This window comes from Cibotium barometz, chromosome 47 (assembly GCF_041138505.1).
Source record: "Cibotium barometz isolate CiBa-2024 chromosome 47, ASM4113850v1, whole genome shotgun sequence".
Lineage (NCBI taxonomy): Eukaryota > Viridiplantae > Streptophyta > Polypodiopsida > Cyatheales > Cibotiaceae > Cibotium > Cibotium barometz.
The window spans coordinates 20,993,519-21,137,697 of record NC_141092.1 but is presented as its reverse complement, the minus strand read 5'-3'; the positions used below and the strand labels follow the sequence as shown (position 1 = coordinate 21,137,697).

General features: G+C 37.3%; 1 protein-coding gene across 1 annotated transcript; it reads right to left on the bottom strand.

Moving 5' to 3' along the window:
- Positions 1 to 129,214: 129,214 nt before the first annotated feature.
- On the bottom strand, positions 129,215 to 130,189 carry LOC147611493 (uncharacterized). The gene is made up of 2 exons (XM_086784909.1): positions 130,012 to 130,189; positions 129,215 to 129,753 (listed from the first exon to the last, which is right to left on the bottom strand). Exons 1-2 carry the CDS (start codon positions 130,187 to 130,189, stop codon positions 129,215 to 129,217), a joined length of 717 nt encoding a protein of 238 aa, XP_086641035.1.
- Between the last annotated feature and the right edge of the window lie 13,990 nt (positions 130,190 to 144,179).

Below are 144,179 nucleotides of genomic sequence, written 5' to 3'. Positions count from 1 at the left end.
TCGCATCGTGATATGTTCACTTCTCTTGAGGCTGTCCCTAATGGGAATACTGTCACATGTGCCAATAATGCTTCTTACCCAGTGAAGGGCATTGGTAAAATTATGCTTACTGCTGCAAATGGCAGTGCTTTCATACTTTTAGATGCTTTGATGTGCCAGGGATAAAGAAGAATCTATTGTCTGTCTCTACACTTGCTGGACTTGGACTTGTAGTCAAATTTGTGGATGACAGATGTACTGTTCATGATTTGACTTCTGGTGATACGATTATTGTATCTGGCACCTTGTTTCGTGGGCTGTATAGGCTCAATTCTTATGACAAGTGCGTGGAAGATTCAGTAAATGCAGTTTCTGATGAAAAGGCAGTTTCAAATGCAAAACTATGGCATGCTCGTTTTGGTCATCTAAACTTTGCTAGTTTGCTGCGTTTGCAGAAATTTGATATGGTTGCTTCATTGCCCCCTCTTGAGACACCATTGAAACATGTTTGTGAAGGCTGTATTTTGGGCAAAATGCAGCGTTCTGTGTTTCCAAAGGATGGTTCTGTGCGGGCCACTCGCAAATTGCAACTTATACATAGTGATGTATGTGGGCCTATGCAAACTCCGTCATTTGGTAAACACTTGTACTTCGTGACTTTCATTGATGATTACTCAAGGCATACATGGGTATATCCACTGAAGGCAAAGTCCGAAGTGTTTTTGTGCTTCAAACAGTTTTTTCTTATGATTAAAAATGTATCCAATTGTACTGTGGGCACCCTCCGTTCTGATCGAGGGGGGGAGTACATGTCTAAAGAGTTTGATGCATTTATGGCTAGTCGTGGGATAAAACACCAATGTACAGTGCCGTATACCCCTCAGCAAAATGGTGTTGCTGAGAGGAAAAACAGGTCACTTATGGAGATGGCACGATGTATGGTCAAGAGCCAAGCTTTGCCACATGCGTTTTGGCTTGAGGCTATCATGTGTGCTGCATATGTACTCAACAGGCCTTGCAGTCTATTACTCCATACGAAGCTTGGCATGGCAGGAAGCCTTCTATTGGTCACTTGCGTGTCTTTGGTTGCTTGGCCTATGCTTTAGTGCCTGTGCAACAACGCAGAAAATTGGATGATAAGGCTTTCAAATGCATTTTTGTTGGTTACAGTGCTGAAAGCAAGGGTTACAGATTGTATCATCCGCAGTCAAAGCGTATCTTGATTAGTCGAGATGTTATTTTTGTGGAAGATGCTGTGCAGCCCTTGTTATCATGTACCAAAGAGACAGGTGTGAGCTCACGGGATGTATTTGATACGTTGTTGCCTCTCTTTACAGGTGGGAATTCAAATGTAAGTCCTAATGAGGCAAATATTCAGCCTATGCAGATTTCAAACATCATAGATCAGCCTATTTCTGATGCAGATTTACAGGACGTAATTCATGAGGATAGGGCTGAAAATGAGCAGGCTAGAGGTATGCCTAAATGGCTGGTGCAAACCTTGCGTGATAGTAAGATTGATGCACCTATGACTAGTCGTACTCGTTCAGGTTTTCAGCATGCCTCTTATACATCAGATTGTTATGCTTTGGCTGTGTCTAGTATGTGTGAAGAGGAAGAACCTCTTTCATTTGATGAGGCACAAAATTCAGAAAATTGGTTGGCTGCAATGCAAAGTGAATATATGCTATAATGAAGAATGGTACATGGTCTTTGTGTGATTTGCCTATTGGTAAAAAGGCCATTGGATGTAAGTGGGTTTTTAAGTTGAAACGAAAGCCAGATGGCAGTGTTGATCGCTATAAGGCTAGACTTGTTGCAAAGGGCTATGCTCAAGAAAAGGGCATTGATTTTGATGAGACCTTTGCTCCCACTTGTCGTATGACTACCATTCGTAGCATTTGTGCATTGGCAGCTCATAATGGTTGGAATGTACATCAGCTGGACATAAAGACTGCATTCTTGAATGGAGATTTGCATGAGGAGGTGTATGTATCGCAGCCTCGTGGTTTTGTTCAAAGAGGGCAAGAAAACAAAGTGTGCAGGTTGAAAAAGGCTTTATATGGTTTAAAGTAAGCTCCACGAGCTTGGTATGAAAAGATACATGCATATTTGACTGCACATGGGTTTCAGAATAGTCCAACAGAAAGCACTTTGTATGTTAAACGTATGGATGGTGTACATCTAATCATTGCTCTCTATGTCGATGACATGCTGCTCATAGGACCAAATGAGAGTCATATTGCTGATTTTAAGGCTGATTTGAATGCCTCTTTTGAGATGTCAGATTTGGGGCATTTGCATCATTATTTGGGGATACAATTTAAGCAGTGTGATGGAGGTATTGCTTTGTGTCAAACAAAGTATTTGAGACATTGTTGCGGAGATTTGGCCTTGAAGACTGCAAGCCTATTGCTACTCCAATGGAGACAAGTTTGAAGTTGAGTCTTCATGATGCTGGAGATCACTTTGATGTCACACTCTATCAGACAGCTGTTGGTTGCCTCATTTATGTATGCATTACGAGGCCGGACATTTAGTTTGCAGTCTCACAGGTGAGCAGGTTTATGCATAGCCCAGGGTCTCAGCATTGGAAGGCAGTTAAACGCATCTTTCGCTACTTGATTGGCACCATACATCTTGGGTTGTTTTATCCCAAGGGGGGATCATTGCCACCAGATTTACATACTTTTTCGGACTCAGATTGGGCTGGTTGCTATGACACAAGAGTGTCCACAAGTGGTTTTTGTTTCATGCTCGGTAGCTCATGCATATCTTGGTTGAGCAAGAAGCAACCTGCTGTGGCCACTTCTAGTTGTGAAGCTGAGTACAGGGCAGCTTTCATAGCTACGGTTGAGTGTGTGTGGCTCAGACGGCTTATGGCTGACTTGGGTGTTGGACAGGAGTCTGCCACCTCTATCTTCACTAACAGTCAGAGCGCATTAGCAGTTACGAGAAACCCAGTTTTTCATGCTCGCACAAAGCACATTGAGGTGCATTATCACTATGTTAGGGAGAGACTCTCAGCAGGAGAGATCAGCTTGGCCTATGTGCCAACACAGGACAACCTCGCCGATCGTTTCACAAAGGCGCTTCCTCGTGAGAAGTTCAAAGCTTTCCGCAAAGCTTTGGGCTTGCTCCCCTTTGTGGATTGATCTACTTCGGGCATGGCACTCCCCTATACATGAGTGCCAACTCTCGTTCACACCATCACTCCCAGGGGGGATTTGTTGCCATATACATAGGCAGTGATGTGTGTGAACACACTTAGGACCGCCGGGGCACTTTTTTCCTCTTTAGGAGGTTTTTTCCCCCGGCTTGTATATACGCCCATCACACTAGGGCTAACTTATCTTTGTACATTGACACAATCTAATACACTTTGTGTTGTGTACATTCTTGGTTCTTCTTCTCCAAGCTTTGTGTGCTTTCCTGCAACCCTAATTCCAACAGGCTCACCCTCGAATGTCCGGGCACGAGACTAAGCTGGTGGTCATTCCAAAAACCAAAACCGAGAAAATTTCCCATGCCCAAAAAATGGGGACGATTCCACCATTTTTTATTTTCTTAACAAATTTTTCTAACGAGGCCAAGATACTGAATTAATCTTCATCTGATTCAGACAGAAGGGAAACTATTACAGACTTAACTTGAAGGAATCAACGCTTTTTTCCTAATTGAATCAGGCACAGCCGTTGATCTATTCATTAGAGAAGTTTTCAGGCTTTTATTTAACTACTCGAGTTCTATGCGTATTCCTATTAATCAATTTTATTATTAAAACTCTATTGATTCCAGCCTATCCGGACCATGGGTTAGCCACCGCCCAACCACTGGAATTAGTAGAACCAGCTGGACAAGTACTCACCCACCCATAATTGAATGCCTTTCTTAACTTTTGCTTTACAATACAGATACGCACACACTCCTCTTTAAACTTTAACTTTTAAAACAATCCATTGACAAACAATTATTGGTTACAGATGTCATAACTCAAAATTTTCATTCAATCCTTATTTCTCACAAAACAGTATCAGTCTAGACTCTCCCTTGAGACCAACGAGATCTAGTAACAGATTATAATTTTCTCATCATCATACATATATATATCATCCACGACATACGCATGGGTGTCCTAAGCAACACCGCAAGCCCGTGCATTGCCTGGTCAGAACCCTCCAGGATCCTCCTTAGGTGTCCTGGCACTTCACTCAGGGACCGCTTCGTCAGCCCTCGACCATCGTACCGGAAGCACACCATTTTTCACCATACCCAGGCTGATCAAGACCTGGGCAGGTTTTTGCCGCGTGAGCCGTCCTTTGAACACTCCCCATGAACACTCCCCAGCTGTTCCAACCGAACTTCCCTTAGAAAAACACATATACCAAATGCTCCCTCTAGCATTCTGGCGTAAGACAGGCTTTCTATGCAAGTTTTCAGTTTTGATTTTCTTTTGAATACAATGGGTATATCTTAAATCTGTATCCCAATACTGTAACCTTGATCCTCACATCACAATCAAGGGTCTTAACTTGATTTCATATTCGGTGGGTGATTCGAGTGAAATTTTCCTGAATTGGTCACATCGTCTTTTCTTGAAACTGTCGAAGGAGATTAAGTCTTGGGTCATAGTCTTATTCAGGATAGAGTCTGGAAAGGTTCTCCCTGAACTAACTTTCTCGAAGGGTAATATTTCAATTACTACTTTACTGAATTTTATTCATTGAGTATTTTGCTTAACTGAATTTAAAACTAATCATGAATTCTTATGAGAAATAAATTAATCATTTATCTAAAATTTCGACTTCGATAGTTTTTTTGAATTTTCTCATTACCATCCTAGAGAATATGAAATGGTAGAATTTTCTCTCACAGAGTATTTACTTATTCATTTACCAATATTCATGGGATTTAAACATAGGATTACAGAGAACTCTTATTTTGATACAAAAATTTTGTATGCATCTATTTATGCATCAAATCCAACTTCTATGGAAATAATACTTTTATATAAAAGAAAATCCTTTTATGCATCTATTTATGTAATAAAATCAATTTCGATGAAAGTAACACTTTTATAATGAAAAAATTCTTTTATGCATCATTTTATGCATAAAAATCAATATTGGTAAAAGTAACACTTTTATAATAAAAAAATTCTTTTATGCATCATTTTATGATAAAAATCAATATTGATGAAAGTAACACTTTTATAATAAAAAAATTCTTTTATGCATCATTTTATGCATAAAAATCAATATTGGTGAAAGTAACACTTTTATAATTAAAAAAATTTCTTTTATGCATCATTTTATGCATAAGAATCAATATTGATGAAAGTAACACTTTTATAATAAAAAATTTATTTCCAATATACATCTTTCTATGCATAGAAGTTAATTCTAATGAAAATCACACTTTTATAATTAAAAAAATAATCAAATATCCATCTTTCTATGCATAGAATTTAAATCTAATGAAAATCACTCTTTTATAAAAAAAACCAATATTCATCTTTCTATGCATAGAATTTAAATCTAATAAAATCACTCTTTTATAATAAAAAAAAACCAATATGCATCTAATGAAAATCACTCTCTTATAATAAAAAAATAACCAATGTGCATCTTTCTATGCATATAATTTAAATCTAATGAAAATCACTGTTTTATAATAAAAAAATAACCAATATGCATCTTTCTATGCATAGAATTTAAATTTTATTGGAAATAACACTTTTAAAATAAAAAAATTTCTACTATGCATTTTTCTATGCCTAGAATGAAAATAACACTTTTAGAATACACAAATGGTGGGGATTACTCTTTTTGAATAATAAAAGATAAACCCTGTTTTATAAAATTTAAGAAAATTTTACCATAACCTCCTTTGTATGGCTGACCATTTTTCAATTTTTCTATCCTCAAGTTACTTAAAAATTATCCCAAATGGTTTAAAGCATTCTAAACTAATCGAATTCCACTTTTAAAAGAGAAACAATATGAAAAGTTTAATTCTAACAATTTGATTACTTATCTAGGATAAAGAAAGGCTAAATTTAAGAATGAAGAGAGGGGGAAAGCCTTTCCAACAAGGCATAACATCATTTTTTTCATTGCAAAGAAAACAGAAAAAGTAGGATTTCTAGCTTACTTGAATTTATGTGAGCTTTCCTTTGGCTTGATGGTTTGAGGGATCTACTCTTGTTTGCAACAAGAGTGGCCACCAATTCTTTTGAAGAGGAAAAGGTCAAAAACTAATGAATTATCAATAAATTCATTGTTTTTGGCTTTGGGGTGGAGTAGAGTAACAGTGCATAAAACACTATTAAGCTTTTACAAAGGGGGAGGCTTCTATTAATAGGAAAAAGTGAGCTTCTAACCAAGCAAACTGATTCTAGAATTTTCCAGATCAGTTTGGTCAATTTTTGACCATTTTTGGGTCAGTTTAGCTTACTTTTTTGAACTAGACTTGAATTAGGAGAGAGGAGAGATGAAATATCTCAATATTTGAGAATTTAAAACTCCACCACACATGTGAAATAGGCGCCTCCTTCATGAGGGGGAATCCCCACTCTGAGGTGTCAAAAAGTTATTTTTTTAGTATTTCCTTTGGTCCTTAGTCCACTCTTCATCTTATGTGAGTATTTACTAATTTTTGGGGGAGATTTTCTTTATTTATTCAATTTATCTCCTCCATACATTTGGATGAATCTGATTGGCCCCTCAAAACCTTAATTTAAAATTTTTAAAAAATCTGGACCCTTAGGATAAGGCCTTTTGAACAGATTATAATTTATTTCTAATGCACCTTCTTGAACTTCTGTTTCAGGGGAATTTTTTTTAATAAGAAGAGATATTTTTCCATCCAAAAATATCTAAAACCTAAATAACCTCTCTCTAGAATATTTTCTCTCTCTAAGCCAAAATAGGTAGAAACAAGACCTTTTATTATTCTGAAGAGGAAATTGATTACAAGGGAAGATACTGGACATCTTGAGGGGCTGGGGGAGGAATCTTACATTCTCTCCCACTTGAAAAACGCGAGATGTCATCTCGCAAACTGGGGGTAATCCCACAACAGTTCGGCTTCTTTCTCCTAGGTGGCATCTTCAAAAGGATAGAACTTCCATTTAACCAATAATTCTCTCAGAATTCTATTCCTGAGAACCTTTTCTCGAACATCAAGGATTTCTTCAGGTTGGAGTTCCATCTGCCCTTGGGTTGAAGAAGTTAAGATTTAATCCATCAAGCACATGATTCAGGCTTGGTATATACTTTTTAAGAGGGCTGACATGAAATACATTATGTACTTTAAGTTGAGGAGGCAGAAGAAGCTCGTAGACTAAGTCACCTACTTTCTTTGTAATCAGATATGGTCCACAATATCTGGGGGATAACTTCTTGTACTTCCCAAGAGATAGAGAACTTCTTTTGGGGCGTACTCGAATGAAGACCATATCTGCTTCTTCGAATTTTCTATCCGTCCTTTTCTTATCTGCATACTGTTTCTGTCTATCCTGGGCAGCTTTTATATCTTTGCGAATTGACTGCATCTACTGCTCCATGTCGTCAAGCATCTGTCTGGACATCTTGACCCTAATTAATGGGTCGGACCAAATTAATGGAGTTAAGCAATCTTGTCTATACAGAGCTTTGAAAGGGCTCATCCCAATACTTCAGCGATAAGAAGCATTGTAGGCGAACTCGACTAGGTGCAGATAGCTTAGCTACTTCTTGGGTTCCCTGCCCCACAGCATGATCAAAGTATATCTTTGATTACTTGGTTTACCCTTTCTAATTGACCATCGGTCTCAGGGTGGTAGGCTGTGCTGAGATCCAAGAAAGTTCCTACTACTTTGAAAAATGCAGTCCATAATCTTGACGTGAATTTGGGGTCTCAATCACTTACTATTCTTCTGGGTAGGCCATGCAATCTGAAGATTTCTTTGAAGAACACTTTGGCCACATCCACTACAGTGTAGGTTTCTTTTACTGGAATCAGATGGGAAACTTTGGTTAGTCTATCAACTACCACGAAGATGGAGTTGTAACCTGATTGCACTAAAGGTAATCTAGTAATAAAATCCATACTGATACATTCCCACTTCATTTGGGGGGATGTCTAATGGATGTCTAATGGATGTAACTTCCCACTTCATTTGGGGGGATGTCTAATGGATGTAACTTCCCAGGCATTTTTACTCTCTTGGCCTTAACTTTCTGATAGGTTAGACATTCACGTACATGATTAAGCACATCCTTTTTTAGACTAGGCCAAAAGAAGCTTTTCTTCACAGACATGTAGGTTTTGATGAAACTTGGATGTCCTGCAGTAAGGCTGTCATGGGCTTCATTCAGAATTTGACCCTTAGTTCTCTCATCATTGGGAATGCATAGCCTGCAATTATAATACGTAATTCCATCATCCAGGCTGTACCCTTGAACTCGGTTCAACTCCTATGGAGTTTTGCTTTCCTGCATAAGTAGGGTAGCAATAGGGCCAAATAATCTATCCTACATGATCTTCTCTCTTGCTTAAATAATCAAAGGATTTGACACTACAGTAATTGCAAGCAAGGAGGCTTTTCTGCTAAGGGCATCTGCTACCACATTTTCTTTGCCTCGACGGTACTTGATTTCAAAATCAAATTCCTGTAGGGTCTGCATCCACCTTCTTTGGTGCATGTTGAGATCCTTCTGAGTGAAGATCCACTTTAAGCTCTGATGATCTGTCATCAAAGTGAATCTTTGACCCAGTAGGTAATGTCTCCACAACTTCAGGGCATATACTACCAGGTCGTGGACATCATAATTTCTCTCATGCGTTATGGGTTTTCAGGATTCATAGGCCACTGCATGACCTTCTTGCATGAGTGCACCTCCTAGGGCAAAACCACTGGCATCAGTTACTACCTCAAAGGGTAGAGAGAAATCCGATAGCTTTAGAACAGGATTGGTTACCAAGGCAAAAAACTTAAGATAGTCCATTGAGTCTTAACTTGGAGAAAATTTCCTCTTCATCGACACGTTGACCATGTAGAGATTCAAGGATACGATTCATAGGTAAGACCTAGTCCTATCCCGGAGGGGGAGCGTGATCTTCTAAAAATCAAATCACGCATAGGGTAATTGATCATAAATCGGGCAACTACTAGGCTTGATTTCTAGAGGCAATGGCTTTTTCCTCATTTATTCAAGGCACAGCCGCTGGCCTAATCTTCTAGAATAGAGTTGCCTAAGAACCTATTTTTCTAACGTAGGGCTTTCTCTTAATCTGTTGTTGGAAAGCTACCCGACTAATCGGGTCCACCCGTCCGCAGGATGGTGTCGTCAGGGCATTCCATCCTCCCACTTTCCACCCTACTCACGCGTCAATTTGTTTTCTAATTAATCCTACCACACTGTTTGACATAAATAAACATGTTCCTTAATTAAGGCCCTTTTCACAAGGTTTGTTTTTAAAATAGTCTTTTTCCACAATACAATTATGCCAAAGACAAGATATATATAAAAAGTTTATACATGAATCAATTCCATACAAGCCAAACCGGCTCTCTTATTCTTTTCCTTTATACTGTCAATTATCTAGAATTTGGCCTTCCAGCCTCTACATGCTAGGCAAAACCCAACGGGACCATACACCTTATAGTCCACCGCTAGCGAGAACTCAAGCCGGCCTGTCACCCTCTAAGGCTCCATCGCTCGATTCTCCCGCCCCTCAAAGGGATGTCTGCACACTAGGGTGGGCTTATTCACTGCACTAGCCTAGGCCCTCAGAACGAGACATCATCATAATCTCTCGCCTCAATCGGCGAATTATTCTCCCAATGGTATGAGGGATACCTTGGGCCATTCCCGGGCTTTGCTAATGACGCCGCCTGGCTACACACACAAGCATGGAATGGAGTTAGCGTCGAAGCCAGGAAAAACTTGCACTCTTTAAGATAACAATTTCAATGAATACATCGTCACTTAATTCATAACTTCATACAATTTTATGTCATTATTTTAAAAGGAAAAGATACACATTTATTAAGATAATAATTTCTAATGACGTCGCCTGGCTACACAAGCACGGAACGGAGTTAGCATCGAAGCCAGGAAAAACTTGCACTCTTTAAGATAACAATTTCAATGCAATTCATTGAATACATCGTCACTTAATTCATAACTTCATACAATTTTATGTCATTATTTTAAAAGGAAAAGATACACATTTATTAACACTAATATTAAAAAAAACTCTTCTTTAAAAGATGACCAAGTTAACTTGGCCACCATTTCCTTGAGGAGCTTGTAAAGGGAGGGTTGGAGCTGCATCAGGAGCATCTTCTCTAATCTCGTTGTTGCGTGCTCCTCTTGAGGCAATATTCTGACGTTTTTGAGAAGGGGCCATCTTGGACGTCGTCTTGTAGGGCTCGCTGTCACGGTCGAAACGCTCCAGTCAGATCTCAATTCTGAGATCGTTTGCTCACTGTATGAGCAAAAGACCACAACACATGAACCCTCTCTTAAGTCTAAAACCTCTTACTAAAGTCCACGCAAATGGGGGGAGGGGGGAATTGTGAGATGTCCTTAAGACAAAAACGTTAAGGGGAGAAGGCTGTTGTAAGTCTCTTCACACGGGGGAGGGGGGGAGAAGAGTTAAGGACACTGCTCCTAGCTAGCAAGAGGGGGATAAAGGAAAATTGCCTTATGTGAAAAGTGGCAAATAAGGGGGTGTGGAGAGGGGTGGCTGTAAGGGCGGCTGTATTATAGCAAGTATATTGCACAGGGACAGACGGCGGTACGGACGGTAGCACAGCAGAGCATAAGCTACCCAAAAATGCATATTGCCCATGGAGCACCCCGAGGATTTATATAACTGTGGGGGGGCACGGGTATGGGCACTGCGCAAAGCAAGGACGAAAGAACGGTGTACCAGCAAAGGCTGTAGATCAGTGGCCTGCATGGCTCTGGGGGAAAGGTACGTTGTCGGTTAACATGGAAAGGAGTGGTACATGCATGTACCTTATCTGCTTAGGGGCAGCATGGATGTCCACGTAGTGGTACGTGTGGACCACACAGTGGGCGACAGTCCTTTGGTTCTTGTGTGGCCATCGTACGGGCACCCTGGTAAGTGTGTACGGTCCAAATTCTTGGGGCGGGGTCCCCAAATTTGGGACGTCGGACTACCCCAGGGAGGGAATTTTTCTTTGTCCAAGATGTTCTCCTGGTCGTTGGGGTGCAGACCATTCATCAATCGGACGCCCGGTCATGCATTTATTAAGGTTTAAAGGTCGTCGCTTTTTAACTAAAAATGACTGAAATTTGCATATAAGCTTGATCCGGTGTCCGTTTTGGATGCTGTAAAATCCTATATTAGGGTAAAATTACACGTAAACTCCAAATTTGGGCTCAAAATTTAAAGATTCTAAGTAGAAATGACTCATTTAATAAAATCATTGATTTTTATACCATAAAAACTCATAAATTTATCTATTACATGGACATTTCTTTATTAGTGAAGATGGGTATGTTACAGCCTTTAGTTCAGGCCAATCTATGCTTGGACTTTAGCAAAATCTGGAGAAATTCCATCTTTGGATACCAGAAAGCCCAAGTATTCAACATGGTCGATAGAGAAAGTGCATTTGCTCTTTTTTGCAAAGAGTTGGTGCTTCCTTAGAATCTCAAGAACTTTTCTGACATGAGCTTCATGGTGGTCAGTTGCATTCTTTGAGTAAATCAGAATATCATCAAAGAAAACAAGAACAAAATCATCCAAGTATTCTCTAAGAATGTCCTGCATTAAGCGATTGAATGTAGCTCAGGCATTTGTCAATCCAGACGGCATGACAGTGAATTCATAATGCCCATACTGAGTATTGATGCTGTCTCGAGATATCTTGCTCATTAATCCTGATCTGATAATACCCTGATTTGAGATCTATCTTTGTGAAGATATAGGCTCCACTTAGCTTGTCCAGAAGCTCATCAATTCTAGGGATAGGATACTTATTCTTAACTATTTAAAGCTGATTGAGGCCTCTGTAGTCCACACAGAGTCTTAGCGTTCCATCTTTCTTTTTCTGAAAGAGAACTGGCTCACCCCAAGGTGAAACACTGGGTCTTACAAACCCTTGTTCTAATAGTTGTCTAAGCTGTTCCTTGAGTTCAATGGCTTCAGGAACTGGCATTTTGTACGTACGCAGGGCTACTGGTGGCTAAGCTCCGGGGGTCAATTCTATCACATGATTTACTTCCCGAATTGGAGGCATCTCTGTTAATTCTGCTGGGAATAAATCATCATAATCACTTAACCATTCAGGTTCTTTAGCTTTTAACTTTGTGTCTACTAGATTCATTTTAACAACATAAATGAGTTGCTTCTTTCTAAGTCCTTTTAGTAACTTAGAAGCCTTTACTAAACTGCAGACTTGGGGATCCTGAAATTCTGGTTCCTTGAACTTTATTTTCGTGAAGGTCATGGAAGGAAATGGTTCCATTATGACAGTGAATGTCAGCTTTACTTTTGTGGAGCCAATCCATTCCAAGGATCCCGTCAAAAACTCCCAGAGGTATAACTCTGAACTGGCAGTCAGTTAAATCCCCATCTAGATTGAACTAAATATGATCTGTCTCAAGGTGAGTGAAAAGAATCTTCCCACTGGCCAATTCAACTTGCATAGGTTTCCCTGATTTCTATTCTAAGACTAGCTTACGCAAGCATCTTATGGGGAAATGAAAGAATGAGTACTGCCTGAATCAATCAAAAGCCTAAAAGGCTTACCTTGTTACTCAGCTGGAGTATGAATGACGGAGAATTGGCGATTTGGCCCTTGGTTTTCAATTGCTGCATAAATCTATCCTCTTTCCTCTTTCACTACTTCTGCTATTGTGACTGCTCTGGCTGCTGCAGTCTGTGAGGCGAAACTCTTTCTCTTTGGTTGCCCCAGTTCTGGGAAGGATTTTTGAGGCTACTCTGGACAGAGGCAGATGGCTGAGCTGGAGTTCTCCTGGGATTGCCTTGATTTTGACAAGATGCACCTTGATTTGACTGATAGGAAGGGGCTGGTCTCTACACTCTCAGTCCTTGACTTCCCTGTCCCCTTTGACATGGTAGGAGTCGGGCAGTCTTTCAGCTAGTGACCAAAACCCTGACATCCAAAACATCGGTTCTCACTTCTTCTGAGCTCATCCCTCTGAATCCTTGAAAGAGGTGGGGCTCCTGAGAAAGTGTTCTATGGGAAGGGTCTTCCTTCACTTCTGAATCTTCAAGTATCTTGATTCTAATTTGGGCCATGCTGCCTCTTTGGGGGAGGAAAGTTTGAAGTACTTCCCGGGGTCTGGATTCTTTTAAAGTTAGAGGGTGTAGGCTTCGGTGGGACCTTAACTACAAAGGCTTTAGCAAAGTCCTTTGCCATTCTTACAACTTCAGCCATTGAGACAGGTTTGGCATTCTTCACTAAGGTGTCCAATGGCTCGTTCATTCCTCGAATGAATCTGGCCACCATCAGCTACTCTTCATCCAATGGCTCGTTCATTCCTTGAATGAATCTGGCCACCACCATCAGCTGCTCTTCATCCAATTGCGGGGAATATTTGAGGAGAAGGGCAAAATCTTGATGATACTCTTCAATTGTCCTGCTATTCTACTTTAGTTCCAAGAACTCATTCATTTTAGTGTCAAGGAAGCCCGGAGGATAAAACCTCTTTCTGAGGTAAGCTTTAAGATCGGTCCAGGTCTGGGTATTTCGGTCGAGATGGTTAGTCTTGTAGTGATTCCTCCAAGTGACCCTGGCTGTTTCCACAATCTTTAACCTGGCAAGAGCCATCTTGCTTCTCTCATTGTAGCCAGTTACATCAAAGTATTCTTCCATAGCCTCAATCCACTTCTCCACTACTTCATCTAGCTGCTCCCCTTCACCTTAAAGGGACCAAGCTGGGATCTGTGCAAGGCTTTTCGAACATCCGGATCTAACTCTTCGTCATCGGTTAGAGGATCCGGTTGCCTTGCACAGGCCGTGCACCTCATGATTCTGACAAAACGAGATTTTCGTCGACTTAACTTTGACAACAGACTTATGATTATTTAATTTTTACGATTTATTCTTTAAACAGATAATTATTTCATCATACTTCATGAAACAAGATTTACTCTGATAATTTTATTAACCATATTCACAATCATGAAAATAATTTAGATTTTTTTTTTACAAAACATCGTTTATTATCAAAAGTTTTCAATATATACATAGAGCATCACGGCTCCCAAAATCAGTGCCTCAATCGCGTACGCATAAAGAAGCGAAACTGCGAAGGAGACATACCATGGTACACACGATTCATTACAGAAAGAGGTGCTAAAATTCTACTTCTAGGGATAAAGCGACTAAGAAGCCTAAAAACTCGGCATGAAATTTTGAAGTTCCTGGGTGAATGATCAAAGAGTTGAACATGTTGAACAAGCCCTAGCCTTATCAGAATCATAGCTAAGGAAATATTTTGCCTGAGCCTCTGATGCTGATTGGTACTGACATTAATACATCGTCCTCCAAAGAACCACATATACTGACATCACTCAATAAGATCAGGAAAGTAAAGACTCTCAGAATGGCGTGCGAGTCTCAATCTACTTACTCAGGTTGTAGCAGAGTTGATGAGGTGCTTCTCGAATGCAAAGGCTATCATATCTCGACTCTAGGAGAGTTCAGGAATGCCAGATAGATTCGGGGTATCCATCTATAAATTTCAAATTCAATTTATGAGTTTTCAATTTTTGAAGTTCATTCAACATAATATTAACAAGTGAAAACATTATTTCCCAGATTTACTTTAAAATTTTAAGCAATTTTTGTTGCTTTTACGTAAATTTACAATAGCGCTCTAATACCAACTGTGGGATCCCACTGTCCCCTCTGTGCACCGGGGATTCCCAGATGGTAGCAGCGGAAGTAGCTTCCTCTTGCACAAGGCAGGGTTTCTCACTCGAGGTCTCGCCCTCGAATGTCCGGGCTAGTGGTCATTCTGAAAACCGAAACCGAAAAAATTTCCCATGCCCAAAAAACGAGGACGATTCCATCATTTTTTATTTTCTTAACGAATTTTTATAGCGAGGTCAAGATACTGAACTAACCTTCATCTGATTAAATTATATAGAAGGGAAACTATTACAAACTTAACTTGAAGGAATCAATGCTTTTTTCCTAATTGAATCAGGCACAGCCGCCGTCGATCTATTCATTAGAGAAGTGTTCAAGCTTTTATTTAACTACTTGAGTTCTATGCGTATTCCTATTAATCAATTTTATTATTAAAACTCTACTGATTTTAGCCTATCCGGCCCATGGGTTAGACACCGTCCAACCACTGGAATTAGTAGAACCAGACAAGTACTCACCCACCCATAATTGAATGCCTTTATTAACTTTTGCTTTAGAATATAGATATGCACACACTCCTCTTTAAACTTCAACTTTTAAAACAATCCATTGACAAACAATTATTGTTACAGATGTCATAACTCAAAATTTCCATTCAATCCTTATTTCTCACAAAACAGTATCACTATGGACTCTCCGTTGAGACCAGCAGGTCAGCAAACGAGATCCAATAAATAGATTACAATAATTTTCTCGTCATCATACATATATATATCTTCTTCCACATCATACGCATGGGAGTCCTAAGCACCGCGAGCCCGTGCATCGCCTGGTTAGAACCCTCCAGGATCCTCCTTAGGTGTCCTGGCACTTCACTCAGGGACCGCTTCGTCGGCCCTCGCCCATCGTATACCGGAAGCACACCATTTTTCCGCGTGAGCCGTCCTTTGAACACTCCCCACCAGCTGTTGCAATTGCACTTCCCTTAGAAAAACACATATACCAAATGCTCCCTCCAGCATTCTGGTGTAAGACAGTCCTTTAAGAAAACAGGGTTTCTATGCAAGTTTTTAGTTTTGATTTTCTTTTGAATACAATGGGTATATCTTAAGTCCGTATCCCAATACTTCTAGATCACAGGTCTAAAATTCCAATAGAATTTCTTGAATTCTGTAACCTTGATCCTCAGATCACAATCAAGGGTCTTAACTTGATTTCATATTCGGTGGGTGATTTGAGTGAAATTTTTCTGAACTGGTCACATCGTCTTTTCTTGAAATTGACGAAGGAGATTAAGTTTTGGTCATAGTCTGATTCAGGGTTTGAGTCTGGAACGGTTCTCCTTGAACTAACTTTCTCGAAGGGTGATATTTCAGTTACTACTTTATTGAATTTTAATCATTGAGTATTTTGCTTAACTGAATTTAAAACTAATCATGAGTTCCTATGAGGAATAAATTAATCATTTATCTAAAATTTTGACTTCGATAGTTTTTCTAAATTTTCTCATTTATGTAAAATTCTGACTTCGATAGTTTTTTTAAATTTTCTAAACGGTAGAATTTTCTCTCAGAGAGTATTTACTTACTCATTTACCAATATTCATGGGATTTAAACATAGGATTACAGAGAACTCTTATTATGATATAAAAATTTTGTATGCATCTATTTATGCATAAAATCCAACTTCTATGGAAATAATACTTTTATATAAAAGAAAATCCTTTTATGCATCTATTTATGTAAAAAAATCAATTTTGATGAAAGTAACACTTTTATAATAAAAAAATTCTTTTATGCATAAAAATCAATATTGGTGAAAGTAACACTTTAGTAATAAAAAATTCTTTTATACATCATTTTATGCATAAAAATCAATATTGATGAAAGTAACATTTTTATAATAAAAATTTTTCTTTTATGCATCATTTTATGCATAAAAATAAATATTGGTGAAAGTAACACTTTTATAATAAAAACAATTCTTTTATGCATCATTTTATACATAAGAATCAATATTGATGAAAGTAACACTTTTATAATAAAAAAATTATTTCTAATATGCATCTTTCTATGCATAGAATTTAATTCTAATGAAAATCACACTTTTATAATAATAATAAATATCCAATATGCATCTTTCTATGCATAGAATTTAAATCTAATGAAAATGCATCTTTCTATGCATAGAATTCAAATCTAATGAAAATCACTCTTTTATAATTAAAAAATAACCAATATGCATCTTTCTATGCATAGAATTTAAATCTAATGAAAATCACTCTTTTATAATAAAAACAAATAAACAATATGCATCTTTCTATGCATAGAATTTAAATCAAATGAAAATCACTCTTTCTATGCATAGAATTTAAATCTAATGAAAATCACTCTTTTATAATAAAAAAATAACCAATATGCATCTTTCTATGCACAGAATTTAAATCTAATGAAAATCACTCTTTTATAATAAAAAAATAACCAATATGCATCTTTCTATGCATAGAATTTAAATCTAATGAAAATAACTCTTTTATAATAAAAAATAACCAATATGCATCTTTCTATGCATAGAATTTAAATCTAATGAAAATCACTCTTTTATAATAAAAACAAATAAACAATATGCATCTTTCTATGCATAGAATTTAAATCAAATGAAAATCACTCTTTTATAATAAAAAAATAACCAATATGCATCTTTCTATACACAGAATTTAAATCTAATGAAAATCACTCTTTTATAATAAAAAAATAACCAATATGCATCTTTCTATGCATAGAATTTAAATCTAATGAAAATCACTCTTTTATAATAAAAAAATAACCAATATGCATCTTTCTATGCATAGAATTTAAATCTAATGAAAATCACTCTTTTATAATAAAAAAATAACCAATCTGTATCTTTCTATGCATAGAATTTAAAATTTTAATGGAAATAACACTTTTAAAATAAAAATATTTATACTATGCATTTTTCTATGCCTAGAATGAAAATAACACTTTTAGAATACACAAATGGTAGGGATTACTCTTTTTGAATAATAAAAGATAAAACTTATTTCACAAAATTTAAGAAAATTTTACCATAACCTCCTTTGTATGGCTGACCATTTTTTAATTTTTTCTATCCTCAAGTTACTTAAAAATGAAGCTCACGTTTTTATATAAATAGAAGCCTCCCCCTTTGTAGAAGCTTAATAGTGTTTTATGCACTGTTACTCTACTCCATCCCAGAGCCAAAAACAGTGAATTTATTGATAATTAATTAGTTTTTGACCTTTCCCTCTTTTAAAGAATTGGTGGCCACTCTTGTTGTAAACAAGACTAGATCCCTCAAACCATCAAGCCAAAGGAAAGCTCACAAAAATTCAAGTAAGCTAGAAATCCTACTTTTTCTTTTTAATGGTTTTATAATTTTTGTTTTCTTTAAAATAAAAAAATGATGTTATGCCTTGTTGGAAGGGCTTTCCTCCTCTCTTCATTCTTAAATTCAGCCTTTCTTTATCCTAGATAAGTAATCAAATCGTTAGAATTAAACTTTTTATATTGTTTCTCTTCCAAGCAAACTGATTTCCCAGATCAGTTTGGTCAATTTTTGACCATTTTTGGGTCAGTTTAGCTTACTTTTTGGAACTAGACTTGAATTAGGAGAGAGGAGAGATGAAATATCTCAATATTTGAGAATTTAAAACTCCACCACACATGTGAAATAGGCGGCTCCTTCATGAGGGTAAATCCCCACTCTGAGGTGTCAAAATTTTATTTTTTTAGTATTTCCTTTGGTCCTTAGTCCACTCTTCATCTTATGTGAGTATTTACTCATTTTTGGGAGGGGATTTTCTTTATTTCTTCAATTTATCTCCTCTATACATTTGGATGAATCTAATTGGCCTCTCAGAACCTTAATTTAAAATTTTCAAAAAATCTCGACCCTTAGAATAAGGCCTTTTGAACAGATTATAATTTATTTCTAATGCACCTTCTGAAAATCTTTTTGAACTTCTGTTTTGGGGAAATTTATTTTAATAAGAAGAGATATTTTTCCATCCAAAAATATCTAAAATCTAAATAATCTCTCTCTAGAATATTTTCTCTCTCTAAGCCAAAATAGGTAGAAACAAGACCTTTTATTATTCTAAAGAGAGAATTGATTACAAGGAAAGATACTGGACATCTTGAGGGGCTGGGGAGGAATCTTACATTCTCTCCCACTTGAAAAACGCGAGATGTCCTCATCTAATGTATTTCATGTCAGTCTTCTTAAAAAGTATATACCAAGCCCGAATCATGTGCTTGATGAAATCTTAACTTCTTCAACCCAAGGGCAGATGGAACTCCAACCTGAAGAAATCCTTGATGTTTGAGAAAAGGTTCTCAGGGATAGAATTCTGAGAGAATTATCGGTTAAATGGAAGTTCTATCCTTTTGAAGATGCCACCTAGGAGAAAGAAGCCGAACTATTGCGGGATTACCCCCAGTGTACTTTAAGTTGAGAAGGCAGAAGAAGCTCGTAGGCTAAGTCACCTACTTTCTTTGTAATCAGATATGGTCCACAATATCTGGGGGATAACTTCTTGTACTTCCAAAGAGATAGAGAACTTCTTTTGGGACGTACGCGAATGAAGACCATATCTGCTTCTTCGAATTTTTTGTCTGTCCTCTTCAAATGGGGACGATTCCACCATTTTTTATTTTCTTAACAAATTTTTCTAACAAGGTCAAGATACTGAATTAACCTTCTATTTGATTAAATCAGATAGAAGGGAAACTATTACAGACTTAACTTGAAGGAATCAACGCTTTTTTCCTAATTGAATCAGGCACAGCCGTTGATCTATTCATTAGAGAAGTCTTCAAGCTTTTATTTAACTACTTGAGTTCTATGCGTATTCTTATTAATCAATTTTATTCCGACCCAGGGGTTACTGGAATTAGTAGAACCAGACAAGTACTCACCCACCCATTATTGAATTCCTTTCTTAACTTTTGCTTTAGAATACAGATACGCACACACTCCTCTTTAAACTTTAACTTTCAAAACAATCCATTGACAAACAATTATTGGTTACAGATGTCATAACTCAAAATTTCCATTCAATCCTTATTTCTCACAAAACAGTATCACTCTGGACTCTCCATTGAGACCAGCAGGTCAGCAACGAGATCCAGTAACAGATTACAATAATTTTCTCGTTTCATCATACATATATATATCTTCCACGACATACGTATGGGTGTCCTAAAGCACCGCGAGCCCATGCATCGCCTGGTCAGAACCCTCCAAGATCCTCCTTAGGTGTCCTGGCACTTCACTCAGGGACCGCTTTGTCAACCCTTGCCCATTGTACCAGAAGCACACCATTTTTCACCATACCCAGGCTGGTCAAGACCTGGGTAGGTTTTTGCCACGCAAGCCATCCTTTGAACACTCCCCGCCAACTATTGCAACCAAACTTCCCTTAGAAAAACACATATACCAAATGCTCCCTCCAGCATTCTGGTGTAAGACAGTCCTTTAAGAAAACAGGGTTTCTATGCAAGTTTTCAGTTTTGATTTTCTTTTGAATACAATGGGTATATCTTAAATCCGCATCCCAATACTTCTAGATCACAGGTCTGAAATTCCAATAGAATTTCCTGAATTCTGTAACCTTGATCCTCATATCAGAATCAAGGGTCTTAACTTGATTTCAGATTCGGTGAATAGAATTTCCTGAATTCTGTAACCTTGATCCTCATATCAGAATCAAGGGTCTTAACTTGATTTCAGATTCGGTGGTGGGTGATTTGAGTGAAATTTTCCTGAACTGGTCACATCGTCTTTTCTTCTTGAAACACTGACGAAGGAGATTAAGTCATAGTCTGATTCAGGGTTTGAGTCTCCAAAGGTTCTCCCTGAACTAACTTTCTCGAAGGGTAATATTTCAATTACTACTTTACTGAATTTTATTCATTGCGTATTTTGCTTAATTGAATTTAAAACTAATCATTAAATCCTATGAGGAATAAATTAATCATTTATCTGAAATTCCACATTCGTTAGTTTTCTGAATTTTCTCATTACCATCCTAGAGAATATGAAACGGTAAAATTTTCTCTCACACAAAATTTACTTATTCATTTACCAATATTCATGAGATTTAAACATAGGATTACAAAGAACTCTTATTTTGATATAAAAATTCTGTATGCATCTATTTATGCATAAAATCCAACTTCTATGGAAATAATACTTTTATATAAAAGAAAATCCTTTTATGCATCTATTTATGTAAAAAAAATCAATTTTGATGAAAGTAACACTTTTATAATAAAAATTTTCTTTTATGCATCATTTTATGCATAAAAATCAATATTGGTGAAAGTAACACTTTTATAATGAAAAATTTCTTTTATACATCATTTTATGCATAAAAATCAATATTGATGAAAGTAACACTTTTATAATAAAAAAAACTTCTTTTATGCATCATTTTATGCATAAAAATCAATATTGGTGAAAGTAACACTTTTATAATAATAGAAAATTCTTTTATGCATAAGAATCAATATTGATGAAAGTAATACTTTTATAATAAAAAAATTATTTTCAATATGCATCTTTCTATGCATAAAATTTAATTCTAATGAAAATCACACTTTTATAATAATAAAAAATATCCAATATGCATCTTTCTATGCATAGAATTTAAATCTAATGAAAATCACTCTTTTATAATAAAAAAATAACCAATATACATCTTTCTATGCAAGAATTTAAATCTAATGAAAATCACTATTTTATAATTAAAAAATAACCAATATGCATCTTTCTATGCATACAATTTAAATCTAATGAAAATAACTCTTTTATAATAATAAAAAATAACCAATATGCATCTTTCTATGCATAGAATTTAAATCTAATGAAAATCACTCTTTTATAATAAAAAAATAACCAATATGCATCTTTCTATGCATAGAATTAAAATCTAATGAAAATCACTCTTTTATAATAAAAAAATAACCAATATGCATCTTTCTATGCATAGAATTTAAATCTAATGAAAATCCCTCTTTTATAATAAAAAAATAACCAATATGCATCTTTCTATGCATAGAATTTAAATTTTAATGGAAATAACACTTTTAAAATAAAAATATTTCTACTATGCATTTTTCTATGCCTAGAATGAAAATAACACTTTTAGAATACACAAATGGTGGGTTGAATAATAAAAGATAAAACGTATCTCACAAAATTTAAGAAAATTTTGCCATAACCTCCTTTGTATGGCTGACCATTTTTTAATTTTTTCTATCCTCAAGTTACTTAAAAAATATCCCAAATGGTTTAAAACATTCTAAACTAATCAAATTCCACTTTTAAAAAGAGAAACAATATGAAAAGTTTAATTTTAACAATTTGATTACTTATCTAGGATAAAGAAAGGCTGAATTTAATAATAAAGAGAGGGGGAAAGCCTTTCCAACAAGGCATAACATCATTTTTTTATTTTAAAGAAAACAAAAATTAGAAAACCATTAAAAAGAAAAAGTAGGATTTCTAGCTTACTTGAATTTCTGTGAGCCTTCCTTTGGCTTGATGGTTTAAGGGACCTACTCTTGTTTGCAACAAGAGTGGCCACCAATTCTTTTGAAGAGGGAAAGGTTGAAAACTAATGAATTATCAATAAACTCACTGTTTTTGGCTCTGGGGTGGAGTAGAGTAACAGTGCATAAAACACTATTAAGCTTCTACAAAGGGGGAGGCTTCTATTTATAGGAAAAAGTGAGCTTCTAACCAAGCAAACTGATTCTAGAATTATTCAGATCAGTTTGGTTAATTTTTGATCATTTTTGGGTCAGTTTAGCTTACTTTTTGGAACTAGACTTGAATTAGGAGAGAGGAGAAAATATTTGAGAATTTAAAACTCCACCACACATGTGAAATAGGCACCTCCTTCATGAGGGGGAATCCCCACTCTGAGGTGTCAAAAATTATTTTTTTTAGTATTTCCTTTGGTCCTTAGTCCACTCTTCGTCTTATGTGACTATTTACTCATTTTTGGGGGGGATTTTCTTTATTTCTTCAATTTATCTGCTCCATACATTTGGATGAATCTGATTGGCCCCTCAGAACCTTAATTTAAAATTTTCAAAAAATCTAGGATAAGGCCTTTTGAACATATTATAATTTATTTCTAATGCACCTTCTGAAAATCTTTTTGAACTTCTATTTTGGGGGAATTTATTTTAATAAGAAGAGATATTTTTTCATCCAAAAATATCTAAAATTTGAATAACCTCTCTCTAGAACATTTTCTCTCTAAGCTAAAATAGGTAGAAACAAGACCTTTTATTGTTCTGAAGAGGGAATTGATTACAAGGGACGATACTGGACATCTTAAGGAGCTGGGGAGGAATCTTACATTCTCTCCCACTTGAAAAATGCTAATGCACCTTCTGAAAATCTTTTTGAACTTCTATTTTGGGGGAATTTATTTTAATAAGAAGAGATATTTTTTCATCCAAAAATATCTAAAATTTGAATAACCTCTCTCTAGAACATTTTCTCTCTAAGCTAAAATAGGTAGAAACAAGACCTTTTATTGTTCTGAAGAGGGAATTGATTACAAGGGACGATACTGGACATCTTAAGGAGCTGGGGAGGAATCTTACATTCTCTCCCACTTGAAAAATGCGAGATGTCCTCATCTCGCAAACTGGGGGTAATCCCGCAATAGTTCGGCTTCTTTCTCCCAGGTGGCATCTTCAAAAGGATAGAACTTCCATTTAACCAATAATTCTCTCAGAATTCTATTCCTGAGAACCTTTTCTCAAACATCAAGGATTTCTTCAGGTTGGAGTTCCATCTGCCCTTGGGTTGAAGAAGTTAAGATCATCAAGCACATGATTTGGGCTTGGTATATACTTTTTAAGAAGGCTGACATGAAATACATTATGTACTTTAAGTTAAGGAGGTAGAAGAAGCTCGTAGGCTAATTCACCTACTTTCTTTGTAATCAGATATGGTCCACAATGTCTGGGGGATAACTTCTTGTACTTCTCAAGAGATAGAGAACTTCTTTTGGGGTGTACTCGAATGAAGACCATATCTGCTTCTTTGAATTTTCTATCTGTCCTCTTCTTATCTGCATACTGTTTCTATCTATCCTGGTTAGCTTTTATATCTTTACGAATTGACTACTTCTGTTGCTCCATATCGTCAAGCATCTGTCTGGACAACTCGATCCTAATCAATGGGTTAGACCAAGCTAATGGAGTTAAGCAATCTTGTCCATACAGAGCTTTGAAAGGGATCATCCCAATACTTCAGTGATAAGAAGCATTGTAGGCGAACTCGACCAGGTAGTACAGATAGCTTAGCCACTTCTTGGGTTCCCTGCCCACAGCATGACCAAAGTATATCTTCGATAACTTGGTGTACCCTTTGTAATTGACCATCGGTCTCGGGGTGGTAAGCCATGCTGAGATCCAAGAAAGTCCAGAATCTTGACGTGAATTTGGGGTCTCGATCACTTACTATTCTTCTGGGTAGGCCATGCAATCTGAAGATTTCCTTGAGGAACACTCTGCAGTGTAGGTTTCTTTTACTGGAATCAGATGGGCAACTTTGGTTAGTCTATCACTACCACGAAGAAAAATGCAGTCCAGAATGAGTACTGCCTGAATCAATCAAAAGCTTAAAAGGCTTACCTTGATACTCAGCTGGAGTATGAATGACGGCGAGAATTGGCGATTTGGCCCTTGGTTTTCAATTGTTGCATAAATCTGTCCTTTTTCCTCTTCCACTACTACTACTATTGTGACTGCTCTGGTTGCTGCATTCTAAGGAAGAACTCTTTCTCTTTGGTTGACCCAGTTCTGGGAAGGAGTTCTGAGGCTACTCTGGACAGAGGCAGATGGCTGAGCTGGAGTTCTCCTAGGATTGCCTTGATTTTGACGAGATGGACCCTGATTTGACTGATAGGAAGGGGCTGGTCTCTGCACTCTCGGTCCTTGACTTCCCTGTCCCCTTAACATGGTAGGAGTCGGGTAGTCTTTCAGCTGGTGACCAAAACCCTGACATCCAAAACACCGGTTCTCACTTCTGAGCTCATCCCTCTGAATCCTTGAAAGAGGTGGGGCTCTTGAGAAAGTGTTTTATGGGAAGGGTCTTCCTTCACTTCTAAATCTTCCAATATGCTGATTCTAATTTGGGCCATGCTGCCTCTTTGAGGGAGGAAAGTTTGAAGTACTTCTCGGGGTTTGGAATCTTTTAAAGTTAGAGGGTGCAGGCTTCGACGGGACCTTAACTTCAAAGGCTTTGGCAAAGTCCTTTGCCATTCTTATAGCTTCGGCCATTGAGACAGGTTTGGCATTCTTCACAAAGGTGTCCAATGGCTCGTTCATTCCTCAAATGAATCTGGCCAACATCAGCTGCTCTTCATCCAATTGTGGGGAATATTTGAGGAGAAGGGCAATAGCTTGATGGTACTCTTCAATTGTCCTGCTATCCTGCTTTAGTTCCAAGAACTCATTCATTTTAGTTTCAAGGAAGCCCGAAGGACAAAACCTCTTTTTTAGGTAAGCTTTAAGATCGGTCTAAGTTTGGGTATTCCGGTCGAGATGGTTAGTCTCGCAGTGATTCCTCCAAGCGACCCTGGCCGTTTCCACAATCTTTAACCTGGCGAGAGCCATCTTGCTTCTCTCATTGTAGCCACTTACATCAAAGTATTCTTCCATAGCCTCAATCCACTTCTCCACTACTTCACCTAACTGCTCCCCTTCACCCTTTAAGGGACCAGGCTGGGATCTGTGTAGGGCTTTTCGAACATCCGGATCTAACTCTTTGTCTCATCGGCTACTACAGGATCTGGTTGCCTTGCACGGGCCGCCCGCCTCATTATTTCTGACAAAACAAGATTTTCGTCAACTTAACTTTGACAATAAATTTATGATTATTTAATTTTTACGATTTATTCTTTAAATAGATAATTATTTCATCATACTTCATGAAACAAGATTTACTCTAATAATTTTATTAATCATATTCACAATCATGAAAACAATTTGGAATTTTTTTTACAAACCATCGCTTATTATCAAAAGTTTTTGATATATACATAGAGCATCATGGCTCCCAAAATCACTGTCTCAATTGCGTATGCATAAAGAAGCGAAACTGCAAAGGAAACATACCATGGTACACACGATTCATTATAGAAAGAGGTGCTGAAATTCTACTTCTAGGGATAAAGCAACTAAGAAGCCTAAAAACTTGGCATGAAATTTTGAAGTTCCTGGGTGAATGATCAAAGAGTTGAACATGCTGAACAAGCCCTAGCCTTTTATTAGAATCATGGCTAAGGAAATATTATGCCTGAGCCTCTGACGCTGAGTGGTACTAACATTAATTCATCGTCCTCCAAAGAACCACATATACCGACGTTGCTCAATAGGATCAGGAAAGTAAAGACTCTCAGAATGACGTGCGAGTCTGACTCTGCTTACTCGGGTCGTAGCAGAGTTGATGAGGTGCTCGAATGCAAAGGCTATCATATCTTAACTCTGGGAGAGTTCAAGAATGCTAGATAGATTCGGGGTATCCATCTATAAATTTCCAATTCAATTTATGAGTTTTTAATTTTTGAATTTCATTCAGCAGAATATTAACAAGTGAAAACATTATTTTTTAGATTTACTTTAAAATTTTAAGTAATTTTTGTTACTGTTACGTAAATTGACAATAGCACTTTGATACCAACTGTGGGATCCCACTACACCCTCTACGCACCAAATTCTCGGATGGTAGCAGTGGAAGTAGCTTCCTCTTACATGGGGCAAGGTTTCTCACTCAGGGCCTCGCCCTCAAATGTCTCGGTAGCACGAGACTAAGCTGGTGGTCATTTCGAAAACCGAAACCGAGAAAATTTCCCATGCTCGAAAAACGGGGATGATTCCACCATTTTTATTTTCTTAACAAATTTTTCTAACGAGGTCAAGATACTGAACTAACCTTCTATCTGATTAAATCAGATAGAAGAGAAACTATTACAGACTTTAAGTTGAAGGAATCAACGCTTTTTTTCTAATTGAATTAGGCACAGCCGTTAATCGATTTATTAGAGAAGTCTTAAGGTTTTTATCTAACTACTCGAGCTCTATGCGTATTCCTATTAATCAATTTTTTTATTAAAACTCTACTAATTCCAGCCTATATTAAAACCCCATCCAGCCCATGGGTTAGCCACCGCCCAACCACTGGAATTAGTAGAACTAGACAAGTACTCACCCACCCATAATTGAATGCCTTTCTTATCTTTTGCTTTAGAATATAGATACGCACACACTCCTCTTTCTTTAACTTTTAAAACAATCCATTGACAAACAATTATTGGTTACAGATGTCATAACTCAAAATTTCCATTCAATCCTTATTTCTCACAAAACAGTATCACTCTGGACTCTCCGTTGAGACCAGCAGGTCAACAACGAGATCCAGTAATAACAGATTACAATAATTTTCTTGTCATCATACATATAAAATCCTGAAGACTTCTCTAATGAATAGATCAACGGCTGTGCTTGATTCAATTAGGAAAAAAGCATTGATCCCTTCAAGTTAAGTCTATAATAGTTTCCCCTCTATCTGGTTTATTCAGATGAAGATTAGTTTAGTATCTTGACTTCGTTAGAAAATTTCGTAAAGAAAATAAAAATGGTGGAATCGTCCTCGTTTTTCAGGCATGGAAAATTTTCTCGGTTTTGGTTTTCGGAATGACCACTTGGTGCTTAGTCTCGTGCCCAGACATTTGAGGGCGAGGCCCTGAGTGGGAAACTTTGCCCCGTGCATGAGAGAGCTGCTTCTGCTGCCGGAGCTACCGCGCGAATCCGGTGTGTGGAGGGGGTAGTGGGATCTCACACATAAGGTGGAGCATGACATTCCTCAATCTTTGGACGCATATCCTTCACCACACATAAGTAGTTAACTCCTTCATAAGATAACCCTCTTTGATCACATAAGAGGCATGTGAGTGACCAGCCATCAAATCAGTCCATATATAAGAAAAATCAGCATCCGAATGATACAAATCACGCATGGAAGATAAGTCCCCATGGGAGGCCATTGAAACTACAGCTATATAAGACTTCTTGGACAAAGCATCTGCCACCAAATTCTTCTTTCCCAGAGTGTGTACAATCTGAAAATGAAACATGGAAAGAAAGTTTGCCATTCTCATTTGCTTCTCCGAAAGCTTTGTTTGAGATAGAAAATATCTCAAGCTTTGATGATCGATCTTGACTACAAATTCAGCCCCAAGAAGATAATGCTTCCATATTTTCAAGGCATGAATTATAGCCAAGAGCTCTTTTTAATAAATGTCCATATGAATCTCGGCATCATGCAATCGACGGCTTTCATAAGCAACTACATGACCCTCTTGATTTACAATAGCCCCTATATAATTCCCACATGCATGACATTCCACCGTGAATGGCTTTTGCAAATCGGGAACAATCAACACACGAGCCCATAAATGATAGCATTTTTGAGTTGCAAGAAGGCATCTTGCTCATTCGAAGTCCATTTGAAGGTGGCTTTCTTCTTTGTAAGATCATGCAATGGCGAGGCAATCTTGGCAAAATGCCTGATGAATCGCCTATAGTATGAATATAACCCAAGAAAGTTACGTACTTGATGTACATTTTGCAACTCTGGCCAATTTCGAATGGTTTCAATTTCGAATGGTTTCAATTTAGCAAGATCCATTCTTACACCCTCTTTGGATACAATGTGCCCCAAATAGTGTATCTCTGAGAGGAAAAACTCACTTTACTTAGCATTTATGAAGAGTTTATGCTTTCGCAACTCTTCAAAGACTATAGCCAAATGAGTCTTATGCTCCTTCTCATTCTTGGAGAAAACCAAGATGTCATCAAAGAATACACCTGTGAACTTACGATGGGGTTGAAATATCGTGTCCATCATACGGTTGAATGTTGCTGGGGGATTGGTAAGGCCAAAAGGCATTACCAAGAATTCATACAATCCAAAAGCTGTCCTGAATGCAGTCTTATGGACATCTTTGGGGTACCACATGAATCTAGTGGTAATCACTTTTCAAATCTATATGGCTAAAACAAACCGAACCATCAAGCTTATCAAGATATCATCTATGCGTGGGATTGGAAACTTGTTCTTGATGGTGAGCTTGTTTAGAGCTCGATAATCCACACACATGTAGAAAGATCCATCCTTCTTTTGCACAAGAAATACGAGAGAACAAAAGGGTGAGGAGCTTGGCTGAACCAAACCCTTTTCTAAGAGCTCATTAACCTGCTTCATAATCTCCTCTTTTTGTGCAACACTCACACGATATGCGGGTTTGTTAGGTGGGGAGCTACTTGGCACAAGATCTATGCGATGATCCTCGGCCCTCTCATGTGTGGTAGTTCTCCTGGCAATGCATCGACAAAACAATCTTTATATGCATTAAGAAAATTCAGCCTATCTTGAGTCAATACATCCACATTCACATTACTTTGTTCAATTTTGTCATGAACAAAAACCAAGTATGCGGAAAGACTCTTTTTCATTGCCTTATTAATTTGGATGTGAGAAACAACTTTGAGTGGGGCAATCAAGAAATGCTCAATGATCCAAATAGCTCTGTATATGAATGCGCAACTTTCCAATAAGAGGCATGACCTGCACCTCTTTGCCAACAAAAGTTGCCTCTGCTTCAATTTGGGGTCCCATGTCCCCAATCTCTATGCCCAAGGCAGCTGCCATCTGTGTAGAGATGAAATTATTTGTTGCACTTCGTCATGTGCTCCAATTGAGCCCTCAATGCATTGGGCTCATCCTCATGCATAGGCTCTTTTCCATGGGATGATGCCCATGAATGCACTGTCATAACCTCTCTCAAGAGGTTTGTGCCTTCCAAGAAATGCGTCAGAATCACGTGAAGCACTTGATTGACCTCTTGAATTTGGCACCTCCAAAGGATTGCCTTGGCTATCCATTGAGTTAAGTGTTTGTGTATGCTTCCAATCTCAAAACACCGAGTCTCCTCTTAAGAAAGAGAGACGACTAGACTCTGATACCAATGTAACCGCTCCCTACAGGAGGCCTACAAATCGGAAGACAAAATACACATTTTTAGATCACTTAACTAATTCCAACAATGGACATTATTAATAGCATTAAAACTGTAAATGACCAAGAACACCTGACACCAACACTAGGGCTGGAAAGGGCCTCCCCCTCAATACATATGTATTTCTTGGAGTATTTATATGTACAAGTGTCACAAGCCAATAGGCGAGATTTCTCCTCACATGTAGTGAAGACAACTCAAACAATTGGGTACTCGATGAAGTCTGGATAGTCAAAGAAGTCCCGTCACAAGCACACACACTCCCACCTTCACTGTAAGATTCCTCCCCAGCCCCTCAAGATTTCTAGTTTCTTCCCCTATAATCAATCCCCTTTTCAGAATAATTAAAGATCTTGTTTTTACCTGTTTTGGCTTAGAGAAAGAAAATATTCTAGAGAGAGATAATTTAATTTTTAGAAAAATTGAATTACCTTTGGATAGAAAAATATTCTATCTTATTAAAATAAATTCCCCTGAAACAGAAGTTTAAAAAAAAATTCCTAAGGTGCATTAGAAATAAATTATAATATGCACAAAAGACGTTAGCCTAAGGGTCCAGATTTTTTGAAAATTTTGGATCGGACCAATAAGATTAATCCAAATGTAGGGAGGAGATAAATTGAAGAATAAAAGAAAAACTCCTCAAAAATGAGTAAATGCTCACATAAGATGAAAAGTGGACTAAGAACCAAAGAAATGATTAAGAAAACTGAATTTTGACACCTCTCAGAGTGGGGATCTCCCCTCATGAAGTAGGCACCTTTTTCTCATCATTACCCCCTAGTTTTAAATAAATTAAATGAGATATTTCATCTCTCCTCTCTCCTATTTCAAAACTAGATCCAAAAAGTAAGCTAAACTGACCCAAAAATGGTCAAAAATTGACCAAATTGATATGGAAAATTCTAGAATAAGTTTGCTTGGTTTGAGGCTCACTTTTTCCTATAAATAGAAGCCACCCCCTTTGTAAAAGCTTAATGGTCTTTATGCACTGTTACTCTACTCTTGCCCTGAGCCATCTACATTGAATTTCTTGATAATTCAATTGTTTTTGGCCTAATCCTCTCCAAAGTGAATTGGTGGCCACTCTTGCTTCAAACAAGAGTAGAACCCTTAATCCCTCAAGCCAAAGGAAAGCTTACAAGCTCCATGTAAGCCCAACAGAGCATGCAGTAACAAATGCAACCACGTGACAAGAGATAAAGATAGAGAGAGAGAGAGAGAAGGGGGAGAGAAAGATGAGAATAGGGGATTCACACAGTACACCACACTGAGCGGGGAACATGCCTCGCCCCCTCTTCAGGAATTTATTTCACGAACAATCCCCCACAGGCTTTTCCATGCCAGGACCAATACAATATATGGATATAATATCAAACAAAGTGTCTATGTCAAAATTGGGCCGAGGTTGATGATGTCGAGGCACAAGATATCAGATGTCAAGCTCACCTCGACGATGACCCACAAGAGACTTACACCGGGCTAGTACCAAAATCCAAAGAATCCAATTGATGTTCTCAAGTATCCACAAAAAGCTCTTTCTTCTCAATCCAATCTTTTCACTAAAATAAAGGAGGAGGTGGCGGTTCTTCAAATGGAAGCAACCCCCTCCCAAAGAAGGCGGGCTGAAAGGTGCTGATGGAAGAGTCAGACAACAACCAATAGGTGGTGGTGGAGGAGCAAACGGGCAACCAACAGGCAACAGAAAATCCAGCAAACAGGAGGCAAATACCCCGGCTCTAGAGCGACGGAGATGTAGGCGACAGGCGGTAAAAATTGGCTCTAGGCGACGGTGACACCAATAGTAGGCGAGGACAGGTGGCTTTAGGCGGCGGTGCTTCTTCACATAGGCAATGTAGCAGCGATGGTTAGTGCTGCAAAGGGGGCTACTGGTAGAGGGTAGGTAGAAAGCTGATGTAGAAGATAGGGCTCTTGCTTTTCCCAAGGGAGTTCTTCCACGTTTCTTCTATGAGCCTCCAAGTGTTTTTCTATGATCCACCAAGAGGGTGCTTGGTTCTTTAAATACTTGAGTGGATACTTGCTTTTACCATGCTTTTCTATTGTTTTTATCACTTGGCTTTTGCTTTTGTTTTAATAATAATTAAAGTTCTTGATTTAACTTCAGGGGCTTGCTTTTTGGCCCTGGAGCTACTTTTTGAAAAAGCAGCTTATAGCTTTTTGACTCAGTTCGACGAGGTCCTCAACTGAAAAGCCTCAAGATATGCCTACAAAAGCTGAGGGTAGTCAGCAAAATAATCTTCGTCTATTTTAATTTTTAAATTTCACAAGGTATCTCCTGAGAAGCTTCCCATGTGGTAACTTTCTCTCCTTGTGAAATACAATCTGCTTTGGCTAGAGAATCTCCTCAAGCTCATCAATCTTGGGCGGATCTTCTGTGTGACAGGCTCTTCTGGATCTGGCCCCACATACTTCCACAAAAGACTCATGTGAAAAGCATTGTGAATCTTCCAATGACTGGGTAAAGCAAGCCTGTAAGACACTTCATTGATCTTGTCAACCACTTTGAAGGGTCCATAATATCGGGTAGAAAGCTTTGGATATGATCCCTCTCGTCTTGGCCTCTTCCCGAAGCCTAGATTTCTCAAATTTCAGCAATACTCTATCACCTTCCTTGACTTGCATGTCCCTCCTATGCTTGTCAGCAGCACTCTTATGCTTGTCTTATGACCTTGCAATGGCTGAAGCAAGCTTGGAGGCTTTTGCCTATCAAATTTTACCTTTTGGCAAGTAATACATGCACGTACACATGCCTCAATAACTTTATGCATGCTTGGCCAAAAGAAATATCTTTCGATCATGCGTGTCATAGGTAAAATACCTCTATGACCAGCATAATGTAAGATTCCTCCCCAGCATCTCAAGAATTCCAGTATCTTCCCCTGTAATCAAATCCCTCTTCAGAAATATAAAAGATCTTGTTTCTACCTTTTTTGGCCTAGAGAGAGGTGATTCAGTTTTTAAATATTTTTGGATGGAAAAATATCTCATCTTATTAAAACGAATTCCCTCGAAACAGAAGTTCAAAAAGAATTTCAGAAGATGCATTAGAAACAAATTATAATCTGTTCAAAAGGCCTTATCCTAAGGGTCTAGATTTTCAAAAAATTTTAAATTAAGGTTCCTATGGACCAATAAGATTAATCCAAATGTAGGGAGGAGATAAAGTGAAAAATAAAAGAAAAACCCCCAAAAATGAGTTAATGTTTACATAAGATGAAGAGTGGACTAAGGACCAAGGAAAATAGTTAAAAAACTGATTTTTTTGACACCTCAGAGTGGGGATTCCCCCTCATGAAGTAGGCACCTTTTTTCCATCATTGCTTTTAGATTTTAAATCAATAAAATTAGATATTTCATCTCTCGTCTCTCCTAATTCAAAACTAGATCCAAAAAGTGAACTAAACTGATCCAACAAGTGAACTAAGCTGATCCAAAAAGTGAACTAAACTGACCCAAAAATGGTCAAAAATTGACCAAACTGATCTGCAAAATTCTAGAATCAGTTTGCTTGGTTAGAAGCTCACTTTTTCCTATAAATAAAAGCCTCCCCCTTTGTAGAAGCTTAATAGTGTTTTATGCACTGTTACTCTACTCCTCCCAAAGCCAAAAACAGTGAATTTATTGATAATTCATTAGTTTTTGACCATTTCCTCTTCAAAATAATTGGTGGCCATTCTTGTTGCAAACAAAAGTAGATCCCTCAAACCATCAAGCCAAAGGAAAGCTCATAAAAATTCATGTAAGCTAGAAATCCTACTTTTTCTTTGTTCCATTTAATGGTTTTCTAATTTTTATTTTCTTTAAAATGAAAAATGATGTTATGCCTTGTTGGAAAGGCTTTACCCCTCTCTTCATTCTTGAATTCAGCCTTTCTTTATCCTAGATATATAATCAAATTGTTAGAATTAAACTTTTCATATTGTTTCTCTTTAAAAAGTGGAATTTGATTAGTTTAGAATGCTTTAAACCATTTGGGATAATTTCTAAGTAACTTGAGAATGAAAAAAATAAAAAAAACGGTCAGCCATACAAAGGAGGTTATGGCAAAATTTTGTGAAATAAGTTTTATCTTTTATTATTCAAAAAGAGTAATCCCCACCGTTTGTGTATTCTAAAAGTGTTATTTTCATTCTATGCATAGAAAAATGCATATTAGAAATATTTTTATTATAAAAGTGTTATTTTCATTAGAATTAATTTTCTATGCATAGAAAGATGCATATTGGAGTTTTTTTTTTAATTCTAAAAGTGTTACTTTCATCAAAATTGATTTTTATGCATAAATAGATGCATAAAAGAATTTTTTTATTATAAAAGTGTTACTTTCATCAAAATTGAGTTTTATGCATAAATAGATGCATAAAAGATTTTTTTTATTATAAAAGTGTTACTTTCATCAAAATTGATTTTTATGCATAAATAGATGCATAAAAGAATTTTTTTATTATAAAAGTGTTACTTTCATCAAAATTGATTTTTATGCATAAATAGATGCATAAAAGAATTTTTTTATTATAAAAGTGTTACTTTCATCAAAATTTATTTTTATGCATAAATAGATGCATAAAAGGTTTTTCTTTTATATAAAAGTGTTATTTCCATAGAAGTTGGATTTTATGCATAAATAGATGCATACATAATTTTTATATCAAAATAAGAGTTCTCTTTAATCCTATGTTTAAATCCCATGAATATTGGTAAATGAATAAGTAAATACTCTATGAGAGAAAATTCTACCGTTTCATATTGTCTAGGATGGTAATGAGAAAATTCAGAAAAACTATCGAAGTCAAAATTTTAGAAGATAAATGATTAATTAATTCATCATAGGAATTCGTGCCTAGTTTTGAATTCAGTTAAGCAAATACTCAATGATTAATTAATTCCTCATGGGAATTCAGTTAAGTAAATACTCAATGAATGAAATTCAGTAAAGTAGTAATTGAAATATTACCCTTCGAGAAAGATAGTTCATGGAGAACCTTTCCAGACTCAAACCCTGAATCAATCTATGACCTAGACATAACTCCTTCGTCACTTTCAAGAAAAGACGATGTGACCAGTTCAGGAAAATTCACTCAAATCACCCACCGAATCTGAAATCAAGTTAAGACCCTTTGATTTTGATCTGAGGATCAAGGTTACAGAATTCAAGAAATTCTGTTGGAATTCAGACTTGTGATCTAGAAGTATTGGGATACGGATTTAAGATATACTCATTATACTCAAAAGAAAATCAAAACTGAAAACTTGCATAGAAACCCTGTTTTCTTAAAGGACTGTCTTACGCCAAAATGCTGGAGGGAGCATTTGGTATATGTGTTTTTCTAAGGGAAGTTCGGTTGCAAACACTGGCAGGGAGTGTTCAAAGGACAGCTCACGCGGCAAAAACCTGCCTAGGTCTTGACCAACCTTGGTATGGTGAAAAATGGTGTGCTTCCGATGTACATCATGCAATGGCATGCAATGGCAAGGCAATCTTGGCAAAATGCCTGATGAATCGCCTATAGTATGAATATAAGCCAAGAAAGCTACGCACTTGATGTACATTTTGCAACTTTGGCCAATTTCGAATGGTTTCAATTTTAGCAAGATCCATTCTTACACCCTCTTTGGATACGATGTGCCCCAAATACTGTATCTCAAGAGGAAGAACTCACTTTTCTTAGCACCGATGTACATCATGCAATGGCATGCAATGGCAAGGCAATCTTGGCAAAATGCCTGATGAATCGCCTATAGTATGAATATAAGCCAAGAAAGCTACGCACTTGATGTACATTTTGCAACTTTGGCCAATTTCGAATGGTTTCAATTTTAGCAAGATCCATTCTTAAACCCTCTTTGGATACGATGTGCCCCAAATACTGTATCTCAAGAGGAAGAACTCACTTTTCTTAGCATTTATGAAGAGTTTATGCTTTCGCAACTCTTCAAAGACTATAGCCAAATGAGTCTTATGCTCCTTCTCATTCTTGGAGAAAACCAAGATGTCATCAAAGAATACACTTGTGAACTTACGATGGGGTCAAAGTATCCTGTCCATCATACGGTTGAACGTTGCCAGGGGGATTGGTAAGGCCAAAAGGCATTACCAAGAATTCATACAATCCAAAAGCTATCCTGAATGTAGTCTTATGGACATCTTGGGGTACCACACGAATCTAGTGGTAATCACTTTTCAAATCTGTATGGCTGAAACAAGCCAAACCATTAAGCTTATCCAAGATATCGTCTATGCGTGGGATTGGAAACTTTGTTCTTGATGGTGAGCTTGTTTAGAGCGTGATAATCCACACACATGCAAAAAGATCCATCCTTCTTTTGCACAAGAAGTACGGGAGAACAAAAGGGTGAGGAGCTTGGTTGAACTAAACCCTTTTCTAAGAGCTCATTAACCTGCTTCATAATCTCCTCTTCTTGTGCAACACTCACACGATATGTGGGTTTGTTAGGTGGGGAACTACTTGGCACAAGATCTATGTGATGATCCTTGGGCCTCTCAGGTGTGGTAGTACTCTTGGCAATGCATCGGCAAAACAATCTTTATATGCATTAAGAAAATTCAGCCTATCTTGAGTCAATACATCCACATTCACATTACTTTGTTCAATTTTGTCACGACGAACAAAAACCAAGTACGCGAAAAGACTCTTTTTCATTGCCTTATTAATTTGGATGTGAGAAACAACTGGGATGGAATCCCCTTCCTTGCCCGCATCAATGACATGCATGTGGCCTCTATGCGTAGAAGTGATCATGCTGGTTTTATATTCTTTATGAGGCTCAAGCCGATTGCGAATGAAGCCCATGATAGCCTTATAGCAGGATATCCAAGTTTCATCAAGACCTACATGTTTGTAAAGAAAAGCTTATAGCAGGATATCCAAGTTTCATCAAGACCTACATGTTTGTAAAGCTTCTTTTGGCTTGGACTAAAAAAGGATGCACTCAACCATGTACGTCAATGCCTGATATATCAGAAAGTCAAAGCCGAGAAAGTAAAAATGCATGGGAAGTTACATCCATTAGACATCCCCCAGATGAAGTGGGAATGTATCAGTATGGATTTTATTACTGGATTACCTTCAGTGCAATCAAGTTACAACTCCATCTTCGTGGTAGTTGATAGACTAACCAAAGTTGCCCATGTGATTCCAGTAAAAGAAACCTACACTATAGTGGATGTGGCCAAAGTGTTCCTCAAGGAAATCTTCAGATTGCATGGCCTACCCAAGAGAATAGTAAGTGATTGAGATCCTAAATTCATGTCAAGATTCTGGACTGCATTCTTCGAAGCAGTAGGAACTTTCTTGAACCTCAGCACAGCTTACCACCCCGAGACCAATGGTCAAGTAGAAAGGGTGAACCAAGTAATCGAAGATATACTTCAGTCATGCTGTGGTGGCAGGGAACCCAAGAAGTGGCTAAGCTATTTGCACCGAGTTTGCCTACAATGCTTCTTATCACCGAAGTATCGGGATGAGCCCTTTCAAAGCTTTGTATGGATAAGATTGCCTAACACCATTAACTTGGTCCGACCCATTGATTAAGGTCGAGATGTTTAGACAAATGCTTGACAACATGGAGCAGCAGATGCAGTCAATCTGTAAGGATATAAAAGCTGCCCAGGATAGACATAAGCAGTGTGCAGATAAGAAGAAGTCAGACAGAAAATTTGAAGAAGCAAATATGGTCTTCATTCGAGTATGCCCCAAAAGAAGTCCTCTATCTCTTGGGAAGTACAAGAAGTTATCCCCTAGATACTGTGGGCCATATCTGATTACAAAGAAAGTAGGTGACTTAGCCTATGAACTTCTTCTGCCTCCTCATCTCAAAGTACATAATGTATTTCATGTCAACCTACTTAAGAAGTATGTACCGAGCCCGAATCATGTGCTTAATGATGAACTTTTAACTTCTTCAACCCAAGGGCAGATGGAACTCCAACCTGAAGAAATCCTTGATGTTCAAGAGAAGGTTCTCAGGAACAGAATTCTGAGAGAATTATTAGTCAAATGGAAGTTCTATCCTTTTGAAGATGCCACTTGGGAGAAAGAAACCAAACTGATGCGGGATTACCCCCAATTTGCGAGATGAGAACATCTCACGTTTTTTCAAGTGGGAGAGGATGTAAGATTCCTCCCCAGCCCCTCAAGATGTCCAGTTTCTTCCCCTGTAATCAATCCCCTTTTTCGAATAATTAAAGATCTTGTTTCTACCTAGAGAGAGAAAATATTCTAGAGAGAGATAATTCAATTTTTAGATATCTTTGGATGGAAAAATATCCTATCTTATTAAAATAAATTCCCCTAAAACAGAAGTTTAAAAAGAAATTCCTAAGGTGCATTAGAAATCAATTATAATCTGCACAAAAGACCTTAGCCTACGGGTCCAGATTTTTTGAAAATTTTGGATTAAGGTTCTTATGGACCAATAAGATTAATCCAAATGTAGGGAGGAGATAAATTGAAGAATAAAAGAAAAACCCTCCCAAAAATGAGTAAATGCTCACATAAAATGAAGAGTGGACCAAAGAAAAGATTAAAAAAACTGAATTTTGACACCTCAGAGAGTGGGGATCTCCCCTCATGAAGTAGGTGCCTTTTTCTCGTCACTACTCCCCAATTTTAAATCAATTAAACGAGATATTTCATCTCTCCTCTCTCCTATTTCAAAACTAGATCATCCAAAAAGTAAGCTGAACTAACCCAAAAATGGTCAAAAAATGACCAAATTGATATGGAAAATTCTAGAATCAGTTTGCTTGGTTTGAGGCTCACTTTTTCCTATAAATAGAAGCCTCCCCCCTTTTTAAAAGCTTAATGGTGTTTATGCACTGTTACTCTACTCTTACCCTGAGCCATCTACATTGAATTTCTTGATAATTCAATTGTTTTTGGCCTAATCCTCTCCAAAGTGAATTGGTGGCCACTCTTGCTTCAAACAAGAGTAGAACCCTCAATCCCTCAAGCCAAAGGAAAGATTACAAGCTCCATGTAAGCTAATTTTTCTAACTTGTTTGATTTTTAAATCTATGGTTTTCTTGATTTTCATGTTTTACTGTTGATTGAATTAAATTCAAATGCTATGCCTTTGAGGAAGAGGCCACCCCCTTCTCTTCTTTACATTCCAGCCTTTCTTAATCCTAGAAAGATTAACTAAAATATTAATTAAACTTTTCTTATTGTTTACTCTCTTGAATTTTAAAAATTGTGTAGATTAGAGTCCTGTACATCTAAATTGGGTTAATTTAAGTCAATTAAAGAATGATAAAAATGAGAAATGGTCAACCATACAAAGGAGGTTATGGCAAAATTTTCTAGAATTTTGTGGAAAAGAAAGTTTGTTTTTATGTTATTCCAAAAGAGTAATTCCCACCATTTTTGCATCTAAAAGAAATATTCTAATTACTCCATGTACATATTCACCTATGAATATGCATGGATATCAATGACATTAATTATTCAAATTGATTTCTATGCATAGAAAGATGCATAATGAATTTTTTTTAAATTATAAAAGTGTTATTCTCATTAAATTTAATTTCTATGCTTAGAAAGATACATAATGGAAATTTTTTTTATTATAAAAGTGTTATTCTCATTAAATTTAATTTTTATGCATAGAAATATGCATAATAAAAATTTTTATTATAAAAGTGTTTTTTTTATTAAATTTAATTTCTATGCATAGAAAGATGCATAATGGAAAATCTTTTATTATAAAAGTGTTATTCTCATTAAATTTAATTTCTATGCATAGAAAGATGCATAATGAAATTATTTTTATTATAAAAGTGTTATTCTCATTAAATTTAATTTCTATGCTTAGAAAGATGCATAATGGAATTCTTTTTTTATTATAAAAGTGTTATTCTCATTAAATTTAATTTTAAAGTGTTATTCTTATTAAAATTAATTTTATGCATAAAAGGATTTTTTTTAAAAGTGTTATTCCCATTGAAGTTGATTTTTATCCATAAATAGATACATAAAGAATTTTTATATCAAAATTAGATTTCTCTTAAATTCTATGAGAAATTGATAAATGAATAATTAAATACTCTAAGAGAGAAATTTCTATCGTTTTATACTCACACGGATTGTAAAAATAAAATTCAAGAAATCTATCGAGATCGAAATATTCAGATAAATGATTAATTTTTTCCTCATTAGAATTCATAAATTATTTAGAAATCAGTTAAGTGAATATTCAAAGAAAGAAATTCAGTAAAAAAATAACTGAATTATTAAACCTTTTCGAGAAAGATAGTTCAGGAAAAATCTTATCAGACTCGAACCTTGAATCAGACTATGACCAAGACCAAACTCTTTCGTCAGTTTTTCGAGGAAAGAAGATGTGACCAATTTAGAAAAATACCCTCAAAACTCCCGCCAAATCTGAAACTAAGTTTGAGACCCTTCGAATTGATATTATGTGGATCGAAGTTACAGAATTTGAGGAATTCTGGTATGAAATTCGAAATTCCGTTCAAGAAGTTTTGGGGATACTGATTCAAGATATACTCATTGTATTCAAAAGAAAATCAAATTGAAAACTTGCATAGAAACCCTGTTTTCTTAAAGGATTGTCTTACGCCAGAATGCTAGAGGGAGCATTTGGTATATGTTTTTCTAAGGGAAGCTCGGTTGCAACAGCTAGCGGGGAGTGTTCAAAGGACAACTAATGCGGCAAAGCTTGCCCGGGTCTTTGACCAGCCTCGGTACAATTAAAATGGTGCGCTTCCAGTACGATGGACGAGGGCCGACCAAGCGGTCCCTAAGTGAAATGCCAGGACACCTAAGGAGGATCGAGGAGGGTTCTGACCAAGCAATGCATGGGCTCGCGGTGCCTAGGACACCCATGCATATGTCGTGGAAGATATGTATGATGGACGAAATGATTATTGTAATCTGTTACTGGATCTCGTTGTTGTTTGCTGACTAGCTAGTCTCAACAGAAGATATGTATGATGGACAAAATGATTATTGTAATATGTTACTGGATCTCGTTGTTTGCTGACTAGCTGGTCTCAACGGAGAGTCCAGAGTGATACTGTTTTTTTTTTTAGAAATAGGGGACTGGATGGAAATTTTGAGTTATGACATCTGTAAAAACAATAACTATTTGTCAATGGATTATATTGTAAGTTAAAGTTTTAAAGAGGAGTGTGTGCGTATCTATATTCGAAAGCAAAAGTTAAGAAAGGCATTCAATTATGGGTGGGTGAGTAATTGCCTGGTTCTACCGATTCCAATGTTTGGGTGGTGGCTAACCCATGGGCCAGATGGGGTTAGGTTGGAATCAGTGGAGTATTAATAATGAAATTGAAATAATAGGAATATGCTTAGAATTAGAGTAGTTAAATAAAAACCTGAAGACTTTCTCAAATGATTAGATCAACGGCTGTGTCTGATTTCGGTTAGGAAAAAAAGCGTTGATTTCTTCATGTTAAGTCTGTAATAGTTTTCCTTCTATCTGGTTTAATCAGGTGAAGGATAGTTTAGTTCTCTTGACCCCGTTAGAAAATTCGTTAAGAAAATCAAAAAGGTGAAATCGTCCCCGGTTTTCGGGCAAGAGAAATTTTCCCGGTTTCAGTTTCGGAATGACCACCAGATTAGTCTTGTGTCCGGACATTCATAGGTGAGGCCCCGAGTGCGAAACCCTGCCCTACGCAAAAGGAAGCTACTTCCGTTGCTAACAATTGGGAATGCGGTGTGCGGAGGGGGCAGAGGTGTCTCACATTCACTGGGTGCACACCTGCCTTTCACTAGTCTTCCGGGACCGTGCATGAACGGGCAAAGGGGTACATTGCGGAGGGAACATTGCTTGGTTCTCCCAGATAAGCTTTGCTCTCGGACTCTGTAGTGTTTCTAACCTTCACTAGCTCTCAGAATTCTGAGGGCATGGTTAGCACTACCACTTAGGGAAAAACAAACCAAACTAGGAAAGCTTCCTGAGTATGGTTAGCATAAACATGCTTTGTTCCTGCTCTGCACAAAACTTAAAGAAATCTTTGAACTTAATTTAGAAAATTTTTGTTTTACACAAATAAGAAATACAAGGCACATGGTATATCTTGTAGCAGGAGTCAATGGATATGCATTCCCTTTACCATGCATTCAGGTCCACTTGGTACAGCAATGGGTGCCGTAGGTACAACACGGGAAGCAACAGGTACAATCCACGAGGTACAGCAGGTACAGGTTTGGTATACAATAAGTACAAGTCCTAGTACAGTAAGTACAGGTCCTGGTACAGGAAGTACAGGTCTTGGTATAGCAAGTACAAGCCTTGGTATAGCAAGTACAGATCCTGGTACAATAAGTATAAGCCTGGTACAATAGTAACATCACGGGTATAGTTTGTAGCAGGTAGGTACAGTAGGCAGGTACAGTGCAGGTATAGCAGTCGGGTACAGTCTGTAGGAGGCAGATACAACACAGGTATAGTAGGCGAGTACAACACAGGTATAGTAGTCGAGTATAATCTGTAGGCGGATACATCACAGGTATAGTAGCCGAGTATAATCTGTAGGCGGATACATCACAGGTTCATCCGAGTACAGTCTACATGCAGGTACAACAAATGGGTGCAAAAACAACCAAAAATTAAAATTTTTCCCAATTCTGTAGTCGCCTAGGCACCTTTCATCAACCACACCCCCTCCATATCTTCCACGTGTCGGGAAAGAGAAGTCGCCCATGCAATAGTCGCTTTAAATATTATTAAACTTTAATCAAAGGTTAGCTCATGGGCACCCACACTAGAAAGTGTCCGGACCAAATTTTAAATGTGTGTGAACAATCTACTTATAAACATTAAAGTTAACTAATGTTTATGAAGTTTACACTTTAGAAGGGCCAAAATGGTAATACTTACCACCTGTTCACATGCCACACCAATGTGTTAGCAACCAACACTCCCACGGTACAGTGGGGGCATCCCTGTCCAGTGTACTGGCACGACAAAACAGGCAAACACACGCAAACAAATCATGCAAAAACAAGTTTATGCATGGTCATAAATGCATGTGCACATGTAATAGACGAAATCTCCCTCATGAAACTTGTACATAAAGTTCTTGTTGGGCACAAAACTGGTGTGATAGAAATATGAATGTATGTCTTGGTCTTCCTATGGATTGACAATCCCATAGGTAAGACACCATCATGGCCATACACGGTTGGCACCAAGAGGCTCCCGTCCATACAGCACAAAGCAGGTCACACACGGGTGGCACAAAAAGTGGTTCTCGTCCATGTGATGCAGTACTGGCCACACACGGGTGGCACAAATCTGGCTCCCATCCATGTAACACCAAAAGACTGGCCCTTTCACCTGGGACACCGGCCTGGCCCCATGTAAACATGGCACAAATCTGGCCACTCTATAGAGTAACAATCCCATAAGAGTGGCTCCAGACATGGAGATGGACCAAATGGTGACAGTGAGCTTGCTTACTGAACCTGTCAATGATAGTCCATATTCCATCATTCCTAAATCCTAACTTTGGTAATCCAAAGATGAAGTCCATAGCAATACTTTCCCATGGAATGTCGGGAATTGGCAAAGGTTGTAATAATCCTGTGGGTTTTTGTCGATCAAACTTGACCTTCTGAACAAACCAAACATTCTTGAACATATTGTTCAATATCCCTTCTCATACTAGGCCAAAAGAAATAACTTTCCAAAGCCTGAGTTGTTGTCATGATACTTCTATGTCCCATATAAGGTGGGGCATGGCATTCTTCCATTTCTTTGGGTCTCAAATCCTTAGTCACACATAAACGGATTTGCATCATAAGAAACCCTTCCTCAATGACATAAGAAGTCACCAAATCTCCATTATGTAACATGTCCCAAATGTTTTTGAAATCTTCATTTGTAGCATAAAGATCTTTCATCATAGTGAAGTCGAAATGATATCCCATGGAAACTGCATGGGTCATGGGTCTTGGAGATAGAGCGTCTGCTACTTTGTTGTCTTTCCCATGAGTATGCATAATCTGAAAGTGAAATTGGGCCAAATAACTAGCCCATCTTATATGCTTTTCTAAAATCTTAGGTTGAGACATAAAATACCTAAGACTTTGATGATCTTTCTTGATAACAAACTCAACACCCATAAGATAATGCTTCCAAATCTTCAAAGCATGTATGATAGCCATCAATTCTTTCTCGTAAGTGGGTGCAGTCTTCTCGGCTCCTTGAAGTCTTCGACTCACGGCATGGCCTTCTTGGTTCAAGACTACTCCAATGCAATCTCCTGAAGCATCACATTCTAACATGAATGGCTTCGACAAATGTGGAATAATCAATACCGACCCTTTGCTAGCATAGAATTTTAGTGCTTCAAAGGATTCTTTTTCAGCTTTGGTCCACTGAAATCCCACGGCTTTCTTTGTCAATTCATGAAGTGGACTTGCTACCACAACAAACCACTTGACAAATTTCATGTTATAAGAGCATAAGCCAAGGAAACCCCAAACTGCATGCACACTAGTCAACTCTGGCCATTCCACAATAGCCTTGACCTTTTTTGGATCCATCTTGACCTTTTTGGATCCATCTTGACCCCTTCCTTGGATACTATATGGCCCAAGTAGTGAATATCTGACAAAAAGAACTCACTCTTCTTGCCATTCACATACAACTTGTTCTTCCACAATTCTTGAAATACCATATCATATCCAAGTGCTTTCGATGCTCTTCTTCATTCTTTGAATGTACAATAATGTCATCAAAGAAAGTGGCTGCAAACTTTCCGTGTGCTCAAGCCATCATTTGGTTGAAGGTAGTCGGGGCATTGGTAAGATCAAAAGGCATCACCAAATACTCATAGAGTCCAAAGGTAGTCCTAAATGTAGTCTGTGAATGTCCTTTGGAACAATCCTAACTTGGTGGTATCCACTCTTCAAGTCAATCTTGTTGAAAATAGTGGCTCCATCCAATCTATCCAGAATATCATCAATCCTAGGAATAGGAAACCTGATCTTTAGAATGATCTTATTAAGAGCCCTGTAATCAATGCACATACACCAAGAACCATGCTTTTTTTGAACCAATAAAATTGGGGAGCAAAAAGGTGATGAGCTAGGTTGAATCAAACCCTTTTACAAAAGCTCTATCACTTGCCTCATAATCTCTTCTTGTTGACCTTGACTTACTCGATAAGGAGGTCTATTAGGAGGTGAACTTCTGGGCATGATGTCAATCTTATGATCTTCTGATCTCTCTGGAGGTAGCTCTCTTGGGAGGTCTATTAGGAGGTGAACTTCTGGGCATGATGTCAATTTTATGATCTTCTAATCTCTCTGGAGGTAGCTCTCTTGGAAGAGTATCTGCAAAACAATCCTCATACTTCCTTAAGAAGTCTTTCCTTTCATGATGAAGAGTTGAAAGTGATTCATCACTCTCAGATTCCTTTGGATCTCTTACAAATATCAAGTATAGACTAGCGGCCTCTCATCGAGGACATCTTAAGAGCCATCCACGATAAAAAAACGATGCAAAAAGGGCCATGAGAATAACAGTCATTTACAAATAGGTCACAAATACAGCTTCTATATTAAACTCTCTTCATTCCACATTATTCCACATCAATCCATATTACTTAATCCAATTCCAAATCATATGTGTATCCATTCTTGACCAGATACATCATTTTCCATCCCATCACATCAGATTCATTCACTTCACATAACATCCATTCCTATCTTTCTTAATTTACATTACGTCTCATCACATCCATTTCTCATTATATCTCATTCGTCAGATCTTATATTATTCATTCACATTCTGATTCATATGACATCTCATCTCATCCATTCGCTCATATCGACTTCATATCCATTCACATTCATATTTGCATTCATTATTCCACACACACATCCACATTCGTACATGTACATTCACATTACACTTTTAGAATAAAAGAATTTCTCTTATGCATCTAATTTATGCATAAAATCATTTATGATGAAAATCACACTTTTAATATAAAATAATTTCTTTTATGCATCTAATTTATGCATAAAATCATTTATGATGAAAATCACACTTTTAGTATAAAAAAAATATCTTCTATGCACCCATTTATGCATAAAAATCAAATATGATAAAAGTAATATTTTTATAATAAAAAAATAATCTTTTATGCATACCTCTATGCATGAAAATCAAATATGATAAAAGTAACACTTTTATAAAAAAATAATATTTCATGCATACTTCTATGCATGAAAATCAAATGTGATAAAAGTAACACTTTTATAATAAAAAAATAATCTTTCATGCATACTTCTATGCATAAAAATCAAATGTGATAAAAGTAAAACTTTTATAATTAAAAAAATAATCTTTTATGCATACTTCTATGCATGAAAATCAAATATGATAAAAGTAACACTTTTATAATAATAAAAAAATCTTTTATGCATACTTTTATGCATGAAAATCAAATAAGATAAAAGTAATACTTTTATAATAAAAAATAATCTTTTATGCATACTTCTATGCATGAAAATAAAATATGATAAAAGTAACACTTTTACAATTTAAAAATAATAATCTTTTATGCATACTTTTATGCATAAAAATCAATAATAATGAAAGTAATACTTTTATAATAAAATTAAATTTCTTTTATACAAATAATCAAAATGCATCTTCTATGCATGAAAATGACACTTTAGAATATAGAAATCATAAGGAATACTCTTTTAGAATAATGAAAGATAATACTTATTTCTAAATTTTTGAAAAATTTCGCCATAACCTCCTTTGTATGGCTGACCATTTTTCAATTTTAAGACTCTAAAATTAATTAGAAATGCATTAAGAGTATTTAAATCATTCTAAGGTAACATTTTTCTACTTATTTAAGAGAAACATTATGAAAAACTTGATTTTATTCATTAATCATTCACCTAGGATAAAGAATGGTTGGATTTACTAGGGAAGAGATGGGAATGCCTTTTGCAATAAGGCATAACATCATTTGCAATTTTAAGGAAGACAAAAAGCATAAAAAACCATAAAAACCATAAAATAATTGGAAAAGAGAAGAATCACCAACTTACTAATGAATTTGAGAGCTTTCCTTTGGCTTGATGGTTTGAAGGTTCAACTCTTGTTTGAGACGAGTGGCCACCAATCTTTTGGAAGAGGGAAGGTCAAAAACTAATGAATTATAAGTAAAATTCATTGTTTTTGGCACTTGGGAGAGGCATGGTAACAGTGCAAAAACACTATTGAGTTTCAACAAAGGGAAGGACTTCTATTTATAGGAAAAAGTGAGCTTCTAACCAAGCCAACTGATTCTAGAATTTTCCAGATCAATTTGGTCAATTTTTGACCATTTTTAGGTCAGTTTTGCTCACTTTTTGGTTCTAGTTGAAATAGGAGAGAGGAGAGATAAAAATATCTCATTATTTGGGAGTTTAAAACTCATTCAATCATGTGAAATAGGCGCCTCCTTCATGAGGGGAATTCCCCATGCAGAGGTGTCAAAAATGCATCATTTCACCTAAATATCTCTCTTTTTTAACTATTAACCTTGTCCTTAGTCAACTCTTCATCTTATGTGAGTATTTACTCATTTTTGGGAGATTTTTATTTTATTCCTTTATTTATCTCCTCCCTACATTTGGATGAATCTTGGTCCATAGGAACATTAATTTAAAATCTCGAAAAAATCTTCACCCCCAGGATAATGCCTCTTGAACAGCTTATACTTAATTTCTAATGCACCTTTTGAAAATCTTTTTGAACTTCTATTTCAGGGAAACTTATTTTAATAAGATGAGATATTTTTCTATCCAAAAATATTTAAAATTTGAATATTCTCTTTCTAGAATATTTTCTCTCTCTAGGCAAAATTGGTAATAGAAACAAGATCTTTTATATTTCTGAAGAGGGATTTGATTACAGGGGAAGATACTGGACATCCTGAGAGGCTGGGGGAGGAATCTTACATTCTACCCCACTTAAAAAATGCGAGATGTCCTCATCTCGCAGGTGGAGTATGATCTCTTTTATCTTCTTCTTTTTCTTCAATCACTTCCAGCGTTGCTGCCTTGGAAGTGGACGGTCGATTTGGGAACAACTCTCTTTGACTTCCCCTATTCTAAGATGGAGGTCTTGCATTACTTTGGATTGAAACTGCAGGTTGGATAGAGGGTCTACCTCTAGGATTTCCCTGATTTTGGCGGATAGAACCGTGATTACTTTGAAAGGAAGGGACTGGAGTCTGGAATCTTGACCCTTGATTTCCCTGCCTTGAAAACCTTGATCCAAAAGGAGTTGGGCAATCCATACTGCGATGTCCAAATGCTTGACAGTTATAGCATTTCACTCTCTTGTTCAAAGGTGGAACTTCTGAAGTTGAAATCCAGGGGATTGAGTTTCGAAAAAAGGACATTTCTTCCATTCTGGAACTTCTCATATCCTGGGTTTGACCCTGATATCTCTTAGGCGGAGGAAGGTTGGAATCATCTTCTGGGAAAAAAAACCTTTCGAAAGGTGATGGTGTTGGCTTTGGCAGGACTTTGACATCAAAGGCTTTGGCGAAATCCTTCGCCATCCAAACTGCTTCGGCCATGGAAATAGGTTTGGCATTCTTGACTAAAGTATCTAATGGCTCGTTCATTCCCCGAATGAACCTGGCCATGAGCTGCTCTTCATCCAATTGAGGGGAATATTTAAGGAGAAGGGCAAAAGCCTGATGGTACTCTTCAATTGTCCGGTTTTCCTGCTTTAGTTCCAAGAACTCATTCATCTTAATTTCAAGAAAGCCTGGGGAACAAAATCTCTTTCTGAGGTAAGCCTTGAGATCGGTCCAGTTTTGGGTGTTTCGGTCGAGACGGTTTGTCTCGCAGTGGTTTCTCCACGCCACTCTAGCTGTCTCCACTATCTTCAGCCTTGCAAGAGCCATTTTGCTCTTCTCATTGTACCTGGTGAGATCGAAGTATTCTTCCATTGATTCGATCCACTTCTCCACAGTCTCGCCCAAGTTTTCCCCTTCACCCTTGAAAGGTACAGGCTGCAAACTATGAAGAGTTTTACAAACATCTAGGTCGAGCTCTTCTTCATCGAGTTGGGGGTTAACATTTCTACCACGATGACCTTGATCCATGTTCCTATCAATACAAAAACCCTTGTTAAGTCTCTTTATTTAAGATTCAATCCGATTTTTGATTCAACTGATTCCGGGGTCCTCGGCTCCCCACAGAGTCAAGGGATAAAGATACTCATATAGAACGTATTATTAGTTAACAATTCATTAAGAATTATCTCATTCATATCTTTAACACAATAATGGTCCATCAGACTGAATTTTTCTATCTAAACAATCCTCCATGGGGATTTCAAATTTTTTAGATTTTTAATTTATAACTTGATCCACTGATCAAAAGTTAATAGTAGTAATCGGCCAACACAATCCACTAATCTCATAGTGATTGGCTAAAATCATTAACGTCATGCTAGCTACGAACATTATCACGGGGACTCGTCCCATTCATCCTCATTGCAGTTTTGCTTAGCTTATTACATTTCAACCAAATTTTAGGGATCATCATTTTTCAATCAGAATCCAAATCAACTCATCAGTTCTCAACCAGAATTTAAAAATCATATCAACCACATTTGAATTCATCATCTAGATAGCATTAATGCTTGTAATTTCAAGTCTTAGATTTACTCGTATATACTTCCAGTAAAGAGCTGCAATTATACCCTCGGTATACACGGATAGTCATGGTTCTTGGAACTATAAGATAAATACCATCATGTCAAGGCCTCAAGCAAGTCAGGGATTCCATACGATTGCGGTACTTCCATCTGAAGACCGAATTACCAAATTACAAATTTCAGTTTAAACATCAAATTGTATGATTTTTTTTTATCACACAATTACAACCTTTTTGTGCTTGTTGATAAGTTTTTGACATATTTGGCTTCTCGATTGATCCTCATTAGCCAAATTACTCTGATACCAATTGTGAGATCCCTGTCCCAATCGCGCAATAGATTCGGGGTGCTAGCAGCGGAAGTAGCACATCTTGCGCGGGGCAGGGTCCCACACTCCGAGCCTCGCCCACGGATATCCAGACAAGTGACTAATTCCTCGATTCTGCCAAACCGAACTCGAAAAAACTTCTCTTGCCCGGAAAGCACGGGCGATTCCACCAGGATAACTTTTCCCTAACGTAGTCAAAAGCCTTAACTAACTGAGCTCATCTGATCAAACCCGTAAGTCCCATAGTCAGATCAGGGAAAAAGACTGTACTTGGATCATAAAGACCAACGCTTTTTTCCTCATTGAGAGGCACAGCCGTTGATTCTTTTCCATAGAATAATTTTTGTCCGGGATTTATTTCATCTATCGAACTAAACAGAATTTGAGTCTAGCCTAACCCCATCCAGCCCCATGGGTTAGCCAACCGCCCAACCACTATAGTAATGGGATATCCAATTAGGAATTTGGTTAAATTTTGTCCCGGGTACCAGGGAAAAGAGTTCCCAGGCCCCCTAGCCGGATTTTCAAGCAAATTTAACTCCAGTCACACCACTTACACACCCAATATGAAATTGCCTTTTTCCTAGAATTTAATATACTAAATTCAATCATTTAATGAAATCATAATGTTACTGATCATAAACTTCCAAGTATCCGGTTGAATCTTAATTTTCAATCATTCCTTCATCAGAGTATCTATGGCATCATTGGAACCAGAACGCTCACCACCTGTTCACTCAGGGGCCTTTTCTATAGTTCCTAGCTCATAGTACCCGGTAGATAATCACTTATAAAAATCAAGATGGAATCCTTGTTGAAGATCAGCAAGATCAACCAACAGATCCATATAAGAGAGCTATGGATTCATCAGTTGAGTATCAGCAAGATCAATCAACTAGATCCATACTCGGTTTCAGAAAACAACTCTTACTCCTTGTTCCAATATCTTCCACGACGCACATGTGGGTATCTTCGGCGACCCAAAGCCCGAGCACCGTATGGTCAGCACCCTCTAGGATCCTTCACAGGTGACCTAGTGCTTTACTCATAGGCTGCTTCCTTGGTCCCTCATCCACCGTATCGGAAGCTCACCATTTAAATCGAACCAAGGCTGGTCAAGACCTCGACCGACCTTGCTACGCGAGATGTCCTCCATTGACTCTCCGTCTGTAGTTGCAACTTTATCAGTTAGGTCTCCACGACCTTAATCACAAGATGGTCAAAATGCTTCACTCTCGTCATTCCACATATCAATCCATATTACTTAATCCAATTCCAAATCATATGTGTATCCATTCTTGACCAGATACATCATTTTCCATCCCATCACATCAGATTCATTCACTTCACATAACATCCATTCCTATCTTTCTTAATTTATATTACGTCTCATCACATCCATTTCTCATTATATCTCATTCGTTCAGATCTTATATTATTCATTCACATTCTGATTCATATGACATCTCATCTCATCCATTCGCTCATATCGACTTCATATCCATTCACATTCATATTTGCATTCATTATTCCACACACACATCCACATTCGTACATCTACATTCACATCTACATCCATACATCCATTTTCACATCCACATTCATACATCCACATCCACATCTACATTCATACATCCACATTCACATTCACATCCATACATCCATACCCACATTCCACATTCATACATCCATATCCACATTCCACATTCATACATCCACATCCACATTCACATTCACATATCCACATTCCACATCCTCATTCACATTCACATACATCCACATCCACATTCCATATCTACATCCGTATCCACATTCACACATCCTCATTCACATTCACATACATCCACATTCCATATCTAGATCCATATCCACATTCACACATCCTCATTCACATTCACATACATCCACATCCACATCCACATCCACGTCCTCCATTGACTCTCCGTCAGCAGTTGCAACTTTATCAGTTAGGTCTCCACGACCTTAATCACAAGATGGTCAAAATGCTTCCCCAGTATTCTTGCAATAAAACAGTCATTTACAAACAGGTCACAAATACAGCTTCTATATTAAACTCTCGTCATTCCACATATCAATCCATATTACTTAATCCAATTCCAAATCATATGTGTATCCATTCTTAACCAGATACATCATTTTCCTTCCCATCACATCAGATTCATTCACTTCACATAACATCCATTCCTATCTTTCTTAATTTACATTACGTCTCATCACATCCATTTCTCATTATATCTCATTCGTTCAGATCTTATATTATTCATTCTCATTATATCTCATTCGTTCAGATCTTATATTATTCATTCACATTCTGATTCATATGACATCTCATCTCATCCATTCGCTCATATCGACTTCATATCCATTCACATTCATATTTGCATTCATTATTCCACACACACATCCACATTCGTACATCTATATTCACATCTACATCCATACATCCATTTTCACATCCACATTCATACATCCACATCCACATCTACATTCATACATCCACATTCACATTCACATCCATACATCCATACCCACATTCCACATCCATACATCCATATCCACATTCCACATTCATACATCCACATTCCACATTCATACATCCATATCCACATTCCACATTCATACATCCACATCCACATTCACATTCACATATCCACATTCCACATGCTAATTCACATTCACATACATCCACATCCACATTCCATATCTAAATCCGTATCCACATTCACACATCCTCATTCACATTCACATACATCCACATCCACATTCCATATCTAGATCCATATCCACATTCACACATCCTCATTCACATTCACATACATCCACATCCACATTCCATATCTAGATCCATATCCACATTCACACACATCCACATCCACATTCCATATCTACATCCATATCCACATTCACATCTACATCATTTCTTTCACATACATATAACTACATCAATTCTTTCACATACATACATCTATTCCTTGTTCATTTTCATCTATTTGATTCGTTTCACATACATCTCCATCTATTTCATTTCTTTCACATACATATAACTACATCCATTCTTTCACATACATCTCCATCTATTCCTTGTTCATTTTCATCTATTTGATTCGTTTCACATCCTCATATCTATTTATAGAATACAAGAGAATTCTTATTTTTGATATAAGATTTCTTTACGCATCTATTTATGCATAAATTCCATTTTAAGGAGACTAACACTTTCGAAATAGAAATCAATCTTTTATGCATCTTCTTATGCATAAATTCATTTTAAATGAAAATGACACTTTTGAATTAAAAATCAATCTTTTATGCATCTTCCTATGCATAAAATCAAACTAAAAATAGATTTCTTTATGCATCTTTTTATGCATAAAATTAAAATTGATGAGAATAACACTTTTCGATTAAAATAAATTCTTTATGCATCTTTCTATTCATAAATCCAATTTAGTAGGAATTACACTTTTAGAATAAAAGAATTTCTCTAATGCATCTAATTTATGGATAAAATCATTTATGATAAAAATCACACTTTTAATATATAATAATTTCTTTTATGCATCTAATTTATGCATAAAATCGTTTATGATGAAAATCACACTTTTAGTATTAAAAATATCTTTTATGCACCCATTTATGCATAAAAATCAAATATGATAAAAGTAACATTTTTATAATAAAAAAATAATCTTTTATGCATACCTCTATGCATGAAAATCGAATATGATAAAAGTAACACTTTTATAAAAAATAATAATCTTTTATGCATACTTCTATGCATGAAAATCAAATATGATAAAAGTAAAACTTTTATAATAAAAAAATAATCTTTCATGCATACTTCTATGCATGAAAATCAAATATGATAAAAGTAACACTTTTATAATTAAAAAAAAAATCTTTTATGCATACTTCTATGCATGAAAATCAAATATGATAAAAGTAACACTTTTATAATAAAAAAATAATCTTTTATGCATACTTCTATGCATGAAAATCAAATATGATAAAAGTAACACTTTTATAATAAAAAATAATCTTTTATGCATACTTCTATGAATGAAAATCAATTATGATAAAAGTAACACTTTTATAATTTAAAAATAATAATCTTTTATGCATACTTTTATGCATAAAAATCAAATATGATAAAAGTAACACTTTTATAATAAAAATAATAATCTTTTATGTATACTTTTATGCATAAAAATCAATAAAAATGAAAGTAATACTTTTATAATAAAACTAAATTTCTTTTATACAAATAATCAAAATGCATCTTCTATGCATGAAAATGACACTTTAGAATATAGAAATCATAAGGATTACTCTTTTAGAATAATGAAAGATAATACTTATTTCCAAATTTTAGAAAAATTTCGCCATAACCTCTTTTGTATGGATGACCATTTTTCAATTTTAAGACTCTAAGATGAATTAGAAATGGATGAAGAGTATTTAAATCATTCTAAGGTAACATTTTTCTACTTATTTAAGAGAAACATTATGAAAAACTTGATTTTATTCATTAATAACTCACCTAGGATAAAGAATGGTTGGATTTACTAGAGAAGAGAGAGGAATGCCTTTTGCAATGAGGCATAACATCATTTGCAATTTTAGAGAAGACAAAAAGCATAAAAAAATCATAAAAACCATAAAATAAATGGAAAAGAGAAGAATCACCAACTTACTAATGAATTTTAGAGCTTTCCTTTAGCTTGATGGTTTGAGGGTTCAACTCTTGTTTGAGACAAGAGTGGCCACCAATCTTTTGGAAGAGGGAAGGTCAAAAACTAATGAATTATGAGTAAAATTCATTGTTTTTTGCACTTGGGAGAGACAGGGTAACAGTGCAAAAACACTATTGAGTTTCAACAAAGGGGAGGGCTTCTATTTATAGGAAAAAGTGAGCTTCTAACCAAGCCAACTGATTCTAGAATTTTCCAGATCAGTTTGGTCAATTTTTTACCATTTTTAGGTCAATTTTGCTCACTTTTTGGTTCTAGTTGAAACAGGAGAGAGGAGAGATAAAAATATCTCATTATTTGGGATTTTAAAACTCATTCAATCATGTGAAATAGGCGCCTCCTTCATGAGGGGAATTTCCCATGCAGAGGTGTCAAAAATGCATCATTTCACCTAAATATCTCTCTTTTTTAACTATTAACCTTGTCCTTAGTCAACTCTTCATCTTATGTGAGTATTTACTCATTTTGGGGAGATTTTTCTTTTATTCTTCTATTTATCTCCTCCCTACATTTGGATGAATCTTATTGGTCCATAGGAACCTTAATTTAAAATCTCAAAAAAAATCTTCACCCCCAGGATAATGCCTCTTGAACAGATTATACTTAATTTCTAATGCACCTTCTGAAAATCTTTTTGAACTTCTATTTCAGGGGAACTTATTTTAATAAGATGAGATATTTTTCTATCCAAAAATATTTAAAATCTGAATATTGTCTTTCTAGAATATTTTCTCTCTCTAGGCCAAACTCGTAGAAACAAGATCTTTTATATTTCTGAAGAGGGATTTGATTACAGGGGAAGATACTGGACATCTTGAGAGGCTGGGGGAGGAATCTTACATTCTACCCCACTTAAAAAATGTGAGATGTCCTCATCTCGCAGGTGGAGTATGATCTCTTTTATCTTCTTCTTTTTCTTCAATCACTTCAAGCATTGCTGCCTTGGAAGTGGACGGCCGATTTGGGAAAGCCTCTCTTTGACTTTCCCTATTCTGAGGTGGAGGTCTTGCATTACTTTGGATTGAAACTGCAGGTTGGATAGAGGGTCTACCTCTAGGATTTCCCTGATTTTGGTGGATAGAACCGTGATTACTCTGGAAGGAAGGGGCTGGAGTCTGGAATCGTGACCCCTGATTTTCCTGCCCTGAAAACCTTGATCCAAAAGGAGTTGGGAAATCTATACTGCGATGTCCAAATCCTTGACAGTTATAGCATTTCACTCTTTTGTTCAAAGGTGGAACTTCTGAAGTTGAAATCCAGGGGATTGAGTTTGAGAAAAAGGACATTTCTTCCATTCTGGAACTTCTCATATCCTGGGTTTGACCCTCATATCTCTTAGGCAGAGGAAGGTTGGAATCATCTTTTGGGAAAAAAATCCTTTTGAAAGGTGATGGTGCTGGCTTTGGTGGGACTTTGACATCAAAGGCTTTGGCAAAATCCTTCGCCATCCGAACTGCTTCAGCCATGGAAATAGGTTTGGCATTCTTGACTAAAGTATCTAATGGCTCGTTCTTTCTTGACTAAAGCTGCTCTTCATTCAATTGAGGGGAATATTTAAGGAGAAGGGCAAAAGCCTGATGGTACTCTTCAATTGTCCGGTTTTCCTGCTTTAGTTCCAAGAACTCATTCATCTTAATTTCAAGAAAGCCTGGGGAACAAAATCTCTTTCTGAGGTAAGCCTTGAGATCGGTCTAGGTTTGGGTATTTTGGTCGAGACGGTTTATCTCGCAGTGGTTTCTCCATGACACTCTAGCTGTCTCCACTATCTTCAGCCTTGTAAGAGCCATTTTGCTCTTCTCATTGTACCCGGTGACATCGAAGTATTCTTCCATTGATTCAATCCACTTCTCCACAGTCTCGCCCAAGTTTTCCCCTTCACCCTTGAAAGGTCCACGCTGCAAACTATGAAGAGTTTTACGAACATCTAGGTCGAGCTCTTCTTCATCGAGTTGGGGGTTAACATTTCTACCACGACGACCTCGATCCATGTTCCTATCAATACGAAAACCCTTGTTAAGTCTCTTTATTTAAGATTCAATCCGATTTTTGATTCAACTGATTCCGGGGTCCTCGGCTCCCCACAGAGTCAAGGGATAAAGATACTCATATAGAACGTATTATTAGTTAACAATTCATTAAGAATTATCTCATTCATATCTTTAACACAATAATGGTCCATCAGACTGAATTTTTCTATCTAAACAATCCTCCATGGGGATTTCAAATTTTCGGATTTTTAATTTATAACTTGATCCACTGATCAAAAGTTAACAGTAGCAATCGGCCAACACAATCCGCTAATCTCATAGTGACTGGCTGAAGTCATTAACGTCATTCTAGCTACGAACATTATCACAAGGACTCGTCCCATTCATCCTCATTGCAGTTTCGCTCAGCTTATTACATTTCAACCAAATTTTAGGGATCATCATTTTTCAATCAGAATCCAAATCAACTCATCAGTTCTCAACCAGAATTTAAAAATCATGTCAACCACATTCGAATTCATCATCTGGATAGCATTAATGCTTATAATCTCAAGTCTTAGATTTACTTGTATATACTGCCAGTAAAGAGCTACAATTATACCCTCGGTATATACGGGTAGTCATGGTTCTTGGAACTATAAGGTAAATACTATCATGTCTAGGCCTCAAGCAAGTCAGGGATTCCATACAATTGCGGTACTTCCATCTGAAGACCAAATTACGAATTTCAGTTCGAATATCAAATTGTATGATTTTTTTTTATCACACAATTACAACCTTTTTGTGCTTGTTGTTGATAAGTTTTTGACATATTTGGCTCCTCGGTTGATCCTCATTAGCCAAATTGCTCTGATACCAACTCTGAGATCCTTGTCCCCATCGCGCAACAGATTCGGGGTGCTAGCAGCGGAAGTAGCACATCTTGCATGGGGCAAGGTCCCACACTCGGGGCCTCGCCCACCACGGATATCTGGACAGGTAACTAAGTCCTCGATTCTGCCAAACTAAACTCGGAAAAACTTCTCGTGCCCGAAAAGCACGGGCGATTCCACCAGGATAACTTTTCCCTAATGTAGTCAAAAGCCTTAACTAACTGAGCTCATCTGACCGAACCCGTAAGTCCCATAGTCAGATCATGGAAAAAGACTGTACTTGGATCATAGAGACCAATGCTTTTTTTCTCATTGAGAGGCACAGCCGTTGATTCTTTTCCATAGAACAATTTTTGTCCGGGATTTATTTCATCTATCGAACTAAACAGAATTTGAGTCTCGATTTACGGATCCATCAGTCCAGCCTAACCCTATCCAGTCCCATGGGTTAGCCAACCGCCCAACCACTGTAGCGATGGGATCCAATTAGGAATTTGGTTAGGTTTTGTCCCAGGTACCAGGGGAAAGAGTTCCCAAGTCCCCTAGCCAGATTTTCAAGCAAATTTAACTCTAGTCACACCACTTACACACCCAATCTGAAATTGCCTTTTTCCTAGAATTTAACTAAATTCAGTCATTTAATGAAATCATAATGTTACTGATCATAAACTTCCAAGTATCCGGTTGAATCTTAATTTCCAATCATTCCTTCATCAGAGTATCTATGGCATCATTGGCAACCAGAACGCTCACCGCCTGTTCACTCAGGGGCCTTTTCTATAGTTCCTAGCTCATAGTACCCGGTAGATAATCACTTATAAAAATCAAGATGGAATCCTCGTTGAAGATCAGCAAGATCAACCAACAGATCCATATAAGAGAGCTATGGACTCATCAGTTGAGGACCAGCAAGGTGAACCAACTAGATCCATACTCGGTTTCAAAAAACAACTCTTACTCCTTGTTCCAATATCTTCCACGACGCACGTGTGGGTATCTTCGACGACCCAGAGCCCGAGCACCGTATGGTCAGCACCCTCTAGGATCCTTCACAGGTGACCTAGCGCTTCACTCATAGGCCGCTTCCTTGGTCCCTCATCCACCGTACCGAAAGCTCACCATTTAAATCGAACCGAGGCTAGTCAAGACCTCGACCGACCTTGCTACGCGAGATGTCCTTCGTTGACTCTCCGTCACAGCAGTTGCAACTTTATCAGTTAGGTCTCCACGACCTTAATCACAAGATGGTCAAAATGCTTCCCCAACGTTCTTGACATAAAACAGTCATTTACAAATAGGTCACAAATACAGCTTCTATATTAAACTCTCGTCATTCCACATATCAATCCATATTACTTAATCCAATTCCAAATCATATGTGTATCCATTCTTGACCAGATACATCATTTTCCATCCCATCACATCAGATTCATTCACTTCACATAACATCCATTCCTATCTTTCTTAATTTACATTACGTATCATCACATCCATTTCTCATTATATCTCATTCGTTCAGATCTTATATTATTCATTCACATTCTGATTCATATGACATCTCATCTCATCCATTTGCTCATATCGACTTCATATCCATTCACATTCATATTTGCATTCATTATTCAACACACACATCCACATTCGTACATCTACATTCACATCTACATCCATACATCCATTTTCACATCCACATTCATACATCCACATCCACATCCACATTCATACATCCACATTCACATTCACATCCATACATCCATACCCACATACCACATTCATACATCCATATCCACATTCCACATTCATACATCCACATCCACATTCACATTCACATAACCACATTCCACATCCTCATTCACATTCATATTCACATACATCCACATCCACATTCCATTTCTACATCCGTATCCACATTCACACATCCTCATTTACATTCACATACATCCACATCCACATTCCATATCTAGATCCATATCCACATTCACACATCCTCATTCACATTCACATACATCCACATCCACATTCCATATCTAGATCCATATCCACATTCACACATCCTCATTCACATTCACATACATCGACATCCACATTCCATATCTACATCCATATCCACATTCACATCTACATCATTTCTTTCACATACATATAACTACATCCATTCTTTCACATACATACATTTCCATCTATTCCTCATTCATTTTCATCTATTTGATTCGTTTCACATCCTCATATCTATTTATAGAATACAAGAGAATTCTTATTTTTGATATAAAATTTCTTTACGCATCTATTTATGCATAAATTTCATTTTAAGGAGACTAACACTTTCGAAATAGAAATCAATCTTTTATGCATCTTCTTATGCATAAATTCATTTTAAATTAAAATGACACTTTTGAATTAAAAATCAATCTTTTATGCATCTTCCTATGCATAAAATCAAACTAAAAATAGATTTCTTTATGCATCTTTTTATGCATAAAATTAAAATTGATGAGAATAACACTTTTGGATTAAAGTAAATTCTTTATGCATCTTTCTATTCATAAATCCAATTTAGTAGGAATTACACTTTTAGAATAAAAGAATTTCTCTTATGCATCTAATTTATGCATAAAATCATTTATGATGAAAATCACACTTTTAATATAAAATAATTTCTTTTATGCATCTAATTTATGCATAAAATCCTTTATGATAAAAATCACACTTTTAGTATAAAAAATATCTTTTATGCACCCATTTATGCATAAAAATCAAATATAATAAAAGTAACACTTTTATAATTAAAAAATAATCTTTTATGCATACCTCTATGCATGAAAATCAAATATGATAAAAGTCATACTTATATAAATAATAATAATCTTTCATGCATACTTCTATGCATGAAAAATAAATATGATAAAAGTAAAACTTTTATAATTAAAAAAATAATCTTTTTTATGCATACTGCTATGCATGAAAATCAACACTTTTATAATAAAAATAATAATCTTTTATGCATACTTCTATGCATGAAAATCAAATATGATAAAAGTAACACTTTTATAATAAAAAAATAATCTTTTATGCATACTTCTATGCATGAAAATCAAATATGATAAAAGTAACACTTTTATAATAAAAAAATAATCTCTTATGCATACTTCTATACATAAAAATCAATTATGATAAAAGTAACACTTTTATAATAAAAAAATAATCTTTCATGCATACTTCTATCCATGAAAATCAAATATGATAAAAGTAACACTTTTATAATAAAAATAATAATCTTTTATGCATACTTCTATGCATGAAAATCAAATATGATAAAAGTAACACTTTTATAATAAAAAAATAAACTTTTATGTATACTTCTATGCATGAAAATCAAATATGATAAAAGTAACACTTTTATAATTAAAAAAATCTTTTATGCATACCTCTATGCATGAAAATCATATCAACCACATTCGAATTCATCATCTGGATAGCATTAATGCTTATAATTTCAAGTCTTAGATTTACTCGTATATACTGCCAGTAAAGAGCTGTAGTTATATTCTCGGTATATACGGGTAGTCATGGTTCTTGGAACTATAAGGTAAATACCAGCATGTCTAGGCCTTAAGCAAGTCAAGATTCCATACAATTGCAGTACTTTTATCTGAAGACCGAATTACCAAATTACGAATTTCAGTTTGAATATCAAATTGTATGATTTTTTTTATCACACAATTACAACCTTTTTGTGCTTGTTGATAAGTTTTTGACATATTTGGCTTCTCGGTTGATCCTCATTAGCCAAATTGCTCTGATACCAACTGTGAGATCCCTGTTCCCATCACGCAACGGATTCGAGGTGCGTAGCACATCTTGCGCGGGGCAGGGTCCCACACTCGGGGCCTCACCCACGGATATCCAGACATGTGACTAATTCCTCGATACTGCCAAACCGAACTCGAAAAAACTTCTCTTGCCCGGAAAGCACGGACGACTCCACCAGGATAACTTTTCCCTAACCTAGTCAAACGCCTTAACTAACTGAGCTCATCTGATCAAACCCGTAAGTCCCATAGTCAGATCAGGGAAAAAGACTGTACTTGGATCATAAAGACCAATGCTTTTTTCCTCATTGAGAGGCACAGCCGTTGATTCTTTTCCATAGAACAATTTTTGTCCGGGATTTACTTCATCTCTCGAACTAAACAGAATTTGAGTCTCGATTTACGGATCCATCAATCCAGCCTAACTCCATCCAGTCCCATGGGTTAGCCAACCACCCAACCACTGTAGTGATGGCATCCAATTAGGAATTTGGTTAGGTTTTTTCCCGGGTACCAGGGAAAAGAGTTCCCAGGCCCCCTAGCCAGATTTTCAGACTCCAGTCTCACACCACTTACACACCCAATATGAAATTGCCTTTTTCCTAGAATTCAATGTATTTAATTCAGTCATTTAATGAAATCATAGTGTTACTGATCATAAACTTCCAAGTATCCGGTTGAATCTTAATTTCCAATCATTCCTTCATCAGAGTATCTATGGCATCATTGGCAACCAGAACGCTCACCAACTGTTCACTCGGGGGCCTTTTCTATAGTTCCTAGCTCATAGTACCCGGCAGATAATCACTTATAAAAATCAAGATGGAATCCTCGTTGAAGATTAGCAAGATCAACCAACAGATCCATATAAGAGAGCTATGGACTCATCAGTTGAGGACCAGCAAGGTCAATCAACTACATCCATACTCGGTTTCAGAAAATAACTCTTACTCCTTGTTCCAATATCTTCCACGACGAACGTGTGGGTATCTTCGGCGACCCAGAGCCCGAGCACCATATGGTTAGCACCCTCTAGGATCCTTCGCAGAGGTGACCTAGCGCTTCACTCATAGGCCGCTTCCTTGGTCCCTCATCCACCGTATCAAAAGCTCACCATTTAAATCAAACCGAGGCTAGTCAGGACCTCGGCCGACCTTGCTACGCGAGACGTCCTCCATTGACTCTTCGTCAGCAGCTGCAACTTTATCAGTTAGGTCTCGACGACCTTAATCACAAGATGGTCAAAATGCTTCCCCAGCATTCTTGACATAAAACAGTCATTTACAAACAGGTCACAAATACAACTTCTATATTAAACTCTCGTCATTCCACATTATTCCACATCAATCCATATTACTTAATCCAATTCCAAATCATATGTGTATCCATTCTTAACCAGATACATCATTTTCCATCCCATCACATCAGATTCATTCACTTCACATAACATCCATTCCTATCTTTCTTAATTTACATTACATCTCATCACATCCATTTCTCATTATATCTCATTCGTTCAGATCTTATATTATTCATTCACATTCTGATTCATATGCCATCTCATCTCATCCATTCGCTCATATCGACTTCATATCCATTCACATTCATATTTGCATTCATTATTCCACACACACATCCACATTCGTACATCTACATTCACATCTACATCCATACATCCATTTTCACATCCACATTCATACATCCACATCCACATCTACATTCATCCATCCACATTCACATTCACATCCATACATCCATACCCACATTCCACATTCATACATCCATATCCACATTCCACATTCATACATCCACATTCCACATTCATACATCCATATCCATATTCCACATTCATACATCCACATCCACATTCACATTCACATATCCACATTCCACATCCTCATTCACATTCACATACATCCACATCTACATTCCATATCTACGTATGTATCCACATTCACACATCCTCATTCACATTCACATACATCCACATTCACATTCCATATCTAGATCCATATCCACATTCACACATCCTCATTCACATTCACATACATCCACATCCACATTCCATATCTAGATCCATATCCACATGGATTCACACATCCTCATTCACATTCACATACATCCACATCCACATTCCATATCCACATTCACATCTACATCATTTCTTTCACATACATATAACTACAACCATTCTTTCACATACATACATCTCCATCTATTCCTCATTCATTTGCATCTATTTGATTCGTTTCAGATCCTCATATCTATTTATAGAATACAAGAGAATACTTATTTTTCATATAAGATTTCTTTACGCATCTATTTATGCATAAATTCCATTTTAAGGAGACTAACACTTTCGAAATAGAAATCAATCTTTTATGCATCTTCTTATGCATAAATTCATTTTAAATGAAAATGACACTTTTGAATTAAAAATCAATCTTTTATGCATCTTCCTATGCATAAAATCAAACTAAAAATAGATTTCTTTATGCATCTTTTTATGCATAAAATTAAAATTGAAGAGAATAACACTTTTCGATTAAAATAAATTCTTTATGCATCTTTATATTCATAAATCCAATTTAGTAGGAATTACACTTTTAGAATAAAAGAATTTCTCTTACGCATCTAATTTATGCATAAAATCATTTATGATGAAAATCACACTTTTAATATAAAATCATTTCTTTTATGCATCTAATTATTGCATAAAATCATTTATGATGAAAATCACACTTTTAGTATTAAAAATATCTTTTATGCATCCATTTATGCATAAAAAATAAATATGATAAAAGTAACACTTTTATAATAAAAAAATAATCTTTTATGCATACCTCTATGCATGAAAATCAAATATGATAAAAGTAACACTTTTATAAAAAAAAAACTTTTATGCATACTTCTATGCATGAAAATCAAATATGATAAAAGTAAAACTTTTATAATAAAAAAATAATCTTTCATGCATACTTCTATGCATGAAAATCAAATATGATAAAAGTAACACTTTTATAATTTAAAAAAAATCTTTTATGCATACTTCTATGCATGAAAATCAAATATGATAAAAGTAACACTTTTATAATAAAAAAATAACCTTTTATGCATACTTCTATGCATGAAAATTAAATATGATAAAAGTAACACTTTTATAATAAAGAAATAATCTTTTATGCATACTTCTATGAATGAAAATCAATTATGATAAAAGTAACACTTTTATAATTTAAAAACAATAATCTTTTATGCATACTTTTATGCATAAAAATCAAATATGATAAAAGTAACACTTTTATAATAAAAATAATAATCTTTTATGTATATTTTTAAGCATAAAAATTAATAATAATGAAAGCAATACTTTTATAATAAAACTAAATTTCTTTTATACAAATAATCAAAATGCATCTTCTATGCATGAAAATGACACTTTAGAATATAGAAATCATAAGGATTACTCTTTTAGAATAATGAAAGATAATACTTATTTCCAAAATTTGGAATAACTTTGCCATAACCTCCTTTGTATGACTGACCATTTTTCAATTTTAAGACTCTAAAATTAATTAAAAATGGATGAAGAGTATTTAAATCATTCTAAGGTAACATTTTTCTACTTATCTAAGAGAAACATTATGAAAAACTCGATTTTATTCATTTATCATTCACCTAGGATAAAGAATGGTTGGATTTACTAGAGAAGAGAGGGGAATGCCTTTTGCAATGAGGCATAACATCATTTGCAATTTTAGAGAAGACAAAAAACATAAAAAACCATAAAAACCATAACATAAATGGAAAAGAGAAGAATCACCAACTTACTAATGAATTTGAGAGCTTTCCTTTGGCTTGATGGTTTGAAGGTTCAACTCTTGTTTGAGACAAGAGTGGCCACCAATCTTTTGGAAGAGGGAAGGTCAAACACTAATGAATTATAAGTAAAATTCATTGTTTTTGGCACTTTGGAGAGGTAGGGTAAAAGTGTAAAAACACTATTGAGGTTCAACAAAGGGGAGGGCTTCTATTTATAGGAAAAAGTGAGCTTCTAACCAAGCCAACTGATTCTAGAATTTTCCACATCAGTTTGGTCAATTTTTTACCATTTTTAGGTCAATTTTGCTCACTTTTTGGTTCTAGTTGAAACAAGAGAGAGGAGAGATAAAAATATCTCATTATTTGGGAGTTTAAAACTCATTCAATCATGTGAAATAGGCGCCTCCTTCATGAGGGGAATTTCCCATGCAGAGGTGTCAAAAATGCATCATTTCACCTAAATATCTCTCTTTTTTAACTATTAACCTTGTCCTTAGTCAACTCTTCATCTTATGTGAGTATTTACTCATTTTTGGGGGATTTTTCTTTTTTTCTTCTATTTATCTCCTCCCTACATTTGGATGAATCTTATTGGTCCATAGGAACCTTAATTTAAAATCTCAAAAAAATCTTCACTCCCAGGATAATGCCTCTTGAACAGATTATACTTAATTTCTAATGCACCTTCTGAAAATATTTTTGAACTTCTGTTTCAGGGGAACTTATTTTAATAAGATGAGATATTTTTCTATCCAAAAATATTTAAAATCTGAATATTCTCTTTCTAGAATATTTTCTCTCTCTAGGCCAAACTGGTAGAAACAAGATCTTTTATATTTCTGAAGAGGGATTTGATTTACAGGGGAAGATACTGGACATCCTGAGAGGCTGGGGCAGGAATCTTACATTCTACCCCACTTAAAAAACTTGAGATGTCCTTATCTCGTAGGTGGAGTATGATCTCTTTTATCTTCTTCTTTTTCTTCAATCACTTCCAGCGTTGCTGCCTTGGAAGTGGACGGCCGATTTGGGAACAACTCTCTTTGACTTCCCTTATTCTGAGTTGGAGGTCTTGCATTACTTTGGATTGAAAGCTGAGCAGGTTGGATAAAGGGTTTACCTCTGGGATTTCCCTGATTTTGGCCGGATACAACCGTGATTACTCTTGAAGGAAGGGGCTGGAGTCTAGAATCTTGACCCCTGATTTCCCTGCCCTGAAAACCTTGATCTAAAAGGAGTTGGGCAATCCATACTACGATGTCCAAATCCTTGACAGTTATAGCATTTCACTCTCTTGTTCAAAGGTGGAACTTCTGAAGTTGAAATCCAGGGGATTGAGTTTCGAAAAAATGACATTTCTTCCATTCTGGAACTTCTCATATCCTGGGTTTGACCCTGATATCTCTTAGGCGGAGGAAGGTTGGAATCATCTTCTGGGAATAAAAACCTTTTGAAAGGTGATGGTGCTGGCTTTGGCGGGACTTTGACATCAAAGGCTTTGGCGAAATCCTTCGCCATCCGAACTGCTTCGGCCATGGAAATAGGTTTGGCATTCTTGACTAAAGTATCTAATGGCTCGCTCTTTCTTGACTAAAGCTGCTCTTCATCCAATTGAGGGGAATATTTAAGGAGAAGGGCAAAAGCCTGATGGTACTCTTTAATTGTCCTATTTTCCTGCTTTAGTTCCAAGAACTCATTCATCTTAATTTCAAGAAAGCCTGGGGGATAAAATCTCTTTTTGAGGTAAGCCTTGAGATCGGTCTAGGTTTGGATATTTCGGTCGAGACGATTTGTCTCGCAGTGGTTTCTCCACGCCACTCTAGCTGTCTCCACTATCTTCAGCCTTGCAAGAGCCATTTTGCTCTTCTCATTGTACCCGGTGACATCAAAGTATTCTTCCATTGATTCGATCCACTTCTCCACAGTCTCGCCCAAGTTTTCCCCTTCACCCTTGAAAGGTCCAGGCTGCGAACTATGAAGAGTTTTACGAACATCTAGGTCGAGCTCTTCTTCATCGAGTTGGGGGTTAACATTTCTACCACGACGACCTCGATCCATGTTCCTATCAATACAAAAACCCTTGTTAAGTCTCTTTATTTAAGATTCAATCCGATTTTTGATTCAACTGATTCCGGGGTCCTCGGCTCCCCACAGAGTCAAGGGATAAAGATACTCATATAGAACGTATTATTAGTTAACAATTCATTAAGAATTATCTCATTCATATCTTTAACACAATAATGGTCCATCAGACTGAATTTTTCTATCTAAACAATCCTCCATGGGGATTTCAAATTTTTTAGATTTTTAATTTATAACTTGATCCACTGATCAAAAGTTAATAGTAGCAATCGGCCAACACAATCCACTAATCTCATAGTGATTGACTAAAATCATTAACGTCATTCTAGCTACGAACATTATCACGGGGACTCGTCCCATTCATCCTCATTGCAGTTTTGCTTAGCTTATTACATTTCAACCAAATTTTAGGGATCATCATTTTTCAATCAGAATCCAAATCAACTCATCAGTTCTCAACCAGAATTTAAAAATCATATCAACCACATTCGAATTCATCATCTGGATAGCATTAATGCTTATAATTTCAAGTCCAAGCCAAATTGCTCTGATACCAACTGTGAGTTCTTTATGCATCTTTTTATGCATAAAATTAAAATTGATGAGAATAACACTTTTGGATTAAAATAAATTCTTTATGCATCTTTCTATTCATAAATCCATTTTAGTAGGAATTACACTTTTAGAATAAAAGAATTTCTCTTACGCATCTAATTTATGCATAAAATCATTTATGATGAAAATCACACTTTTAATATAAAATAATTTCTTTTATGCATCTAATTTATGCATAAAATTATTTATGATGAAAATCACACTTTTAGTATTAAAAAATATCTTTTATGCACCCATTTATGCATAAAAATCAAATATAATAAAAGTAACACTTTTATAATTAAAAAATAATCTTTTATGCATACCTCTATGCATGAAAATCAAATATGATAAAAGTAACACTTTTATTCATTACGTCTCATCACATCCATTTCTCATTATATCTCATTCGTTCAGATCTTATATTATTCATTCACATTCTGATTCATATGACATCTCTTCTCATCCATTCGCTCATATCGACTTCATATCCATTCACATTCATATTTGCATTCATTATTCCACACACACATCCACATGTTGTTTTCTCAAAACTTCATGGAGCTTTTCTTTCATATGGTAAAAACATTTGTATTAAAATCCATATATTAGGAAAGAAGAGAGAATATATAATTATAACTTAAAATTTTTGTGAGTCCAAGATTTAGATGCATTTTCAAGAAGATGTCATAATTTCTTGACATCATGTAAAAGGCTATAAAAAATCTCACTCCAATAGATGTTTGTCATTCTCCGCATTGTTAGTGTTGGGGAAAATGCAAATAATACCCATCTATGTATCTAGATTTGTGTTTGAGATGCAAATAGGTCATATACTTTTAATCTCATTTACACACCTAATGTCACATTCATTCTATAAAGCTTGATGTGTTTATATTGACACATTAACACATTTACTCTTTCACTCTACGCCTTCCACCTAATCTGAAAAATTGAAATCCCCATGGAGGATTGTTTAGATAGAAAAATTCAATCTGATGGACCATTATTGTGTTAAAGATATGAATGAGATAATTCTTAAATAATTGTTAACTAATAATACGTTCTATATGAGTATCTTTATCCCTTGACTCTGTGGGGAGCCGAGAACCCCGGAATCAGTTGAATCAAAAATCGGATTGAATCTTAAATAAAGAGACTTAACAAGGGTTTTCGTATTGATAGGAACATGGATCGAGGTCATTGTGGTAGAAATGTTAACCGCCAACTTGATGAAGAAGAGCTCGACCTAGATGTTCATAAAACTCTTCATAGTTCGCAGCCTGGACCTTTCAAGGGTGAAGGGGAAAGCTTGGGCGAGACTGTGGAGAAGTGGATCGAATCAATGGAAGAATACTTCGATGTCACCGAGTACAATGAGAAGAGCAAAATGGCTCTTGCAAGGCTGAAGATAGTGGAGATAGCTAAAGTGGCTGGAGAAACCACTGCGAGACAAACCATGTCGACCGAAATACCCAAACCTGGACCGATCTCAAGGCTTACCTTAGAAAGAGATTTTGTCCCCCAGGCTTTCTTGAAATTAAGATGAATGAGTTCTTGGAACTAAAGCAGGAAAACCGGACAATTGAAGAGTACCATCAGGCTTTTGCCCTTCTCCTTAAATATTCCCCTTAATTGGATGAAGAGCAGCTGATGGTGGCCAGGTTCATTCGGGGAATGAACGAGCCATTAGATACTTTAGTCAAGAATGCCAAACCTATTTCCATGGCCGAAGTAGTTCGGATGGCAAAGGATTTCGCCAAAGCCTTTGATGTCAAAGTCCTGCCAAAGCCAGCACCATCACCTTTCAAAAGGTTTTTATTCCCAGAAGATGATTCCAACCTTCCTCTCTGCCTAAGAGATATCAGGGTCAAACCCAGGATATGAGAAGTTCCAAAAAATGGAAGAAATGTCCTTTTTCGAAACTCAATCCCCTAGATTTCAACTTCAGAAGTTCCACCTTTGAACAAGAGAGTGAAATGCTATAACTATCAAGGATTTGGACATCGCAGTATGGATTGCCCAACTCCTTTTGGATCAAGGTTTTCAGGGCAGGGGAATCAGGGGTCAAGATTCCAGACTCCAGTCCCTTCCTTCCAGAGTAATCACGGTTCTATCCGCCAAAATCAGGGAAATCCCAAAGGTAGACCCTCTATCCAACTTGCAATTTCAATCCAAAGTAATGCAAGACCTCCACAAAGTTGATCTTTTGGTATTGAGTTGGGACCAATTGACATAGTACTTGGATGTGATTGGCTGTCCATTTTGAACTCTTTTACCATGAACTTGCAGAAAAGTTTCATGAGTTTTGTGCATCATGGAGGGGTTATTACATTGAATGGAATGCAAGGGTCCAAGCTCTTCATGATCAATGCTACTCAAATGAAGAAAGAGTTCAAGAAAGAGGGCTATGTTTATGTACTACAGCTTTGCAAAGAGGAAGATAATAGCAAAAAGGATTGCATCGAAAATGTGGACATGGTTAAGCTACTCAAGGATTATGAAGATGTGTTTACCATGCCAAAATCAATGCCGCCAAAGAGGAGTGTTGATCACGCTATTGATTTGGAACCAAATGCCAAACCAATCAACAAGCCTCCCTATCGTTTGTCAAAGGTTGAAAAGGAAGAGGTGGCAAAGCAAGTCAAAGAACTCATTGACATGGGATGGGTTGAACCAAGTCAATCTCCTTTTGCTTCTCCGGTGCTACTTGTGAAGAAAAAGGATGGTACTTTCCGCATGTGCATTGATTACCGTGATTTGAATAAGATCACCATCAAAAATCGATTTCCAATACCAAGGGTGGATGATCTTTTGGATGAGTTGAAGGGTGCCACATGCTTTTCAAAGATTGATTTGCGTTCCGGATACCATCAAATAAGGATGAAAAGTGGTGATGAGTTCAAAACAGCATTTCGTACGGAAAGGGGTCTTTACCAATTCATGGTTATGCCGTTTGGATTATGCAATGCACCGGCAACTTTTCAAGCATTGATGAACAAAGTGCTTCAACCTTTCCTCTACAAGTTTGTATTGGTCTTTTTCGACGACATACTTATCTATAGCAAAGATGAGGAAGTGCATTTGAAGCACGTGAAAGAGGTTTTGGAGGTCTGGAGGCAAAACAAGTTGTATGTTAAGGAGAAAAAATGTACCTTCATGGCACATGAGGTAGAATATTTGGGTCACATTGTGAGCAAGGATGGCATTTGTGTGGATCCAAAGAAAGTGGAATGTATTAGGAATTGGCCGGTTCCTTCAAACACTACTCAATTGAGGGGATTTTTGGGGTTATCTTCATTCTATAGGCACTTTATTGTCCACTATGCAGAAATTGCAGCCCCAATGATGGACAAATTGAAGAAGGAAACCTTCTTTTGGGATGCCATTGCCAACAAAAGCTTTGAAGATATGAAGAAGATGCTCACATCAGCACCTATTTTGGTATGTCCAGACTTCACCAAACCTTTCACAATAAGGGCGAATGCAAGTGGAAGAGGGATTGGTGCGGTACTTTACCAAGACCATGGAGTCATTGCTTGTGAAAGTAGAAAGTTGAATGACAAAGAAAGACAACTCCATGTGTATGAGCAAGAGATGATTGCTATACTCCATGCTATCAAGAAATGGCACCATTACTTATATGGGAGTCATTTTTATGTGAGAAGTGATCATAGGGTGCTGAAGTATTTCCTCACACAACCCAATTTGTCTCCTAAGCAAAGAAGGTGGGTAGCAACACTACAAAACTATGATTTTGAAATCACATACACAAAGGGCAAAGAAAATGTGGTTGCCGATTCCTTGTCTCGTATGTGGGCCTGCTCATTGTATGCTATTTCTGAGGTGCATAAAGATTGGATCATGGAGATACAAGAAGAGTACTTGTTTGATGAAGAAACCTCACAAATAGTGTAGAAATTACAGCAAGGTGTATGTGAAGAGTTACCCTATTATGAGCTGAAAAATGGTCTCCTCTACTACAAAGGAAAAGTCTACTTAGTTCCTACTTCATCATTTATCAAGAAGATCATGGAAGAGATGCATTGTACTCCTATGGCTGGTCATTTGGGTGTCTACAAAACCTTTGATGCAATAAGAAAAAGTTTCTTTTGGAAGGGGGTGTGGAAGAGCATTCATGCTTATGTAAGTGGGTGCCGGTCATGTCAATTGAACAAGGATCCTACACATAAACCGGGAGGTTTGCTTCAGCCATTGCCCATTCCCGAAGGCAAATGGAGTCATATATCAATGGATTTCATTACTAACCTTTCGCGCACAAAGAAAGGGTGGGACAGCTTGTATGTTGTGGTGGATAGATTGACCAAAGTGGCCCATTTCATTCCTTCCAAGGTCACATATTCAGCCCAAAATGTTGCCAAGCAATTTGTTGATGGGGTTTTCAAGTTGCATGGTATGCCGTCACAAATTGTGAGTGATCGTGATGTCAAATTCATGAGCACTTTTTGGAGAACATTGTTTGAATATATGGGAACCAAGCTTACTCCAAGCACCGCCTATCATCCCGAAATCGATGGTCAAACAGAAAGAGTAAACAAATGGGTGGAAACATATCTACGCCACTATTGTCATGATACTCAAAGCACATGGGATGATTGGTTACCTTTGGCTGAGTTTGCTTACAACTCAACATATCATGTGAGCATTGGCATGTCACCCTTTGAGGCTTTATATGGTTACAAGGTCAATTTGCCTATGTTGGTGGGTACATATGAGACTTCTAACCATAATGCCAAGGAGGAAGCTGAAAGGATGCAAGCTTTGTTGTAACAATGCAAAAGTAATTTGAAGGTTGCACAAGAGAAAATGAGACAATATGCCAATGTTCATCGAAGACCATTGGAATTCAAAGTGGGAGATTGGGTTCTTTTGAGAATACCAAAGTCAAGATATGGGTCTTTGAAGGGAAGCACCAACACCAAGCTAGCTCATCGCTATTAGTGGTCCTTATCAAGTGATACGAAGAGTTGGGGAGGTTGCATATCAACTCTTACTTCCATCTACAACAAAGATTCATGATGTGTTTCATGTCTCTCACTTGAAAGGATATGTGGGTATGATCGATCAAATGGTTGATGAGTTACCTCCAATGAATGAAGAGGGAATGATTGAATACATTCCAGAAGCTATCTTGGGTACAAGGAAAAAGGTACTTCGCACTCGTACCTTGGTGGAGTATCTTGTTCAATGGAAAGGTTTACCTAAGGAAGAAGCTTCATGGCAACCTATTTCAGCATTGGAGGGATATGAAGCATTGATAGAGCAATATGGGTTGGTGTAAATTCAGCCACATGGAACATTCTTCTCCGAATTTGGAGTATTCATTTGAGGTTTCGAGGACGAAACCATTGGGGAAGGGATGGTTTGTAAGAAAGCATTATGGGCCCAAGGCCATGGACAACTAGTAAGTAGGTGTGAACTCTTGGGTGGAGTATAAATACCAATGTAAATGGGATTATGGCTCATTCATGATAATGTTATTTGTTCCAAGAATCAATGGTGAGCTTCTCCCGTGAGATGCTAAGTGGTGACTCCTTCATGAGCCACTCCCTTGGTGAGGGACTAACCCACCCCTGTTACTTTCTTTCAGGTTTGGCATTCTTGACTAAAGTATCTAATGGCTCGTTCATTCCCCGAATGAACCTGGCCATCAGCTGCTCTTCATCCAATTGAGGGGAATATTTAAGGAGAAGGGCAAAAGCCTGATGGTACTCTTCAATTATCCGATTTTCCTGCTTTAGTTCCAAGAACTCATTCATCTTAATTTCAAGAAAGCCTGGGGAACAAATCTCTTTCTGAGGTAAGCCTTGAGATCGGTCCAGGTTTGGTTATTTCGGTCGAGGTGGTTTGTCTCGCAGTGGTTTCTCCACGCCACTCTAGCTGTCTCCACTATCTTTAGCCTTGCAAGAGCCATTTTGCTCTTCTCATTGTACCCGGTGACATCGAAGTATTCTTCCATTGATTCGATCCACTTCTCCACAGTCTCGCCCAAGTTTTCCCCTTCACCCTTGAAAGGTCCAGGCTGCGAACTATGAAGAGTTTTACGAACATCTAGGTTGAGCTCTTCTTCATCGAGTTGGGGGTTAACATTTCTACCACGACGACCTCGATCCATGTTCCTATCAATACGAAAACCCTTGTTAAGTCTCTTTATTTAAGATTCAATCCGATTTTTGATTCAACTGATTCTGGGGTTCTCGGCTCCTCACAGAGTCAAGGGATAAAGATACTCATATAGAACGTATTATTAGTTAACAATTCATTAAGAATTATCTCATTCATATCTTTAACACAATAATGGTCCATCAGACTGAATTTTTCTATCTAAACAATCCTCCATGGGGATTTCAATTTTTCAGATTTTTAATTTATAACTTGATCCACTGATCAAAAGTTAACAGTAGCAATTGGCCACAACACAATCCACTAATCTCATAGTGATTGGCTGAAGTCATTAACGTCATTCTAGCTACGAACATTATCATAGGGACTCGTCCCATTCATCCTCATTGCAGTTTTGCTCAGCTTATTACATTTCAACCAAATTTCAGGGATCATCATTTTTCAATCAGAATCCAAATCAACTCATCAGTTCTCAACCAGAATTTTAAAATCATATCAACCACATTTGAATTTATCATCTGGATAGCATTAATGCTTATAATTTCAAGTCTTAGATTTACTCGTATATACTGCCGGTAAAGAGCTGCAGTTATACCCTCGATATATACGGGTAGTCATGGTTCTTGGAACTATAAGGTAAATACCATCATGTCTAGGCCTCAAGAAAGTCAGGGATTCCATACAATTGCAGTACTTCCATCTGAAGACCGAATTACCAAATTACAAATTTCAGTTTGAATATCAAATTGTATGATTCTTTTATCACAATTACAACCTTTTTGTGCTTGTTGATGCGTTTTTGACATATTTGGCTTCTCGGTTGATCCTCGTTAGCCAAATTGCTCTGATACCAACTGTGAGATCCCTGTCCCCATCGCGCAACGGATTCGGGGTGCTAGCATTGGAAGTAGCACATCTTGCGCAGGGCAGGGTCCCACACTCGAGGCCTCGCCCACACGGATATCCGGACAGGTGACTTATTCCTCGATTCTGCCAAACCGAACTCGGAAAAACTTCTCTTGCCCGGAAAGCACGGGCGATTCCACCAAGAACACTTTTCCCTAACGTAGTCAAAAGCCTTAACTAACTGAGCTCATCTGATCGAACCCGTAACTCCCATAGTCAGATCAGGGAAAAAGACTGTACTTGGATCATAAAGACCAATGCTTTTTTCCTCATTGAGAGGCACAGCCGTTGATTCTTTTCCATAGAATAATTTCTGTGCGGGATTTACTTCATCTATCGAACTAAACAGAATTTGAGTCTCGATTTACAAATCCATCAGTCCAACCTAACACCTTCTAGTCCCATGGGTTAGCCAACCACCCAACCACTGTAGTGATGGCATCCAATTAGGAATTTGGTTAGGTTTTGTCCCGGGTACTAGGGAAAAGAGTTCCCAGGCCCCCTAGCCGGATTTTCAAACTCCAGTCACACCACTTACACACCCAATATGAAATTGCCTTTTTCCTAGAATGTAATGTATTTAATTCAGTCATTTAATGAAATCATAGTGTTACTGATCATAAACTTCCAAGTATCCGGTTGAATCTTAATTTCTAATCATTCCTTCATCAGAGTATCTATGGCATCATTGGCAACCAGAACGCTCACCAACTGTTCACTCAGGGGCCTTTTCTATAGTTCCTAGCTCATAGTACCCGGCAGATAATCACTTATAAAAATCAAGATGGAATCCTCGTTGAAGATCAGCAAGATCAACCAACAGATCCATATAAGAGAGCTATGGACTCATCAGTTTAGGACCAGCAAGGTCAATCAACTAGATCCATACTCGGTTTCAGAAAACAACTCTTACTCCTTGTTTCAATATCTTCCATGACGCAAGTGTGGGTATCTTCGGGGCGACCCAGAGCCCGAGCATCGTATGGTCAGCACCCTCTAGGATCCTTCGTAGGTGACCTAGCGCTTCACTCATAGGCCGCTTCCTTGGTCCCTCATCCACCGTACCGGAAGCTCACCATTTAAATCAAAGCGAGGCTGGTGGAGACCTCGGCCGACCTTGCTACACGAGACGTCCTCCATTGACTCTCCGTCATAGTTGCAACTTTATCAGTTAGGTCTCCACGACCTTAATCACAAGATGGTCAAAATGCTTCCCCAACATTCTTGACATAAAACAGTCATTTACAAACAAGTCACAAATACAGCTTCTATATTAAACTCTCATCATTCCACATTATTCCACATCAATCCATATTACTTAATCCAATTCCAAATCATATGTGTATCCATTCTTGACCAGATACATCATTTTCCATCCCATCACATCACATTAGATTCATTCACTTCACATAACATCCATTCCTATCTTTCTTAATTTACATTACGTCTCATCACATCCATTTCTCATTATATCTCATTCGTTCAGATCTTATATTATTTATTCACAGTCTGATTCATATGACATCTCATCTCATCCATTCGCTCATATTGACTTCATATCCATTCACATTCATATTTGCATTCATTATTCCACACACACATCCACATTCGTACATCTACATTCACATCTACATCCATACATCCATTTTCACATCCACATTCATACATCCACATCCACATCCACATTCATACATCCACATCCACATTCACATCCATACATCCATACCCACATTCCACATTCATACATCCATATCCACATTCCACATTCATACATCCACATCCACATCCACATCCACATTCACATATCGACATTCCACATGCTCATTCACATTCACATACATCGACATCCACATTCCATATCTACATCTGTATCCACATTCACACATCCTCATTCACATTCACATACATCCACATCCACATTCCATATCTAGATCCATATCCACATTCACACATCCTCATTCACATTCACATACATCCACATCCACATCCTCATTCACATTCACATACATCCACATCCACATTCCATATCTAGATCCATATCCACATTCACACATCCTCATTCACATTCACATACATCCACATCCACATTCACATACATCCACATCCACATTCCATATCTACATTCCATATCTAGATCTATATCCACATTCACACATCCTCATTCACATTCACATACATCCACATCCACATTCCATATCTACATCCATATCCACATTCACATCTACATCATTTCTGTCACATACATATAACTACATCCATTCTTTCACATACATACATCTCCATCTATTCCTCGTTCATTTTCATATATTTGATTCGTTTCACATCCTCATATCTATTTATAGAATACAAGAGAATTCTTATTTTCTATATAAGATTTCTTTACGCAACTATTTATGCATAAATTCCATTTTAAGGAGACTAACACTTTCGAAATAGAAATCAATCTTTTATGCATCTTCTTATGCATAAATTCATTTTAAATGAAAATGACACTTTTGAATTAAAAATCAATCTTTTATGCATCTTCCTATGCATAAAATCAAACTAAAAATAGATTTCTTTATGCATCTTTTTATGCCTAAAATTAAAATTGATGAGAATAACACTTTTGGATTAAAATAAATTCTTTACACATCTAAAAGAATAAAAGAATTTCTCTTATGCATAAAATCATTTATGATGAAAATCACACTTTTAACATAAAATAATTTCTTTTATGCATCTAATTTATGCATAAAATCATTTATGATGAAAATCACACTTTTAGTATAAAAAATATCTTTTATGCACCGATTTATGCATAAAAATCAAATTTGATAAAAGTAACACTTTTATAATAAGAAATAATCTTTTATGCATACCTCTATGCATGGAAATCAAATATGATAAAAGTAACACTTTTATAAAAAAATAATCTTTTATGTATACTTCTATGCATGAAAATCAAATATGATAAAAGTAAAACTTTATAATAAAAAAATAATCTTTCATGCATACTTCTATGCATGAAAATCAAATATGATAAAAGTAACACTTTTATAATTAAAAAAATAATCTTTTATGCATACTTCTATGCATGAAAATCAAATATGATAAAAGTAACACTTTTATAATAAAAAAATAATCTTTTATGCATACTTCTATGTATGAAAATCAAATATGATAAAAGTAACACTTTTATAATAAAAAAATAATCTTTTATGCATACTTCTATGCATGAAAATCAATTATGATAAAAGTAACACTTTTATAATTAAATAATAATAATCTTTTATGCATACTTTTATGCATAAAAATCAAATATGATAAAAGTAACACTTTAATAATAAAAATAATAATCTTTTAGGCATACTTTTATGCATAAAAATCAATAATAATGAAAGTAATACTTTTATAATAAAACTAAATTTATTTTATACAAATAATCAAAATGCATCTTCTATGCATGAAAATGACACTTTAGAATATAGAAATCATAAGGATTACTCTTTTAGAATAATGAAAGATAATACTTATTTCTAAATTTTTGAAAAATTTTGCCATAACCTCCTTTGTATGGCTGATCATTTTTCAATTTTAAGACTCTAAAATTAATTAGAAATGCATCAAGAGTATTTAAATCATTCTAAGGTAACATTTTTCTACTTATTTAAGAGAAACATTATGAAAAACTTGATTTTATTCATTAATCATTCACCTAGGATAAAGAATGGTTGGATTTACTAGAGAAGAGAGGGGAATGCCTTTTGCAATGAGGCATAACATCATTTGCAATTTTAGAGAAGACAAAAAGCATAAAAAAACCAAAAAAACCATAAAATAAATGGAAAAGAGAAGAATCACCAACTTACTAATGAATTTGAGAGCTTTCCTTTGGCTTGATGGTTTGAGGGTTCAACTCTTGTTTGAGACAAGAGTGGCCACCAATCTTTTGGAAGAGGGAAGGTCAAAAACTAATGAATTATGAGTAAAATTCATTGTTTTTGGCACTTGGGAGAGGCAAGGTAACAGTGCAAAAACACTATTGAGTTTCAACAAAGGGGAGGGCTTCTATTTATAGGAAAATTGAGCTTCTAACCAAGCCAACTGATTCTAGAATTTTCCAGATCAGTTTGGTCAATTTTTGACCATTTTTAGGTCAGCTTTGCTCACTTTTTGGTTCTAGTTGAAACATGAGAGAGGAGAGATCAAAATATCTCATTATTTGGGAGTTTAAAACTCATTCAAGCATGTGAAATAGGCGCCTCCTTCATGAGGGTAATTCCCCCATGCAGAGGTGTCAAAAATGCATCATTTCACCTAAATATCTTTCTTTTTTAACTATTAACCTTGTCCTTAGTCAACTCTTCATCTTATGTGAGTACTTACTCATTTTTGGAGGATTTTTCTTTTATTCTTCTATTTATTTCCTCCCTACATTTGGATGAATCTTTTTGGTCCATAGGAACCTTAATTTAAAATCTCAAAAAATCCTTCAATGCACCTTCTGAAAATCTTTTTGAACTTCTGTTTCAGGGGAACTTATTTTAATAAGATGAGATATTTTTCTATCCAAAAATATTTAAAATCTGAATATTCTCTTTCTAGAACATTTTCTCTCTCTAGGCCAAACTGGTAGAAACAAGATCTTTTATAATTCTGAAGAGAGATTTGATTACAGGGGAAGATACTGGACATCCTGAGAGGCTGGGGGAGAAATCTTACATTCTACCCCACTTAAAAAACGCGAGATGTCCTCATCTCGCAGGTGGAGTATGATCTCTTTCATCTTCTTCTTTTTCTTCAATCACTTCCAGCGTTGCTGCCTTGGAAGTGGACAGCCGATTTGGGAACAACTCTCTTTGACGTCCCCTATTCTGAGGTGGAGGTCTTGCATTACTTTGGATTGAAACTGCAAGTTAGATAGAGGGTCTACTCTGGGATTTCCCTGATTTTGGCGGATAGAACCGTGATTACTTTGGAAGGAAGGGACTGGAGTTTGGAATCTTGCCCCCTGATTTCCTTGCCCTGAAAACCTTGATCCAAAAGGAGTTGGGCAATCCATACTATGATGTCCAAATCCTTGACAGTTATAGCATTTCACTCTCTTGTTCAAAGGTGGAACTTCTGAAGTTGAAATCCAGGGGATTGAGTTTCGAAAAAAGGACATTTCTTCCATTCTGGAACTTCTCATATCCTGGGTTTGACCTTGATATCTCTTAGGCGGAGGAAGATTGGAATCATCTTCTGGGAATAAAAACCTTTTGAAAGGTGATGGTGCTGGCTTTGGCAGGACTTTGACATCAAAGGCTTTGGCGAAATCCTTTGCCATCCGAACTGCTTCGGCCATGGAAATAGGTTTGGCATTCTTGACTAAAGTACCTAATGGCTCGTTCATTCCCCGAATGAACCTGATGCTCTTCATCCAATTGAGGGGAATATTTAAGGAGAAGGGCAAAAGCCTGATGGTACTCTTCAATTGTCCGGTTTTCCTCCTTTAGTTCCAAGAACTCATTCATCTTAATTTCAAGAAAGCCTGGGGGACAAAATCTCTTTCTGAGGTAAGCCTTGAGATCGGTCCAGGTTTGGGTATTTCGGTCGAGACGGTTTGTCTCGCAGTGGTTTCTCCACGCCACTCTAGCTATCTCCACTATCTTCAACCTTGCAAGAGCCATTTTGCTCTTCTCATTGTACCCGGTGACATCGAAGTATTCTTCCATTTATTCGATCCACTTCTCCACAGTCTCGCCCAAGTTTTCCCCTTCACCCTTGAAAGGTCCAGGCTACGAACTATGAAGAGTTTTACGAACATCTAGGTCGAGCTCTTCTTCATCGAGTTGGGGATTAACATTTCTACCACAACGACCTCGATCCATGTTCCTATCAATACAAAAACCCTTGTTAAGTCTCTTTATTTAAGATTCAATCCGATTTTTGATTCAACTGATTCTAGGGTTCTCGGCTCCTCACAGAGTCAAGGGATAAAGATACTCATATAGAACGTATTAATAGTTAACAATTCATTAAGAATTATCTCATTCATATCTTTAACACAATAATGGTCCATCAGACTAAATTTTTCTATCTAAACAATCCTCCATGGGGATTTCAATTTTTCAGATTTTTAATTTATAACTTGATCCACTGATCAAAAGTTAACAGTAGCAATCGGGCAACACAATCCACTAATCTCATAGTGATTCGCTGAAGTCATTAATGTCATTCTAGCTATGAACATTATCACAGGGACTCGTCCCATTCATCCTCATTGTAGTTTTGCTCAGCTTATTACATTTCAACCAAATTTCAGGGATCATCATTTTTCAATCAGAATCCAAATCAACTCATCAGTTGTTAGCCAGAATTTAAAAATCATATCAACCACATTTGAATTCATCATCTGGATAGCATTAATGCTTATAATTTCAAGTCTTAGATTTACTCGTATATATTGCCAGTAAAGAGCTGCAGTTATACCCTCGGTATATACGGGTAGTCATGGTTCTTGGAACTATAAGGTAAATACCATCATGTCTAGGCCTCAACAAGTCAGGGATTCCATACAATTGTGATACTTCCATCTGAAGACCGAATTACCAAATTACGAATTTCAGTTTGAATATCAAATTGTATGATTTATTTTTTTTATCACACAATTACAACCTTTTTGTGCTTGTTGATAAGTTTTTGACATATTTGGCTTCTCGGTTGATCCTCATTAGCCAAATTGCTCTGATACCAACTGTGAGATCCCTGTCCCCATCGCGCAACGGATTCGGGGTGCTAGCAGCGGAAGTAGCACATCTTGCATGGGGCAGGGTCCCACACTCGGGGCCTCACCCACGGATATCCGGACAAGTGACTTGAAAGCACGGGCGATTCCACCAGGATAACTTTTCTCTAATGTAGTCAAAAGCCTTAACTAATTGAGCTCATCTGATCAAACCCGTAAGTCCCATAGTCAGATCAGGGAAAAAGACTGTACTTGGATCATAAAGACCAACCCTTTTTTCCTCATTGAGAGACACAGCCGTTGATTCTTTTCCATAGAACAATTTTTGTGCGGGATTTACTTCATCTATCGAACTAAACAGAATTTGAGTCTCGATTTACGGATCCATCAGTCCAGCCTAACTCCCCATTGAGTCCCATGGGTTAGCCAACCACTCACCCAACCACTGTAGTGATGGCATCCAATTAGGAATTTGGTTAGGTTTTGTCCCCGGTACCAGGGAAAAGAGTTCCCAGGCCCCCTAGCCGGATTTTCAAACTCCAGTCACACCACTTACACACCCAATATGAAATTGCCTTTTTCCTAGAATTCAATGTATTTAATTCAGTCATTTAATGAAATCATAGTGTTACTGATCATAAACTTCCAAGTATCCGGTTGAATCTTAATTTCCAATCATTCCTTCATCATAGTATCTATGGCATCATTGGCAACCAGAACGCTCACCAACTGTTCACTCAGGGGCCTTTTCTATAGTTCCTAGCTCATAGTACCCGACAGATAATCCCTTATAAAAATCAAGATGGAATCCTCGTTGAAGATCAGCAAGATCAACCAACAGATCCATATAAGAGAGCTATGGACTCATCAGTTGAGGACCAGCAAGGTCAATCAACTACATCCATACTCGGTTTCAGAAAACAACTCCTACTCCTTGTTCCAATATCTTCCACGACGCACGTGTGGGTATCTTCGGTGACCCAGAGCCCGAGCATCGTATGGTCAGCACTCTCTAGGATCCTTCGCAGGTGACCTAGCGCTTCACTCATAGGCCGCTTCCTTGGTCCCTCATCCACCGTACCGGAAGCTCACCATTTAAATCGAACCGAGGCTGGTCAAGACCTCGACCGACCTTGCTATGCGAGACGTCCTCCATTGACTCTCCGTCTCACAGTTGTAACTTTATCAGTTAGGTCTCCACGACCTTAATCACAAGATGGTCAAAATGCTTCCCCAGCATTCTTGACATAAAACAGTCATTTACAAACAGGTCACAAATACAGCTTCTATATTAAACTCTCGTCATTCCACATTATTCCACATCAATCCATATTACTTAATCCAATTCCAAATCATATGTGTATCCATTCTTGACCAGATACATCATTTTCCATCCCATCACATCAGATTCATTCATTTCACATAACATCCATTCCTATCTTTCTTAATTTACGTTATGTCTCATCACATCCATTTCTATCTTTTTTAATTTACGTTACGTCTCATCACATCCATTTCTATCTTCACATAACATCGATTCTTATCTTTCTTAATTTACGTTACGTCTCATCACATCCATTTCACATTATATCTCATTATATCTCATTCGTTCAGATCTTATATTATTCATTCGTTCAGATCTTATATCTCATTCGTTCAGATCTTATATTATTCATTCACATTCTGATTCATATGACATCTCATCTCATCTATTCGCTCATATTGACTTCATATCCATTCACATTCATATTTGCATTCATTATTCCACATACACATCCACATTCGTACATCTACATTCACATCTACATTTTCACATCCACATTCATACATCCACATCCACATCCATATTCATACATCCACATCCACATCTACATTCATACATCCACATTCACATTCACATCCATACATCCATACCCACATTCCACATTCATACATCCATATCCACATTCCACATTCATACATCCACATCCACATCCACATTCACATTCACATATCCACATTCCACATCCTCATTCACATTCACATACATCCACATCCACATTCCATATCTAGATCCATATCCACATTCACACATCCTCATTCACATTCACATACATCCACATCCACATTCCATATCTAGATCCATATCCACATTCACACATCCTCATTCACATTCACATACATCCACATCCACATTCCATATCTACATCCATATCCACATTCACACATCCTCATTCACATTCACATACATCCACATCCACATTCCATATCTACATCCATATCCACATTCACATCTACATCATTTCTTTCACATACATATAACTACATCCATTCTTTCACATACATACATCTCCATCTATTCCTCGTTCATTTTCATCTATTTGATTCGTTTCACATCCTCATATCTATTTATAGAATACAAGAGAATTCTTATTTTTGATATAAGATTTCTTTACGCATCTATTTATGCATAAATTCCATTTTAAGGAGACTAACACTTTCGAAGTAGAAATCAATCTTTTATGCATAAATTCATTTTAAATGAAAATGACACTTTTGAATTAAAAATCAATCTTTTATGCATCTTCCTATGCATAAAATCAAACTAAAAATAGATTTCTTTATGCATCTTTTTATGCATAAAATTAAAATTGATGAGAAAAACACTTTTGGATGAAAATAAATTCTTTATGCATCTTTCTATTCATAAATCCAATTTAGTAGGAATTACACTTTTAGAATAAAAGAATTTCTCTTATGCATCTAATTTATGCATAAAATCATTTATGATGAAAATCACACTTTTAATATAAAATAATTTATTTTATGCATCTAATTTATGCATAAAATCATTCATGATGAAAATCACACTTTAGTATAAAAAAATATCTTTTATGCACCCATTTATGCATAAAAATCAAATATGATAAAAGTAATACTTTTATAATAAAAAAAATAATCTTTTATGCATACCTCTATGCATGAAAATCAAATATGATAAAAGTAACACTTTTATAATAAAAAAATTTTTTATGCATACTTCTATGCATGAAAATCAAATATGGTAAAAGTAAAACTTTTATAATAAAAAAATAATCTTTCTTGCTTACTTCTATGCAATGAAAATCAAACGATAAAAGTAACACTTTTATAATAATAAAAATAATCTTTTATGCATACTTCTATGCACGAAAATCAAATATGATAAAAGTAACACTTTTATAATTAAAAAATAATCTTTTATTCATACTTCTATGCATGAAAATCAAATATGATAAAAGTAACACTTTTATAATAAAAAAAATCTTTTATGCATACTTCTATGCATGAAAATCAATTATGATAAAAGTAACACTTTATAATTTAAAAATAATAATCTTTTATGCATACTTTTATGCATAAAATTTAAATATGATAAAAGTAACACTTTTATAATAAAAATAATAATCTTTTATACATACTTTTATGCATAAAAATTAATAATAATGAAAGTAATACTTTTATAATAAAACTAAATTTCTTTTATACAAATAATCAAAATGCATCTTCTATGCATGAAAATGACACTTTAGAATATAGAAATCATAAGGATTACTCTTTTAGAATAATGAAAGATAATACTTATTTCCAAAATTTGGAATAATTTTGCCATGACCTCCTTTGTATGGCTGACCATTTTTCAATTTTAAGACTCTAAAATTAATTAGAAATGCATCAAGAGTATTCAAATCATTCTAAGGTAATATTTTTCTACTTATTTAAGAGAAACATTATGAAAAACTTGATTTTATTCATTAATCATTTACCTAGGATAAAGAATGGTTGGATTTACTAGAGAAGAGAGGGGAATGCCTTTTGCAATGAGGCATAACATCATTTGCAATTTTTAGCGAAGACAAAAAGCATAAAAAACCATAAAACTATAAAATAAATGGAAAAGAGAAGAATCACCAACTTACTAATGAATTTGAGAGCTTTCATTTGGCTTGATGGTTTGAGGGTTCAACTCTTGTTTGAGACAAGAGTGGCCACCAATCTTTTGGAAGAGGGAAGGTCAAAAACTAATGAATTATGAGTAAAATTCATTGTTTTTGGCACTTGGGAGAGGCAGGGTAACAGTGCAAAAACACTATTGAGTTTCAACAAAGGGGAAGGCTTTTATTTATAGGAAAAACTGAGCTTCTAACCAAGCCAACTGATTCTAGAATTTTCCAGATCAGTTTGGTCAATTTTTGACCATTTTTAGGTCAGTTTTGCTCACTTTTTGGTTCTAGTTGAAACAGGAGAGAGGAGAGATAAAAATATCTCAATATTTGGGAGTTTAAAACTCATTCAAGCATGTGAAATAGGCGCCTCCTTCATGAGGGGAATTCCTCCATGTAGAGGTGTCAAAAATGCATCATTTCACCTAAATATCTTTCTTTTTTAACTATTAACATTGTCCTTAGTCAACTCTTTATCTTATGTGAGTATTTACTCATTTTTGGGAGATTTTTCTTTTATTCTTCTATTTATCTCCTCCCTACATTTGGATGAATCTTATTGGTCCATAGGAACCTTAATTTAAAATCTCGAAAAAATCTTCACCCCCACGATAATGCCTCTTGAACAAATTATACTTAATTTCTAATGCACCTTCTGAAAATCTTTTTGAACTTCTGTTTCAGGGGAACTTATTTTAATAAGATGAGATATTTTTCTATCCAAAAATATTTAAAATCTCAATACTGTCTTTCTAGAACATTTTCTCTCTCTAGGCCAAACTGGTAGAAACAAGATCTTTTATATTTCTGAAGAGGGATTTGATTATAGGGGAAGATACTGGACATCCTGAGAGGCTGGGGGAGGAATCTTACATTCTACCCCACTTAAAAAACGCGAGATGTCCTCATCTCGCAAGTGGAGTATGATCTCTTTCATCTTCTTCTTTTTCTTCAATCAATTTAAGCGTTGCTGCCTTGGAAGTGGACGGCCGATTTGGACTCATCAGTTGAGGACCAGCAAAAAACAAGGTCAATCAACTACATCTATACTCGGTTTCAGAAAACAACTCTTACTCCTTGTTCGAATATCTTCCACGACGATGCACGTGTGGATATCTTTGGCGACCCAGACCCCAAGCATCCGTATGGTCAGCACCCTCTAGGATCCTTCGCAGGTGACCTAGCGCTTCACTCATAGGCCGCTTCCTTGGTCCCTCATCCACCGTACCGGAAGCTCACCATTTAAATCGAACCAAGGCTGGTCAAGACCTCGGCCGACCTTGCTACGCAAGACGTCCTCCATTGACTCTCCATCAGCAGTTGCAACTTTATCAGTTAGGTCTCCACGACCTTAATCACAAGATGGTCAAAATGCTTCCCCAGCATTCTTGACATAAAACAGTCATTTACAAACAGGTCACAAATACAGCTTCTATATTAAACTCTCGTCATTTCACATTATTCTACATCAATCCATATTACTTAATCCAATTCCAAATCATATGTGTACAACTCCAATTCTGTACTTTGACACTTCATATTGCAACCCATTGAATCACCATTGGCCACTTGCACCATGTGCTTGTTTGGTAAAAAAGTTGGTTGCATTTTGAGAGTGTTCAAAGACCTTTTATTGACAAAACTATGCGTGCTTCCAGTATCAATGAGTGCATATGCTGTTCTTCCATTCACCTTGATCTTCAATCTCAATGTGTTGGCACCCTTACTTCCCGCATAAGCATCATGAGAGATTGTACACAAGGTAGTATGTGCACTATTGTTTTCATTCCACACGCATAGAGGCATCCCATCATCCATTTTGTCATGAGCAAACTTTAGTTTCCCACCCGGATCAAAAGGAAACTCGAGATTTTCTTCATCAAAACCATCATCATGAGAACCTCCACCCTCATGAGGATCTCCCCATCCTAAGGCATCATTGCATTCAAGGAATTCCTCCTCCTCATGATTAGCATTGTCCTCAGTGATAATGTAGCTTATGGAAATATCCTTGGATTTGCATACTTTGAAGTGATCCTTGTTCCATTTTTCTCCACATTTGAAACATAGACCTTTGAGCCTCATTTCATGCAAACGGTCCTCCTTAATAACCTTGCTTTTTGAACCCCCATTTGCTGGCTTGGACTCATTGTATGTAGCTTTGTTGGACATAAATGGTGGTTTAAATGGAAGTCTATTAGACCCTCTACCATACACGGTAGGAAATCTTAGAAGATTAGGTCTTGTGTTTGCATGAGAACCCATTTTAGTCCTTGTGATCACTTCCCCTTTGATATTCCCTTTGCTAGCCCACTTTGTCAAGTACTTCTCTTCATGAATTTCTGCAAGCATCATTGCCTTCTTCAAAGTGGCAGGTTCATGAGACTTGACACCACCACCAATAGGAGCTTTCAAGCCCCTTATATACTTGACAACAAGATAATGCTCATCAAAGTCGTCCAAGTATAATAGAAGCTTTAGAAACTTGTGAGAATATTCCTTCACGGTAGTGATTTGCTCTAGCTTGTCCCATTCCACAAAGTGATTGTCCCTTTGCATGCGAGAAGTAAACTCTTCTGCCATGTCATTCTTGAATTCTTCCCAAGTAGTGATGACATAACCATGAGATTGCTTCCTCCTCCACCAAGTGTGAGCAAAACCTTCAAGATGAAGTGAGGCAAAGTAGACTTTGGCAATCTCGCTCCTTGGGCTGATTTCGAAATAGAGATCCATCTTGTTTGCCCACTCTTCAAAGTCTTCGATAGAATTTGATTCTCCTTTGAACTTATTAAATATGATTTTGTCCTTCACAACATTGTCAAAATCACCATGCATTCTTGAACCCCTCTGCCGTGCTCTTGGATCATCAAATCCTCTTCCTTCACCCAAGTGTCTATGCATTTGCTCATCTTCCAATTGCCAATCACCTGCATCTTTAAATCCCTTCTGTTCATACCCTCTTCTTGCATCTTGCATAAAGGATGAAGTTCTTGGAATACTGGCATTTGATCTCTCTTAAGAAGCATCACCCATAGGTCTCTTGCCCTTGTCCATGTAAGAAGAATGTGGCATCATTTGTCTTACTTTGTTCTCTTCTGGCATAGAAGGCTTTCCATCATGTTTGGCATCATAATGTACACCATCCATTGCATTCATATCTTCTTCTTGGTTGAGCTTGAGAGGAGCCAATTCACTAATGGCTTTCTCCAAGTCTTTTAACCCTCTTTGCATCACGTCATCCAGGTAGTGGTGTCACTTGTCGAACCGTTCCATGAGGTGTTCACCAAATTGTTGTTGCCGATTTTGTTTGGTTATTTTCAATCCTTTGAAACATACTCTCCATAGCCATTAACATCATGTCCACTGTTAGCGGAGTAGTTCCCAAAGATTGAGGCATTTCCACTGGCTGAGATTCATCTGGAGATGGTGCTTTTATGGTTGAACTTTCTTCATTCCTCATTGATGAACTCGTTGCCATCATTGCTTCCGGTTGTCTTTGATCATTTTCATTCCGGGCTCCCTTGTTTTGACCTCCTCTAGTCATTTCCATGCGCATAATTGACCCCTCCTTGCAGAGACCACTTACTTGATTTTTTTTTTCTCTATTCAAACGGTATCCGATTTGGGTGATCTTTATATCGACACGAAGCTCTCGACAAGACGAATAAGAATCTCCAAAAACAGATCTGAAAAAGTCAACAGCCTTTGACCAGTCAATTGTACTGACTGAAAGTCAACTCTTGATGTTAACCGCTCAATTCTTATCCGATTTGGGTGATCTTTATATCGATGCGATGCTCTTGACGAGACGAGTAAGGATCCCCAAAAATAGATTTGAAAAAGTCAACACCCTTTGACCAGTCAACTGTTCTAGCTGAAAGTCAACTCTTGACTTTGACCGCCCAATACTACTCCGATTTGAGTGATCTTTAGCTTGTTTGAAAGAGGTTTTCGGGTAGATTGAAGGGCTTTCAAGACAGATTTGAAAAGCTTTTGAAAATCCCTAGAAATTCAAGGATTTGTCCTGGCTGCAAGTAGGCAAATTTTGCAAAAATTTTACCCCAGTCTCCCCTCTTTTTGCACCAAATCTCAATCAAATCAAAGCATCTCAATCAAGTATTAAAATCCTTATGCATTTGACCACTGTAAGCAAATCAATCCTCAACCATTTTTCCATCTGAGCATGTGACCTTATGGCATCAATTTTGTCCTTTTGCATAAGAAGTCGATGTAGAGGATTTGCTTGTTTGCTCAAGTCGAATGAAGTGGTCGATGAAGCGCGTCGATGCTTGCCGATCTCCCGGCCAAGCACTTCTCACCCCTTCACCAAGTTTACATCCAAGGTGAAGGTTGAGGCCATTTCTTTACCAGCAAGTACCTAATCCTCTTCCTTACCGCGTTACCCAGCACTAACGGCAAGGAAGATTCAAGACATTCTCCCCTTGGCCTCTCCTCCAAATGCCAAGGTACCCTTACTTCATTCTAGATTCTAGGAATAAAGTGGGGTACAATCGTGAGTGGAATGTGGTTACAAGCTCAAATGAATGAGTAGAGTTGACTTACAATTGATTTATAGCATGACTCATGCTCATTCATATCATAATACATGGTTCATAGTGCTTCCTTCATCACATCCACTCATGGCAATGTCAATACATTTCCACATACATCAACAACATCCAAATCATGTGAAGCATGTATTCAATCCCCCAAATGTGCCAAAAGCTATGCTCACTTATGCCAATATGCAAGACATAGCATTGAATGGCTATGTGTAGCATTCAAGCATTCATAATGCATAAAGAAGAGCATGAATGGCCATGATTAAAGTCCAATTTCTAAAAATTAGGATTTTATGTGTAATAAAATCCTAATTCACTCCATAGCTTGAAAGAATGCTTCAAAATTGTAAGGAAGTGATGGAGCAACTCACCAATGTCACCCAGAAAGCCTTAATGCTTGAATTTGTTGAAGGAGATGAAGATTAGGGTCACTTTGGTGAAAAACGTGGGCAACTTTGGTAGTGATTTTCAGCCACATTGGGAGCCCCATTGCTCATGGAAAATAGGTGAAATACTTCATAAAACATTGCTTCATACATGAGAGAACATACCCAAGCTTCAATGGGGAGCTTGGCTTAGTAAGCCAAGCTCTTTGTGAGCTTGAAAAATCGCGTTTTTTGAGGCGGGCTGCTGCAATTCGCCGCCCCTCTTCTGGTGCTCTTTGGTGTGCTTGAAAAGTTGCTTTCACTCCCAATTGACTTGGAGACTCAATGCCCTTTGCTCATGTTGAGATTCCATGGCTAGGGTTTGCAAGAAAGCTCCCAAAAAGAAAAACATTTTTGATTAACAATTGCTAATCAAGATTAGTGAATTTTTCCCAATTTGGTCCACTCATTCAAAAAAATTTGGTCCATGTGCTCAGATTTGAACCACAAACTCTACCTTAGCCATATCCCCTTCTCCCATGAATCAAATGAAGCAGAAATTTCATGAAATGAGAAGAAGAAAAGAAAAATTAAAAATCATGGATCAAAAGCCATGCTCTGATACCAATGAAAGAAAGTAACAGGGGTGGGTTAGTCCCTCACCAAGGGAGTGGCTCATGAAGGAGTCACCACTTAGCATCTCATGGGAGAAGCTCACCATTGATTCTTGGAAAAAAATAACATTATCATGAATGAGCCATAATCCCATTTACATTGGTATTTATACTCCACCCAAGAGTTCACACCTACTTACTAGTTGTCCATGGCCTTGGGCCCATAATGCTTTCTTACAAAACCTATTTCCATGGCCGAAGCAGTTCGAATGGCAAAGAATTTTGCCAAAGCCTTTGATGTCAAAGTCCCGCTAAAGCCAACACCATCACCTTTCAAAAGGTTTTTTTTCCCAGAAGATGATTCCAACCTTCCTACGCCTAAGAGATATCAGGGTTAAACCCAGTATATGAGAAGTTCCAGAATGGAAGAAATGTCCTTTTTCCGAAACTCAATCCCCTGGATTTCAACTTCAGAAGTTCCACCTTTGAACAAGAGAGTGAAATGCTATAACTGTCAAGGATTTGGACATCATAGTATGGATTGCCCAACTCCTTTTGGATCAAGGTTTTCAGGGCAGGGAAATCAGGGGTCAAGATTCCAGACTCCAGTCCCTTCCTTCCAGAGTAATCACGGTTCTATCCACCAAAATCAGGGAAATCCCAGAGGTAGACCCTCTATCCAACCTGCAGTTTTAATCCAAAGTAATGCAAGACCTCCACCTCAGAATAGGGGAAGTCAAAGAGAGTTGTTCCCATCGTCCACTTCCAAGGCAGCAACGCTGGAAGTGATTGAAGAAAAAGAAAAAGATGAAAGAGATCATACTCCACCTGCGAGATGAGGACATCTCGCGTTTTTTAAGTGGGGTAGAATGTAAGATTCCTCCCCCAGCCTCTCAGGATGTCCAGTATCTTCCCCTGTAATCAAATCCCTCTTCAGAAATATAAAAGATCTTGTTTCTACCAGTTTTACCTAGAGAGAGAAAATATTCTAGAAAGAGAATATTCAGATTTGAAATATTTTTGGATAGAAAAATATCTCATCTTATTAAAACAAGTTTCCCTGAAACAGAAGTTCAAAAAGATTTTCAGAAGGTGCATTGAAGGATTTTTCGAGATTTTAAATTAAGGTTCCTATGGACCAATAAGATTCATCCAAATGTAGGGAGGAGATAAATAGAAGAATAAAAGAAAAATCTCCCAAAAATAAGTAAATACTCACATAAGATGAAGAGTTGACTAAGGACAAGGTTAATAGTTAAAAAAGAAAGATATTTAGGTGAAATGATGCATTTTTGACACCTTTGCATGGGGGAATTACCCTCATGAAGGAGGCACCTATTTCATATGCTTGAATGAGTTTTAAACTCCCAAATAATGAGATATTTTGATCTCTCCTCTCTCCAATTTCAACTAGAACCAAAAAGTGAGCAAAGCTGACCTAAAAATGGTCAAAAATTGACCAAACTGATCTGGAAAATTCTAGAATCAGTTGGCTTGGTTAGAAGCTCACTTTTTTCTATAAATAGAAGCCCTCCCCTTTGTTGAAACTCAATAGTGTTTTTGCACTGTTACCCTATCTCTCCCAAGTGCCAAAAACAATGAATTTTACTCATAATTCATTAGTTTTTGACCTTCCCTCTTCCAAAAGATTGGTGGCCACTCTTGTCTCAAACAAGAGTTGAACCCTCAAACCATCAAGCCAAAGGAAAGCTCTCAAATTCATTAGTAAGTTGGTGATTCTTCTCTTTTCCATTTATTTTATGGTTTTTTAAGTTTTTTATGCTTTTTGTCTTCTCTAAAATTGCAAATGATGTTATGCCTCATTGCAAAAGGCATTCCCTCTTTTCTCTAGTAAATCCAACCATTCTTTATCCTAGGTGAATGATTAATGAATAAAATCAAGTTTTTCATAATGTTTCTCTTAAATAAGTAGAAAAATGTTACCTTAGAATGATTTTAATACTTTTCATGCATTTCTAATTAATTTTAGAGTCTTAAAATTGAAAAATGGTCAGCCATACAAAGGAGTTTATGGCAAAATTTGTCAAAAATTTGGAAATAAGTATTATCTTTCATTATTCTAAAAGAGTAATCCTTATGATTTCTATATTCTAAAGTGTCATTTTCATGCATAGAAGATGCATTTTGATTATTTGTATAAAAGAAATTTAGTTTTATTATAAAAGTATTACTTTCATTATTATTGATTTTTATGCATACAAGTATGCATAAAAGATTATTATTTTTATTATAAAAGTGTGACTTTTATCATATTTGATTTTTATGCATAAGAGATTATTATTATTTATTTATAAAAGTGTTACTTTTATCATAATTGATTTTCATGCATAGAAGTTAGCATTAAAGATTATTTTTTTATTATAAAAGTGTTACTTTTATCATATTTGATTTTCATGCATAGAAGTATGCATAAAAGATTTTTTTTATTATAAAAGTGTTACTTTTATCATATTTGATTTTCATGCATAGAAGCATGCATGAAAGATTATTTTTTTATTATAAAAGTTTTACTTTTATCATATTTGATTTTCATGCATAGAGGTATGCATAAAAGATTATTTTTTTATTATAAAAGTTTTACTTTTGTCATATTTGATTTTCATGCATAGAGGTATGCATAAAAGATTATTTTTTTATTATAAAAGTGTTACTTTTATCATATTTGATTTTTATGCATAAATGGGTGCATAAAAGATATTTTTTTATACTAAAAGTGTGATTTTCATCATAAATTATTTTATGCATAAAAGAAATTATTTTATATTAAAAGTGTGATTTTCATCATAAATAATTTTATGCATAAATTAGATACATAAGAGAAATTCTTTTATTCTAAAAGTGTAATTCCTACTAAATTGGATTTATGAATAGAAAGATGCATAAAGAATTTATTTTAATCCAAAAGTTTTATTCTCATCAATTTTAATTTTATGCATAAAAAGATGCATAAAGAAATCTATTTTTAGTTTGATTTTATGCATAGGAAGATGCATAAAAGATTGATTTTTAATTCAAAAGTGTCATTTTCATTTAAAATGAATTTATGCATAAGAAGATGCATAAAAGATTGATTTCTATTTCGAAAGTGTTAGTCTCCTTAAAATGGAATTTATGCATAAATAGATGCGTAAAGAAATCTTATATCAAAAATAAGAATTCTCTTGTATTCTATAAATAGATATGAGGATGTGAAACGAATCAAATAGATGAAAATGAACGAGGAATAGATGGAGATGCATGTATGTGAAAGAATGGATGTAGTTATATGTATGTGAAAGAAATGATGTAGATGTGAATGTGGATATGGATGTAGATATGGAATGTGGATGTGGATGTATGTGAATGTGAATGAGGATGTGTGAATGTGGATATGGATCTAGATATGGAATGTGGTTGTGGATGTATGTGAATGTGAATGAGGATGTGTGAATGTGAATGAGGATGTGTGAATGTGGATATGGATCTAGATATGGAATGTGGATGTGGATGTGAATGTGAATGAGGATGTGTGAATGTGGATACAGATGTAGATATGGAATGTGGATGTGGATGTTTGTGAATGTGAATGAGGATGTGGAATGTGGATATGTGAATGTGAATGTGGATGTGGATGTATGAATGTGGAATGTGGATATGGATGTATGAATGTGGAATGTGGATGTATGAATGTGGAATGTGGATATGGATGTATGAATGTGGAATGTGGGTATGGATGTATGGATGTGAATGTGAATGTGGATGTATGAATGTAGATGTGGATGTGGATGTATGAATGTGGATGTGGATGTGGGTGTATGAATGTGGATGTGAAAATGGATGTATGGATGTAGATGTGAATGTAGATGTACGAATGTGGATGTGTGTGTGGAATAATGAATGCAAATATGAATGCGAATGGATATGAAGTCGATGTGAGCGAATGGATGAGATGAGATGTCATATGAATCAGAATGTGAATGAATAATATAAGATATGAACGAATGAGATATAATGCGAAATGGATGTGATGAGACGTAATGTAAATTAAGAAAGATAGGAATGGATGTTATGTGAAGTGAATGAATCTGATGTGATGGGATGGAAAATGATGTATCTGGTTAAGAATGGATACACATATGATTTGGAATTGGATTAAGTAATATGGATTGATGTGGAATAATGTGGAATGACGAGCGTTTAATATAGAAGCTGTATTTGTGACCTGTTTGTAAATGACTGTTTTATGTCAAAAATACTGGGGAAGCATTTTGACCATCTTGTGAGATTAAGGTCATGGAGACCTAACTGATAAAGTTGCAACTACTGAGACGGAAAGTCAATGGAGGACATCTTGCATAGCAAGGTCGGCCGAGGTCTTGACCAGCCTCGGTTCGATTTAAATGGTGAGCTTCCGGTACGGTGGATGAGGGACCAAGGAAGCGGCCTATGAGTGAAGCGCTAGGTCACCTGCAAAGGATCCTAGAGGGTGCTGACCATACGATGCTCGGGCTCTGGGTCGCCGAAGATACCCACACATGCGTCGTGGAAGATATTGGAACAAGGAGTAAGAGTTGTTTTCTGAAACCGAGTATGGATGTAGTTGATTGACCTTGCTGGTCCTCAACTGATGAGTCCATAGCTCTCTTATATGGATCTGTTGGTTGATCTTGCTGATCTTCAACGAGGATTCCATCTTGATTTTTATAAGTGATTATCTGTCAGGTACTATGAGCTAGGAACTATAGAAAAGGCCCCTGAGTGAACAGTTGGTGAGCATTCTGGTTGCCAATGATGCCATAGATACTCTAATGAAGGAATGATTGGAAATTAAGATTCAACCGGATACTTGGAAGTTTATGATCAGTAACACTATGATTTCATTAAATGACTGAATTAAATACATTGAATTCTAGGAAAAAGGCAATTTCATATTGGGTGTGTAAGTGGTGTGACTGGAGTTTGAAAATCCGGCTAGGGGGCCTGGGAACTCTTTTTCCTGGTACTCAGGACAAAACCTAACCAAATTCCTTATTGGATGCCATCACTACAGTGGTTGGGTGGTTGGCTAACCCATGGGACTGGATGGGGTTAGATTGGACTGATGGATCCGTAAATCAAGACTCAAATTCTATTTAGTTCAATAGATGAAGTAAATCCCGGATAAAAATTGTTCTATGGAAAAGAATCAACGGTTGCGCCTCTCAATGAGGAAAAAAGCGTTGGTCTTTATGATCCAAGTAGAGTCTTTTTCCCTTATCTGACTATGGGACTTACGGGTTTGATCAGATGAGCTCAGTTAGTTAAGGCTTTTGACTGCGTTAGGGAAAAGTTATCTTGGTGGAGTCGCCCGTGCTTTCCGAGCAAGAGAAGTTTTTTCGAGTTCGGTTTGGCAGAATCGAGGAATTAGTCACCTGTCCGGATATCCGTGGGAGCGAGGCCCCGAGTGTGGGACCATGCCCTACGCAAGATGTGCTACTTCCGCTGTTAGTACCCCGAATCCGTTGCGCGATGGGGACAGGGATCTTACAGTTGGTATCAGAGTAATTTGGCTAATGAGGATCAACCGAGAAGCCAAATATGTCAAAAACTTATCAACAAGCACAAAAATTATACAATTTGATATTCAAACTGAAATTCGTAATTTGGTAATTCGGTCTTCAGATTGAAGTATTGCAATTGTATGGAATCCCTGACTTGCTTGAGGCCTAGACATGATGGTATTTACCTTATAGTTCCAAGAACCATGACTACCCGTATATACCGAGGGTATAACTGTAGCTCTTTACTGGCAGTATATATGAGTAAATCTAAGACTTGAAATTATAAGCATAAATGCTCTCCAGATGATGAATTCGAATGTGGTTGATATGATTTTAAAATTCTAGTTGAGAACTAATGAGTTGATTTGGATTCTGATTGAAAAATGATGATCCTTGAATTTTGGTGAAACGTAATAAGCTGAGCGAAACTGCAATGAGGATGAATGGGACGAGTCCCTGTGATAATGTTCGTAGCTAGAATGACGTTAATGACTTGAGCCAATCACTATGAGATTAGTGGATTGTGTTGGCTGATTGCTACTGTTAACTTTTGATCAGTGGATCAAGTTATAAATTAAAAATCTAAAAAATTGAAATCCCCATGGAGGATTGTTTAGATAGAAAAATTCAGTCGGATGGACCATTATTGTGTTAAAGATATGAATGAGATAATTCTTAATGAATTGTTAACTAATAATACGTTCTATATGAGTATCTTTATCCCTTGACTCTGTGGGGAGCCGAGAACCCCGGAATCAGTTGAATCAAAAATCGGATTGAATCTTAAATAAAGAGACTTAACAAGGGTTTTTGTATTGATAGGAACATGGATCAAGGTCGTCGTGGTAGAACTGTTAACCCCCAACTCGATGAAGAAGAGCTTGACCTAGATGTTCGTAAAACTCTTCATAGTTCGCAGCCTGGACCTTTCAAGGGTGAAGGGAAAAACTTGGGCGAGACTGTGGAGAAGTGGATCGAATCAATGGAAGAATACTTCGATGTCACCGGGTACAATGAGAAGAGAAAATGGCTCTTGCAAGGCTGAAGATAGTGGAGACAGCTAGAGTGCCGTAGAGAAACCACTGCGAGACAAACCGTCTCGACCAAAATACCCAAACCTGGACCGATCTCAAGGCTTACCTCCGAAAGAGATTTTGTCCCCTAGGCTTTCTTGAAATTAAGATGAATGAGTTCTTGGAACTAAAGGAGGAAAACCGGATAATTGAAGAGTACCATCAGGCTTTTGCCCTTTTCCTTAAATATTCCCCTCAATTGGATGAAGAGCAGCTGATGGCCAGGTTCATTCGGGGAATGAACAAGCCATTAGATACTTTAGTCAAGAACGCCAAACCTATTTCCATGGCCGAAGCAGTTTGGATGGCGAAGGATCTCACCAAAGCCTTTGATGTCAAAGTCCCGCCAGAGCCAGCACCATCACCTTTCAAAAGGTTTTTATTCCCAGAAGATGATTCCAACCTTCCTCCGCCTAAGAGATATCAGGGTCAAACCCAGGATATGAGAAGGTCCAGAATGGAAGAAATGTCCTTTTTTCGAAACTCAATCCCCTAGATTTTAACTTCAGAAGTTCCACCTTTGAACAAGAGAGTGAAATGCTATAACTGTCAAGGATTTGGACATCATAGTATGGATTGCCCAACTTCTTTTGGATCAAGGTTTTCAGGGCAGGGAAATCAGGGGTCAAGATTCTAGACTCCAGCCCCTTCCTCAGAGTAATCACGGTTCTATCCGCCAAAATCAGGGAAATCCCAGAGGTAGACCCTCTATCCAACCTACAGTTTCAATCCAAAGTAATGCAAGACCTCCACCTCAGAATAGGGGAAGTCAAAGAGAGTTGTTCCCAAATCGGTCGTCCACTTCCAAGGCAGCAACACTGGAAGTGATTGAAGAAAAAGAAGAAGATGAAAGAGATCATACTCCACCTGCGAGATGAGAACATCTCACGTTTTTTAAGTGGGGTAGAATGTAAGATTCCTCCCCCAACCTCTCAGGATGTCCAATATGTTCCCTTGTAATCAAATCCCTCTTCAGAAATATAAAAGATCTTGTTTCAACTTTCTACCAGTTTAGCCTAGAGAGAGAAAATATTCTAGAAAGAGAATATTCAGATTTTAAATATTTTTGGATAGAAAAATATCTCATCTTATTAAAATAAGTTCCCTTGAAACAGTTCAAAAAGATTTTCAGAAGGTGCATTAGAAATTAAGTATAATCTGTTCAAGAGGCATTATCGTGGGGGTGAAGATTTTTTCGAGATTTTAAGTTAAGGTTCCTATGGACCAAGGACAAGGTTAATAGTTAAAAAAGAGAGATATTTAGGTGAAATGATGCATTTTTGACACCTCTGCATGGGGGAATTCCCCTCATGAAGAAGACGCCTATTTCACATGATTGAATGAGTTTTAAACTCCCAAATAATGAGATATTTTTATCTCTCCTCTCTCCTGTTTCAACTAGAACCAAAAAGTGATTGAATGAGTTTTAAACTCCCAAATAATGAGATATTTTTATCTCTCCTCTCTCCTGTTTCAACTAGAACCAAAAAGTGAGCAAAATTGACCTAAAAATGGTCAAAAATTGACCAAACCGATCTGGAAAATTCTAGAATCAGTTGGCTTGGTTAGAAGCTCATTTTTTCCTATAAATAGAAGCCCTCCCCTTTGTTGAAACTCCATAGTGTTTTTGCACTGTTACCCTGCCTCTCCCAAGTGCCAAAAACAATGAATTTTACTCATAATTCATTAGTTTTTGACCTTCCCTCTTCCAAAAGATTGGTGGCCACTCTTGTCTCAAATAAGAGTTGAACCCTCAAACCATCAAGCCAAAGGAAAGCTCTAAAATTCCTTAGTAAGTTGGTGATTCTTCTCTTTTCCATTTATTTTGTGGTTTTTATGGTTTTTTATGCTTTTTGTCTTCTCTAAAATTGCAAATGATGTTATGCCTCATTGCAAAAGGCATTCCCCTCTCTTCTCTAGTAAATCCAACCATTCTTTATCCTAGGTGAATGATTAATGAATAAAATCAAGTTTTTCATAATGTTTCTCTTAAATAAGTAGAAAAATGTTACCTTAGAATGATTTAAATACTCTTCATCCATTTCTAATTAATTTTAGAGTCTTAAAATTGAAAAATGGTCATCCATACAAAAGAGGTTATGGTAAAATTTGTCAAAAATTTGGAAATAAGTATTATCTTTCATTATTCTAAAAGAGTAATCCTTATGATTTCTATATTCTAAAGTGTCATTTTCATGCATAGAAGATGCATTTTGATTATTTGTATAAAAGAAATTTAGTTTTATTATAAAAGTATTACTTTTATTATTATTGATTTTTATGCATAAAACTATGCATAAAAGATTATTATTTTTATTATAAAAGTGATATAACTACATCCATTCTTTCACATACATACATCTCCATCTATTCCTCGTTCATTTTCATCTATTTGATTCGTTTCCCATTCTCATATCTATTTATAGAATACAAGAGAATTCTTATTTTTGATATAAGATTTCTTTACGCATCTATTTATGCATAAATTCCATTTTAAGGAGACTAACACTTTCAAAATAGAAATCAATCTTTTATGCATCTTCTTATGCATAAATTCATTTTAAATGAAAATGACATTTTTGAATTAAAAATCAATCTTTTATGCATCTTCCTATGCATAAAATCAAACTAAAAATAGATTTCTTTATGCATCTTTTTATGCATAAAATTAAAATTGATGAGAATAACACTTTTGGATTAAAATAAATTCTTTATGCATCTTTCTATTCATAAATCCAATTTAGTAGGAATTACACTTTTAGAATAAAAGAATTTCTCTTATGCATCTAATTTATGCATAAAATCATTTATGATGAAAATCACACTTTTAATATAAAATAATTTCTTTTATGCATCTAATTTATGCATAAAATCATTTATGATAAAAATCACACTTTTAGTATAAAAAATATCTTTTATGCACCCATTTATGCATAAAAATCAAATATGATAAAAGTAACACTTTTATAATAAAAAAATAATCTTTTATGCATACCTCTATGCATGAAAATCAAATATGATAAAAGTAACACTTTTATAAAAAAAGTAATCTTTTATGCATACTTCTATGCATGAAAATCAAATATGATAAGAGTAAAAACTTTATAATAAAAAAATAATCTTTCATGCATACTTCTATGCATGAAAATCAAATATGATAAAAGTAACACTTTTATAATAAAAATAATAATCTTTTATGCATACTTCTATGCACAAAAATCAAATATGATAAAAGTAACACTTTTATAATTAAAAAATAATCTTTTATGCATACTTCTATGCATGAAAATCAAATATGATAAAAGTAACACTTTTATAATAAAAAAATAATCTTTTATGCATACTTCTATGCATGAAAATCAATTATGATAAAAGTAACACTTTTATAATTAAATAATAATAATCTTTTATGCATACTTTTATGCATAAAAATCAAATATGATAAAAGTAACTTTTTTATAATAAAAATAATAATCTTTTATGCATACTTTTATGCATAAAAATCAATAATGATAAAAGTAATACTTTTATAATAAAACTAAATTTCTTTTATACAAATAATCAAAATGCATCTTCTATGCATGAAAATGACACTTTAGAATATAGAAATCATAAGGATTACTCTTTTAGAATAATGAAAGATAATACTTATTTTCAAATTTTTAAAAAATTTTACCATAACCTCCTTTGTATGGCTGACCATTTTTTAATTTTAAGACTCTAAAATTAATTAGAAATGCATCAAGAGTATTTAAATCATTCTAAGGTAATATTTTTCTACTTATTTAAGAGAAACATTATGAAAAACTTGATTTTATTCATTAATCATTCACCTAGGATAAAGAATGGTTGAATTTACTAGAGAAGAGAGGGGAATGCCTTTTGCAATGAGGTATAACATCATTTGCAATTTTAGAGAAGACAAAAAGCATAAAAAATCATAAAAACCACAAAATAAATGGAAAAGAGAAGAATCACCAACTTACTAATGAATTTGAGAGCTTTCCTTTGGCTTGATGTTTGAGGGTTCAACTCTTATTTGAGACAAGAGTGGCCACCAATCTTTTGGAAGAGGGAAGGTCAAAAACTAATGAATTATGAGTAAAACTCATTATTTTTGGCACTTGGGAGAGGCAGGGTAACAATGCAAAAACACTATTGAGTTTCAACAAAGGGGAGGACTTCTATTTATAGGAAAAAGTGAGCTTCTAACCAAGCCAACTGATTCTAGAATTTTCCAAATCAGTTTGGACCATTTTTAGGTTAGTTTTACTCACTTTTTGGTTCTAGTTGAAACAGGAGAGAGGAGAGATAAAAATATCTCATTATTTGGGAGTTTAAAACTCATTCAAGCATGTGAAATAGGCACCTCCTTCATGAGGGGAATTCCCCCATGCAGAGGTGTCAAAAATGCATCATTTCACCTAAATATCTTTCTTTTTTAACTATTAACCTTGTCCTTAGTCAACTCTTCATCGTATATGAGTATTTACTCATTTTTGGGAGATTTTTCTTTTATTCTTCTATTTATCTCCTCCCTACATTTGGATGAATCTTATTGGTCCATAGGAACCTTAATTTAAAATCTCGAAAAAATCTTCACCCCCACGATAATGCCTCTTGACGAACAGATTATACTTAATTTCTAATGCACCTTTTGAAAATCTTTTTGAACTTCTGTTTCAGGGAAACTTATTTTAATAAGATGAGATATTTTTCTATCCAAAAATATTTAAAATCTGAATATTCTCTTTCTAGAATATTTTCTCTCTCTAGACCAAACTGGTAGAAACAAGATCTTTTATATTTCTGAAGAGGGATTTGATTACAGGGGAAGATACTGGACATCCTGAGAAGCTGGGGGAGGAATCTTATATTCCCCCACTTAAAAAATGCGAGATGTCCTCATCTCGCAGGTGGAGTATGATCTCTTTCATCTTCTTCTTTTTCTTCAATCACTTCCAGCGTTGCTGCCTTGGAAGTGGACGGCCGATTTGGGAACAACTCTCTTTGACTTTCCCTATTCTGAGGTGGAGGTCTTGCATTACTTTGGATTGAAACTCCAGGTTGGATAGAGAGTCTACCTCTGGGATTTCCCTGATTTTGGCGGATAGAACCGTGATTACTCTGGAAGGAAGGGATTGGAGTCTGGAATCTTGACCCCTGATTTTCCTGCCCTGAAAACCTTGATCCAAAAGGAGTTGGGCAATCCATACTGCGATGTCCAAATCCTTGACAGTTATAGCATTTCACTCTCTTGTTCAAAGGTGGAAATTTCGAAGTTGAAATCCAGGAGATTGAGTTTCGAAAAAAGGACATTTCTTCCATTTTGGAACTTCTCATATCCTAGGTTTGACCCTGATATCTCTTAGGCGGAGGAAGGTTGGAATCATCTTCTGGGAATAAAAACCTTTTGAAAGGTGATGGTGCTAGCTTTGGCGGGACTTTGACATCAAAGGCTTTGGCGAAATCCTTTGCCATCCGAACTGCTTCGGCCATGGAAATAGGTTTGGCATTCTTGACTAAAGTATCTAATGGCTCGTTCATTCCCCGAATGAACTTGGCCATTTGCTGCTCTTCATCCAATTGAGGGGAATATTTAAGGAGAAGCGCAAAAGCCTGATGGTACTCTTCAATTGTCCGGTTTTCCTGCTTTAGTTCTAAGAACTCATTCATCTTAATTTCATTTGCTTCTCCGAAAGCTTTGTTTGAGATAGAAAATATCTCAAGCTTTGATGATCGATCTTGACTACAAATTCAGCCCCAAGAAGATAATGCCTCCATATTTTCAAGGCATGAATTACAGCCAAGAGCTCTTTTTCATAAATGTCCATATGGATCTCGGCATCATGCAATCGATGGCTTTCATAAGCAACTACATGACCCTTTTGATTTAGGATAGCCCCTATACAATTCCCACATGCATAACATTCCACCGTGAATGGCTTTTGCAAATCGGGAACAATTAACACACGAGCCCACAAATGATAGAATTTTTGAGTTGCAAGAAGGCATCTTGCTCATTCAAAGTCCATTTGAAGGTGTGGGAGTTTAAAACTCATTCAAGCATGTGAAATAGGCGCCTCCTTCATGAGGGAAATTCCTCCATATGCAGAGGTGTCAAAGATCATGCAATGGGTGGCGAGGCAATCTTGGCAAAATGCCTGATGAATTGCCGATAGTATGAACATAACCCAAGAAAGCTACGTATTTGATCTACATTTTGCAACTCTGGGCAATTTTGAATGGTTTCAATTTTAGCAGGATCCATTCTTACACCCTCTTTGAATACGATGTGCCCCAAATAGTGTATCTCTGAGAGGAAGAACTCACTTTTCTTAGCATTTATGAAGAGTTTATGCTTTCGCAACTCTTCAAAGACTGTAGCCAAATGAGTCTTATGCTCCTCCTCATTCTTGGAGAAAACCAAGATGTCATCAAAGAATACACCTGTGAACTTACGATGGGGTCAAAATATCCTGTCCATCATACGGTTGAATGTTGACGGGGAATTGGTAAGGCCAAAAGGCATTACCAAGAATTCATACAATCCAAAAGCTATCCTTAGTGCAGTCTTATAGACATTTTAGGGTACCACACGAATCTAGTGGTAATCACTTTTCAGATCTATATGGCTGAAACAAGCTGAACCATCAAGCTTATCCAAGATATCATCTATGCGTGGGATTGGAAACTTGTTCTTGATGGTGAGCTTGTTTAGAGCTCGATAATCCACACATGCAGAAAGATCCATCCTTCTTTTGCACAAGAAGTACGGGAGAACAAAAGGGTGAGGAGCTTGGCTGAACCAAACCCTTTTCTAAGAGCTCATTAACTTGCTTCATAATCTCCTCTTTTTGTGCAACACTCACACGATATGCGGGTCTATTAGGTGGGGAACTACCTGGCACAAGATCTATGCGATGATGCTTAGGCGGCCTCTTAGGTGTGGTAGTTCTCCTGGAAATGCATCGGCAAAGCAATCTTTATATGCATTAAGAAAATTCAGTCTATCTTGAGTCAATACATCCACATTCACATTACTTTGTTCAATTTTGTCACGAACAAAAACCAAGTACGCGGAAAGACTCTTTTTCATTGTTGCCTTATTGATTTGGATGTGAGAAACAACTGGGATGGAATCCCCTTCCTTGCTCGCATCAATAACATGCATGTGGCCTCTATGCATAGAAGTGATCATGCTGGTTTTATATTCTTTACAAGGCTCAAGCCGATGATGTAGGGTTGCCAAGTAATACATCACATCCATTGAGTGGGGCCAATCAAGAAATGCTCATGATCCAAATAACTCTATATATGAATGCGCAACTTTCCAATAAGAGGCATGACCTGCACCTATTTGCCAACAAAAGCTACCTCTGCTTCAATTTGGGGTCCCATGTCCCCAATCTCTATGCCCAAGGCGGTTGCCATCTGTGTAGAGATGAAATTATTTGTTGCACAATCATCAAACATGAATAGGGTGGGCTGATCCTTGATTTGTCCCCAAGCTTTGCATACCACTCTCTCTTTGCCACATCGTGCTTAGTGGTACCCTGCACATCGGGTATGGCATGCACATTTACCTTTGGTGGCTTGTCTTCATGCTTTTGCCTGCAGGTAGGGCATTGCCTAAACATGTGTTCTTTACTACCACAAGAAAAGCATTTCCCCTCTGTTGAGATATCGAGCTCATCTAGTGAGGCGACGAACACTAATGACTTACCTGGGAGATAGGCCCCACACACCACTCGCATGGTTTGTGAGATCATGGGTGATATGCTGCCAGTGGGATGACATGCTGTGTGATAGCCATTCTAAAGCCTGGCATAGTTATAGTGCTAGCTCATTTATTTTTTCACACTATAGAAAACCCTAGTATGTATTTGGTTGAGTACCTTTTCATATAGTGTGTACTCTTATCTTTGTATATGGTGTGTTGAGTGTTGTGTGAAGAAGAGGAAGATTTTCAGTCTCTCACCTTGTGTGTTCTCTTTTAGGGTTTTGTGAGTGTGTGTGTGCTTGCAAGAGCTCAAGCTCTCTTCTCCCCTGCATATTTTCATGGTATCAGAGCCTGGTTCATGCTAAGGTCTGAGCTGCAAGCAAGAGAAGCACAAGAAGCGATACGAGGGTAAGAGCTTCATCTACTCTTCCCTATTTGTGTTGGCGACTACACCCTTGTCAGGAGCTCTATGGGAGGCACCGGCAAACGATCTCTGATTGAGGAGTTTTCTTCGCGGGAGTAAAGATATAGGGAAACTATAGGGTCCTATTGGATAAAATTTTATGGGCCGAAACTGCGTTTTGGGTGCGTGAGGACCTTCGTTTTTCAGAAAGCAGGTGATTTCGAGCACTGCAGGTAAGTCATCGTTTCTATGCAGAACTCTGTTTTAAGAACTGCAAAAAGATAGATTGGTTGTGTAGACATTGTGTGTGCTCCAAGGAGGTCAACAATTGCCATTAGGTGTATGTATGCACATTGGGGTCACTGGTTGTGACATTTGTGTAGTACAGTACTGCTGCAAAAAATATAATAGTTTGTGCAGGACAAACTAGAGTGCTATTTCTGGTAAATTTGTGTGTCTGGCAAGATGTCAAATGATGGCATAAACCAGATTGTTGTGCTAGAAGCTTGATAAGAATAACTTCCATGCTTGGAGGTTCAAGTTGACGAATCTCCTGATGGGAAAGGGTTATTTTGGGACTACATATAGAAGGTGAGCATGAAGAGACACCAGAGATACCAGAGATCAATCCAACTACTGCAGATGTGAAAGACTTCAAGGATTGGAACCAAGGAGCCGGAAAAGTTATGTATTGGCTCTCTATTAGTATGCATGACACCATGATTGGGCACATACAAGATGCCAAGTCCCCCAAGGAGGCATGGGACACCTTGATAAAACTCTATGAAATGAATACTAAGGCACGAAAGATACAATTGAAGAATGAACTTCGTACTATGGAGAAAAAGAATATGTCTGTGAATGACTATTCATTGAAGATCAAGGGTATTGTGGAATCCCTTGCATCTATTGGCGTTTAAGTAGATGATGATGATAAGGTGGAAGTCTGTCTACATGGTCTCAGGCCACAATACAAGGCATTCAAGACGTCTATTAAGACTCAGAAAAGCATTCCTAATTTCACAGATTTGGTGTCTATGTTGATTATAGAAGAGAAGAGCTTGGGTGAAGACCAACAGTCTTCACAAAACAAAAACAGTTCAGAGCAACAGGCCTTCTACATAAGTTCAAGAAGAGGACGAGGTAGAGGAGGCCATGGACGCGGCCAAGGAGGTGGTCGAACAGGTAATCAGAATTATGGCCAGTAGCAGCAACAACAACAATCCTAGAATTCAATAACACGCAGGTGGAAGAGGCCAATTCAGAGGTAGGGGGAGTCAAAAATGTTATGGAAATTGGCAAAGGCAGTATAATGATACACGTGGATGCTTTTATTGTGGTAAGCCTGGACATGTGCAGTCAGATTGTTATAAGAAGCAGGCTGACATGCAAAATGAAAAATTGCAGCAAAACAACTATGCAATAGAAGAGGCCAATTCAGAGGTAGGGGGAGTCAAAGAGGTTATGGAAATTGGCAAAGACAGTATAATGATACACGTGGATGCTTTTATTGTGGTAAGCCTGGACATGTGCAGCCAGATTGTTATAAGAAGCAGGCTGACATGCAAAATGGAAAATTGCGGCAAAACAACTATGCATCCTCGAGCAGAAACAATGAGGATAATGAAAGGTTGTTTGTTATGCAGCATGTCATTAATACCATGTCTGAAAATGTTCAAGCAGCACATAAAGATGATGTATGGTACGTTGATTTAGGTGCTTCGAACCATATGACAAGTCATGGGGACTGGTTCAAGGAGATGAAAAACCTTGAAAGACTAGGTTTTGTGGAAATAGGGAATGACACTGATCATCCAATTGCCCATGTTGGAGATGTGCCACTATCTAAGCAGGATGGCAAAGTGAAGTACCTTGCAGATGTACTTCATGTTTCGAACATAACAAAGAATCTGGTTTCAGTTGGCCAGATGATTGAGCAGGGTTTGTAGGTTCGGTTTAACCCTGAGATGGTTATTATGTTGAAGACTTTAAAGACAAGTGCAGGTTGGTTGCAAAAGGCAACAGAGTGGGCAGAATGTTTACATTGGAATGTAAACATGCTTGAAGTGAGTGCTGCGATGTTTGCAAATGGTTCACAAATTGTTGCAGACAAAGACATTTGGCATAAAAGAATTGGACATGTGAATGTGTAGAGAATGAAGTCTATGCAGACTAAAGGAATTGTGACAGGGCTGCCAAAGTTTAAAGTTGAAGGTATGCAGAAAATATGTGAAGCATGCCAATTTGGAAAGCAAACAAAGCATGTATTTCCACGTGAGAGAAATGTGAAAAGAAATGCACTAGATGTTGTGCATTCAGATGTATGGGGTCCTACGAAGACCATGTCTATGAGAGGCTGTAGGTATTATGTGACATTTATTAATGGACCACACAAGGAAAGTGTCGGTATACTTCATGAAGGAGAAGGGTGAGGTGTTCACTCATTTTCAGAATTTCAGAGTTTATGGCTGAAAAGCAAACATGGAAATATGTAAAGTGCCTAAGGTCAGATGGAGGGGGAGAGTACTTCTCCAATGAGTTCTCTGAATTTTTGAAGAAGAATGGTATTTAGAGACAGTTTACATGCAGATATACTCCGCAGCAAAATGGAGTTGCTGAGCAAAAAAACAGACACATTGCTGAGATTGCACGAGTATTGATGGGAGAGAAGAATATGCCACATAGCTATTGGGTTGAGGCTATTTCTACAGTAGCTTACATTAAAAATAGGACTCCAACTGCAGCCATACATGATGTAACTCCAGAGGAGAGGTTTATTGTTGGCAAAAAACCTGATTTGTCTCATCTGAAAGTCTTTGGATGCATTGCATATGTGCATGTGCCACATGAGCTGAGAACTAAGCTAGATCTAAAAGCTGAAAAATGTGTGTTTATTGGGTATTCCCTTGAACAAAAGGGATACAGGTGTTATAACCCTGCTACACGTGAGTTGAGGGTAAGCAGGGATGTTGTTTTTGATGAGATGATCAGCTAGAATGCTGCTAAAAAAGAAGCTGTTGGGGCTGATGTGAGTGGAAATGTGGTTGCACAGAATGCAAGTCAGCAATCACTCTTTGAGTGGACCAGGAGAGTCCTCATCTAGTGGTTCAGTTGATAGACCATGGAGTGGCAGATTGCGTCATAATACCAGTCCTGCAAATGTGATTAGTACATCACATAAAGGCAAAGAGAAAGTGGTTGAGCCCCTTAGTATGCCTGACATTTCTGCAGGGCATTCTCATGTTGATGGAGAGTCTAGTGGCTCAGAGATGAGCCTTGATGAGGATCTTGGGATACCATCTATGAGAACACCTAGTGTAAAAAAGGCTATGGAAGCCGTGAATGCAAAGCTGTGAAGATCTGGGAGAGTGAAGAATCCTATTTGCAGAGGTTTACCTATGATGGTTATGTGGCACATCACTATGCATACAGGTGAAAGAAGTCTCATCTCATGATCCAGATTATCAGAGGATGATGAAGTTAGTAGAAGAAGGGGGGAGATTCAGAGAAAGAGAAGAATCTAATCAAGGGATACTCCACTCATGAAGGAAGCCTCTACTTCAATCACAGGCTATGTATCCCTAAGGATCGTGCTTTAAAGAAACTAATCCTTCATAAAGCTCATGATAGTCCTGCTGCATGACACCCAGGCTATGCAAAAACATTAAATGCCGTAAGAAGGAGCTTTCATTGGGCAGGCTTGAAAAATGATGTCCTTCGGTACTGGAAGTAATGTCTCTCATGCCAAAGGATCAAAGCTGAAAGGGCCAAGATGCCTGGAAAACTTCAACCCTTGGGTATTCCCCAAATGAAGTGGGAGTGCATTAGTATGGATTTTGTCACAAGTCTCCCCACTGTTCAAGGAGGATATTACTCCATTCTGGTAGTAGTGGACTTACTTACCAAAGTAGCTCACCTTATACCAGCGAAGAAGACCTTCAAAGCTTCTGATGTTGCTCGAATATTCATCAAGGAAGTCCTCAAACTTCATGGTCTCCCAAAAAGGATAGTAAGTGATCAAGATTCTGACTTCACTTCAAAGTTCTGGCAGTCCTTATTTCAAGCCCTGGAAACTCAACTTTGCTTTAGCATAGCTTATCATCCAGAGACCGATGGCCAGACTGAGAGAGTCAATCAAGTAATTGAAGACATTCTCAGAGCATATTGTGGACGGGAACCAAGAAGGTGGATTCAATACCTTCCTCTGGTAGAATTTGCCTACAATGCATCTTATCATCAGAGCATAGGAATGTCACCATTCAAAGCACTCTATGGACAAGAATGCTTGTCTCCTCTAAATTTCTCTGATCCGACCATAAGAGTTGAGGCATCCAAGAAAATGCTCGAAGAGATGGAGGAACAAACTAAGGCAATCCAAAAGGATATTAAAGCTGCCCAAGATCGACAAAAGCATTATGCTAACACCGAGAGGTTTGAAAGGATCTTCAAGGAAGGAGACAGAGTTCTTCTACGAGTGTGACCCAAACAAAGTTCTCTATCACTTGGAAAATATAAGAAACTCAGCCCTAGGTATTGTGGTCCCTATACAGTTATCAAGTGTCTAGGTAAAAGTGCCTATAAACTCCAACTCCCAGCCCATATCAAAGTCCACAATGTATTTCATGTAAGTTTGTTAAAACCATATGTACCCAGTCTCGATCACATTCTTGATGATGAACAAGTTGTAATCCCTACTCAAGGAGTCCTTGAATTACAGCCTAGTAGTATCATAGATTCTAGGGAAAGGCAACTCCGAAATAGAACTCTTGTAGAACATCTAGTACAGTGGAAAATTACCCTAAAGAGGATGCAACTTGGGAAGATGAAGCTACACTCTTAAAGGATTATCCCCAATTCATGATGAGATGAGGACACCTCGATTTCTTTAAGGGGGGAAAGGATGTAACATACCCATCTTCACTAATAAAGAAATGTTTATGTAATAGATAAATTTATGAGTTTTTATGGTATAAAAATCAATGATTTTATTATTTGAGTCATTTCTACTTAGAATATTCAAATTTTGAGCCCAAATTTGGAATCTCCGTGCAATTTTACCCTAATATAGGATTTTACAGCATCCAAAACGAACACCGGATCAAGCTTATACACAAATTTCAATCATTTTAATTAAAAAGTGACGACCTTTAAACCTTAATAAATGCAAGACCGGGCGTCCGATTGACGAATGGTATGAACCCCAAAGACCAAGAGAACCTCCCAGATTAAAAAAAATCACCCCCGGGCGGTCTGGAATGCAAATCAAGACGGACGCCCTAAATTTGGAAACCCTGTCCCAAAATTTGGACCGTACATACTTACCAGGGTGCCCGTACGATGGCCGCACAAGAACCAAAGGATGGACGCCCACTGTGTGGTCCACACGTACAGCTACGTGGACACCCATGCTACCTCGGACTAGATAAGGTACATGCATACCACTCCTTTTCTTGATAACCGACACCGTACCTTTCCCCTAGACCCATGCAGGCCACTGATCCATAGCCTTTGATAGTACACCGTCCTTTCGTCCTTGCTTTGCGCAGCACCCGTACCCATACCCCACAGCTATAAACCCCCGGGGTGCTCCATAGGCAACAGGCATTCTTGCGCAACGTATGCCCTATTGTACCACCATCTGTACCGTCATCCGTCCCTATGCAGTGTACTTGCTGTAGTGCAGCCGCCCCTTGCAGCCACCCCTCTCACAGCCCCTCATTTGCCTCTTTTTAGATAAGGCAATTTTCCTTCATCCCCCTCTTGCTAGGAGGTAGTGTCCTTAACTCTTCTCCACCCCCTCGTGTGAAGAGACTTACAGCAGCCCTCAGCCCTTCTCCACTTTAGCAAAACGTTTTTGTCTTAAGGACATCTCACAATTCCCCCCCTCCTCCATTTGCGTAGACTTTAATAAGAGGTTTTTGCCTTAAGAAAGGGTTGATGCGCTAAAGTCTTTTGCTCATACGGTGAGCAAACGATCTCAGAATTGAGATCCGACTGAAGCATTTCGACCGCGCCAACGAGCCCTACAAGACGACATCCAAGATGGCCCCATCCCAAAAACGTCACAATATTACCTCGAGAGGAATGCACAACAACGAGATTAGAGAAGATGCTCCCGATGCGGCTCCAACCCTCCCTTTTCAAGCTCCTCAAGGAAAGGCCAGGTTAGCTTGGTTATATTTTAAAGAAGAGTTTTTTTTATATTAGTGCTAATAAATGTGTATCTTTTCCTTTTAAAATAATGACACAAAATTGTATGAAGTTACGAATTTTGTGATGCTATATTCAATAAATTGCATTGAAATTGTTATCTTTAAAGAGTGCAAGTTTTTCCTAGCTTCAATGCTAACTCCGTTCCGTGCTTGTATAGCCAGGCGGCGTTGTTAGCAAAGCCTAGGAATGGCCCACCAAGGTATTCCTCATACGATTGGGAGAATAAGGTTTGTCGATTGAGGTGAGAGATTATGATACTGCCTAGTTCTGAGAGCCCAGGCTAGTGCAGTGAATAAGCCCACCCTAGTGTGCAGACATCCCTCTGAGGGGCGGGAGGATCGAGCAATGGAGCCTGAGAGGACAACAGGCCGGCTTGAGTCCTCGCCAGCGGCCGATGATGAGGTGTATGGTCCCGTAGGGTTTTGCCCAGCATGTAAAGGCTGGAAGGCCGAATTCTAGATCATCGACAGAATAAAGGAAAAGAATAAGAGAGCCGGTTTGGCTTGTATGGAATTGATTCATGTATAAACTTTTTATATATATTCTTATCTTTGGCATGATTGTATTGTGTAAAAAGGTTATTTTAACAAACCTTGTGAAAAGGGCCTTAATTAAGGAACATGTTTACTTATGTCAAACAATGTGGTAGGATTAATTAGAAAACAAATTGACGCGTGAGTAGGGTGGAAAGTGGGAGGATGGAATGCCCCGATGGCACCATCCTACGGACGGGTGGACCCGATTAGTCGGGTAGCTTTCCAACAAATTAAGTGAAAGCCCTACGCTAGATAATTAGGTTCTTGGGCAACTCTATTCTAGAAGACTAGGTCAGCGGGCTGTGCCTTGCATGGATGAGGAAAAAAGCGTTGCCTCTAGAAATCAAGTCTAGTAGTTTCCAAATTTATGATAAATTACCCTATGGGAGTGATTTGACTTTTAGAAGATCACGCTTCCCCTGTGGGATAGGACTAGGTCTTACCTATGAATCGTATCCTTGAATCTCTACATGGTCAAGGTGTCAATAAATAGGAAATTTTTCCCAAGTTAAGACTTAGTGGACTATCTTAAGTGTTTCTCCTATTTTAGAAGGGGGGGAACCTTACACAACAAGAGCATGGTCTGACAAGATTTCTGAATATCTTATCACTATTGGCTTTCATGTAGCCAATGTAGATTTCTCGCTGTATGTGAGACACAGTGATAGAGGGGTTGTGCTTGTTGTCATCTATGTAGATGACCTGGTCATTACGGGGGACCATGATGTAGAGATCTTTGATGTAAAGATCTTTCTTAGATAGAAGTTTGAGATGAAGGATCTGGGGGAGCTCAGATATTTCTTGGGCATTGAGGTGATTAGGTCACCACATGGTATTGGATTACTGTTGCAGAGAAAGTATGGCTTGGACATGTTGTCCAAGTATGGTATGACAGGCTGTAAGCCTATCTCAATGCCATTGGATCAGAATGGCAAGTTGAGTGCAGATTCAGGAGAGATTTTGGAGGATCCTACTATGTATAGGTGCATAGTAGGAAGCTTGATCTACATGATGATCACCAGGCCAGATTTGAGCTATGCTGTTGGGTTGGTGAGTCAGTTTATGCAGGTTCCTCGGAAGCCGCATTTGGATGCATTAAGATGCATACTGAGGTATGTGAGGTCTACTTTGCATTATGGACTATTTTATAAAACTGGGACAGAGATATGTGTACATGGGTACACAGATGCTGATTGAGCTGGTAGTATCTGAGATAGAAGATCTACTAGTGGCTTCATGTTTTCTTTGGGGAGTGCTGCTGTAACTTGGAGCAGCAAGAAGCAGCCTACGATTGCTCTATCCAGTACAGAGACTGAGTATAGAGTGGATAGACAAGTTGTCATTTTCTATGACAACATTAGTAGTATACAGTTGGCCAAGAACCCAGTTTTTCATGCTTGCGCAAGCATATAGAGGTCCACTACCATTTTGTCAGAGAGAAGGTTTTGGTAGGAGACGTTGACCTTGTTTATGTCAGCACACAAGATCAGGTTGCTGACATCTTCACCAAAGCATTGGGTACAGAGAAGCTCCGCAAATTCATGGCTTTGCTTGGTGTACATGAGATGGAGTTAAGCTCGAGGGGGAGTGTTGAGATATCGAGCTCAGCTAGTGAGGCGGTGGACACTGATGACCAACCTGGGGGATAGGCCCCACACACCACTGGCATGGTTGGTGAGATCATGGGTGATACGCGGCCAATGGGATAACACGCTGTGTGACAGCCATTCTAATTCTAGAGACTAGCATAGTTATAAGACTAGCTTATTTAGTTGGGTTCACACTATAGAGAATCCTAGTATGTATTTGGTTGAGTACATTTTCATACAGTGTGTACTCTTATCTTTGTATATGGCGTATTGAGTGTTGTGTGAAGAAGAAGAAGATTTTCAGGCTCTCACCTTGTGTGCTCTTTTAGGGTTTTGTGAGTGTGTGTGTGCTTGCAAGAGCTCAAGATCTCTTCTCCCCTGCATCTTTTCACCCTCTTTGGCATATTGCTCCCTTTGCTTGGGGGTCAAACCAAACTTGTTCTTCTTTGGTGAAATGTCTTTGGATGGGGTTCTTTCAGATTTACCACCCTTTTGGGTTTCTTGAAAGCTCTTTTTAGGTGACTGTCCACCTTTTTGTAGGTTTGGGACATCCCTCTCTTTGCCCTTTAGAACCTCCTTGATCTTACTTAATTTTAAGCACCAATTGCTCTGTAGCAAGAGCAGATGCTATGAGCTACTGAAGAGTGTGTTTCGGGTGCAATTCAATGCCCGAACGATAAGCTGGTTACAATCCAGAGCGGAACTTCCTCTTCCTTTCATCCTCGAAGAGTTGCATAAAGGGAGTTACCTCAAGCAACACTTTCCAAAACTTATTGACATATTGCTGCACACTTTCATTGTCTTTTTGCTCAAGTCTATCACACTTTTGGGTGAGAGTTTGCTCCGCATAAGGAGGAAAAAATTGGGCATAAAATCTGTCCTTAAACTCTCCATGAAAGGCATCAAATTTTACGGCGGACTTGTCCCCTGCCTTGAACTCCTTGAGCTTCTTGGGATGTGGTACATGTTCTTCTCTTTTTCTCTTTCCCTTATCCAATGGGGCAGCCCTCTCTGCATGGGCTTCATGGGCAATCAAAGATGTTTCAAGAGGCACGGTGGCATGTGCTTTATGATTATGTGGCCCCGATGCATGTGACCTTCCCAAATGATGCAATGTCTCACCACGAGACAACTCAATGGGTAAAGTCTTTTGGCTTGCATGCCAACCACTCTCTCCATGATATACATTCTTTAAATCCACAAGGCCATCATGTCGCCCACTAGCTCCAACATGCACGTGCATACTTGTTGGCTCCTGTCCCATGAGGAGTAGATGCATGGCGAGAAGTGATTGATACCTCTTCCTTGTGTATAAAAGACCTCAGCCATTGAGATGTTGGGTCTCCCTACTTTAAACAAGGTGGATTCTTGCATATTGACTCTCCATCCTCTCCTTCCTTGAGATCACCCTTTGCGGGTAAGATAAGAGAGTGCCAACTCCCTTGGTGTCTTGCCCACTTTACGAGCCATGGACTCAAAGGTCATATCCACCATAGCATCAGCTTTCCTTGCTTCAATGACACTTTGTACATGGGTATCTTCATGCAAAAATTTTGGCTCTTTCTCCTTTGCCTGCAAAAGCTTTGTCATGTACTCCAATTCAGCCCTCAATGCATTGGGCTCAACCTCATGCATAGTCTATTTTTCATGGGATGGTTGTCCCATGAACGCACTGTCATAACCTCTCTCAAGAGGTTTGTGCCTTCCAAGCAATGCATCAAAATCACGTGCACTTGATTGACCTCTTGAATTTGGCCCCTCCAAAGGATTGCCTTGGCTGTCCATTGAGTCAAGTGTTTGTGTATGCTTCCAATCTCAAAACACCGAGTCTCCTCTTGAGAAAGAGAGACGAGTAGGCTCTGATACCAATGTAACCACTCCCTACAGGAGGCCTACAAATCGGAAGACAAAATACACATTTTTAGAACACTTAACTAATTCCAACAATGGACATTATTAACAACATTAAAACTGAAATCAAGTATCGTCCAGGCAAAGAAAATGTGGTAGCAGATGCCCTCAGCAGAAAAGCCTCCTTGCTTGCAATCACAGTGGTGTCAAATCCATTGATTATTGAAGCAAGAGAGATCATGTAGGATAGATTCTTTGGCCCTACTGCTACCCTACTTATGCAGGAAAGCAAAACTCCTCAGGAGTTGAACCGAGTTCAATGGTACAGCCTAGATGAAGGAATTTGTATTATAATAGTAGGCTATGCATTCCCAAATGATGAGAGGACTAAGGGTCAAATTCTGAATGAAGCCCATGATAGTCTTATAGCAGGACATCCAGGTTTCATCAAGACCTACATGTCTGTAAAGAAAAGCTTCTTTTGGCTTGGACTAAAAAAGGATGTACTTAACCATGTACGTCAATGCCTGATATGTTAGAAAGTCAAAGCTGAGAGAGTAAAAATGCATGGGAGTTTACATCCATTAGACATCCCCCAGATAAAGTGGGAATGTATCAGTATGGATTTTATTATTGGACTTCAGTGCAATCACAACTCCATCTTTGTGGTAGTTGATAGACTAACCAAAGTTACCCATGTGATTCCAATAAAAGAAACCTACACTGCAGTGGATGTGGCCAGAGTGTTCCTCAAGGAAATCTTCATATTGCATGGCCTACCCCAAGAGAATAGTAAGTGATCGATATCCCAAATTCACGTCAAGATTCTAGACTGCATTCTTCAAAGTAGTAGGAACTTTCTTGGATCTTAGCACAGCTTACCACCCCAAGACCGATAGTCAAACAGAAAGGGTGAACCAAGTAATTGAAGATATACTTCAGTCATGCTGTTGGCAGGGAACCCAAGAAGTGGCTAAGCTATCTGCACCTAGTCGAGTCCGCCTACAATGCTTCTTATCACCGAAGTATCTGGATGAGCCCTTTCAAAGCTCTGTAGTATGGACAAGACTGCCTAACACCATTAACTTGGTCCGACCCATTGATTAGGGTCGAGATGTTTAGACATATGCTTGACGACATGGAGCAGTAGATGTAGTCAATCCGCAAGGATATAAAAGCTACCCAAGATAGACAGAAGAAGTATGCAGATAATAAGAGGTCAGATAGAAAATTTGAAGAAGCATATATGGTCTCCATTTGAGTACGCCCCAAAAGAAGTTCTCTATCTCTTGGGAAGTACAAGAAGTTATCCCCCAGATACTATGGGCCATATCTGATTACAAAGAAAGTAGGTGACTTAGCCTATGAACTTCTTCTGCCTCCTCATCTCAAAGTACATAATGTATTTCATGTCAGCCTACTTAAGAAGTATGTACCGACCCGAATCATGTGCTTAATGATGAACTCTTAATTTCTTTAACCCAAGGGCAGATGGAACTCCAACTTGAAGAAATCCTTGACGTTCGAGAGAAGGTTCTCAAGAACAAAATTCTGAGAGAATTATTAGTCAAATGGAAGTTCTATCCTTTTGAAGATGCCATCTGGGAGAAAGAAGCCAAACTGATGCGGGATTACCCCCAGACCTGTTTTGGCCTAGAGAGAGAAAATATTTCAGAGAGAGGTAATTCAATTTTTAGATATCTTTGGATGGAAAAATATCTTATCTTATTAAAATAAATTCCCCCAAAATAGAAGTTTCAAAAGAAATTCCTAAGGTGCATTAGAAATAAATTATAATATGCACAAAAGACCTTAGCCTAAGGATCCAGATTTTTAAAAAATTTTGGATTAAGGTTCTTATAGACCAATAAGATTAATCCAAATGTAGGGAGGAGATAAATTGAAGAATAAAAGAAAACCCCCCAAAAATGAGTAAATGCTCACATAAGATGAAGAGCGGACTAAGGACCAAAGAAAAGATTTAAAAAATTAAATTTTGACACCTCAGAGTGGGGATCTCCCCTCATGAAGTAGGCACCTTTTTCTCATCATTACCCCCCAATTTTAAATCAATTAAATGAGATATTTCATCTCTCCTCTCTCCTATTTCAAAACTGGATCCAAAAAGTAAGCTGAACTGACCAAAAAATGGTCAAAAATTGACCAAACTGATATGAAAAATTCTAGAATCAGTTCGCTTGGTTTGAGGCTCACTTTTTCTTATAAATAGAAGCCTCCTCCTTTGTAAAAGCTTAATGGTGTTTATGCACTGTTACTCTACTCTTGCCTTGAGCCATCTACATTGAATTTCTTGATAATTCAATTGTTTTTGGCCTAATCCTCTCCAAAGTGAATTGGTGGCCACTCTTGCTTCAAACAAGAGTAGAATCCTCAATCCCTCAAGCCAAAGGAAAGCTTACAGGATCCATGTAAGCTAATTTTCCTAACTTGTTTGATTTTTAAATCTATGGTTTTCTTGATTTTCATGTGTTACCATTGATTGAATTAAATTCAAATGCTATGCCTTTGAGGAAAAGACCACCCCCTTCTCTTCTTTACATTCCAGCCTTTCTTAATCCTAAAAAGATTAACTAAAAGATTAATTACACTTTTCTTATTGTTTACTCTTTTGAATTTTGAAAATTGTATAGATTAGAGTCCTATACATCTAAATCGGGTTAATTTAAGTCAATTAAAGAATGATAAAAATGAGAAATGGTCAGCCATACAAAGGAGGTTATGGCAAAATTTTCTAAAATTTTGTAGAAAAAAAAAGTTTATTTTTATGTTATTCCAAAAGAGTAATTCCCACCATTTTTGCATCTAAAAGAAACATTCTAATTACTCCATGTACATATTCACCTATGAATATGCATGGATATCACTGACATTAATTATTAAAATTGATTTCTATACATAGAAAGATGCATAATGGAAATTTTTTAAATTATAAAAGTGTTATTCTCATTAAATTTAATTTCTATGCTTAGAAAGATGCATAATGAATTTTTTTTATTATAAAAGTGTTATTCTCATTAAATTTAATTTCTATGCATAGAAAGATACATAATGAAAATTTTTATTATAAAAGTGTTATTTTCATTAAATTTAATTTCTATGCATAAAAAGATGCATAATGAAAATTTTTTATTATAAAAGTGTTATTCTCATTAAATTTAATTTCTATGCATAGAAAGATGCATAATGGAAATTTTTTTTATTTTAAAATTGTTATTTTCATTAAATTTAATTTCTATGCTTAGAAAGATGCATAATGGAAATTTTTTTTAATTATAAAAGTATTATTCTCATTAAATTTGATTTTTATGCATAGAAAGATGCATAAAGAAAATTTTTATTATAAAAGCGTTATTCTTGTAAAAATCGATTTTATGCATAAAGGAATTCTTTTTATTTTAAAAGTGTTATTCCTATTAAACTTTATTTTATGCATAAATAGATGCATAAAGAAATTCTTTTTATTTAGAAAGTGTTATTCCTATTAAAATTAATTTTATGCATAAATAGATGCATAAAAGGATTTTTTTAAGTGTTATTCCCATTGAAGTTGATTTTTATGCATAAATAGATACATAAAGAATTTTTATATCAAAATGAGAATTCTCTTAAATTCTATGTTTAAATTCTATGAGAAATTGATAAATGAATAATTAAATACTCTAAGAGAGAAATTTCTATCATTTTATACTCACACGGATTGTAAAAAGAAAATTCAAGAAATCTATCGAGATCAAAATATTCAGATAAATGATTAATTTATTCCTCATTGAAATTCGTAACTAATTTAGAACTAAGTTAAGTGAATATTCAAAGAAAGAAATTCAGTAAAATAGTAACTGAATTATCAAACCTTTTCGAGAAAGATAGTTTAAGAAAAATCTTATCAGACTCGAACCTTGAATCAACCTATGACCAAGACCAAACTCTTTCGTCAGTTTCGAGGAAAGAAGATGTGACCAGTTTAGAAAAATACCCTCAAAACTCCCGCCAAATCTGAAACTAAGTTTGAGACGCTTCGAATTGATATTATGTGGATTGAAGTTACAGAATTCAAGAAATTCTGGTTTGAAATTCAGAATTCCGTTCAAGAAGTTTTGGGGACATTGATTCAAGATATACTCATTGTATTCAAAAGAACATCAAATTGAAAACTTGCATAGAAACCTTGTTTTCTTAAAGGATTGTCTTACGCCAGAATGCTGGTGGAGGGGGCATTTGGTATATGTTTTTCTAAGGGAAGTTCGGTTGCAATAGCTGGCGGGAAGTGTTCAAAGGACAACTCATGCGGCAAAGCCTAGGTCTTGAACAGCCTCGGTACGGTTAAAATGGTGCGCTTTCCGTACGATGGACGAGGGCCAACAAAGCGGTCCCTGAGTGAAGTGCCAGGACACCTAAGGAGGATCCTGGAGGGTTCTGACCAGGCGATGCACGGGCTCGCGGTGCCTAGGACACCCATGCGTATGTCGTGGAAGATATGTATGATGGACGAAATGATTATTGTAATCTGTTACTGGATCTCGTGCTGTTTTTTTTTAGAAACAAGGGACTGGATGAAAATTTGAGTTATGATATCTGTAGCCAATAACTGTTTGTCAATGGATTGTTTTATAAGTTAAAGTTTTAAAGAGGAGTGTGTGCGTATCTATATTCGAAAGCAAAAGTTAAGAAAGGCATTCAATTATGGGTGCGTGAGTAATTGTCTGGTTCTTCCAATTCTAGTGGTTGGGTGGTGGCTAACCCATGGGCCGAATGGGGTTAGGCTAGAATCAGTGGAGTATTAATAACGAAATTGAAATAACAGGAATACGCTTAGAATTCAAGTAGTTAAATAAAAACTTGAAGACTTTCTCAAATGATTAGATCAACGGCGGCTGTGCCTGATTTTGGTTAGGAAAAAAAGCGTTGATTTCTTCAAGTTAAGTCTGTAATAGTTTTCCTTCTATCTGGTTTAATTAGGTGAAGGATAGTTTAGTTCTCTTGACCCCATTAGAAAATTCGTTAAGAAAAACAAAAAGGTGGAATCGTCCTCGATTTCTGAGCAAGGGAAATTTTCTCGATTTTGGTTTTGGAATGACCACGAGATTAGTCTCGTGTCCGGACATTTGTGGGCGAGGCCCCGAGTGGGAAACCGTGCCCTGCATAAGAGGAAGCTACTTCCATTGTGCTAACAACCGGGAATGCGGTGCGCGAAGGGGGCAAAGGGGTCTCACATTCACTGGCTGCACACCTGCCTTTCACTAGTCTTCCAGGACCGTGCACAAACGGGCAAAGGGGTACACCGCGGAGGGAACATTGCCTCGTTCTCCCAGATAAGCTTTGCTCCCGGACTCCCTAGTGTTTCTAACCTTCACTGGCTCTCAGAATTCTGAGGGCACGATTAGCACTACCACTCAGGGAAAAACAAACCAAACTAGGAAAGCTTCCTGAGTATGGTTAGCATAAACATGCTTTGTTCTTGCTCTGCACAAAACTTAAAGAAATCTTTGAACTTAATTTAGAAAATTTTAGTTTTACACAAATAAGAAATACAAGGCACATGGTATATCTTGTAGTAGGAGTCAATGGATCTGCATTCCTTTTACCATGCAGTTAGGTCCACCTGGTACAGCCATGCATGCAATAGGTACAACATGGGAAGCAACAGGTATAATCCACGAGGTATAGTAGGTACAGGTTTTGTATACAACAAGTACAAGTCCTAGTACAGTAAGTACAGGTCTTGGTATAGCAAGTATAGGTCTTGATACAGCAAGTACAAGCCTTGGTAAAGCAAGTACAGATCCTGGTACAGTAAGTATAAGCCTAGTACAATAGCAACATCACAGGTATAGTTTGCAGGTAGGTACAGTAGGCGGGTATAGTGCAGGTATAGCAGCCGGGTACAGTCTATAGGCTGATACAACATAGGTATAGTAGGTGAGTACAACACATGTATAGTAGTTGGGTATAGTCTATAGGTGGATACATCACAGGTACAGCATCCAGGTACAGTTTGCATGCAGGTACAACATGCAGGTGTAAAACAACCAAAAATTATTTTTTTTTCAATTCTGTAGTCGCCTAGGCACCTTTCATCAACCACCCCCTCCATATCTTCCACGTGTGGGGAAAGAGAAGTTGCCCATGCAATAGTTGCTTTAAATATTATTAAACTTTAATCAAAGGTTAGCTCATGGGCACCCACACTAGAAAGTGTCTGACCAAATTTTAAATGTGTGAACACATTTACTTATAAACATTAAAGTTAGCTAATGTTTATGAATTTTACACTTTAGAAGGGCCAAAATGGTAATTACCACCTGTTCACATGCCACACCAATGTGTCAGCAAGCAACACTCCCACGGTACATTGGGGGCGTCCTCGTCCAGTGTACTGGCACGGTAAAACAGGCAAACACATGCAAACAAATCATGCAAAAACAAGTTTATGCATGTAGTCATAAATGCATGTGCACATGTAATGGACGAAATCTCCCTCATGAAACTTGTACAAAAAGTTCCTGTTAGGCATAAAACTGGCGCGATAGAAATATGAATGTATGTCTTGATCTTCCTATGGATTGACAATCCCATAGGTAAGACGCCATCGTGGGCATACACGGGTGGCACGAATCTGGCTCCCATCCATGTAACACCAAAAGAGTGGCCCTTTCACATGGGACACTGGCCTGGCCCCATGTGAACATGGCACAAATCTGGCCACTCTATAGAGTAACAATCCTATAAGAGTGGCTTGAGACATGGAGATGGACCAAATGGTGACAATGAGCTCGCTTACTGAACTTGTCAATAATAGTCCATATTCCATCATTCCTAAATCCTAACTTTGGTAATCCAAAGATGAAGTCCATAGCAATACTTTCCCATGGAATGTTGGGAATTGGCAAAGGTTGTGATAATCCTGCAGGTCTTTGTCGATTAAACTTGACCTTCTGACAAACCAAACATTCTTGAACATATTGTTCAATACCCCTTCTCATAGTAGGCTAAAAGAAATAACCTTCCAAAGCCTGAGTTGTTGTCATAATACTTCTATGTCCCATATAAGGTGGGGCATGGCATTCTTCCATTTCTTTGGGTCTCAAATCCTTGGTCACACATAAATGGATTTGCATCATAAGAAACCCTTCCTCGATGACATAAGAAGTCACCAAATCTCCATTATGTAACATGTCCCAAATGTCTTTGAAATCTTCATCTGTAGCATAAAGATCTTTCATCTCTTAGTGAAGTCGAAATGATATCCCATGGAAACTGCATGGGTCATGGGTCTTCGAGATAGAGCGTCTCCTAATTTGTTGTCTTTCCCATGAGTATGCATAATCTGAAAGTGAAATTGGGCCAAATAACTAGCCCATCTTATATGCTTTTCTGAAATCTTAGGTTGAGACATAAAATACCTAAGACTTTGATAATCCGTCTTGATAACAAACTCAACACCCATAAGATAATGCTTCCAAATCTTCAAAGCATGTATGATAGCCATCAATTCTTTCTCGTAAGTGGGTGCAGTCTTCTCAGCTCCTTGAAGTCTTCGACTCTCATAGGCCACGGCATGGCCTTCTTGGTTCAAGACTACTCCAATGCAATCTCCTGAAGCATCACATTCTAACATGAATGGCTTCCACAAATCTGGAATAATTATTATTGGTCCTTTGCTAGCATAGAATTTTAGTGCTTCAAAGGATTCTTTTTCAGCTTTGGTCCACTGAAATCCCACGGCTTGCTTTGTCAATTCATGAAGTGGACTTGCTACCACAACAAACCACTGACAAATTTCATGTTATAAGAGCATAAGCCAAGGAAACTTTGAACTGCATGCACACTAGTCAACTCTGGCCATTCCACAATAGCCTTGACCTTTTCTGGATCCATCTTGACCCCTTCCTTGGATACTATATGGCCAAGTAGTGAATATTTGACAAAAAGAACTCACTCTTCTTGCCATTCACATACAACTTGTTCTTCCACCATTCTTGGAATACCATATCATATCCAAGTGCTTTCGATGCTCTTCTTCATTCTTTGAATGTACAATAATGCCATCAAAGAAAGTGGCTGCAAACTTTCCATGTGCTCAAGATGTTCTTTCCATCATTTGGTTGAAGGTAGTTGGGGCATTGGTAAGAATAAAAGGCATCACCAAATACTCATAGAGTCCAAAGGTAGTCCTAAATGCAGTCTGTGAATGTCCTTTGGAACAATCTTGACTTGGTGGTAACCACTCTTCAAGTCAATCTTGTTGAAAATAGTGGCTCCATCCAATCTATCCAGAATATTACCAATCCCAAAAATAGGAAACCTGTTCTTTACAGTGATCCTATTAAGAGCTCTGTATTCAATGCACATATGCCAAGAACCATCCTTTTTCTGAACCAATAAAATTGGGGAGCAAAAACGTGATGAGCTAGGTCGAATCAAACCCTTTTCCAAAAGGTCTATCACTTGCTTCATAATCTGTTCTTGTTGACCTTGTGTAAGATTCCTCCCTCCAGCTTTTGAGGTGTACAGGTGTAAGAACTTCTCCTTTTGATCTTGTAATTATTCCCCTCTTTGAAAGATTCTGTTTTACCCTGTTTTGACCTAGAGAGAGAAAATGTCTAAAAAGAGATAATCCAAAATTGAGATGTTTTTGGATATAAAAATCCTCCTAGTGTCTAAAATGGTTTTCCCTGAAACAGAAATTCAAAAAGAACTTTCCAATGTGCAATTCAAATTAATTGAAAATAGGTAAAAAGGACAGCCTAAGGGTCTAGGTTTTCAGAAATTTTTGAATTATGCTCCAATTAAGGTTCCTATGGGCCAACAGGATCAATCCAAGTGTGGGGAGGAGATAAATCTAATTTATAAAAGAAAAACTCCAAAAAATGAGTAAATGCTCACATAAGATGAAGAATTGACTAAGGACAAGGTTTATTAGTAAAAAACTATGAGTATTACTAAAAAAAATGAGATATTTTGGGTATAATGATTTAATTTTGACACCTTGGTAAGGACAAGGAGGGCTCTTCAAGGAGGCGGCTATTTCACATGTGTGGTGGTGGAGTTTTAAACTCAAAAATATTGTGATATTTTTATCTCTCCTCTCTCCTGGATCAAACCAAATCAAAAGGGAGCCAAACTAGGTCCAAATCTTGTCCAAATTCAGCCAAACTTAACTTGAAAATTTCTAGAAACTAGTTGGTCTTGGTTAGATCCTTAGCCCTTTGTAAAAAAAATATGAGAACTATACCATGCCAGTATTATACTGAAATAATGATATTTTCTATTATCCTCTAAAAATCCTCTACAAATTGAAGAGATTGGAGCTTCTCTCTCTCTCTTCAATCTTCCTTGGGGAAACTTCATCAACCTACCAAACCAATTGATTGGTTGGGGGCCTCTACTTTGATCAAAGAAGCAAGCAATCTAGGAGGTAAATTATGGTTTATGGTCTTTTTTCTTTAATCTCCAAATGTTTCTCTCTTCTCAACCCCTCTCAAGCTTGAGAAGCATTTAATTGAATTGCTTTTTAATACAATTGAAGTTCTTTAATGAATTGTGCTGATAAAACATAAATTTTTATTTATGCTTAAATTAAATGTTTTTTTAAGCACGTCTCTCTCTCCCCCAAAGAATGGTCATTCCTATGACCTATTCTATATTCAAATGAAGCTTCTCATGAAGCAATTCTCTAATCTAAAAGTAATTTCTATGCTTGTCAAATTAAAGGCCAAATAAGTGGCTTTTTAATGCTTTTATGCTATTTAATTTATGGAAAATTTAAGAATCAAGTCCATAATTGGATATTCATCCAATTGATGGTTATTCTAATCATAGGGATATTACTAAACTTTATGCTTTCAAATTTTTGAGAATTATCAGTAATAGCAGCAGAGCTATGGTAAAATTTTTGAAAAATTAACACATAAATCATTCATTCATAATATGAAAAGAGGACTACCTACCATATTCTAAGATTAATCATCCTAGATTAATTGAATGATTTTCATTATAATCATAAAAAATTTGATTTTTATGTTTATGCATAAATAGTTAATTAGGAAAAAGAGGAATTTCTAGTAATCCATTTTTATGTTAAAAGAGTAATCCCCATGACAATGGAAATCCATGTATTCCAATGAACTAAGAGAAAAATTATGACGCTAAAATAATGTATATTTTATTAAAAAATTTAAAGAAGGATTCTAGGTAAATTTATCTTTTTGTATAGATAAGTATAAATGATGAAAGAGGAATTTCCACCATATTGGAATTTAAATATTTAAATGAGGAAAGTGTAATTCCTAGTATACTAGAATTAATGAGTATTTTAATTAAATTCAAAGATAAAATTTATATAAATTTATGAGAAATATTTAAATGGTAAAAGAGGAATTCCTAGACATTTGAAATTCCATCATTTAGATAGGAAAAGAGAAATTCCTAGCATATCGAATTAATGGGTATTTTATTTTAGATGAAATTACTGTATGAGAAATATTTGATGATAAAAGAGGAATACCCATGACATTGGAATACAATTAATTAAATGCAAAAAGAGGAATTCCCATGGTTTTTGAGATCCAAGAAAATAAATGAGAAGAAGAGGAATTTAAGTATAATTCAATTTATGATTATTTATCAAAAGTGAAAATATGGATAGAATTGATTTCTGTAAATCCCATGAATTCTTTTATTCAAAAGAGGAATATTGAATATAATTCATTTGAAAATTTGAGAATGAATATGGAAATAGTCGTTGAGAAAAAGAACCTTTAATTAGATCAAGCAAATGGTAGAAATTTAGAAAAAGTCCCATTATCGAGATCAACCTAGAAAAAGCTATTAAATGGGAATAGCATGTGAATGGATGAGATAAGGTGAAAATAGGATGCGATAAGATGTGTATGGGATGTGATAAGATGTGTACAGGATGTGATAGAATGTGAATGGATGTGATAAGAGGTGTATGGGATGTGATAGAATGTGAATGGATATGATAAGATGTGTATGGGATGTGATAGGATGTGATAAGATGAAAATAGGATGTGATAAGATGTGATGTAATGAGAATGAATGTGGATGTGGATGTGGAAGAATGAATGTGGATGTGCATGTGGAAGAATGGATGATGATGTGCACGTGGAAGAATAGATGTGTATGTGGAAGAATGGATGCGGATGTGTATGTGAAAGGATGTGATGTCAATGTGAGTGAATGAATGAGATGTAATGTGATGTGAATTGGGAGGTGAATGAATGAGATGTGATGCGAATGAATGAAAGGATGTGATGTCGATGTGAGTGAATGAATGAGATGTAATGTGATGTGAATTGGGAGGTGAATGAATGAGATGTGATATGCGAATGAATGTAATGTGATGTCATGAGATGTGATGCGAATGAATGTAATGTGATGTGATGTGGATCGGGGTAGATATGAATGGATAAGATGTGAATGAATGTGATATGATGAGATATGAATATGGGTTGATGCGAGTGGATGAGAATAAATGAGGAAAGATGTGATGAGATGAAAAATGATGTGATTGGATGAGAATGGGTATACATATGAATTGGATATAGATTAAGTAATGTGGGCAGATGTGGAAAAATGTGAAAGACGAGTGTTCATTACAGGAACTGTATTTATGACCTATTTTTAAATGACTGTTTTATGTCAAAAATGCTAGGGAAGCATTTTGACTGTCTTGTGAATGAGGTCATGGTGACCTAACTGATAAAGTTGCAACAGCTGACACGGAGAGTCAATGGAGGATGTCTTGCATAGCAAGGTTGACCGAGGTCTTGACCGGCCTTGGTTCGATTCAAGTGGTGAGCTTCCGGTACGGTGGATGAGGGACGAAGGAAGCGGCCTATGAGTGAAGTGCTAGGTAGGTGAAGCAGCCTATGAGTGAAGCGCTAGGTAGGTGACCTGCAAAGGATCCTAGAGGGTGCTGACCATACAGTGCTCGGGCTTTGGGTCACCGAAAATACCCACACGTGCGTCGAGAAAGATATTGGAACAAGGAGTAAGAGTTGTTTTTTGAAACCGGACATGGATCTGGTTAATTGACCTTGCTGGTCCTCAACGGATGAGTCCATGGCTCTTTTATATGGATCTGTTGGTTGATCTTGCTGATCTTCAACAGAGATTCCATCTTGATTTTTATTATGAGCTAGGAACTATCGAAAAGGCCCTTTGCCGGTTACTATGAGCTAGGAACTATCGAAAAGGCCCTTGAGTGGACAAGTGGTGAGCGTTCTGGTTGCCAATGATGCCATAGATACACCGATGAAGGAATAATTGGAAATAAGGATTCAATCGGAGATTTTGAGGATTATGATCAGTGACACTATGGTTTCATTAAATGATTGTTTTAAGGATAGCTGAATCTGTGAAAAATGTAATTATATATTGGGTGTGTAACTGGTGTGACTGGCGGTAAATTTGCATGAGTATCCGGCTAGGGGCCTGGGAACTCTTTTCCCTAGTACCCGGGACAAAACCTAACCAAATTCCTAATTGCATCCCATCACTACAGTGGTTGGGCCGTTGGCTTGGGCGGTTGGCTATGGGAGGACTGGATGGGGCTGGACTGATGGATCCGTAAAATGAGACTCATATTTGTTATAGTACGATAGATGAAGTAAATCCCGGATAGTAAATGTTCTATGGAAAAAGAATCAACGGCGGCTGTGCCTCTCGATGGGGAAAAAAGCATTGGTTTCTATGATCCAAGTGCAAGTTTCTTCCTTGATATGACCAAGTGACTCAAAGGTTCGGTCAGATCAGTTTGGTCAGTAATGACACTGACTACGTTAGAGTACAATTATTTTGGAGGAATCGCTCGTGCTTTCCAGTAGGGGGAAGTTTTTCCGGGTTTGGTTTTTGAAGAACCAAGGGATTAGTCTCTTGTCCGGATACCCATGGGCGCGAGGCCCCGAGTGAGGGATCCTGCCCCGCGCAAGAAGTGCTACTTCCGTTGCTAGCACCCCCGAATCCGTTGCGCGGAGGGGGCAGGGATCTTTCACCTTAACTTACTCGATAAGGAGGTCTATTAGGAGGTGAACTTCCGGGCATGATGTCAATCTTATGATCTTCCGATCTCTCTGGAGGTAGCTCTCTTGGAAGAGTATCTGCAAAACAATCCTCACGCTTCCTTAAGAAGTCTTTCCTTTCATGATCAAGAGTTGAAAGTGATTCATCACTCTCAGATTCCTTTGGATCTCTTACAAATATCAAGTACAAGGAAATAGATTGCTTTATTGCTTTAGGAACTAGTACATGACTAATGAGTGGAATGGAGTTCCCCTCAACTCCTACATCAAAAGTTACATTCTTGCCTTTCAAAGGAAACCTAATCTTATTTCCAACCCAATCAATGGCCGGATCTATGTTCTTATGCCAAGGCATACCCAAAATTTCATCACAATGTCCAATTTTACCAACTACAAAGTTCTCATGATCCACATAATCCCCAATCTGTAATAAGCAGAGCTTTCCCAAAATAAGAGTCTCTTTGGGCTGACATTCCTTCAAAAGCGGCACCTGCTGTAATAGGAGTTCCCAACCTATCCAGAGGGAGTTTCATGGCTTCAACCACTCATGGATGGATATAGTGGTGGGTAGCACCGCTATCAAAGTGGATAAGTATGGGTTGGTTTGCCACTTTGTCCCAAGCTTTGATTGCCTCTTCTCTGGTGGAGTATCGTCTTGATGTTGAAGTTCTTTAGGTAAAGCATTACTTTGGGGTAGTTTGGCTTCTTGGCTTTGTTTATCAGGACATTTTGCAACCATATGTCCTTTCTTCCCACATTGGAAACATTTACCTTCTTTGACATAATCCTCAAGATGCTTGCGGGATAGCTTCTTTTGGTACAATGGGGGTTTATCCTCATTTTTATTCTTCTTTTCCTGTGGCTCATTTCTTGCTTGAGAGATTCGAATCCCTTTGAATTTCTTCTTTTGGAACAAGTCTTGAGTCTCACTCTTTGATTTGCCCACCATCCAAGGCATATATAGAGGTTCAGCTTTTGTAACCCCTTTACCTCATAGGTAGGCTTTGGCGGCTTCCACACCTTCACCTTCGATGGTCTGATCTTTGATAAAATCTTCGAACATTTGGGCTCTTCTGTAGTCTTGTTCCTTCTTGGCTCTCCAAGCTAGGAACTCTTCATCTTGAAGATACCTTTTGAAATTCTTGATATTCGGCTGATGTCATGACTACAGTCTCATGAGAGAAAAACTGGCGGCCTTGAATCTCTTTTGGATGTCCTGGGTTGACTTCAAAGTTGTTCCCTTCTTGAGGCCCTTGGTTCTCCCTCAACTCTCAAAATGGCTCTATCACTCCATAAAAGATTTCTTCAAGAGAAATCCTGCTCTCATAACACTATAAGCCCAACGGACCATGCAGTAACAAATGCCACCACATGTACAAGAGGATAAAGATAGAGAGAGAGAAGGGGGAGAGAAAGATGGGAATAGGGGATTCACACTGTACACCACATTGAGCGGGGAACATGCCCCGCCTCTTCAAGAATTTATTTCAAGAACAATCCACAGGCTTTTCCATGCCAGGACCAATACAATATATGGATATAATATCAAACAAAGTGTCGATGTCAAAATTGGGCCGAGGTCGATGATGTCGAGGCACAACATAGCAGATGTCGAGCTCACCTCGAGGATGACCCACAAGAGACTTACACCGGGCTAGTACCAAAATCCAAAGAATCCAACTGATGTTCTCAAGTATCCACAAAAAGTTCTTTCTTCTCAATCCAATCTTCTCATTGAAATAAAGAAGGAGGTGGCGGTTCTTCCAATGGAAGCAACCTTCCTCCCAAAGAAGGCGATTGAAAGAAGTTGCTGATGGAAGAGTCAGACAACAGCCAATAGGTGGTGGTGGAGGAGCAAACGGGCAACCAGCAGGCAATAGAAAATCTAGCAAACAGGAGGCAAAGACCCCGGCTCTGGAGTGGTGGAAATGGCGACGGCGGCAGGCAGCAAAAACTGGCTCTAGGCGACGATGACACCAAGAGCAGGTGACGACAGGTAGCTTTAGGGGGCGCTACTTCTTCACAGGGACAATGGAGCAGCGGTGGTTAGTGCTGCAAAGGGGGCTACTGGTAGAGGCTAGGTAGAAAGGTGATGTAGAAGATAGGGCTCTTGCTTTTCCCAAGGGAGTTCTTCCACCTTCTTCTTCTATGAGCCTCCAAGTTTTTCTATGATCCACCAAGAGGGTGCTTGGTTCTTTAAATACTTGAGTGGATGCTTGCTTTTACCATGCTTTTCTATTGTTTTCATCACTTGGCTTTTGCTTTTGTTTTAATAGTAATTAAAGTTCTTGATTTTAACTTTAGGGCCTTGCTTTTTGGCCCTGGAGCTGCTTTTTGAAAAAGTGGCTTATAGCTTTTTGGTCAACAAAGTTTGACTTTTGCTTTTTCCTACTTTTTGACCCAAACAAGTGCTGTTTTTCAATTCCAACTTTAGGAACCCTGTTTCCATGTGTCCATCATCCTGTCCATGTGTCTGAGCATGAGTTCTATTATGTGAAAAGAGCATGGAGGACGAAGTAGTTACATTCCCTCCCTCTTATATCACATTTGTCCTTAACTGTGGCACAAATACAGTACTAGCCCCATCTGGTGCTCTTGTGCATCTAGTATTTCTTGATATATGTGGTGCCTTCTACTCCTCTGTGGCAACATCTTTGTGCCTTTCTTTGACCAATGTCCTTGTTCTTGATGGTACATATTCTTCATAGCCTGTAAAAGAGGGATTACAAAATAAATGCATGCTCACCTTCTGCAAAAACTAGACACAAGCTGGTCAACAAACAAGTATGCATCATTCGCGTCTACTTGGTATTCCATGTAGTACTGGCTAGGTAGTTTGGAACCTAGTGGACTATCACATGCCATAGATCCAAGCATTGTCCATGCATCAAAAATAGCACACAAAGTCAAAGAAATTCAGACATACATCGGTATGCAATGCACAAATATTGATCCTCCTGTTCATGGATTGTCATGTGTGGTTTCATTGAAACCGTGCTAAGCCATCTGGTCACTAGGACTTCTCAGACTTCCACTCAAGGCCATCTGGTCTGTACGACCGCCTGAGAGTCATAAATAGTCATATGGGCCATCTGGTCACATTGATCGCCTGACTATGATATGCAATACAATCATCTGGGCCATCTGGTCGCAATGACCGCACGACTGCAAAATCCAAGATAGTCATCTAGGACATTTAGTCGCAATGACCGCCTGACTACAAAGTCCAACAATATGGGTCTTTTGGCATCGTTGCCTCCCGTATACAAATGTTGCTCCTTGGGCCTTCTTGTGTCATTGCCACCCAAACTAGAGCATGTCCAATAAAAATCATTACATAAGCAAGATAATAATCAATTTCATTTCAGTATAAACATATATACAATGAAGAGGGCTAGGGCTACAATTCCTCCATCTTAAATATGTCTTGATCTCAAGACACATCAATCAAGCCTGTACTTTAAATACATCTAGACCAACTACTTCCTCATATGCTTGAAAAATGTCTGGATAGTCCTTGAAGTACTCTTCTGGCATCCATAGGCGAATACTTCTTAAACTTTAAAAGGAATTTCCTGACTGCCGTTGTCCTTCTTCTTTTTCTCACTGGATGGAATACAATCTATTCTGGCTGTAAGATTTCTTCTTGTTCTTCTACTTATGGTGGATCCTCCAATACATGCTCCTCTGGGGGTAGCCCTGTATATATGGCTTTAATAAACTGACATAGAAGGCATTATGTATCCTCCAATGATTGTCTACAGTGACCTTCCTTCTATGCTTGTCTGTAGTTTTCTTTTGATTGGCTTGAGATGTCTTAATAGCCTTCCAAACCTGTGCAAAGGCCTTATCCAAATCTTGAATAAACTCCTTTGCCATGGAAGGTTTCTTCCTTGGTCTTCAAAATAGGCAACAATAATGGTTTGCCATAGATAATCTCAAAAGGAGATTTGCTTGTCGAAGAGTGAACAATGTTATTATAGGCAAACTCAACCAATGGCAAGTACTTCTTCCATTGATCCTTCGCTCTTCGAGAGCATCACTTTAGCATATCCAATATAGTGAGGTTGGCAATCTCACTTTTCCCATCTGTTGAGGATGATAAGCCAAAGAAAAATTGAGCTTTGTCCCCATGTTGTCAAAAAGTGCTCTCCAAAAGAAATTGGTAGTCCGAGGATCTCTATCCCCTACAATGGATTTGGGTAATCCATGATGCTTGAAGATCTGCTAAATAAACAATCTTGCCATATGATCTACATGAATGGTCTTCTTCACTGGAATGAAGTGAGTGTAACCGCTCCCTACAAGAGGCCTACAAATCAGAAGACAAAATACACATTTTTACATCACTTAACTAATTCCATCAATGGACATTATTAACAACATAAAAACTGTAAATGACCAAGAACACTCGACACTAACACTAGGACTGGAAAGCCCCCTCCCCCCCCTCAATACATTTGTATTTCTTGGAGTATTTATATGTACAAGTGTCATGAGCCAATAGGCTAGATTTCTTCTCACATGGAGTGAATACAACTCAAACAATTGGATACTTGTCAATGAAGTGTAGACAATCCAAATTAGGAAAGCTTCCTGAGTATGGTTAGCATAAACATGCTTTGTTCCTGCTCTACACAAAACTTAAAGAAATCTTTGAACTTAATTTAGAAAATTTTAGTTTTACACATAAGAAATACAAGGCACCTGGTATAGCTTGTAGTAGTAAGAGTCAATGGAGATGCATTTCCTTTCACCACGCAGTCAGGTCCACCCAGTACAGAGCCATAGGTGCAGCAAGTACAACACGAGCAGCAATAGGTACAATCCACGAGGTACATTAGGTACAAGTTTGGTATAGCAAGTACAGGTCTTGGTACAATAAATACAAGCTTGGTACAACAAGTACATATCTTGGTATAACAAGTATAACAAGTACAAGTCCTAGTATAGCAAGTACAAGCTTGGTACAGTAGTAAGAGTACGGGTACAGTAGTCAGGTATAATTTACAAGTAGGTACAACACAGGTATAATAGCCAAGTATAGTCTATAGGCAGGTACATCAGTCGGGTACAATCTACAAGCAAGTACAACAGGCGGGTATAACAGTCGGGTACAATCTGTAGGCAGGTATAGCAGGCGAGTAAAGCATAGGTACAATAGTCGGGTATAGTCTACAGGTAGGTACAGTAGGCGGGTGCAAAAATAGCCAAAAATTAAAATTTCTCCCAATTCTGTAGTCACCTATCTTTCATTAACCACCCCCTCCATATCTTCCACGTGTGGGGAAAGAGAAGTTGCCCATGCATTAGTTTCTTTAAATATTATTAAACTTTGATCAAAGGTTAGCTTATGGGCAACTGCCCGAACCAAATTTTAAATGTGTGTGAACACATTTACTTATAAACATTAAAGTTAACTAATGTTTATGAATTTTACACTTTAGAAGGGCCAAAATGGTAATACTTACCACCTGTTCACATGCCACACCAATGTGTCAGCAAGCAGCACTCCCACGGTACATTGGGGGTGTCCCCGCCCAGTGTATTGGCACGGCAAAACAAGTAAACACATGCAAACAAATCATGCAAAAACAAGTTTATGCATGCAATCATAAATGCATGTGCACATGGACGAAATCTCCCTTTCATGAAACTTGTACAAAAAGTTCCCGTTGGGCACAAAACTAGCGCGACATAAATATGAATGTATGTCTTGGTCTTCCTATGAAGTGACAATCCCATAGATAAGATGCCATCCTGGCCATACACGGGTGGCACCAACAGGCTCCCGTCCATACAGCACGAAGCAAGTCACACACGAGTGGCAAAAAACTGGTTCTCATCCATGTGACGCAGTACGGGTCACACACGGGTGGCATGAATCTAGCTCCCATCCATGTGACACCAAAAGACTGGCCCATTCACATGGGACACCAGCCTGGCCCCATGTGAACATGGCACAAATCTAGCCGCTCTATGGAGTAACAATCCTAAAAGAGTGGCTCCAGACATGAAGATGGACCAAATGGTGACGCCCCCCCAGGCTTCTAAATAGTTGTCCTCAATTGAAAAGCCTCAAGATATGCCTGTAAAAGCTGAGGATAGAAAGCTTTGGATATGATCCCTCTCGTCTTGGCCTCTTCGGAAGCCTAGCTTTCTCAAATTTCAACAATACCCAATCACCTTCCTTGACTTGCATGTCCCTTCTATGCTTGTCAGCAGCACTCTTATGCTTGTCTTGTGACCTTGCAATGGCTGAAGCAAGCCTGGAGGCTTTTGCCTATCAAATTTCACCTTTTGGCAAGTAATACATGCGCGTACATATGCCTCAATGTCTATACACATGCTTGGCCAAAAGAAATATCTTTCGATCATGCGTGCCATAGGTAAAATACCTCTATGACCAACATAAGGTGGAGCATGACATTCCCCCATAACCTTTGGTGGATGCATATCCTTCACCACACATAAGCGGTTATCCTTCATAAGTTAACCCTCTTTGATCATATAAGAGGCATGTGAGTGACCAGCCATCAAATCAGTCCATATATGAGAAAAATCAGCATCATCTGAATGATACAAATCGCGCATGGAAGATAAGTCCCCATTGGAGGCCACTGAAATTATAGCTATATAAGACACAAAGCATTTGCCACCAGATTCTTCGTTCCCAGAGTGTGTACAATCTGAAAATGAAACATGGAAAGAAAGTTTGCCATTCTCATTTGCTTCTCCGAAAGCTTTGTTTGAGATAGAAAATATCTCAAGCTTTGATGATCGACCTTGACTACAAATTTACCCCCAAGAAGATAATGCTTCCATATTTTCAAGGCATGAATTACAGCCAAGAGCTCTTTTTCATAAATGTCCATATGGATCTCGGCATCATGCAATCGACGGCTTTCTTAAGCAACTACATGACCCTCTTGATTTAGGATAGTCCCTATACAATTCCCACATGCATGACATTCCACCATGAATGGCTTTTGCAAATCGGGAACAATCAACACACGAGCCCACAAATGATAGCATTTTTGAGTTGCAAGAAGGCATCTTGCTCATTCGAAGTCCATTTGAAGGTGGCTTTCTTCTTTGTAGTAAGATCATGCGATGGCGAGGCAATCTTGGCAAAATGCCTGATGAATTACCTATAGTATGAACATAACCCAAGAAAGCTACGTATTTGATCTACATTTTGCAACTCTGGCCAATTTCGAATGGTTTCAATTTTAGCAGGATCCATTCTTACACCCTCTTTGGATACAATGTGCCCCAAATAGTGTATCTCTGAGAGGAAGAACTCACTTTTCTTAAGCATTTATGAAGAGTTTATGCTTTCGCAACTCTTCAAAGACTGTAGCCAAATGAGTCTTATGCTCCTCCTCATTCTTGGAGAAAACCAAGATGTCATCAAAGTATACACCTGTGAACTTACGATGGGGTCAAAATATCCTGTCCATCGTACGGTTGAATGTTGCCGGCGGATTGGTAAGGCCAAAAGGCATTTTACCGAGAATTCATACAATCCAAAAGCTGTCCTGAATGCAATCTTATGGACATCTTGGGGTACCACACGAATCTAGTGGTAATCACTTTCCAAATCTATACGGCTGAAACAAGCCGAACCATCAAGCTTATCCAAGATATCATCTATGCGTGGGATTGGAAACTTGTTCTTGATGGTGAGCTTGTTTAGAGCTCGATAATCCACACACATGCAGAAAGATCAATCCTTCTTTTGCACAGGAAGTATGGGAGAACAAAAGGGTGAGGAGCTTGCCTGAACCAGACCCTTTTCTAAGAGCTCATTAACCTGCTTCATAATCTCCTCTTTTTGTGCAACACTCACACGATATGCGGGTTTGTTAGGTGGGGAACTACTTGGCACAAGATCTATGCGATGATCCTCGGGCCTCTCAGGTGGTAGTTCTCCTGGAAATGCATCAGCAAAGAAATCTTTACATGCATTAAGAAAATTCAGCCTATCTTTAGTCAATACATCCACATTCACATTACTTTGTTCAATTTTGTCCATCATGAACAAAAACCAAGTACGTGGAAAGACTCTTTTTCATTGCCTTATTAATTTGGATGTGAGAAACAACTGGGATGGAATCCCCTTCCTTGCCTGCATCAATAACAGGCATGTGGCCTCTATGCACAGAAGTGATCATGCTAGTTTTATATTCTTTACAAGGCTCAAGCTGATCATGTAGGCTTGCCAAGTAATACATCACATCCATTGAGTGGGGCAATCAAGAAATGCTCATGATCCAAATAACTCTATATATGAATGCGCAACTTTCCAATAAGAGGCTGACCTACACCTCTTTGCCAACAAAAGCTGCCTCTACTTCAATTTGGGGTCCCATGTCCCCAATCTCTATGCCCAAGGCGGCTGCCATTTATGTAGAGATGAAATTATTTGTTGTACAATCATCAAACATGAATAGGGTGGGCTGATCCTTGATTTGTCTCCAAGCTTTGCATACCACTCTCTCTTTGCCATCGTGCTCGGTGGTACCCTGCACATCGGGTATAGCATGCACATTTACCTTTGGTGGCTTGTCTTCATGCTTTTGCTTGCAGGTAGGGCATTACCTAAACATGTGCTCTTTACTACCACAAGAAAAGTATTTTCCCTCTTTGGCATATTGCTCCCTTTGCTCGGGGGTCAAGCCAAACTTGTTCTTCTTTGGTGAAATGTCTTTGGATGGGGTTCTTTCAGCTTTACCACCCTTTTTGGGTTTCCTGAAAGCTCTTTTTAGGTGGCTATCCACCTTTTTGCAGGTTTGGGACATCCCTCTCTTTGCCCTTTAGAACCTCCCTGATCTTACTTAATTTTAAGCACCGATTGCTTTGTAGCAAGAGCAGATGCTATGAGCTCGTGAAGAGTGTGTTTCGGGTCCAATTCAATGCCCGAACGATAAGCTGGTTGCAATCCGGAGCAGAACTTCCTCTTTCTTTCATCCTCAAAGAGTTGCATAAAGGGAGTTACCTCAATCTGTCCTTAAACTCTTGCCAAGTGCAAATGGGATCTTTGGTGGTCTTTTCAGTGATCCACCAATGGGCATCTGTCCCCTAAGAACATGCTTGCATGACAAATTTTGGACTTTTCAGTGAAGTCCTCATCACTAAAAGCAATTTCAAACTGTGCCACAAAAGCTAGCACCTTAGAGGCATCATACTCTCCATGAAAGGCATCAAATTTCATGGACTTATCCCCTGCCTTGTACTCCTTGAGCTTCTTGGGATGTGGTACATGTTCTTCTCTTTTTCTCTTCCCCTTATCCAATGGGGCAGTCCTCTCTGCATGGGCTTCATGGGCAATCAAAGATGTTTCAAGAGGCACGGTGGCATGTGCATTATGATTATGTGGCCCCGAGGCATGTGACCTTCCCAAATGATGCAATGTCTCACCACGAGACAACTCAATGGGTAAAGTCCTTTGGCTTGCATGCCAACCACTCTCTCCATGATATACATTCTTTGAATCCACAAGGCCATCATGTCGCCCACTAGCTCCAACATGCACGTGCATACTTGTTGCCTCCTGTCCCATGAGGAGTAGATGCATGGTGAGAAGTTACTGATACCTCTTCCTAGTGTATAAAAGATCTCAGCCGTTGAGATGTTGGGTCTCCCTACTTTAAACAAGGTCGATTCTTGCATATTGACTCTCCATCCTCTCCTTCCTTGAGATCACCCTTTGCGAATGAGATAAGAGAGTGCCAACTCCCTTGCCGTCTTGCCCACTTCACGAGCCATGGACTCAAAGGTCATATCCACCATAGCATCGGCTTTCCTTGCTTCGATGACACTTTGTACATGGGGATCTTCATGCAAAAATTTTGGCTCTTGCTCCTTTGCCTGCAAAAGCGTTGTCACGTACTCCAATTCAGCCCTCAATGCATTGGGCTCATTCTCATGCATAGGCTATTTTTCATGGGATGGTTGTCCCATGAATGCACTATCATAACCTCTCTCAAGAGGTTTGTGCCTTCCAAGCAATGCATCAGAATCACCTGAAGCACTTGATTGACCTCTTGAATTTGTCACCTCCAAAGGATTGCCTTGGCTGTCCATTGAGTCAAGTGTCTGTGTATGCTTCCAATCTCAAAACACCAAGTCTCCTCTTGAGAAAGAGAGACGAGTAGGCTTTGATACCAATGTAACCACTCCCTATAGGAGGCCTACAAATCGGAAGACAAAATACACATTTTTAGAACACTTAACTAATTCCAACAATGGACATTATTAACAGCATTAAAATTGAAATCAAGTAGGGCCCAAGCAAAGAAAATGTGGTAGCAGATGCCCTCAGCAAAAAAGCCTCCTTGCTTGCAATCACAGTAGTGTCAAATCCATTGATTATTGAAGCAAGAGAGAAGATCATGTAGGATAGATTCTTTGGCCCTATTGCTACCCTACTTGTGCAGGAAAGCAAAACTCCTCAGGAGTTGAACCGAGTTCAAGGGTACAGCTTGCATGAAGGAATTTGTATTATAATAGTAGGCTATGCATTCCCAATGATGAGGGGACTAAGGGTCAAATTTTGAATGAAGCCCATGATAGTCTTATAGCAGGACATCCAGGTTTCATCAAGACCTACATGTCTGTAAAGAAAAGCTTCTTTTGGCCTGGACTAAAAAAGGATGTACTTAACCATGTACGTCAATGCGTGATATGTCAGAAAGTCAAAGTCGAGAGAGTAAAAATGCATGGGAAGTTACATCCATTAGACATCCCCCAGATGAAGTGGGAATGTATCAATATGGATTTTATTATTGGACTACCTTCAGTGCAATCAAGTTACAACTCCATCTTCGTGGTAGTTGATACACTAACCAAAGTTTCCCATGTGATTCCAATAAAAGAAACCTACACTACAGTGGATGTGGCTAGAGTGTTCCTCAAGGAAATCTTCAGATTGCATGGCCTATCCCAAGAGAATAGTAAGTGATCGATATCCCAAATTCACGTCAAGATTCTAGACTGCATTCTTCAAAGCAGTAGGAACTTTCTTGGAGCTTAGCACAACTTACCACCCCGAGACCGATGGTCAAATAGAAAGGGTGAACCAAGTACTTGAAGATATACTTCAGTCATGCTGTTGGCAAGGAACCCAAGAAGTGGCTAAGCTATCTGCACCTAGTCGAGTTCGCCTACAATGCTTCTTATCACCGAAGTATCGGGATGAGCCCTTTCAAAGCTCTGTATGGAACAAGACTGCCTAACACCATTAACTTGGTCCGACCCATTGATTAGGGTCGAGATGTTTAGACAGATGCTTGACGACATGGAGCAATAGATGCAGTCAATCCGTGATATAAAAGCTGCCCAGGATAGACAGAAGCAATATGCAGATAAGAAGAGGTCAGACAGAAAATTTGAAGAAGCAGATATGGTCTTCATTCGAATACGCCCCAAAAGAAGTTCTCTATCGCTTGGGAAGTACAAGAAGTTATCCCCCAGATACTATGGGCCATATCTGATTACAAAGAAAGTAGGTGACTTAGCCTATGAACTTCTTCTGCCTCCTCATCTCAAAGTACATAATGTGTTTCATGTCAGCCTACTTAAGAAGTATGTACCGAGCCCGAATCATGTGCTTAATGATGAAGTCTTCACTTCTTTAACCCAAGGGCAGATGGAACTCCAACCTGAAGAAATCCTTGACGTTCGAGAGAAGGTTCTCAGGAACAAAATTCTAAGAGAATTATTAGTCAAATGGAAGTTCTATCCTTTTGAAGACACCACCTGGGAGAAAGAAGCCAAACTGATGCGGGATTATCCCCAGTTTTGTGAGATGAGGACATTTCACGTTTTTTCAAGTGGGAGAGGATGTAAGATTCCTCCCCATCCCCTCAAGATGTCCTGTTTCTTCCCCTGTAATCAATCCCCTTTTTTAAATAATAAAAGATCTTGTTTCTATCTGTTTTGGCCTAGAGAGAGAAAATATTCTAGAGAGAGATAATTCAATTTTTAGATATCTTTGGATAGAAAAATATCATATCCTATTAAAATAAATTTCCTCGAAACAAAAGTTTAAAAAGAAATTCTTAAGGTGCATTAGAAATAAATTATAATCTGCACAAAAGACCTTAGCCTAAGGGTTTAGATTTTTTAAAAATTTTGGATTAAGGTTCTTATGGACCAATAAGATTAATCCAAATTTAGGGACGAGATAAATTGAAGATGAAGAGTGGACTAAGGACCAAAGAAAAGATTTAAAAAATAGAATTTTGTACCTTTTTCTTATCATTATCCCCAATTTTAAATCAATTAAATGAGATATTTTCTCTCCTCTCTCCTATTTCAAAACTAGATCCAAAAAGTAAGCTGAACTGACCCAAAAATAGTCAAAAATTGACCAAACTGATATGGAAAATTCTAGAATTAGTTCGCTTGGTTTGAGGCTCACTTTTTCTTATATATAGAAGCATCTCCCTTTGTAAAAGCTTAATGGTATTTATGCACTATTACTCTACTCTTGCCCTAAGCCATCTACATTGAATTTCTTGATAATTCAATTGTTTTTGGCCTAATCCTCTCCAAAGTGAATTGGTGGCCACTCTTGCTTCAAACAAGAGTAGAATCCTCAATCCCTCAAGCCAAAGGAAAGCTTACAAGATCCATGTAAGCTAATTTGTCTAACTTGTTTGATTTTTAAATCTATGGTTTTCTTGATTTTCATGTGTTACTGTTGATTGAATTAAATTCAAATGCTATGCCTTTGAGGAAAAGGCCACCCCCTTCTCTTCTTTACATTCCAGGCTTTCTTAATCCTAGAAAGATTAACTAAAAGATTAATTACACTTTTCTTATTGTTTCCTCTTTTGAATTTTAAAAATTGTGTAGATTAGAGTCCTATACATCTAAATTGGGTTAATTAAGTCAATTAAAGAATGATAAAAGTGAGAAATGGTCTGCCATACAAAGGAGGTTATGGTAAAATTTTCCAGAATTTTGTGAAAAAGAAAGTTTATTTTTATGTTATTCCAAAAGAGTAATTCCCAACATTTTTGCATCTAAAAGAAATATTCTAATTACTCCATGTACATATTCACCTATGAATATGCATGGATATCACTGACATTAACTATTAAAATTGATTTCTATGCATAGAAAGATGCATAATGGAAATTTTTTAAATTATAAAAGTGTTATTCTCATTAAATTTTATTTCTATGCTTAGAAAGATGCATAATGAAATTTTTTTATTATAAAAGTGAAATTAATGAGTATTTTAATTAAATTCAAAGATAAAATTTATATAAATTTATGAGAAATATTTAAATGGTAAAAGAGGAATTCCTATGACATTTGGAATTCCATCATTTAGATAGGAAAAGAGAAATTCCTAGCATATTGAATTAATGGGTATTTTATTTTAGATGAAATTACTTTATGAGAAATATTTGATGATAAAAAAGGAATATCCATGACATTGGAATACAATTAATTAAATGCAAAAAGAGGAATTCCCATGGTTTTTGAGATCCAAGAAAATAAATGAGAAGAAGAGGAATTTTTAGTATAATTCAATTTATGATTATTTATCAAAAGTGGAAATATGGATAGAATTGATTTCTGTAAATCCCATGAATTCTTTTATTCAAAAGAGGAATATTGAATATAATTCATTTGAAAATTTGAGAATGAATATGGAAATAGTCGTTGAGAAAAAGAACCTTTAATTAGGTCAAGCAAATGGTAGAAATTTAGAAAAAGTTCCATTATCGGGATTAACTTAGAAAAGGCTATTAAATGGGAATAGCATGTGAATGGATGAGATAAGGTGAAAATAGGATGCGATAAGATGTGTATGTGATGTGATAAGATGTGTATAGGATGTGATAGAATGTGAATGGATGTGATAAGATGTGTATGGGATGTGATAGGATGTGATAAGATGAAAATATGATGTGATGTAATAAGAATGAATGTGGACATGGATGTGAAAGAATGAATGTGGATGTGCATGTGGAACAATGGATGTGGATGTGCATATGCATGTGGAAGAATGGATGCGGATGTGTATGTGGAAGGATGTGATGTCAATGTGAGTGAATGAATGAGATGTAATGTGATGTGAATTGGGAGGTGAATGAATGAGATGTGATGCGAATGAATGAAAGGATGTGATGTCGATGTGAGTGAATGAATGAGATGTAATGTGATGTGAATTGGGAGAGATGTGATGCGAATGAATGTAATGTGATGTCATGAGATGTGATGCGAATGAATGTAATGTGATGTGATGTGGATCGGGGTAGATATGAATGGATAAGATGTGAATGAATGTGATATGATGAGATGTGAATATGGGTTGATGCGAGTGGATGAGAATAAATGAGGAAAGATGTGATGAGATGAAAAATGATGTGATTGGATGAGAATGGGTATACATATGAATTGGATATAGATTAAGTAATGTGGGCAGATGTGGAACAATGTGAAAGACGAGTGTTCATTATAGGAACTGTATTTATGACCTGTTTTTAAATGACTATTTTATGTCAAAAATGATAGGGAAGCATTTTGACCGTCTTGTGAATGAGGTCATAGTGACCTAACTGATAAAGTTGCAACAGCTGACGGAGAGTCAATGGAGGATGTCTCGCATAGCAAGGTTGGCCGAGGTCTTGACCAACCTTGGTTCGATTCAAATGGTGAGCTTCCGGTACAAAGGATGAGGGACGAAGGAAGCGGCCTATGAGTGAAGCGCTAGGTGACCTACAAAGGATCCTAGAGGGTGCTGACCATACGATGCTCGGGCTTTGGATCACCGAAAATACCCACACGTGCATCGGGGAAGATATTGGAACAAGGAGTAAGAGTTGTTTTCTGAAACTGGACATGGATCTGGTTGATTGACCTTGCTGGTCCTCAACGGATGAGTCCATGGCTTTTTTATATGGATCTGTTAGTTG

Bases quoted from the DNA above. Each gene is read 5' to 3' on its own strand.
- LOC147611493 (XM_086784909.1), bottom strand. From the start codon at position 130,189: ATGGTGGGCAAATCAAAGAGTGAGACTCAAGACTTGTTCCAAAAGAAG. The intron at 129,754-130,011 runs GTAAATGTTTCC...CCCTCTGGATAG, and splicing joins TGAGGATTATGTCAAAGAAG to GTTGGGAACTCCTATTACAG.